General features: G+C 43.1%; 1 protein-coding gene across 6 annotated transcripts; it reads left to right on the top strand.

The window, feature by feature from the left end:
- The first annotated feature begins 28,931 nt into the window (after positions 1 to 28,931).
- IGF1 (insulin like growth factor 1) lies at positions 28,932 to 123,961 on the top strand. 6 transcript variants are annotated; one of them, XM_063133374.1, is made up of 5 exons: positions 28,932 to 29,180; positions 36,770 to 36,929; positions 108,674 to 108,855; positions 114,032 to 114,087; positions 122,303 to 123,961. In XM_063133374.1, exons 1-5 carry the CDS (start codon positions 29,118 to 29,120, stop codon positions 122,340 to 122,342), a joined length of 501 nt encoding a protein of 166 aa, XP_062989444.1. In that variant the 5' UTR covers positions 28,932 to 29,117; the 3' UTR covers positions 122,343 to 123,961. The 6 variants fall into 6 exon arrangements, with proteins under 6 accessions (XP_062989444.1, XP_062989447.1, XP_062989448.1 ...); XM_063133377.1 differs by lacking the exon at positions 28,932 to 29,180 and adding an exon at positions 29,348 to 29,405; XM_063133378.1 differs by lacking the exon at positions 28,932 to 29,180 and adding an exon at positions 29,373 to 29,420.
- Positions 123,962 to 144,179: the final 20,218 nt, after the last annotated feature.

Raw genomic sequence — 144,179 nt, 5'->3', positions numbered from 1 at the left:
CCCAGCAGATACCCCACCACAACAGCACCCAGGTGGAGGCGGGAAGGCAGGCATGCAGCAGACATTTCTGGGGGCACAACGAAGTGAGCCAAGGATTGTTTCAAAGCCAGTAATGCAAACCATCCCTGCAAGGCGGGAACATAGGAGGACAGGTAGCACTGGGAGCAAGCATGCCAGAGGCTTGTGGGGTTGAACCACAAAGCCCGTCATGTAGTACAGCTCCCAGGCACCAAGCAGGCAGAGAGGCAGGCAGAAATGTACGACTATGCCATAGATCTCTGAGGAAGTCAGTCCCAGCAGATACCCCACCACAACAGCACCCAGGCAGAGGCAGGAAGGCAGGCATGCCACAGACGTGCGCCTGCTCCCTTTTCTCATGATGATTAATAATAATTATAATAATAATAGTGATAATATATTTGAGGAAATGGGAGAAGTGTGTACGCTTTGCCCAAACTGGATTTGAAATGATCAAACTTAATTTGTTTTTTGCACTTAACAAGCAGTGCATGGCAAACACACTCACACAATAACACACAGTCCAAACAAACACACACACACACACACACACAGAGAGAGAGAGAGAGAGAGAGAGAGAGAGAGAGAGAGAGAGAGAGAGAGAGAAGAAAGAGGATTTTTTAAAAAATGGTATTTTTTGTAATTTTTTAATATAGAAGAAAGAAGGAAGATGAAACACAGTCATAGAACAGGGGTTTAAAAGAGGGGGAAGGGGATGGGGATGGATGGGAAACCAAACAAACAAACAAACACTTAAAAATGAAAAATGAAAAGTTTATATAAATTAAAGTAAGGGACAAACACAGAGCAAACTAAGCAAACAGTCAGAAACAATAAACACACAAGACACAACCCAAGCTAAATACTAATATCTCCTCCAAACACAGCAGCAACACAGAACTAAGTCCTCTCTCCACTAAGACCAACCCCACAAAGAGACAGAAAGGAAAAGGGTCTCAAGGTGGCTCTGCCTTAGTCCCCCCCCTCCAACATTGGGATTGGAGGATGCTTCACATGAGGTGATCCCACTTCTCATCAGGATTGGGAGTTGAATCTGCCTGTCTTCACTTAAAAAAACCCTTACCCCCTCCCACTTTTAACATTCTAAACAAATTAATAGCAAGCAAACCGCAGCATGCAAAGTGCTGAAAATAGGCTCAAAATTACCCCCACCCACTACTCTCTAAGCACAGCGAGTTTCAAGGAAGTAGCTTTAAAAACAAAAAAGTTATCCGCTAATCTTTTCTGCAATGCAATCCTATGGGGGAAAACATCCAAAATGGCGGGCGGAGCGCTCCGTGAAAAGAGGAGTGCTCCGCTTATGGTTGCTTCCCTTCGCCATGCTCCGCTAGCCCCCTGATCCACTTCTCCTCCACCTGTAGTGGAGGCGGATCACCCCGATCCGCTTCTGCTTCTCCGATCTGAGGAGAAGCGGATCACAGCCCTACTTTTTATATTGCATTTTGTATTTGTGTTTTTAGACGGTTGATTGTTTTATTATGCTTTTTATGTTTTTAATTTTTGTGAACCACTCAGAGAGCTTCAGCTATTGGGTGGTATAAAAATGTAATAAATAAATAAATAAATAATCTGGAATTGTATAAGACAGCTCTTCAAATAAAGGATGGTCCTCTGCCAGCCCTTAAAACAGACGACTGTACTTTGTAAAAGAAGACAAATGGTTATATATAGTATAAAGCAAACCCCACAATTGGGTCAATTTCGGCATATGGCAATGCACACAGAGGCCAGATCTACAGCAAGCAGGATATAGCAATATGAAAGTGGTATGAAAGCGGTATATTAGAGGCAGGAGCCACGCTACTACTTTATAACGGTATTGAATTGCACTGACAACTGTTGGGGCCCATTGACACATGCCATATACTGCTTTCATACCGCTTTGATAGTGCTATATCTTGCTTGGTGTAGATCTGGCCAAAGAAAGAATACACATAGGCTTTATCATTTTGTTCTGCTTACCATACACTAAGACTGCTGATGAGTGGACAGAATACTTGCACTGCTCACATTTGGGCTATCATTTTGAGGAACACCAGCTTTTTTATTGTAGAATTTCAGCACTGCTACCCAAAACCTGCACAGAAATGATGGCCGAGGAGCACTTAAAATATTTAGAGGGCAAGCTCACACTACTGAGCCTCCTTCCAGTTTCCAGTGGTATTGGAAAAGAAGCCAGGATAAATCCCGTTGTCAGAGAAGAACAAGTTCTAGTATACATTCAACCACACTGAAAAATGTTCAAGCAACATTAAGGGTATAACTGAAGCCCACAAAAGCTCAGGAAATTTATAGCTGGGGTTGGAAAATCTGTCCTTAACTCACCCTCATTGTGTGAAATAAGACCATTTAGGATCGTACAACTATCCTCAAACCTGCTCTGAGTAAAGTTAGGGGTGGAGGTGGGGGTGGGGGATAGATACTAGGAGGTATTGCACTGCTATCTTTGCCTATTATAAGTGTAGGATGAATAATCACAACCGTGATTCAATTCAATGGGGATTTATGAATTGAACAAGTCATCAGAGAACTAAGGAATCCTTCTGCAGATTCCCTGAACCCAGTGCCCTCCAGATGTTTACACTAAAATTTCCAAAATTCCTGGCCATTATCTATGCCAACCAGGACTCTTGGGAGTAAGTCCAATGACATCTGGAGGGTACCAGGATGGGGAAGGCTGGGGTTACATAATCTAGTTTGGTGGTTTTCAATCCTTCCAGCTTCAGAAAACATTCTCCACATTGTTTTGTTTGTGGATCTGCCCCAAAACACCTTGTGTGTTTGCAGAGGATTCTGAAGTATATTATAGGTGGATGCACACTCAGTCCACATGGTGCAAAAGCCAGTGTGGTGTAGTGGCTAGAGTGTTGGACCAGGATTCAGGGGATCTGGGTTCTAGTCCCCACTTGGCCATGGAAACTCATTGGATGACTTTGGACCAGTCACAGACTCTCAGCCCATCCTACTTCACAGGTTTGTTGATAAAACAGAGAGAAGGAGGAGGATTAGGTACACTGCCTTGGGTTCCTTGGAGTAAAAAAGGTGGAATATAAATGTAATAAATAAATAAATGCCTGCTGAACCTCACTCTTAGCCTGTACCCATTGAATGCTCCCTATAGTAGTAAGGTGGCCATTCACACATTGACCAAAAAAGAGGGCAAGAGGGGACACCAATTTACATGACATTTGCATATGCTAATTCATACATATGGGTGAAAATTTTAAAATAACTATAATTTAAATAAAAATACAATAAATCTTACCATAGCGGAGAAGATTGACCAGGTGACCCATCTCCCTTCTGAGTCTATTATCTATTATGTTGTTGGGCAACTTCAAGGTCCCTCTGCTCTTCAGGCCTATCCAGTAAAATTTTAGGATTTTTTAGTATGTTTTTAGGATGCTTTTAGGATGTTTTTAAACAGTGTGTGCCATGTTTTTAATCAGTATTTTGTGTATTTTATGCTTGTTGTTGTTCCCCGCCTCGATCCAATCGGAGAGGTGGGTAAGAAATAAATTATTATTATTATTATTCATTCTTCTGGTTCTTAATCGTTAAACCACACTAGGAATGGACAGCCCTTCAAATAAGGGACACTTTTAAATAGAGGACTTTCTTTTGTAAATAAGGACATCCATGAGGACTGAAGAACATGCCAAAGTCCAGGAAGACCATGGTCCTTGAACAAGGCTCTACTGGGACAGAAAACCCTCTCATGCTCCTTCCTATTCAGGAGGATCCAGTGACCACCCAGGGCCTATAGATGAGAAGCCTTCACCTCCAGTTCAGTGGTCCACTCCATAGAGCAACTGTCCATAGATCCCAGAAAATCCAGACATAAATAATCCCCCTGATAAATTTCCAAGGATAATCATGGTTTCCTGTAACATAAATTGATGAGGATGAAGACAGAAGTCCTGGACATGGCAAATGTACAAGGCTGGGGCTGGTACGTCACCTGAGGCAGAAGGTCATGCCACCATCCCCTCCTGCCTCTCCCAGTGGTGATGGTGGTGGCAACAGTGGCCCCATGGCTACCACCACCTTCCTCTTCTCTTTCCCCAAACTGGCTGCACCTGCCCTTCTCCCCAGTGCTTCACTCTGAGGATCTTTCCTCAGGCATTACATTGGTAGGGAGGTAGCCCTAGAGACTGCATATTTTGCAACAGCTCAAGCAATCTCCAGGGATATCTGAGCCAAAATCACAGTCTAAGGAAGGACCCCTGAGAGTGAGGCATTTGGACCACTTAGGCTCTCTGTAAAGGCATTGGGAGGATGTAAAAAGTTCCCAGTACAACATGGTCTTCACTAGGCCACGTGAAAGACTGTGAGAGAGTTGCCTTTTTAAAAACAGGCATGCATTGCAGGAAGCAATGGGATAATTCCACTCCTCTATATGCAGAGTGAATACACATTTAACTTGTCAATTCCATTTGTATCCTATCTTTTCTCCAAGGAACTCAGCATGGCATATATGAGGTTATCCCATTTCATTTTCACAACCACCCTATGTGGTAGGCGAGGCTGAAAGACAGCAATTGGGCGGGCATCACCCATTGAGCGTCACAACTAAGCAGGAAGTTAAAAACCAGAGCACCCCTGTCCAAGTTTTTTAAAAACAAAAACAAAATGAAACTCATCAATACTACGTTCACACTCTACTCACAATACCTGCTCTTCAGAGGGTCATGATATTATTTTCTGAAGAGGCTGACTCTACGAAATTCTGAGGAGCACCTCTGGTCTACATCAGCTCTACCGTCTCTTAGAGATCAATCCTGTTGAACCTAGACAGCCTTCGGGGCACCATAGGATGCTGCAGTTCTCCTATGGGCATAGAGGAGGAGATCTCAGAGCCCTCTGTCCCATAGGGTTGTGGCCTTATACACCAAAGATTTCATCTGAGTTAATGTGGATGGATCATCAATGTAGCAGAACAGAGCTGGGCACAATAACAGGGAGAGAATGATCCTCTAAGCTTACTTAAAACCACAACATTTGGTTGTGCTGCAAAACCAGATATTGGCATTTGAAGGAGGAGGAGGAGGAGGAGGAGGAGGAGGAGGATCCACTTAAACATTCCCCATAGTTTCTAAAAGAAAACACCATACACTCACTGTTGACCTTCTAATGAAACCTAAAACAAGGTGAGAATTTAGATCAAGGCTAAGATTTCTTAACTAGCCTTCGGCACTGGCTTGTGGCCAAAGCTTGTGCCCAACTCTGTGCCTTCAAATAAAAAATCAGGACAAACTGATTATAAAAGAAAGGCCAATTAAGATAAATTTTATTTCCCTTCTTGAATGTTAATAACAAAAGGTAAGAAAATGGTGCAAAATAATTTGATTGTATTTATAAAACGTTTTTTTTTTAAAAAAAAAATTAGATGTTTTTTTTCATTTCATTTATTATATTTCTATCCCACCCCATAGCTGAAGCTCTCTGGGCAGTTTACGAAGATTTAAAATCAATAAAAAGAATACATTATACAAAATGCCAAACTATTTACATAAAAACATATATAGCGCGTCGCGCACACACGACACAACAGGGCAGTTTCAACGTGGTGCTGAAAAGATAACAATGTTGGCACCAGGCAGGCCTCATTGGGAGGATCATTCCATAATTAGGTTGGGCACCACGGAGAAGGCCCTCTCCCTTGTTGCCACCCTCCAAGCCTCCCTCAGAGGAAGCACCTGGAGGAGGACCTTAGATGCTGCGTAGTGGTGTTAAAATATCCAGTATTCAAGAGGGCTAGAAATAACATTAAGGAGAGAGAAAATTTTCAGATCTAAGGCCATAGCTAGACCAGGCCTATATCCCGGGATCATCCCTATGCATCCAAATGACACACAGGGGATCCCAGGAGCAGGCAGGGTTGACCCCTCCATTTGCCTGGGATAATCCTTACGTCTAGCTAAGGCCTAACTTTCAGATCTAAAGCATGCTTTAACTCCACTCTTCTAGGTTTTAGTACTCTGCTGTAATTCTGGGTTTATGTGATGTTTTATGTTTGGGGGTGGGTTGTGTTTTTGTTTTTTGGTAAACCAGCTTGGAAGTCCTTGTTAGAACCTAAAAGTGGTATAGAAAAGTTTTACTTAAATCAATAAACAATAGGGCTGTAATCCTATTTTCCCAGCAAGGGCATTTTAGGGGCCATAGGATTTTTCAGATCTCCCTTTCCCAGGGCAGAAAAAGAAGCCCACCCTCAGAAAGGGGGACCAGACCTCATCCGTCTCCCCACAACAGGAAATACTATGATGAAAACAGCAAGCAACGCTCCAGCTATCCGTACGGTTCTGTTATGAGCATTCCTCTCTCTTCCATGGATCCCAGCCCAAATGATTAGTTCATTATTTACTCATAAGGCATTTCTCAATGGATTTGGGATTGTCCATTTGTTGAAAGCGTTGGTTTCTCAGGACAAGTGTAGGCTAATGCTGGAGTTCTGCATAGCATCAGATACGATGTCGATAGCTAACAATATAAACCTGGCCAAATTCTGCGCTCATACAAGTGAATTTCCCATAGAAACCAGAGGGAGTTTTAGTTAATGAACGACTTTGGGAAAGTGGGCCAATAAAAATAATAATCAGATCCTACTATAACAAAACATGTTCGTTTGTAGCACATCCCATGGTTTTTGATGCAGGGCTCCCAGACAGCTAAAAAAAAGAGAGTTCTGTTTTCAAGTGATCCCCTCTTGCTCATTTGCAGCAACTTTCATCTAGGGATCCCAAAGCCAGCTATCAAAACTAGACTCAATATCATACTGTGGACAAGCAAATCTTCAAGAGTGAGCAAGTCTAATGGGTTTGCCACAGGCAGATGGACTAGAAACAGAATGCTGGACTAGGACTAGATTGGCTTTTGGTGCAACTCAGGTGGGCTCATTTTAGGTTTTTAACACCTTTCATTCAAAAAACAGCTTGTGGGATATATTGACTGTGAACATTATACCAGGAATTTCCTCCTCTTTCCTGTAAAACTGTATTTACCTAGGTGAAGCAACACTTAAGACCAGGAAGGAGAGAGGGTTCTCCCACTTATTAATTTCTGTTGCCTGCTGAAGTGTGTAGTAGACTGTGCACCAACGATGCAAGACCCAGTAGCCCCCTGGGGAATGTAGCTTTCCCAAAGACCATTGCAATGTGAGTAGCTGATTGGACAGGAATTCTGATCTGGCTTGGATTTCGATGTGTCAAGAATTTGGGGCTTCTCAACTTCCAGGAATGCCATGGTAGGATGAATGCAGGAACGCAGCAGAGTTGGTGACTTCACTGCTCACCTCTGGTTCCCAATCTTTTATGAAGAAGTTAAAAAGCATTGATCACAATAGAGAACCTTGGGGGACCCCACTGTTTACTGCCCATTTATTCCTACTCCATGCTTCCTGTTCTTTAATCAATTACCAATCCAATAAAAGGACTCTCCTCTTATCCCATGCTTACTCAGAACTCTTTGGCGAGGGGCTTTGTCAAAAGTCTTTTGGAAGACCAAACAAACTATGTCAACCAGAACCCCCCTATCCATATGCTTGACATGCTTTTTGAGAGGTTGGCACTCTCAAAAAACTGTAAAAGTTTAGTGAGACAGGATTTACCTTTGGAGCAGCCATGCTTATTCTCCTTCTGCACACCTTGTCCTTCCATATGCTTGATCATTTGATCTTTAATAATGCTTTCCACCAATTTGCCCAGAACAGACTTTAAGCTAACTGGACTATAATTTTCTGGATTCCACCTGCCCTACTTGAAAATCACTGTTACATTTGCCATCCGCTACAGAGGCCATTATATATATTTTTGTTAGAAGATCAGCAATTTGACATTTGAGTTCTTGAAGAACTCCTGGATTTATACCATCTTTATTTCTAATTTGTCAATAAGATCTAGAAGTTCATTTCTTGCCACCAGACTCCCCTCCTGAAGCACAGGTATCTGCCCTATACCTCCTGTGTTTTTAGTATTTTTAAAGGAAGTTTTAACAATGTATACTATGTTTTTAATGAATATTTTATGTATTTTATACTTATTGTTGTTCCCCGCCTCAATCAGGATGGAGGGGCGGGTAAGAAATAAATTTATTTATTTATTTTTATTATTATTATTATTATTATTATTATTATTATTATTATTATTATTACAGAATTCATTCAGCTTCTCTATAATCTCCTTATCTTCCTTTCTTACTCCTTTAACTTCCTTGTCATCCAACTACATCCCTCATTGATGTTGTTTTGCTGCTGATGTATTTAATTGTCAGTAATAAGCACCCAAGTTCAATCCTGGCACCTCCAGGTAGGCCTCTGAAAAACTCTTCCTGAAACCATGGAAAGCAGGTGCCAGTCATTGGAGGCTAGTGGCTCTGATATCAGTGGGGCTGTGAGTTCACTCTGGGTTTCAGGCAGAACCAGTCAGAACTCTAAAGGAACAATCCAAGGTGCTGAATCCAGCCTCCTCGGATGCCAGGGAATGTAGACAATACTGAGCTTGAAGGACCAATGTTCTGATCTGGAATAAGGCAGCATTCTAAGCCCTGACTCCCTCCTATTACACATTGCTATAGGCTCTTATCTGCCTGCTGTATGCTGCATTAATTTTCTTTTCAGTCCCCACAGTTTTAAATCAGAGTAAGTGTTTTTTCTTTTACTTAAAGATGCACTACCATCCAAAAACAACTATCTCTGTTATCAGCAGTTGAAATGAACTTCTGCAGCATGTGAAATGGCAGTCTGTGCGCCACATGATGCTTTAATGTTCGTAAGTGTGTGTTGACAACCATGTGCGTTAGATACGAGACACATCTCTTGCTCCGCCCTGCCTCCCCCAACTCAGCTATTTAACTTTCATAAGCAGAGCTCAGAAGTGTCTGTGACAATACCAAGCGTATTGTCCGTTTCAGCAGGTGAATGGTCAATGGGCAATTGAATCTCATTGGTCAAATGGAGAAGAGGGGATGATGGTAATGCCTGATTCAAAGACAGGAGCCAAGAGTACAGAATAGATAAAACAAATAAACTTAGGGTGTGATCCGATGCATGTTTAGACAGAAAAAAAGGTCCTACAATTCCCAGCTCTGCTTGTTGGGGAATGATGGGATTTATAGGACTTTTTCTGTCTAAACACGCATAGGATTGCACCCTTAGAGGCTGATATTTAGCCTCTGGTCTGACCTCTTAACATTCTATGACCCAGTTCACACATTTATTTATTTTATTTATTTATTTATTACATTTCTATACTGCCCAATAGCTGGAGCTCTCTGGGCGGTTCACAAAAATTAAAACCATTCATAATATAAAACAACAGTATAAAACCATAATATAAAATACAATAAAAAAGCTCAACCAGATAAAAACAGCAGCAATGCAAAATTACAAATTTAAAACACCATGTTAAAATGTATTTATAGATTGTTAAAATGTTGGGAGAATAAAAAGGTCTTCACCTGGCGTCTAAAAGCATATAATGTAGGTGCCAAGCGAACCTCCTTAGGGATCTCATTCCACAGCTGGGGTGCCACAGCAGAGAAGGCCCTCCTCCTGGTAGCCATAAAGCATAGATAGCACATCATAGCTATCTATGCTTTAAACAAACCTTGGGTAGTCATGTGTAACCAAGAACAGGCAGGCTGGCTCCCACCCACCCACCCATTCCTGCTCCATCTCCTGCTGAGGTATGCTACCCAGAGACATGTCATCTCTGCACTGCCCATGACATTCAAATGCAGAATTGTGGGTTGTTAGGGAAGGAATTATGGGTTGTTCAAGGAGGAGTTGTTTTTGTGTTTTGTGTTTGGGTTGTTCCTCCCTTGGTGGTTTACCTCAGAGTGGGCAAGCGGATGGCGGTCAACATTCTCACTCAGACACTCAGCTCATAAGCCCAGGGTAACTATGATGTGTGTGTGTGTGTGTGCGTGTGTGTATATATAGAATCCTTAGGATCCTTTGGGCACAAAAAACATACTGAAACCTGTCAGATTGTCCCAATATGGCTTCAAACTTTGCATCTCTTTATCCTATCTTGGATCTTGAGGAGGCACTGTTATTCAAAACTCAATAAACATATTGAACCAACTCATCCTTGGAATATGTTTGCTTCCAATGAAAAAGTTTCCCTGCTGCAGTCAATGGTAATCAATTTCAGTGGGGAATATCTTCAACCTTAGTCATTTTTCTGCATATTACACTAGCCCAGAGCTCTATTTTGTGTCCTTTGGCCACAGTACAGCATCATTTATAAATGGCTTTGGAGTCCCTAAATGAAGGATGCTATAGATGAACAAGGTATTGTCATGGTCTGACAAGTTCCCCCTCTATGAAAGGAAAATCAAAGGAAGGTACTGCTGAAGTAAAAATGAACCATGGGGGATGTTTCCACATGAGCTCTCACAGGTCCATAAGGTTAGTCCAAACCACTAGAGGTATTTCAGCAACCAACAGAGAACTGGTCAGATCATCTGAACTGGTTTTCATTAATGCTTGGATAAAGTTGTTTTACTGCAGCACGCTCTGCTTCTCGGAGAAGGACACAAGGAGCCAGAAACTCCTGGGTTCTAATCCTGGCTCTCACTCCAGTCCATTCTGTGGCTTTGGACAAGAAATAATTGTTTGGCAGTAAAACGCTTGCCTTAGCAGGAGAAATCATCTTGTGTAGAGATGATCTAACATTGGTTTTCCATCCCTCATTTCTAGGACTCTGGCTATAGAGATACTCAAAGCAAGATACTCACTTCTTCTTTACTCTGCATATAACAAGGAATAAAAGACAGTTTGGGGAGACCCAAAGCTAAGCAGGGGTTTGTTTCTTTGTTGCCAAACTTTGAACTCTTTATTCTGTGATATATATATTTTTAAAAGTCCCAAAATCATAACCACTAGCTACCATCCCACAAATGGGCCTTAATATTGTTATGGGTTTGTCTGAATGACCTTTAAGGAGGACCTTAAAACCCAGTGCCTACTATTGCAAAGAGATTCTGCATCTCTTCCAACTCTGTAGCCCTTGGCTCTAAGATTTCTGTAAGTAGGGCTAGCAGTGTTGGTGCCTTGAGGCAGTACCACTTAAGACCTGAACAGGACACATCATAGCTCATAACATTCTGGTGATGTGTTTCAGTGGGAGACAGGGTGGCCCAAGGAAACATAGGTGATGGCCAGAAATGACTCATCTTTCTTCCCTGCCCCACAGTAGACAGGGGGACATGTGAGGTCAGTGTGGTTGTACTGTTTCCAGTGATGAGTTCTGTTGATGCTTTCCATTGTAGCCTGGATTGTAGGGTTCTGCTACTGGTCATAAAATCAAAAGAATATAAGAAGAGCCATGCTAGGTCATATGAAAGCTCCATCTAGCCCATCATTCTCTTCACACAGTGGCCAACCAGCTGCTTACCTGGAACCTTCATGCAGGACACGAATGTAACAGCACCCTCCCACCCATGTTCCCCATTAACTGGTGTACACAAGCTTACTGCCTCTGCTACTGGGGGTAGCACATAGCTAACAGGACTAGTAGCCATTGATAGCCTTCTCCTCCAGGAATTTATCTAATCCCTTTTTAAAGCCATCCAAATTGGTGGCCATCACTACACCTTGTGGCAGCAAATTCCATCGTTTGCCTATGTGCGGTGTGAGGAAGTAATATCTTTAGCCCAGATCAGGTTTCTCAGGAAGGCAAGATTGGAAGAGATCAGCACCACGAAAAGCTCCAAGTGGAGCTAAAGGCCAGACAGCCCTAAACAACTTGGGACCAGCATACCTAAACAACTTGAGACCGCTTTCCCTTATATGCACCCGGACTACTGTTATGATCCTCAGAGGAGGTCCTGCTGGCCATTCCGAAATGAACAGAATGTTGCCATGAGTAACCTTGGTGGCGGGCCTTTTCTGTGGCACCCTCTGGAAAGCCCTCCCTTGTGCGGTTGCAAGCTGGCAGGATGGCTTACAGGACTTTGGGGCATTCATCACTATAGGAGGCTGAGGACAGAGCTTCACCAAGGCCAAACAAAAGGCAAACCATGAGATGCCTCTTCTGTGTCTGAGAGAACCATTTGCTTTCCTGCTGTATATTGAATAAACTGCAAGGGCTGGTTTGGGAACTCCATATTGAGGAGGCTTATCAAGCTTTGCAGAACATAGGCCTTTGCTAGACAGTGAAAATCTGGGGGAGAGGAGGGGAGACCTCACGTTATGAATAATGCGAGATCTCGCCCTCATTTACACGTGAAGTGCGTTGAGCTCAAGAAGACAGCTGTCGAGCTCGCCATTTTTAAAAAACCTTTTAAATGGCTGGCTGCACACGAGAGAACAAGCAGCAAGGTAAGTGTTCTTTTTTTTAAAAAAAAAAAACTTGATTTTGATGCTCCCCCCACCCTAGCCCCGATAGGTGCAGCTCTCAGCTCTGCGCGAGTAATCGAGCGGAGCCGGGAAAAGCTGCGGAAACAGGCCACACGCTCGCGGTCTCAGGCTCAGCCCAAGACCGCGGGAAAAAGCAGGGCCAAAGGGTAGGCCTATATCCTGGGGCCAGGGAGGGATATGATCTCTGCCTGAGCCCGGGATCCCCTATGCGTCATCTGGACGCACAGGGTCGATCCCGGGTATCACCCTGGGATATAGGCTGGTCTAGCAAAGGCCATAGTCACAATATCCCTCCCCTACCTCATCACATGCCTGATGCCAGGTCAGGATCTAAATGAAGAGGGCTGTGGCTTCTTTTAAAGGTTCCTTCAGCTTAGTTTCATTTCCCTGTTGAGGATAAACCAAGATGATTTCCAACAGTCAGAGTGTTTAAACTGAGTTCAACTAGTTTTTTTGCAGCCAAAGTCTCTCTCTCTCTCTCTCTTCCCACCCCTCTCCTGAAGAACAAATTTGGCTGCTCATCCCAGCCGCCACCCCACCCACCCCCCACCTCACCTCGTCTCTTTTACTGTATGTAAGGGAATTATTCGATCCATCACAGCTGGCTCAGCCCCTGTTACCCTGACAATTCTCGTGATTCTGTAGCAGTAGTCTTTCCTCTAGTCAGGGTGGGAGGGAGGAACAGCACTTCACCCAACATATCTGTTTTTTAATATCTGATCTCTCACAACACCACACCAGATTTACAGAGAACTGTGAAAACAACTTCTTTCTGCTTGCTGTTCTCTGCTTGGTGTTCGCATGTCAAGATGACAGTGTGAAAAAAGACATCTTCCCAAACGTTATTGCGCACATGCCTATGTCAATTAAACCAATTGTTTACTCATTTTCTTGTTTTATAATCAAACACTGGTTAAAGCCCTTCATGGGGAAAAAAGATCTAGCCATCATTGTCTACTATACCTCTTCAACCTTCAGGGTGGGTTCATAGGCTGGTTTCATCATGGGTCTACTCTAAATATGACCAAATCCAGATTCAACCCATAATGATAAGAACAAATTAGGAACCAGGAGATTTTGGGAATGCAACCTGCCCAGTTTCAAATCCTTCACCTCAATGTGAGCTGAACCCAAACTAGGTCCGGCCTGGTTGGTCTCCTGCCAAGAGCCCACACCTCAGCATAGGGCGACCATATAGAAAGGAGGACAGGGCTTCTGTATCTTTAATAGCTGCATAGAAAAGGGAATTTCAGCAGGTGTAATTTTTATGCATGCAGCACCTGGTGGAATTACCTCTTCATCACAATAGTTAAAACTGCAGGAGCCCTACCCTCTTTTGTATCTGATCACTCTACAAAGCTATTGGGCAATGATGGAGATTTTAAAAACGTCCCTCCTTAACAAGTGCAGATGTTCATAGTCCTTCTTGGTTGGCTTTTAATGTAATACAAGGTGCAATGCAACTTTTCCAGGAATAAATCAATGAATAGTTTCCATAGTATACTTGGAGCCTTATCACAGGATATTCCCTAGAAAATGTAAATCATTCCCCCTAATTCCGATGTTCAGTACGAGTGCCATTGTTTATGCAACCAAAGCAGCACCATCCCCATGCAAGTGGGAGGAGTCAGCAGGCTTGAGAGAGCTCCGAGGTTTGCAGAAGGGTAAAACTCATGAGAAATAAACTCTAAGGACAGGAACCTCAAAGTAATCTAATGAGGACTGAGTACCCTCAGTGGCCATGATTGATTACTGGGCAAGAGAAGAAAAAAACAAAAAATCATGTGAGGGAGAGGAATAGAATGGAATATCATGGAGGAAGGCATGGCGGGCTCTACAGGCAAACTCTACACTGCAATATTTTGTTACAGACCCCTCTTGAATCTAACTAATTCTGAAGTGCTTTGTCCACAAGAAGGTGTACACAGTTATCCCATGATCAACAAATGCCCATAGAAGTCCATGGACCGTGAATTCTTTAAGTACACATTTGCATCCACACCATTCTTTTCTGTGGTCTTTGTGACAAAGATGAGTCATCGGCATTAATATGACCAGGCTAGAAAGTGGTCGTATATTTTTAAACCAAATATCCTAATGTTCTCTTGGCTCCCAAGAGTTGAACATGGAGAGGACTAATGTTGATTATCGAGGAGCGTGTTAGCAACCCTTCCGTTTTTATGTAGCCCTGAAAGAGTTGTGGTCGGAAACAGTCACCATGCGCGCGTCTGTGATACTCATTATAGCAATGTTGGCCAATGACTGGGCCGGCCATATGGCATCAATAAGGCAATCCTCCCTTACACTCTAAAATATCTACATGTCAGTTACTCTTGACCAAAACAATATTGCTATTCTTTGGCACAAATCCTTACCAATTAGCTACCTTTGAGAGGTTGGCCAGATGATTCTTATTTGGCAGTTCAGGGTCATCTCAAAGGTATACAGGCTACAAGGACAGCCAGGATGTTTTTGCTGAAATATTAACAGTAATATTTCTAGTATCCCTGACCTCCACCTCTTGCATATTCAAACTGTGTATTCTGTACATCTGTTCATTATCTGGCTGTTTCAACAGCCATCAATCATCACATTGACATGGAGGAAACCAATGGTGATACACAAGATTTTCTTCACTTACAGTGCAATCTGATGTGTGTTTAAATGGGGCTTACTCCCAGGTAAGGGAATACCTGATTGTGGCATTAGTGTTGCATTGGGACACGGTGGACACCTCAATGTATGTTTGGATGTAATAAAACTCACAGTTAAAATGACAGAAAATTACAGAAAGACTGACTTTAATAAATGGCCATTGCACCACTTCTTAATCATTAGTATATTTACGGTGCGTATTTACAGTGAGTATATATTTATGGTGGTCACTGAAATGCATCACTAAAAACGGTGTGGGAACAAAAGAGGTCACAGCTTTGCATGGCATTTGCATATGCTAATTTATATGTATAAATGTACATGTATAAATCATTGCTATACGTTAAACAGTAATACATCTCACTACAGAGGAAAAGATTGTTACCAGGTGACTTGTGCACCTGCTCAACTTGCTCTCCAGGTGCTAACTGTTGATGATGGGTAACTTCAAGGACGCAGGCTGGACAGCCCTTACAACAGAGGACTATCCTCAAACAGCCCTTCAAAGAGAGGACTGTCCTCTGTAAAACAGGTCACTTGAACACACTAAATATAGCTGATCCCTGAACACATTGAATTTTAACTGATTTGTTTTTGTATTTTGATGATCATTTTCTTTTTCACCTCAGCGATTGTTGTTAGCCAATGGATGGCTGCCTTGCCTCTGCTATTCTACACCTTGTGTCAAATCATTTCAATCCCATCATGGTAACACTATATATCTCTTGAGTATTTATACATCATAGGATGCACAATGACATTTGTCGCACTGTTTTGGATAATGTGGAAGCAGGAAAGGCAGGAAATAACACTATGAAAGCAGTATATGGAATTGTATAATGGGCCCCAACCGTTATCAGTGCACTTCAATACCGCTATAAAGCAGTAGTGTAGATCTCGCCTGAGGGGGAGTCCACACACCTTTCCGAAGGCGCCCCGAAGCCCCTTGAGGGCGCCCCGAAAACGCTCGTGTAGCACATACCTTAATCGTCCCCAGAAGAGGCGTGTTTCAGCAGTGCAGACTGCAGGCGGGCTGCTCCTGGCTCCGTTTTCCTTTAGCCAGCAGGCCCTGCGAGAGCTACCAGCAGCGGGGCGGCAGCGGCGGCCCCTGCGCGGTCCCGGGGGCATGGGAGGCGCCCTCCCCTTTCCTCGCCCGTCCGCTCTCTTCCCTCCCACGACCCAGCCCCGCTGCTGGTAGCTCTTGCAGGGCCTGCTGGCTAAAGGAAAATGGAGCCAGGAGCAGCCCGCCAGCAGTCTGCGCTGCCAAAACACGCCTCCCCCTCCGCCTCTTCTGGGGACGATTAAGGTATGTGCTACACGAGCGTTTTCAGGGTGCCCTCAAGGGGCTTCGGGGCGCCTTCGGAACGGTGTGTGGACTCCCCCCGAGTCTCTTCCAGAAAAGACAACAGAGAGTCCTGCGGCAATTTGAAGAAGGTTTCATGAACTAGAGATGTGCCAGATACACAAAGAGGGAGTTTCTCCTTATGGCTGCCATAGCATGATAAATGGCTTTCGCTTTAATTCAGATTTGAGTGGGCTGGTGGCAGAGATTTCAACCAAACCAGATTTTAAGCTAGCTTGCTAAAGCAAAACAAAAAAACAAAAATGCTCGAGGCTAAATTACTGCACGTGATAATCAGCATGATAATTAAGTGTGTGTGTGTGTGTGTGTGTGTGTGTGTGTGTGTATGTGTGTGTCCATCCAGCAATTTCAGAGCCAAGTCTGAAGAGTCATCTTAGGGAACTGAGCACCTTACCAGAACAAAAAACAACCCTACCCCTACCCAAAAAAAACACCATACCATGACAAAGAGTGTCATGACCACTTAGAAAACTTTCTTCAAGGATGAGAACTCCTCTGTTGGCAACATGCTATCAGGAACATCTGGTCCAAGCAGTGCTATATCACAATTTCTTCTGTTTATTTTTCAAACATCCAGCCACTGCAACATTTTCAAATCATAGTCAATCTGAGAATGAAGAGCATGGAAGGAAGAAAAAATGTTTCAGGGGCAAAACTCATTGAATCTGATATGTTCAAATCGATATCAAGGGGCAATATCTTTCTTCTTTTTTTTAAAGTGAGACACTTAAGTACACATTTTTCACATTCATTTTTCAAAAGTAGGAATGCTGTCAAACGTAATTTTGGGGGTCTGTGAATCATGTTGCAAAGTCAGAAATTTATAGACTTCAACTGCAGATTGCATTCAAGCCTGTTGTTTCCAGGAGGTTTGTGAACAGGGTAAACCCTGATAAAAAATGAACCAAAACAAATCTCTCATACATCCCTCGTCTGTCTTCCGTAGATCTAATGAAAGGGTTACAATTGATTAGGCATTGCTGTCAAGTTTCCTTTGGAAGAAGTTAGGAAACTTAAGCAAGGGATGAATAAATACAATTATTATTATTATTTTTGTTCAGTTACTATAGGCCATTTAACTTTATGGTTTACCAAAAAATCTGTTATTTAATTGACTGATTGGATCTGTGTGTGGTTTCTTCCTAGCTTTGGCATTAGCCAAATTTCATAGTTTCTACAAATTTACTGTAAGAGGTTATGGCTTGACAATGAGAGACCACTGACGCTGCTGGCCTTGCCAAGCAATGCTGAATTATAGTGGTTTTGAAGTACTGGGCTTGCAGCCACAAGGAACCACAGTCCATAGCAAGAGAAAATGCATTTCTAGGCAGCCCCTTTTTCTTCTTCAGATATAGAATCCTAATTAGAGCTTTTTGCTGCAGTTTAGAAAGCAAAACATAACTGTTCACATGTACCATACTTCCAGAGTAACGGGAAAACTCAACATGACAAGTGGGACTTCTAATCAAATGTTGCAATGTGGAGTGCTCCTGTTCATTGTTGCAGGCAGGCAGGCAGACAGGCATCCCCTCTTACAAAATACTCCATTCCCAGAGGCGGCCCTATCATTAGGCAGAGTGAGACAATCACCTCAGGTCACAGATGTTGGACAATAGCAAGAAGGTGCCTCAGAACCTTTCTTGTGCTTCCTGAACTAGCTGGATGCCTGCAGGTGCAGCGGAGAACACTGCCCCATCACAAGTGTTGAAGGAAGATTCACCTGCCAATCCAGCACAGAATAGGAAAGGCGGCCATCTTCTGCTTTGCCTCAGGAAGGAAAATGTCTTAGCCCACTCTGTCTATTCCCCATCTCCCCTGGTTTATTGTTTCCCCTCCCTAAAACAGCCCATCAACATTCCACGCCCATTGCCCATTGAGCATGCTCAGTCCTTGTTTGGCTGGTTGAGGGGAAAGAGAAGTCCCCCTCCCTTAGGGTTTCTTTTCTAAAGAGGGTTTGTGTAGGGGGGGGGGACTTTTTGAACCCTGGTTGTCTCTTGAGCCTGCTGATACCTCTTTCCTGTGTGTGGATGGTGCCATTCTAGCTACATAAGGACACACACTTGGAGGATGAGTTGACTATTCGTCACTTATGTACCTGCTCAAGTCCCAAGATCAGGTTCGGATGCTTTGTTCTGTGTCCCAGTACGTAAAGGCAGGGCCTTTATTGTGGTAGTTAGTGCCAGTGGATGCTGGTAGCTCCGATGTCAGTGTGGTGGTGAATCCACTCTGGGTTTCAGTCAGAACCCGTCACAGCCCTAAAGGAACTTTGTACCTTAGATAGCTCCTTTAGAGTTCGTACTGGTTCTGACAGAAATCCAAAGCGGATTCACCACTCCACTGACATAGGAGCCATCAGCCTCCACTGCATGGTGCCCAAGTTGTAGCACACCATATCCAAGGAAATCCAACAGGCTTTTGCCCAGCCAGTGTTCAGGTGGTCAATTAAGAAGAACAATCTGCTTCTACAGGGTTTTGAGGGCTCATGGTTGCTGCAAAGGATCTTTTAGTCAGGGGGTCAAAATGCTCTCCAAATATGTTGCACTATAACTCCCAGAAACTATAACCATTGGCCATCCTGGCTGCGACTTATAGGAATTGTAGTCCAAAACATCTGGGAGACAATTACAGCTTGCCTGTCCCTGTTTATTGATTTGTTGATGCAGTTTTCTAACATGTATCCATGTTTTAATAGTGAGATTTTATTGGTTGTTATATTTTATGTGGAATTTATAAATATATCAGAAAAGTAATAATAAATAAAATAACATTTTTGTATTAAAATATATATATTTATATTTTATATTTATAAAAATTACTAAGGAGAGGCTTCCTTTTTACACATGAGAAATGTTCTATGAGAAACATCTGGAATAGATGTAGTCTTCATTAAACAGTTACACATTAGACAATATCTTGTGTCTTTGCACAGAGCTATAAAAAGTGTTAACATGGTTACATCACGAATGGCAGCTGGTTCTTATAAATTGCAAATTCACCCAGTGCAGTTCTGTTCACATCCCAGTTGTCATTCTCTCTGTTTCCCATGTTCAGGCGTGAGTGCCGGAGTTTATGTAGCCCAAACTGCACCACCTACACACAAAAGCGGAAGCAAACAGCAGTTTAGGGAAACCCCTAGATTTGCAGAAGGACAACACTTCCTCAGGGGGAAAGCTATGGTGGGGGGACTCCCAAAAATACAACCCATTGAGAACTGAATGTGCTCCATGGCTAGGGCAGAGCGAACCCACCCGCCCCCCATCCTATGCACTGCTGCCAGACTCCCATGACTTATTTGACCCTGGTAGGCATGCAGGGCGAGCCACCAGATAGTCTGAAGTGGTGGAGTCCAGAATTTGATCCTATCACTCTTTGTAGTATACCAGAGGTGGCTGTATATTTTGGAGCGAATGGGGCATTGTCTGTGTCCCACCCATGGTAGCAGAGCAGTCCCCCAACAAACAGGTACCTTTGCCCCAATGTGCAATTGATGGGTGCCACGCATGATCTTCTACTGTCCTCCACTTGCCCCACCAACCCCAATGGGCACCAGCTGCCACTGTAGTATACAGGACAAATCTTAATGCCCCTTCCTGCATTGCATAGGGTGACCTGTATCTTAAAGGAGGACAGGGCTCCTGTATCTTAAACAGTTGCATAGAAAAGGGAATTTCAGCAGGTGTCATTTGTATATATGGAGAACCTGGGGAAATCCCCTCTTCATCACAACAGTTAAAGCTGCAGGAGCTCTACTAGAGTGACCAGATTTAAAAGAGGGCAGGGCTCCTGCAGCTTTAGCTGTTGTGATGAAGAGTGAATTTCACCAGGTTCCCCATATATACAAATGACACCTGCTGAAATTTCCTTTTCAATAGAACTGTTAAAGATACAGGAGCCCTGTCCTCCTTTTCATATGGTCACCCTAAATGGCATTGCATTCACATTAGAAGAGTTGCTACCCCATGGCTCACCCACACCCCATCAAAATATTGTCAGATGCCTTGGATCACATGGGAAGAGTCCTTGAAGAGTCCTTGGATTTCCAGGGGGGATGTTGCTGCTGCATGCTGGGACCCTCCCACACGGCCCAGGATTTGGTGGTAAGTGCCAACAGGACTGGTACGAAAGCAGGGCTACTGAGAAAAAATAGGGAGGTGGCAGCAATTTCAGGGGAACCCTGAGGTTTCAGAAGTACAATACTTTTTTAAAAAAGTTATGGAGGCTACACACACACCCTTCAAAACAGAGCCAATGAGGACAAAGCATGCTCAGTAGCCAAAGAAGGTTGAGTGACAGTTGAAAAACAAAAACAGAAGCCTTCTCCTCCAGGAATTTATCCAACTCCCTTTTAAAGCCATCCAAATTGGTGGCCATCTTGTGGTAGCGAATTCCATAGTTTAACTCTGCACTGTGTGAAGAAGTCCTTCCTTTTATCTGTCCCGAATCTCCCACCGATCAGCTTCATGGGATGACCCTGGGTTCTAGTACTTTGAGAGGGAGAGAAATGTCCCTCTATCCACATTCTTCACACCTTGCATAATTTTGTATACCTCAATCACATCAACCCTTAGCCTCCTTTTTTCAAAGCTAAACAATCCAGGCTGTTGTAACCTTTCCTCAGAGGGGAGATGCTCCTGCCAATTGATTGTTTAGAGGGAATGGTTGGCTGGAACCCTAAAGAAGAACACTCCTGTTACCAGATGAGGATACAACGCAACGTTTTTATTTTTTTTCCTGCAGGGCCACTTGTAACATGGCATGCTACCTATAAGGATATAGATGTTGTGGCCACCAGAGGGCTCACAAATTTTCTCATAATTTTGGCCTTCACTTATTATGTCAAATGCTCCCCAATGTAAAATGCAGGCAAGCCAAAATACATTTACACTTGTAGAAAACAAAGAGCAAAGCAGCCATATATATGATGCCCCCCCCCCGGGGGGAACACTAGTTCATGAACTAAGATGTCAGTCCCTAAAGAAAAGCAATTAGGGAAAGGACTGTGGTTGAAAGAGGTTTCTCTAAGCATCAACAGCAAGCATCAACAAGGTCTTATGGGGTGAGCTGAAATTTGTTTCCAAATAATTTACTTTCAGCTGTTTACTCAGATAACATCTCCAAGGAAGCCAAAGGAGAGAGTGAAAGAGAGAATCCAAAAAAAGAAGTGTAGGAGGAGATTGAATGGAAACTTGCAAGCAGGCATGAGAATAAATGTCAATGGCAGAAAACAGTGCATAAGAACACAAGCGGAGCCCTGCCGGAGCAGACCCAGGGCTCATCTACACCAAGCAGGATATTCCACTATGAAAGCGGTATGAAAGCAGTATATAAGAGGCTGGAGCCATACTACTGCTTTATAGCGGTATTGAAGTGCACTGACAACTGTTGGGGCCCACTGACACATGCCATATTCCGCTTTCATACCGCTCTTTTAGTACTGTATCCTGCTTGGTGGAGTGCCTGCCTTATATACTGCTTTCATAGTGCAATATCCTGCTTCGTGTAGATTAGGCCCAAGACACATTAAGAGAAAAGGATCAGGACAGCTTACCAGGTCATTACCTGGAGGTGTAGCCTGTCAGTTTCATAGCACCATAAAAAGGCATGCAGTTGTGCATTATCCTGTCCCACACTTCCACACAGTCCTTGCAGCCACCCTCACACGTCATCTCACACCTTCTTGAACAAGCAGAACCCTCATTTGGCCACGCACCAAGTTTTAGTGGAGGATTCTGTTCTTATTCAATTTGATGGAATAGAAATTGCTTCCGAAAAGAAAATCAAAGGAGAAGATCTTTTGGAGAAATTCTCAGGGATTTGGTCCAGGGTTCTCATGCTTACCTCACTTATGAGGCAGCTGAGGAGAGTGCACAGGTTCCCTGCCCTTCATTGCCTGCCAATTAGTTTCCAGGCAAAGTATAAAGTGTTGGTTATTACTTTTAAAGCCCTACATAATTTGGGTCCAGGGTACCTGTGGGATCGCCTTCTCCTGTACAATCCACCCTGCACACTCAGGTCCTCCGGGAAGAATTTCCTTCAGCCAGCCAAGATTAGGCTGACAGGCATTACCCAGAGAACTTTCCCTTCTGCTGCTCCCAGACTGTGGAATGGCCTGCTGGAGGAGACTCATCAACTTAACAGTCTTTTAGCATTTAAGAAAGCTATAAAGACTGATCTATTCTGGCAGGCCTATTCAGTGGAATTTTAGGATTTTTTAGGATGTTTTTAATAATGTATACTATGTTTTTAATTCAGTTTTATGTATTTTGTACTTATTGTTGTTCCCTGCCACGATCCAAATGGAGAGGCGGGTAAGAAATTATTATTAGTAGTAGTATTAGTATTAGTATTAATATTATTTAAATAATCTCTCAGGCTGCTTGTAGTTTTCAGTTAATTTTATATAGTGGCCACCTTCCCTCTCCTCCCCCACAATGCTCCAGAACAAGCATACCTGCTAAGTGTGGGACATTGTGGAGAATGTAAAATGGGGGCCAGACTACAGATTACTGCTGTTGCGGCTTTCTTCCCCCTCCTCCATCCGGCAAAACCCTTAGGAAAGGAAAAGTAAAGCTATGCTACAACCCCTGTCAGTGATGAGCCCTACTTGTGAGAAACTGCTGGAGAATTTCTCCTCCCCCTGGAGAAATTTGGTGAAATTGTCTCACCAGTTTCTCTGCCCTCAAATAGGATGGAGAATCTTGAGAGGCTATTTGTGCACAGCTCTGCCTTTTTGTACCATTCACTTTATTCATACTGTTCTTGAGATAAATTTGTACCCTTTTAGCACCCGGTAGCTAAATTTGACCTTTTTAGCTCTTCGGGACAAGCTACATTTGAACCTTTTACCATGCCGAGGCACTAGAAGAACTTTTTATTTTCACCGAGGCCAAATTCGGTGGCACGGCAGGGGGTTACGTATTACCCACCCCTGGTAGACAGCTAATTGGACAAGTTGCCAGACTTGTTTTAAGGCACTTTCTTATGTTTTGGCCAATATATCTTACTAGTAATAAAACCAGAAGGTCATATTTCAAGCAGTTCTTAGGAATCTGTCCCATGGAGCAAAGTGATATGTCTGGCCTACATGATAAGCAGAAATATGATTTTATCTGTGAGATGCAGACAAGGGACTACTTTACCTCTCTTCTTCTCTGCCATGTCATCCTTTCTCCACCTTTTACTGACAGTGATTTCTAGGAAATGCCTAGACCTTCGAACATGAGTAAATAACTTTCTTATCAAATCTCACACAAGATCCTTTTAGACCCTGATAAGATAAAAAGTAGACAATCTTGCCAAATCCTGCTGCCACCACTCTGGAAATACGTAAACAGGCAATAGCATAGAGTCCTCTGTAAATGTATGGTCTTTTCCTCACTTGGCTGGGAGGCGGTCCTGAGAAGGTCTGTATATCTTGAAGGGATCATTCTGGCAGAGATGGCTTCATCTGCTGCTGCTGCAGCATTGTGATAAGGAAGGTTAGAACTGATGCAGATGCCCTCCTGGCCTATTATTAAGCACCCCTGGCTTAGGTCCATAGGAGATCGGGAGTGGGGAGAGAGAAAGGAAAACCAGTGGGAAGGGTGTGTGTGGAATGGAGTATCTTGGAAGAGGCCATGGCTGGCTGCAACCCCTAACAGGAGCACTCCAACAGGAGCATATATTGGCCCCACTTGTTAAATTAATTAATTTATTACATTTATATCTTGCCTTTTCCTTTTTGCAAGGAACCCAAGGCAGCTTTCATGGCCCTCTTCCTCTCCATTCTATCGTTACAACAACCATGTGAGGTAAGTTAGGTGGAGAGTCAGTAACTGGCCCAACATCAGGTTGTCAGCTTCATGGTTGAGTGGTGACTAGAACCCAGATCTCCCCAATCCCAGTCCAACACTCTAAACACTTCACCACACTGGCTTTCTTTCTTCAGTTAAAAGCTGCTATGTGGGAGTGGCCATTGGACTGGGTCCCTGGTTCTGAGGGAGTCTTAACCCTTTCCTTCTGTACCATTTTCCTGACAATTCCCACACACAAACTGTCCTTAGAGAAGTTTAGGGTGATGGGGAGAGAGTTTTTTCTGTGTGCAAATTTCAGAGAAGGGTGCATTTTGATGGACAACTTACTTTCAGTTTGCACATTGGTTCTAAAGTGTGACAGTGGATAAATTTGCATTGAAATAGGAACTGAATCCATTTCCTCCCCCATTCCTAGTATATCGGTTGACCCTTAGATAAGCTTTGGACTTAAAATGAAGAAAGTGTATTTATTAAATGATGAGGTTGCAGCAGCAGAGACTTGGTGGTAGGTAATTTGTCCTCTTTGTACGTATCTTGGGTGGCGAGTTGCCAAGGAGGGCAAGGCCCTGCACCTTCAATATTTGTGCAGAAGCCACTGTTTCAGCAGGTGTTACTGAGACAAGCTAAACTGGCTGAAGTTCCTCTTCTACGTTACAACTGCAGCAGCCCTGTCCTCCATTTCACTTGGCCAATCTGTACACATCTATTCTTCTCCATATTCAAAGTTGGTTAATCCCATTAAAAAGAAACCTTGGGTCCTAAAAATAATCATTAAAAAATGTACCCAACAAAGTGGTAGTGTTCCAGGAAACAAGACGTATTGTAATCAATAACTTTGGGTGCAATCCAGCATAAGTCCTACATAGAGTTGTGTTTTGTTGTTTATTCGTTCAGTCGCTTCCGACTCTTTGTGACTTCATGGACCAGTCCACGCCAGAGCTTTCTGTCGGCCGTCGCCACCCCCAGCTCCCCCAAGGTCAAGTCTGTCACCTCCAGAATATCATCCATCCATCTTGCCCTTGGTCAGCCCCTCTTCCTTTTGCCTTCCACTTTCCCTAGCATCCGCATCTTCTCCAGGGTATCCTGTCTTCTCATTATGTGTCCAAAGTACTTCAGTTTTGCCTTTAATACCATTCCCTCAAGTGAGCAGTCTGGCTTTATTTCCTGGAATATGGACTGGTTTGATCTTCTTGCAGTCCAAGGCACTCTCAGCGTTTTCCTCCAACACCACAGTTCAAAAGCATCTATCTTCCTTCGCTCAGCTTTCCTTATGGTCCTGCTCTCGCAGCCATAGGTTACTACAGGGAATACCATTGCTTTAACTATGCGGACCTTTGTTAAGTTAGCCATGACTAATTTAAGTACCATTGATTTCAGTGGGTCTACTCTAAGTAGGACTTATGTTGGATTTTACCCATCGTGACTGCAAGATTAAAATAAAGTTAGTCTACATTGCAATCCTATTGTACTTACTTACACAGAAGTAAGCCCCATTAAATTCAGGTAAGTGACTATAGGATTGCCTATTGGATTGCAGCCTCCAAGATTCCGAATGTTGATAAACATATGATCTGGCCAACCCCAGAGTAAGGGCAACAGTCTGGCCTGTTTATGTGCCTTTCCTAGCAGCTGGACCTGGAAAAATCAGCTGCTTTACCCAGGATGGAGATCAACATTCTCACCTGCATATGTCTGCATATCAAGCTTCTTCAAAAGGCACACAGCAACGATGGCCATTTAAAAAGTTGGCATCACTACCAACAACCAAACTGAATAACTATAGCATTTGGGAGATGATACAGATTTGATGCTCTGATTGCATTTTTTTTTATATAAAGTTGCCAAGAAGTAATGGAAATATAGTGTGTAGCATTACCATTCCTTCTCTCTCTCCCCCCCCCCCCCCGCCTCCACTTCACCAGACCAAGATTGGCCCAAGGTCTGAGAGAGCCCTCTTCAAAGGATGCTTTAGTGGATCCCCTCCTATGTGGGCAAACTTTGGTGGGCTCATTTCTGGTGGCAGCAGGTATTCAAATGGTTGCATCTGCCTGGCAGTCGGCATTTTGATTTCTGACAAATTCCTAGGCCAATACCACATTGGAGACACTGTGGAAAATTAAAATGGCAGCTCCTAGACACAGCTGCCTACAAACAACAGTAAAGGGGGTCTTGGGCAGGTGTCACTGCCAGGGCTCCAGCCACTGCTCAAGGAAGCGATATATGCTGATTCCAAGCCTGCCCCATATAAATAATTATATCCTCAGGATAAGTAGATAAGGCTGAGAGAGAGTGACTAGCCCAAGGCTAGCCAATGAGCTTTGTGGCCAAATGAGGGTCCCAAATGTGGTCTTCCTGGTCTGACTCCAATATCCTAAGGGTGCTGTCCTATGCCTGTTTAGACAGAAAAAAATCCTACAAATCCCAGCATGCCGCAGTAAAACTTTTTTCTGTCTAAACAGGCATAGGATTGTGCCCTAAATCAGCTTTCCATATCCTGTTGACCTCCAGGTGTTGGACTGCAGCTCCCAGCATTCCCAGTCAACCTGGCAACCTCTTTAGCATTTTATAGGTAAGAAGCAGCACCAGCTATCACCATCCGCTTGTGAGCTTCCTGGAAACATTAGCTGAGCACCAAAATTCTTGCCTGTTTATGTTTGAATGCTTTACATAACATGAGAACCTTAGAAATGTGGCTTTAGTTCCTACATCAATGATAGACTTAATAGATCAGGGCTGGCCCAAGTTATTTTTCTGCTGAGAAGAAGGACAGAGTGTTGTCTCCCCCATTCCATACATAGCAACCAACTGGATTGGCAGCTGAAACTTACTTCACACTGACAATGGGACAGTGTCCTCCACTGCACTTGAAGGCAGCAGGCTAGCTTAGGGGGTGCCAGACAGGTCACATGGCTCACACATCTCTGTCTTTCCACCATCTTGCCACAACTCCACACCCCCTAGAATCTGCCACCAGAAACAGCTGCCCCACTCTGCCTAATAGTAGGGCCTGCCATGCAGATAGCTTTGGGAAAACCATGGGTTTAGTCTCAGTTCCCCATCTGAAAAAAGGTAAGAAAGCTTCAGACAAGTAAAAAACACAAAAATGTGATGAGTTCAGAGCTTTGCACAGGGGAAGAAAAAGAAAAGCGTGTTCCCTCTCCAGCACGATGGCCTTTCCCAAGCATAGGTCCCAAAACAAAAGTGTAGCTCATATAGATGGTGCCTATAACACTACATCTTTATATTCTCAGCAATGAAGACCTCAAAGTCAAATCTACATGATATCTAAAAACAGCTGCCTTGGAGCATGTGGCAAGCCCCTAACACAGCTGATGGATCTGAATGACATCATAAGCTAAGAGAAAGTATCGCTGGCCACCATGTGTTCTGGATCAGAGTTCACATATTTGTGGGGAGGGGAGCTGAGAAGTAGAAGGCATGTGGGCCTTCTGTCAGATGCCATGTAATGTAAGGCCAACCTTAATGATTGACCTACTAAGGATGTCAACTTTTTTTCCAGGCTCTTGCCCCTGTGCTTTTAACTTCAGCTTGACCCGAGGACATGGGCACATGGTCGTGTTTCTCTCCATGCCACAGAACACTTCCCCTTCCCGTTCCTGTTGCCATTACAAGTACTGGATCAGGCCAAGGTTTTAGGGGATGCAGAGAAGCTGCTTTATACCAGACTATGTGCCCGGTATTGTCTAGGCTGACTGACAGAGGTTCCTCAGAGCCTCAGGTACAGACATCTTTCTCATCATGTCTGCTACCTGATTCTTTTAAGTGGAGATGCGGGACCTTCTGCATGCTAAGCAAAATCTCATGAAGCAGAAAAGCCAGCAGAAGGGCTGTAGCACAGCTTGAAAGAGTGCATGCTTTGTACGCAGAAAGTCCCAGGTTCGATTCCTGGCTTCTCCAGATAGGGTTGGAAGAATTCCTTCCTGAAACCCTGGGGAGAAGCTGCCAGTCAGTGTCAACAATACCGGGCTAGATGCACCTATGGTCTGACTCAGTATATGGCAGTTTCCAGTCTTCCTAAGTAAGCTGCTACAATTGAAACGACAGAAGAGCTTTTTTCCTTTCCTTTCCTTTCCTTTTCTGTTTTGAAATCGTACCAGCCCATGTGGTCTTGGGAAGGATACAAAGCGACTGCATGCAGTTTAAGAACTGTGAAGCTGTTCCCCGTCAAGCCTCCACTATAGATTGCAAATCGCCGTTTCAGGGTTAACATTGGCAAGGTTCAGGTTTTGATGATGGCTCAACATGCAGACAAAGCCCAGCGGGTTCTCGGATTGTAGGACGCGAAGGTGCACGGGCTGATCTCTGTGTGTGCATTGCAGCCGGCTCAAACGTGATGATTCGTATGTTTCATTTCCCATTGCAGCTTCAGCTTCCTTGACTTCTTAAACCACGGTGTTTCCACCCCACCCCCTGCTTCCCTTCACTAATGTACGTTCTTTTAAAAAGGGAGGGGAATTTAAAGAATAAAAAAAAATGCTTTAGTGCTCCAGTTTCAAAATGCAAAGGTATGATGTTATTTGTCACCGTGCCCAAAAAAGTCCTTACTCAGTAACTTTGCCAGAAGAGGGAGAGAGAGAGAGAACGAGAGAGAGAGAGAGAAGGCAAATGTTCCCCCAGCTGTTTCCTGTCTACAGTGTCTGTAATGTAGATAAATGTGAGGATTTTCTCTAAATCCCTCTTCTGTTTGCTAAATCTCACTGTCACTGCTAAAATCAGAGCAGATCGAGCGTGCGCAATGGAATAAAAAGTCTTCAATATTGAAATGTGAAATTGCTCTCAACATCTCACCTCTCTGGATTTCTTTCTTTTTCTTTTTTTCCCTCCCCCATCCCCCCTCATTATTTCTGCTAACCAATTCATTTCCAGAGTTTGCACTTAAGAAGCAATGGGAAAAATCAACAGGCTTTCAACACAATTATTTAAGTGCTGCTTTTGTGATTTCTTGAAGGTAAATCTTTCTTCCTATTTGATTTCTTTTTTATATAAAAAAAATAGTAATAATAATGTTACTGTGTGTGTGATCTGATTCTGGCTAGACGTCTGTGAGGCACTTTTTGGTGACATTATTTCTGTACTGGGAATTTATTTATGAACTGCTGAACAGACAGTTTTAGCAGAGCTGAGGAATGATTGCTTGTGTGGAGGCTCTGAACAGAGCTAAGTAACTGTAAAGGTAAATCTATTGCAGGTACTTAAGAATTAAACTTGGGTTGGGGAAACTTTTTTTTTTTTTTGCAAAAATCCTGGCTCTGTCATATCTGAAATTTCCACTGACATCATTTTCTGTAGCTAATACTGTTGAGCATGGAACCAGGAGTTTTGCATTTCTCTGCAGGTGCAAATGTTGACATTGTGCTAGCCATTAAACATCAGGTAGCTGGTCCAATTCTCTAAGATTACTATAAGTGCAGAATTAACATAGAAGGCAGCTTTCATGACAGCTGTTTTCTGGCACTGTTGTAAATTGCTTCTTCTTTTTTATGCTTTCCTGTTAAAGTCAAAACGAAGCTTGTTTTTCCTTTTCTAAGATAGAATCCATCTACAGCTCTTGCTGGCCATGCAGATTCATGTTAAGTTTAAGCAACTGTGCATTCAGGAAAGTAGAAATGTCTTCTGGTCCAGTTTAATTTGCTTTTTGTAAGGAGGCTTTTGTCAAGCAAAGTTTGATAAGCATTCTTTAAAAACCGTCTATTACTATGCATTGCTCCTTGAGAAACATAAACTCTTTTTAGGTAGATTTGGCTTCAGTAGAAGCACTGACCTCTGTGTCTGTCAGCTGGCCTTCACTCAAGTTTCCATTCTCAGCAAAATTATATCCTTCAAGAACCAAGTTTTGTTTTGCTTTGTTTCCATTTGTAGGCAGAGTTGTGTGCAGCTGACACAGTCTCTGTTGCTGCCGAGGCCAACTTAGCTTAGTTTTGTGTTGTTGTTTTTAAATTACCCTGCCTAAATAGATTTTATCCATTTTATTTTAAGACCAGTGGGGGGATTTTTGTAACAGAATTTTACAGTAGAAGAAAACAGTGTGTCATACGAATCTTGCTGAAGTCAATAGCCATGGAAGGGTCAAGGCTACAACAGCTAAAAGATGGACAGCATCCAATACTCAGTTTACTGTAGAGAGGAAGATGTAAATTAACCAGTCCTTTTAATATAAGCTCTACAATATAATACACATTGCAAAGCAGGAGACCAATTAGCAGTGGTCTACCACTGAAGCACATTGAGCCATCCCAGTTTATAATAGAAGGCAAGTTCCCAAGGTTGATGTGAATGATCTAAGCATGTTAACTGAGAAAAGAGTCCTACTAACATTCAGAAGGGCTTACAGTGCAATCCTATGTGCGTGTCTTCAGAAGTTGAGTTCAATGGGACTTACACCCTGGTAGTAGTGTATAAGATTGCAGCTCTAGTGAGTGTACTGAAGATGGCAACTTTAGTCCCAAAGTGCTAAGGGAGGGGAAAGGCATCTTTCGGAAGAGATAAGAAGTAGTATGGGTGCTTCCCACAACATGCATTTGGATTGTGCCACTTGTATTGATTCTGATAGACCCCTTCCATATGGACTGCTAAAAACAAGCAATACATTGGATCTCGGCGACTTCTTGTTCAATTCTCCCTTTGAATTAATTTGATTGTATCCATACTAGTTACTTATGGCGCTGTCTTTGACAGAATGGATCCTTACACATAAACTTCCATACCATGGGTTGATACTTGGATCTTAAGAGTCCGAAGGGCAATCATGCAATTTAGGAGATTTTGTATATGTGTGTGTATGTGTGTGTGTGCGCACACACGCACACACACATTCAAGTCTATGGCATTTCTATTGCCCCAGCTGTGTCTCTACAAAGCATTTCCAGTAAACGACAAGTATCATAGTTTGAGGTGGCCATGAATCGGCGTTCTCCCAAATTTCGCTCGAGCATTTGGATGCACTGCTTGATTTAAAGCTTCTTGAGTAGGAGGAGTCGGGGGAGGGCAAGGAAGGTGTAAAAGCCATGGAGCAAGCCATCTGTTGGCTTCCCTATAAGCCACTGTTTTGGACTGCTGCTCACCAAGCGCAGCAGAGACCGGATCTTCCCCGAAGGAGAGAGATCCATAGAAATCCCAGCTGCAAAATACAACTGGTCATTCATTATAGGGGTGTTTAGCCACTGTCTTGCACAGTACGGAGTCCAAATGTAATCAGATGCTTCAATAAACTCCGCCCACCTGCCAGGGCATGCTTTTAAAGGCCCCTGTTTTCCATTCAATTTGGACACACAATAAGTGGGACACACCCTGACCTGTTGAAAAGACCAGCAGCCAAATTGTTAATCATTGTAAGTATTTTCTAATGACTCACACCATCCCATCTCAACAGAAAAGAACTATGAAGGTATATATAAAAGAGTGTTTTCTGTCATGTTCCTGAATAAACCTTTCAGGGACTATTGTATGTTTTACAGATGAGGTTCGTAGGTCTATTTGGCCTAGGCATGTACGAATCCATTATTATTATTATTATTATTATTATTATTATTATTATTATTATTATTATTCCAAATGTTGTAAGTCTTCGGTTGTTTTATAATTGTGGGGGGTTTTTTAAACTTTTAAAGCTCACAGGAATTACACTGTGTCACATTCTTGGCTATTGCCAAAAGAGGAGGTCGAGTGGGGAGACACTGAGACCCTGCCTCTTGGCCTAGAGATATTTTCCTTACAGTGTAGCTTTGCAACAAATTCTCAAAAATCATAATATGATTAAATGAGGTTTATATTTGAGGCAAGGCCAGATTTGATCCAAGAACACTCTGTTAAATACACAGTGTTCTTCAACAGATACTCAATGTCATTCAATTCAGACTATGATAGAACAGCTCTTTGAATTGTACTCTTAAGATCATGAAATCAGCAGGTGATTTAACTCCATTGTAAACAGCATTGAGCTATTATTTAATGTGTTGGGGGAATGATATTATTAAAGCAGGGACTCTTCAGAGTTTTCAAGATTAAACATCAAGGGCCCTTTTGAGTGTTGTTCAATCATGTTCTTGCATTCAGGATTGCTTGGGGGGGGGGTTTGCCGATTATTTCTTGAACATGACAAAGTTGGGAAATGACTCATGTTGTGAAGGGGGGTGGAATAGTTCCTCTCCAATCACTGTTTGATGTATCTCTTTGGCCTCTGTGATGGATGTTCTCACTGTAGCAATGTCATTATGATGAATGAAAGTGTTGATTTCAGCTTCCATGTTGCCAATTTCTGCTTTGATACTGCCTAGCAATTACCCCAGTTGTCATACAGATGAACGGTAGTATTGGAAGGGTTTGCATAGAGGAAGGGCCTGAAAGGGAGGGTGCCATGCAGAACAGAGGAGACCTCTTTGCTCTGTATATTAACCCATCTGTGGCGTTCCTGTCTGTGAAAGTCTGGCCGGTCATTGCCAATGAGTAGTTTTGTCCTTACCATCAATGATATACCCAAGAACAGGTTGACTTTCCCTCCTAGGAACAAATGGCAAAGTAAAAGGATGCACTTGAGGACACCACAGGGGCTAAACTGTGGTCCTCCTCCAGGTGCCTACCTCGAGGGAAGCTTGGAGAATGGCAACCAGGGAGAGGGCCTTTTCAGTGGTGGCCCCTCAATTATGGAATGATCTCCCTGACGAGGCTCGCCTGGCGCCAACATTGTTATCTTTTCAGCGCCAGATCAAGACTTTTCTCTTCTCCCAGGCATTTAACAGCATATGCTGAGTTTTTAAACTGACCCCAGAATAGTTGTTTTTAAATGGATATTATCTGTTTTGTTTGTATTTTATGCTTTTTATGGTTTTAAATTTTGTATATTTCTTTTTAATGTTCACTGTTTTTAACTTTTGTAAACCACCCAGAGAGCTTCAGCTATGGGGTGGTATATAAATGTAAATAATAATAATAATAATAATAATAATAATAATAATAATAACAATAATAACAACAACAACAACAACAACTCTATTTCTCAAAATAAGTGACACAAACACACATAGCCATTGAGAAGCAACCTTTTGGCTATCTATGTAGCCCCAACCTGGGTTCAGGATTTTGGTCACACTAGAATGTGACAGAATGTTGGGAGGGAGGCCCAGATTGCTGAGTGATGTCTTGTCTATCTATAGACAGATGGGTAGATAGGTGGATTAATAGAGTTTTTCGGTGTTGAGTTGTGACAACTACTGAAAAAACAAGATGGAGATACTGGCATGCTTGGGGAAACCACAAGGTTTGCAGAAGTACAAAAAGTATTTGGTGGGGGGTAGGGAGCCCTGTAGGAACAACGACATTCACCCAAACCAGTCCAGTGTTCAATGGCCATGTAATGCCAGCTGTCTGTTTGGCAGGGGAAGGGGATGGAATGGATTACCCTAGAAGCAGGGGCAGGTAGCTGGCCAATTGCAACACTGGACAGAGGCACTGCGCACTGCAACCGTTCTGTCGCAGGGCCAACTTCTGAATCAGGTTTTGACCCCAGCAAGTGTTGAGGTGCTCCTGATGGCTCTTGAATCCAACGAGGCATGAGGTGCGCTTTTGTGCTTCTTGTGGCTGGATGGTGCTTGTGTTTGCAGTTTCCGCCTGGGCCTTCCAAAGTTCTGTAAAGAATGTGATTAAATTGTCACCGATGTCCAGGAAAGATCAGTGCGCCGCAGCTGCTTTGTGCCACTCCGGCACAAAGCAGCTGCTAATCCTAATTTAAATAGCATTTATACAAGGCTTTGGAGCTGCTTGGGCAGCTGGACCACACCCAATCCATTTGGCCTTGCCCTTCACAGTTGAACCAAGATTGTATCTGTTGATTTAAACCCTCTGACAACAGCACAGCAGCATGGGTTTACCTATGAGCTGCCAGGATCGACAGTTATCAGCAGCCTTCCCCAACCCAGGGCCCCCAGATGTGGTGTGGTGTGGTGTGTCTCCCGTCATCCCCAGACAGCATTGCCTTTGGTGAGAGTTGTAGTCCAAACATCTGGAGGGCATCAGATTGGAGAAGGCTGTGTAGGGCTCCTGTGCATTTAATAGTTAAGCAAAAGGGAGCAGTCAGGTGCATCTTTTTTTCTGTCGCAGGGGCTGGAGTTGTGCTATGGGCAGTGGGGGCTGGGGGCTCCTATGAATCTGCTCCAGGTTTCAGCTAGAACCAGTCAGAGTTCTAAAGGAGCTATGCAAGGTGTAGAGCAGAGTCCAGGGCTCCTCCAGAGTTATCACTGCTTTGAACTGAAACCCAGAACGGATTTATCACCCCACTGACATCGGAGCCACAAGCCTCCACTGGCTCTGGGAATTGGCAGAAGAACTTGCCTTGAGTTGAACTTGGCAACTGCCTTTTCCCTACACTTCCAGGAAGGATCTTCATAACAAAGAAAGGGCGCACAACCTTTGGAGGCATTGAACTCTAGCCTATTTTCACTGTACCTTTATTTAAGAACTGCGCACAGGAATTTGACAACTGTAGTTCACTTCAGGAACAAGGTAGGCATGGATGGGCCCTTGCCAAGGGCCCACACCCCAACAGGGACACATTGACAAAAGTCCCCTGGACTTACGCCTCCGTTTGACCAATGTGACCAATGTGTTTGTACACCTGCCTCTTGCTTTAGCCCAATCAACAGTGATGGTGTCAAGGAAGGAGGGATGGTAGATGTGACAACCTACTTGCTCCCAAGGAAGCAAGTGATAGCAATGCTGAGAAAAAAGAGGAGGAGTAAGAGGAGCTGGTGATCATGGTGGTGAGAAGGTAGACTCACTGAGGAAGAGGGCCCATTGAGCTGTCCTAGCCAGAGGGCCCTCCAAAAAACTGGAACTGCACTGTTCAGGAATGCTGGTAGTGTTTCAGTCTCTGAAGAGCCCTTTACATGACCTTTTGCAGTGTGGTGTGTTGCTTGGCTTGATCCCTGTCCTAGTCTGGGATGGGGAGGGGCAGGGTTAGTTTCCAGCCAAGCCAGGTCTGAGCCAGGCCGCTCACTCGCTCTCTTTCGAAAAGCCCCAGCCTCTGTGCTTTGCCCTCCAACTCCAAATGAGTGCGGGCGAGTTGCAGTTGCTCAGTGAAGACGGAGATGCACTTGACACATGGTCACTGGAATTCCAAATCCCAACGTTTTGCTTCGGTCTACTGACTATAAAATAAATAATATAACGCTGATGAATCAGAAGCAATCAAATGATACTGACATGGTATGAAAATAATTCACTTTTAAAAAATAAATATTTCATTAGAATTCAAGAACTTAAGAAGAGCCCTGCTGGGCCAAGCCAAAGGCCTATCTATTCCGGCATTCTGTTCACATGGTGGCCAACCAGCTGCCTTTGGGAGGCCCATTATATTGCAGTACAATGAATTTGGACTTGGAGCATCTCTCTCCTTTAACATCTCTGACTTTGTTTTATAGTCTACATCAAAAAACCTAGCTGGGTTCTCTGTAGATGTAATATTAACATCTGCCAATAATATAGAAACTTAAACGTCGTCAGAGTTTCCTAAATATAAATAAAGTACTGAGGAAATAATATTGGATGTTATAGCCCTATAAAAATCATAATATAAAGGAACGTGGACCAATATTTCCATCATGCCACTTCTCAAAGGGCAGAATCTTAGGTAGGGATAGATGATAACTTCATTCAGTTCATAAACAGTCTGGAAAGAAATGGAGACTTTTTATTTTAAAAAAATACATGTAGAAGAAAGCAAAACTGACAGGACGTCACTCTTAAAAGAATGTGTTTGGATTAAGTGTACACTACTGCTTTTCAGCGGTATTGAAGTGCACTGATAACTGTTGGAGCACAATCCACATTCCATATACAGCTTTCATAGTGTTTTTCATATTTCCTGCTTTTTATTCCACATTCATAATGACTTGACACAAGGTGTAGATCTGGCCCCTGAAATGTGTAGAAGCCTTGTATGAAATGCCAATGCTCTTATCAAAAGACTGGCTTCCCTTTGAAATTCTTCACATGTGGAGGAAGGGGACAGACATCCCCAAATTTGCTTTAGATTTCATTTCAGTCAGCCTTTCAAGCAGTCTACCCTGAGGACATGGACATAAGGACAGAACTGAGGCAAGAAAGGAAAGGTGGGAGAAAAACAGCATGCAGGGAGGGAATACAGAAAGTGTTTTTGCCCGGAGCAGGCCATAGCTGTCATAGGACGGCCCCTTATTAAAAGACATCCTCTGTTTGAAGAACTGACCAGTCCAAGTCCAATTTAAAGATAAATAATTATAAGAAGTGAGAACAAGGGCTCTGAAGTTGTCCATCTAGAGTTAGCACCTGGTCACTGTGCTACGTTGAGATGTATTTTCATTGAAATTATAGTGATGCTTTCTCAATTTGCATATATACCTATAAATCCGTATATGCAGATTCCATGCAAATTCATGTCCTCTGCTTTCGGTGATGTTTGGGGGCAAGAAAGTGGGGAGGGCGATGTGTAAGTGCCCACCCCACCAGGCCCAGCCTTAGAACTCTAGTGGGGAAACTCTCACCCAGTACTTTCTGCTTCCTTGGCAGGTGAAGATGCTCACTGTCTCCTACGTTCATCTCTTCTACTTTGGCCTGTGTTTGCTTACGTTAACCAGTTCGTCTGCTGCTGCTGGACCGGAGACTCTTTGTGGTGCTGAGCTGGTCGATGCTCTTCAATTTGTCTGTGGAGAAAGAGGTTTCTATTTCAGTAAGTTTGAATGCCCACTATTATTTCTCTCATTTAAAAGTCCTAATATTTTCCCCAGCAGTCTTTCTGAGGTGAAGGGGATGTAGCTCTTGGAACTATGCACATGAAAATGATCAAACCACAAAACAAAGACCCAAAAAAATTAAAAGGCTTATTCTCCCAAATCCCCAAGGCTCAAAGATTGAGTAAAGCCCAATATTTGGTACGAGTTCAGCATCTTCCCTCTACTGCTCAAAGCTGTAATGAGTTTTCCTTTTCAAGAATATTGTGCCTTTTAACTACTTCTCAGCTCCTTCTCTCTTACTTTTGCTGTGTTTGCTGATATCCCCATCACCACTGTCCAAAAGAAAAATGACTCCCCAAATGAAAAGGTACAACATGGTTCACCTGGCAACTCCTTGGAATAGCACTATAGCACTTCTAACTCAATTAGGAACTGAGCGCCACCTGATCTTACACACTCATTTGGCTGTAACATCTGGTCTGAGTGGTTACGTGTAGTGACATTGAGTGAAGGAGGAAGTGTGGGAGCCAGAGAATCGTACCATAAAGGAAGTGACTGCTACAGGATGAGCGTGTCAATTCTTGCTATTGCCTTGGGTTTGTGCTATTTGGCTAGCAGGGATGTGGAAAACATCTGCATCGAATCCTGAAATGATAGGTGTGCCTGTGGCTGCGTGGATGGAAATGGACCATAGCTCAGGGGAAGAGCGCATGCTTTGCCTGCAAGCGATCTCAGGTTGAGTCCTTGGTCTCTCTAGTTAAAACAGGGAAGAACAATGTGTGGCCACGTCAGCCCCCAAGGCCTTAACTGTGGCCCCCAGCAGTCCCCTGACCCCTGCTGCCAATTTCCTCACCCCAGAAGTCCTAATGCAGATTGTCCTTTCCTCATTGGTGGCAAAGGGTGTTGGTTTGTGTATATGTGTGTGTGCGTGCGCGTCATATGCTCTGTGTGTGTTTGTGTGTGCACACATGTAGTACCTGACTCCAAGCCAACATCACATTTGACTCTTAGGGATTAAAAGGCTATGCACCCCTAAGTTAAAGGATCAGGGATTGATTGATTGATTTATTGATTGGTATCCTGCCTTTCTACCAAGAAAAATGGCACACAAGGCAGTAGGAGGTAATGTGGAAATCTTCTGGAGACCCATTGACAGTAAGAATGGATAGCATTGGGTTAAGTGGACAATACTCTGGCCTGGTATCAGGCACCCAGTGAGGACCAAAACCATTCGAATACTTAGACCAAGCTATCTGATGCAATATTAAGCAGTTTCTCATATCCTATCCTTAAGGTGCATTTAGTTAACATATCGGTCATTGCCCATCTATAAGAGTCACAGGGTGGTGAAAAAGAATTGTCTTCATTTATCAAGGTTGTCATAAGTGTAACTGCAAAATATGGACATTTGTACTGCCCCCAAGGTCCTTCCTGTGTGTGAATCAATTCAAAAAAGTATTAGATGACTTTAAGAAGTAGAAATAATGTGTCAAAAAGAATGTCCTATAAAACTGAGCATCGACTGAGAAAATAACAAGCTATAAAATTGGAGCAATTTTGAAGCACCAAAATTGCATAAAATTGGAGTATCATCAATAGTGGAAAGATATTTTTTTCTACTGAATTAAAATTCTTTAGCCCTCTCTTGCTATAGTTTATTTATTTATTTACAATATTTATATACCGCTCCCTATCCAAAGATTTTGGATCAGTAAACAAATTGCCAGAGTGATCAGTATGATAATGTGATTATAAAGGTACATATATTTCTGCTAGGGTTGTCTAACTCAAAACTAAATTAAGTTTTTAATTTGGACACATGCTTATGCTTGCATTTGGAGCTTTGAATGGGTCATTCTTGCAAAATGAAATTCTCATACATCCATAGCTACATATCACTGTTTGCATTTGACTATGTATATGAGATGAGGGCCAGCCCTGTCATTAAGCAGAGTAAAGCAATCACCTCAGGCAGCAGATGCTGGGGGGCAGTGTTGGCAGCCTCCGGGCTGTTGCTCCTAAACACCCCACCTGTTCTCTTTTGCCTGAGGATAGAGCTGTGCATGCCACACAACCTTTCCAGTGGCCCCTAAACTAGGAGGATATTATCTCATCACTGGTGATGAGGTATGACTGAATTGCCAGTCCAGCTGGCTTCCGTACATGTTTTTTGCCAGGGTCTCCTCCGCCTCCTCTGCCCATAGGTGAACGAAACATGCCTTCAGGCAAGAGAAGGCCATGGCTGCAGAGGTGAGGAGGAAGGGCTGTTTTCTGGGAATAGAAGGCACAATGTTAAATTTGTAATTTTGCATTGCTGCTGTTTTTATCTGGTTGAGCTTTTATATTGTATTTTATATTATGGTTTTATACTGTTGTTTTATACTTTGAATGTTTTTAATTTTTGTGAACCGCCCAGAGAGCTCTGGCTATTGGGCAGTATAGAAATGTAATAAATAAATAAGTAATAAATAAATTTTCTGCTCAGCTTGGAGTCCCAGTTGCATCCCCAGCAAGAACGTGAAGCTTTGCTGTGTGTTGGGAGCACCTGCAGCAGCTGCTGCTCCCTTTCTCATCCCCTGCCTGAAGGCATGTTTCTTCAGCTTCAGGTAGTGGAAAGGAGAGACAGAGGCAGTGGCAGCTGTTTGTAGGATCCAGGCAGTCACAGCCAGGTGTGCTGTGTTTGTCCTATTCTGCTCTTAAGCCGTCAACTAGGGGTGCTCACGTTTGCAAGCACCCTTAATTGAATGCTCAAGACAGGCCTGATTTGAGCCCTTAGAACCACTGCTCTGTAGTGGGGAGCATACTGTGTCAAACACCACACCTCCACATCAATTATGGGATGAGACATAGGGTTTGGTCCCATATCTGCCTTCCATAAACAGAAGGGCTCTCCCTGTGGAAGTTGCCTCTGAATGGTTTTGGGGGACCCTATCTCCCCCCACACACAGCACAGCTCAACCCATTCAGCAGGGACCACTGATTTTCTGTGTAGCGTTTTCAGCAGGCTGGAAGAGCTGCTGGGGGGGGGGGAGCAGGGAGGGAATCTGCTTCCCCCACACAGTTGTGCATGCCTAAATTTGGGTCCAACCTCAGAACCAAACATGTTCAAACTCTTCTTTCCACTTGCTAATGTTTAAAGCTGAGAAATAGTTGAACTGAAAATTAACTTCATAAACTGGAATCTCAGATAATTGTCCCATTTGGCACATCAAACAGAGTACTGATCATTTGCACATCAAACACCACACCACTCCCACTGCATTCTTTCAACCTCTCATCTGATTTTAACGTATATACCTCATTGGTGTAAAAACTGGCTCATCAATATAAATTATAAGGAATATCTGCACTAAAAAGTTAGTTTTATATTTCTTCCATTCTCATTAATTCCCTGAAGAGATTCTGGGCATTTGGAAAGCGTGAGAGCAATTATTTCTTAGGGATTCCCAAAACTACTGACAGAACTACAGTTCCCAGGGTTCCTTCAGGAGAGGGCATTGTACAGCAATCATCACCATGGCCATATTCACTCGTAATGCTAAACAAGAGTTACCATGGTTTTTAGTGTTATGAGGGCAAGCCACAATAAGCCTTCGGGCTCACATGTCTCTCTCCCTCTCCAGCATGGCTACAATGATGAGGAGGAGATTGGAGATTTCCACTTCCAATTTAGATTAACCACAGTTTAGTGTATCATCCAAACACTTAACCAGCCTACCCCAGCCCAGGACCCTCCAGATGTTTCAGACTGCTGCATCCATCAGCCCCTGCCAACAAGGTCAATGATTGGAATGCTGGGAGTTGTAGTCCAAAACACCTGGAGGGCACCAGGTTGAGGAAGTCTTCGCTAAACTGTGCTTAATCTTAAATATGGTTTATTGAAGCAAGCCAGCTTCATAAACTATGGTTTGCAGTAGGCTTATTTCAATGAAAACAGAAGCAAACGCTTCTGGACTCCTCCTTATGGTCATGCCAGAGGAGGAGTAGGGAGCTCACAAGCTGAGGCCTGAGGCCTACCACAACTCATCTGTAGCATACTAAACTGTGGTTTAGCATTGTGTGTGAAATGATGTATGTATTCTAACTCTATTAGCAGCCATGATATTCAAACTTTTGATCAGCCTTTAAGTATTAAACCCCTTGGAATTTTGATCCAGTACAGTACTATCTGGACTGACAGTCTGAGAGCCCTGAAGTCCTCTGTTTATTCACAGAGCAAGCCCAGATGGGCAGCGGGAAGGGACAACGCAAGTTTCCAGACCCCATTCCACCCAATGGGCCTCACCCATGACTCAGAGGGATGACCTCTTTGGGTGAGAGAGCACAGTTCATTCCATATACTGATTGTGCCCTTGAAATGCTCTGCCAATGAGTGTACTAATTAATTAGTGCTTATTGTGTTGGCATGGTTTTTTGTGTGTGTGTTTGTGATGTGGACACAGGTCCATTGGCCTCTAGACTGAATCTTGCAGCTGAGGGTGTATCACTTCATGGCTGCCAGCTATAAAATTAATGTTCCGTGTAAGATCAGGTCTAGTAGTTATTGCTTGAGTGGAAGATCTCCAAGGAAAACAAGCTGTTCAGGAAATGCTTATTCAGTTGACCTTACTTTGCCATCTGAGTCAGTCCATGCTCAGGGTTAGAGAGAAGCCACCATTTGGCTGACAAAGAGACATCCTAGCCACTGAAAAAGATCCAACACTGTGGTTTTTCAAGTATACAAAGTAGGGCTACCTTTAGGAAAGCTGAGTTTTCTCTTCTCCACCCCATTCCTGTTACAGTTAATGGGACATGCGACGTGTGTGTTTTTCCCTTCTGGTATTTTATCGGTATGTGTGTGGATCTGTCTGTCTGTTTCTCTTTTCTGGTCTATAAATCATCCATGAAGATATCACAGATATGAGAGAGAGAGAGAGAGAGAGAGATTCAGGGTCATAAAATTCCACTTCCTAAATATAACAATTTTGCTAGGACAAAGATTCTGAAAAGTATTGCACTTGGTGTCAAAACAAAGAGAGCTGGTATTCTACCTGCTAATTGGATATATTGGACTATATGCTCCTCTATTACTGATCAAATCTGGTGTCTCCAGAAACCACATTGCTTGTAATAACAGAATATTAGCCAAAGTTACACCCTTGACAATGTAGGGTGGGAGGGCTTTTTAGCACCTATTTCTCTTGGCCAGAGATTGTGGGTCACTTATGTGTCCCTTCTAAATCATCATCTGTCCTGAGATGTAGGGATAAGGTGGACTGGAAATAGAAATAGACCTTCAATTTGTAGGTTCTCACACTTGGATTTAATGTAGCACTGCACCAAATAATTCTGATGCTTGATGTTGTTAATGTGGACACTGCTATTCTGATGAGTGGCACATCCTTGCTTGCCACACATTTCAGAAGACGTTTCATATCTATTCACATTGTTCCCCTGATTTTCTGCTGCTTCATATTTGAAACAATGCTGCACACACCCTTCAGGCATTCAGCCTCCTCACCTGATACAGGAGCATGAGCAACCATTCCTGTCCCCAGCCCACTTCCTGTGTGGCACCAGGAAGTCTGAAGGGAGAATCTACTCAAGCTCACTTGAACATAAGTAGAAAATGCCCCCTGATTATGAGCTCTTCTTTATCAGGGTTTCCAGTTGCTCAAAGGCTTATTATTATTATTAATAAGAACCCCAACATAAGGAAAATCCGATACAAAAAGTCCACTTTTTTTCAAATGGCTCTGTACAAATGGACCCTTTGATAGAGCGGATAACACCTGATTGTCCCTCCTGACAAAATAAAGCTGGCCGAACCCCAATAAATTGTGTCTCTTTGAATATCAAAAAAATATCAAAAAATACCAACAAAAAAACCGATCCCACCTTCAGTAGCTACCTCAGATCTTTTGATATAATACTCCTACAAGAGACTTGGTGTGTTGGGGATATTTGCCTGAGCAATTATAAATGTTATGCAATCCCTGCAACTCCTGGTAAAGACACAGGGCGCCCATGGGGGGGGGGGGTCTAGCCTGTTGTATCTCATCAGTACTGAACTGTGAAAGTTACCTTATTAATAAGTTACAATCTCTGGCACTCATATTTTTAAAAATCAACTTTACATCATATATCCTGGTAAATGTTTATTCCACCCTGGAAATCGGCCCGCTATAGTGAGGACATTTGGGAGAATCTCCCTGAGTATTTACTGTCCTTGCAAATTCAGTTCCCTGAAGCTTTACTGATTTTAGCAGGTGACTTCAATGCTCGGATAGGTACGGACTGGTCCGCAATAAAACAACTAACCTACTTTATACCGGACGACTTTCCATTTATAGATGATAGACATTCTAAGGATCCAACAATAAATATACAAGGGAAGAGGTTTGTCCAAATGATTTTTCAAACCGGACTTATAGTCCTAAATGGCTCCTTCCCTGAGGACAGGAAAAGTGAGTTCACGTTCATTAACCACCTAGGCGCCAGTGTTATTGACTACGTTGCAGCCTCGCCAGCAGCATTAGGAGAGATAATGTCTTTTAAGGTTGACACCTACCCATGCAGTGATCATCAGCCTTTGATCGTACAGATGGGATGCGCAAAAAAAGCTTTGGAAAACAATGGAAATAAAACTGCAATCCGTTGTTCAGGCAGCTCTTTTTGCCGTCAAAGATGGGCAAACGTGGACTCAAGAGCCCTGGAAGACCTATGGCATTCCGCGAATCTTCAGGTCCTGAGAAACACACTGCTCAATTCTAAAGACCCAGAGATCGTAATAGATTCCTACGCCCAGATCACAGCGGCAACTGAGCCACTGTTACTACGGAAAGGCTACCCAAAAAAACAGAGGCTAAAGGCGGGTAACCCGTGGTTTGATGAGGCCTGTAGACAACTCAAAAGGGAAATTAACAAACAACATAAACTTCTAAGAGATATGGATATAGTCCCGCTACCCCCTTCCTACTTGGCACTGCGTAAAAACTACAAAAAGCTAGTCAGAGATAAGAAGCAGGAATATATTAGTACGAAATGGGCAGAACTGTCTTCAGCACTTGAAAGCAATGACAGTTCCAGATTCTGGCATCTTATCTCAACTATAAGACATTCTGAGACCCCCACTATTACCATTCAGGAATGGGAACTCCACTTCCGATCGCTCCTTTATGACGAGACCGCCTGCTTACCCGCTCTGCAGGAGGAAGATCTGCAGTCAAATAGCTGGGACCCCGTCACCTGTGAAGAAGTAGCCTCCCTGATAAGAAAGCTAAAGAGAGGCAAGGCCCCGGGGAGGAACAGTATCCCACCAGACTTCCTGACGGACTACCCTCACTGGTGGATACCAGTGTTGGCAGCCCTATTTACTACAATTGACAGATCTGGCAAATTTCCCAAAGATTGGTCAGTGGCAATTGTAGTGCCCATTTATAAAAAAGGGAGTAGGTCAGACCCTAAAAATTATCGCCCCATTAGCCTGCTGGATATTTCCAGTAAACTATATGCAAGACATCTTCTAGATAAGTTGGGATTATGGGTGGCTGGAGAAAACCTCCTGGCCGAAGAACAAGCAGGCTTTCAAAGTGGCAGATCTACAATAGACCACTGCTTCTTACTAAAACACCTAGTAGGGAAATATACAGCCCCTCCTTATCACTCACTTTTCGCAGCATTTGTAGACTTCAGAGCAGCTTTTGACTCTATACCCCGTCCCCACCTTTGGTGGAGGCTATCACTCTTAAACATTGACCAGAGGTTACTCAGGAGAATACAGGGGCTGCACCAAAACTCTAGCTTATGCGTGAGAACCTCCGCGGATGGTGATCTATCAGATCTCATCCCTACCAATAAAGGAGTTCGCCAGGGATGTCTGCTAGCTCCTCTTTTATTCAATCTATATTTAAACAATATTGTCCCTACCCTAACTAGTCATGACTTCCATCCATCCCACTTAAAGGATAGGAACATTTCGGTGCTACTGTATGCAGATGACGCTGTTCTCCTTTCACATACGCAAGTGGGGATGTGTAGGATGTTGAGAGCACTAAGCGTATATTGTAAGAATGAAGCCCTTCAGGTCAATTACAATAAAACCAAAATCTTAGTTTTGGGGGAAAGGAGGAAAGTATGCCATTGGCAGCTAGATAGTCGCCCGCTTGATCAGGTGAATAAATATAAATACTTAGGAGTAACATTTCAAAGCTCCAGATCCTGGTCTGAGCATTTGGGTGCAGCAGCCTCAGCAGCCAATGTAACAGCTAACACTATTTTCCACTTCACAGCTGGTGCAGGAGGACAGTGGATTGCACCACTGTTAGAACTGTTTAAAAGCAAATTATTCCCTCAGATTCCGTACGGAGCGCCCATTTGGGCCCATGCAGATATCACACCATTAGCAGTAGTCCAGCATAAATTTCTATCTAGGGCCCTCGGAGTTCCCAGATCTACATCTAAGGATATTGTCTGCCTGGAAACTGCATGCCACTCAATCCATACATTGACTCTAAAAGCAGCAATATCCTTCTGGTTAAAGATAGTGTTTCAGTTGGCCTCACCATTGGTGCTGTCCACATATGACGATATGGGGAAGGATTCATGGGCAGACAGGATGAGACACTCTGTCTCCAAATTGGGCTTCTCGCAAGCATTCCTCTTTATGAGGGGGTTTGACGGGGCCAAGGATGAGATTTCTAGAAGGCTGTATGACTGTGATATTCAGACATCTATGGCAGCGGTCGAAGTGAGCCGCTCAAATGGGCTCTATAAAAGTATCATTACTGCTCCGGGAAAGGCTCCCCTATATTTAACTTCTGGAATGCCACAAGAGCTGAGATGGCTATTTACTCGGTGCAGGTTAAATTCACTACAGCTGATGGAGGTGAAGGTGCGCTATAAAAACCACCCTAGCGCCAATGTAGATTGCCCAGCAGGCTGCCCTAAAGCTGAGGATATGATTCATCTCCTAGTTGAGTGCCCAAGGTATGCGGAGCTGAGGAAACATTCCTTGAGCCTTTAATTCCCAGGTTTAACTTCATGTCATCTAAAGTAGGGATGTGCTCCGCTTCCAATTGGACCGGCGAATTAGAAGCAGAGTGGGGGGCTTCACCTGCCCTTAAGGCGGAGGCGAAGAGGATTGGGGGGCCGGCGGAGCGTGGCGAAGAGGATCGAGGTGAAGGCGGATCCTTCACCTCGATCCGGAGCTCCGCCGGAAAGGTAAGTGGGGTTTACCGGGCACTGCCGCTGTCGCTGTCGCCCATGCGGCGACAGCGGCAGGGCCCGGTAACCCCCCCCTCCTCTCCCTTACCTGCGTCCATCCGCGGTCCGTCGGCTTCTTCAATTGAGCCCGCGGTTCAACCAGGAAGTCTAGGCCGCACTTGCGGCCCAGACTTCCTGGTTGAACCGTGGGCTCAATTGAAGAAGCCGACGGACCGCGGACGGAGGCAGGTAAGGCGCCCCTCCCCCTTGGTCCCTTACCAGGCTCTGCCGTCGTTGCCGCACGGGCGGCGACGGTGGAAGGGCACGTAAACCCCCCGCCCTCCTCTCCCGGCCTTACCTGGCGCCACTCCCCTCCACTGCGGAGCTCCGATTCGGAGCCGGAGCCGGAGCTCCGCGGCGAAGAGGAGCGGAGTATAGGCGGAGCGGCGCGGAGCGGGCCGATCCGAAATTTTCGGATCGGCCCGCGGGGCGGAGCGGGGGGTCCGTGCACACCCCTAATCTAAAGGTGTAGTTCAAACACTTTTGGTTGGTACAGACTATTATACATCATTTAGGACTGCCAAGTTTGTACACCGGGCGACGGAGGTCCGGAAACTATCGATTGACTCAAACGATTAAACTCTAATAACCAATATTATATGTTGGTTAACATTGTAATTATAACCTGGATGACTGTTATCCTATTAACTCTCTTTTTTGTAGCATTTTTGCTGGCTAGTGGCAAGCTCGCGGCGGGTATGTTATTGTCTCATCTGTTTGCGAATGGCCCATGCGGCTAATATGCAATAAAGTTTAAATTTAAAATTATTATTAATTATTATTATTATATTTTAAATTTTTTGTAGCACCCCATAGCCAAAGCTCTCTGGGCGGTCTATATTGAAGCGAGGTTGGTATCTGAGCAGACATTGAAGGTGGGATTCACATGTGTGCCTCCAGCTGATCGCCTTTTTTAGCCTCCACATGAGCAGGCTGGATACCTGTGTGGGGCTTGTGTTTTAGCCACATTATGGTGATGTGACTCACATATAAATGCACATAAGAATACACTGTTTTGAAACAAGCACCTTGCAATGTGTTGGTGTTCTTAAACACCTGGCTTTTAAAATACCTGGAGAATTCCAAGTTTCTTTTCTTCTTTTTAATTAAAAGAAGCAAATCTGTTCCTGTGTACATGAATGTCTAGAGTTTGGGGCTACTGTATGTTTTTGAAGTACCAAAATCCCCCTCATGGTTATTTTTTGTGCATATGAAAAATAAATTGGAGAAAATTGGGGATACATTTTAAGGGATGTGAAACTGTTTACAAAACTCAGCCTGCCAATTTAGCTCAGCTAAACTCCCATGATTTCTTGTCCAATTTCCATGGAAGTGTTTTGCAAAGTTTAAAGTTCTAACAGGACATAGTGCCTAATGATTAAGCCATGACTAAGATTGACTACCTACCAACTTTTGGTACTGATCTGTTGTGAGACATTGGACTGGTTCAGACATAATGTTAAACTGAGAACAAGCCTAGTCTCCACACCGCATGCTAATGCACACACACACCACCTTCTCCAGTGCAGCCATGAGGAGCAGTTTGGAAGCTTTCACTTCCATTTTAGATTAACCACAACTTACCGTGTCAGCTGAACCCAGACAAACTGTAGTTAATCTTAACTATGGTTAGTGGAAACAAGCCCGCTTCAAACCATCATTTATGAAGCTGGCATGTTTCAACTAACCATAGATAAGATTAACCATGGTTTAGGGTTTGGATGACACAGTAAACTGTAGTTGACCAAAATGGAAGCAGAAGTTTCACCTGGCAGCCAGAGGGGAAGAAGAGAACTTGCAAGCCTGCAAGCCTGAAGTTCATTCGCATGACGTCCAAATACAGCCAATGGGGCTAAATGTTGGATTTCTATGCCAGCATACATATACATTGACAATAAAGATTCATATCAGCCAAAGCAACAGGCTAAAATGTGATTCTAGGGCAGAGTTCTAAGTATATGGCAACAAGGCAGGCCCTACTATGAGGCAGATTGAAGCAGCTGCCTCAGGCTGCAGATGCTGGGAGGCAGTGAGTGGCAGCTAGGTGTTGGAAGGCAGAGCTATGTGGGCCATGTGGCCTGCCTCGCACCCACTAAACTAGCCTGTTACCTTCAGCTGCAGTAGCAGACACTTTCACATTGCCAGTATTCAGCTAAGATTCAACTGCCACTCCAGTAAAATTCTTTATATGGAATGTGCAGGGGGGGGGGGGGGGGACAGGCAACCATCTTGTCCTTTGTCTCAGGCCCTTTGTGGCAAAATTCTGATTAATTTACTGTATGTTAAGATCCTGAAGGGTGATGGAGATGGGGTCCCTCCCACAAGTGAAAATGCAATGGTAAAGAAAGAGTGGACCAAAGCAGCACATTGCAGTTCTAGGAGTTGGTAAGCAATGTCCAGTGCAGGCACAGGCCAATGGTATTCTTGGCCCCTGCTGGGCATTGCTGAAATGGCAAGTGCCGCTTTGCCCCATCCTCCGCCATGCCATCTCCTGCAGCGATTGCTGTGATCACATTTCCTGTCTGTACAGAGCCACCTTTCCTAACCTGGGGCCCTCCGGAAGTGTTGGACTGCAACTCCCATCATTCCCAGCCAACAGGGTTATTGGCTGGCTGGGAATGATGGGTGTTGGAGTCCAACACATTTGGAGGGCAACAGGTTTAGGAAATGGCTGGTACAGACAGAATGTGCAGAGCGCTTTACACATACACTTTCTCACCACAGCCGTGTAAGAAAGATCAGTATTTGGGACCATAGAGGGAAAGAGGGAGGGACCTTAGGGGAAGAGATGGATGGATCATAGCTCAGTGGAAAAGCACATACTTTACATGCAGAAGGTCCAGTCCGTGACATGCCTAGTTAAAAAGACCAGGTAGCAGGTGAAAACAAAAACCTCTTTCTGGGGCCTGTTTTCATGGTGCTACTTTGCCACTCCTTCCCCTGAAACCCCATGTTATCACCGTTGTAGGGTAGGGGCAGGAAATCCCCATGCCAGGAGGGAGCACAGGGTTTTCCAGCAGTTATCCAGATACTGGAACCTATCCCCAACCTCTTCCCAGCTTCCAGCGATCAATCACAAGTTGCTATCCACTGCCGAACACCCCCAGATCTATGCCAGAGCAAGGTTACATGGCAGAGGGTGACCTCGCTTCAAAGGGAAAAATCGGGGTAAGCCCCCGATTTTTTATGGCACAGCTTCAGGGAGAAGCCCTGCGGTGGCTGCAAGTCGGCTGCTGTATCATATAACCAACACCGCACCAACACACAGCCACCATGGGGCTTTGAAGACATTTAGATAGCTCCCTGGAGACCCACTGCCAGTCAGGCACATAAAACAATACTGGACTAAATGAACAAATAGTCTGATCAGATTTTTCTAGATGGACATGACAGGATTGGCGAAGTCATGTTTTCTTGTACTAATTCAGAAATTTCCTGACTAGTGATCATGTTTTAAGTAAGACTGCTTTTTGGATGTTGGTGTGGATATATTTTGGTAGGCCCAATTTCTGAAGGTTTCCTGTATAGGTTTTTTTATGTGATGCTGGTGACTGATGTGACTAACAGAAAAATTGTGACCTTTTCCTGTTGCCATAGTTCTTAACTTCCATAGCAGCTTCCTCTATAAAGCTGTTTCTGTTGTTGTTGTTGTTGTTGTTGTTGTTGTTGTTGTTTTCTCTCTTTTTGCATTCGTGACGGTTTTTCTGGATGAATGTGATGGGCTTTGCCAAGTCATATTGTCTTTTACTTATTCAGGAATTTCCTGACTACTGAGTATGACTGCTTTCTGGATGTTGGTGTGGATGCATTTTGGTAGGCCCAGTTTCTGAAGATTTTCTGTATAGTTCTTTGATGTGATACTGGTGACTGCTTTGACTAATGGAATAATTCTGAACTTTTCCTATTGCATTATTATTATCGTCGTCGTCTCCCATATTGCAGACTGGAGGCTATGGCCGATAGGGCAGCAGTTTGCTTAAGGCCACATGATAAGAGGTGACAGTTCAAACAGGGGCATCTCAGTCCAACAGCTCAGCCTCTTAGCCACTGTGCTGCAGTAGCTCTTCAGTTACACATAAACCAACACACAACTGAAGAGAAATGTGCATACACTCATGGCTCAAAGAATTATCCACAGATACAACAGGGAAATCAGGGAGAGATGGAAAAACACAGAAGGAAGAGCTGGCCAAGAGCAGCTAGGTGATAAAGAAGAAGTCATATTTCACCGAGCAAAGCAATCTTGAACCGGTTGCCAAATAGCAGCCAACGTTTCCAAATTGTCTCTCTTTGTATGGCATTCCATTATTTGCTGCTAAAGCAAGCTGCCTGGTAGCCCAAATTCCATGGCATGATGAAAAGGCGGCTTTCCAAGCTCACAATAAGATGCTTGGCAACTGTGACAAATCTTTGTATCTGAGCCCAATAGCTCTTGGGGTCCGAACAGCTGGAAAATCACCTGAAATCTTATGTCTTTTTCAGAAGGAACCACAGGTATTCAACACAAGACTTGGACATTTGATTTTCCTAAAAAGTTCCTCCTATATAATAACGCTGTGAAACCATAACGTATGCACTAAATTGGACCCAGGAGGTGTACATTGCTAGCATGCATCCCAAAAAATCAATTCCCCTACTTTTTCAAGACAAACATTACATTAAAAATTTGATAGACATTCAATGGGGTTTAGGATCCAAAGTGGGGGAAGAGATCACGCTCAATAGATTTCTAAAGATGAGCAAGCTCTTCCACTGCTTTCCTCTTTCCAACCACCCAACCCACATCAGGAAGAATGCAGATCACTTTTTTTCTGAGCCAATCTCATAAAAATGACCTCCCATCCCTAAAACCCTCTTGCACCCTCTCCCTTTCTCTTCCTTTACTTATAAAATGGTGGAAGCAACCGTGGCACAACAGAAGGAACAACAGGGCGGGGGAGAGGATTTCTCATTGTAGCAGTCCTTGGAGGACTACAATTCCCATGAGCCCCCAGGCCTTCTGCACACTATTTGGTGCACCAGAGTGACCATGAGGGTGTGAGGGAAGGGAGTAACCTCCTCCCTGGTGTGCCGCTGCCACCACTGCTAGTCAGATAAAGAAAGGGGCGTGAGGTGGAGTTTTGTGGACAGTGAGGTGGGTTGGGTGGCCATTTATGAATCATCAGAAGCTCAGCTATGGAGAGCTACTTTTACTCAGAGGGTTGCCTGCTGGGTGAGAGACTTTACTTCCTAAAGATGATATCTTACCATTCCACTTCCAGGGAAAGAGAGTATTTTTCTCTTAACCCTTTTAAAGTAGCACCAGATTCATATCGTTAATTCAATGATTTATGTGTCAGTTTGGAAGTTGGAGACAATGTTGGGGGTGCTCTCACAAAATGTCTGCCATGGGGGATGCTTACCCATTCATAAAATTGCTGTCATGGTAATTGTGGCGGGTCACTAAACACTCATTTCTAGGGCTCTGCACAGCCCTCTGATTTGACTTGGAGGCCAATTTGGAGCTTCCAAATCAGCCCGATTCATCTCAGTGCACCTCGGCACTGGGCTTCCTTGCTTTGGCTTTGGTTTCGAAGATGAAGCAAGGGGTGGCTGCTGAGGTTTGTTAGATGAATCAACATCGACTGTCCAAAAAACTCAGCCTGAGAATATCTCTTTAAACTGAAGATTTAGTTTAATGTCCCATGATGCAATTCTCAGGCTTGCTTCCCGGTTCTAACTGCTCTCTCTGTCAACAGTTGATAAGAAGTCTCCAAGAGGTCTTGTTTTGTTTATCTCTCCACCACCCCCACTTTATTAATGTTTCAATATTTGTTATAAGAACAAAGTAATTCACAATTTTATTGTTCTCTACCATTGAAGAATTGTCTCTAATATTGTTCTTTAAGAACACACGAATTTAGACTTCTGCCAGTATGGTTTCCTGGACTCCCCTCTCCCAGTTGCTACCCCCTTGGTCCCTCCCAAATGCTACCCCTCTGCTCCACTCCGTTCCCTGCTCCGCTCCCTGCCAGCCGCCCAACTTACCTGTGGCTTCCGTGCACTGGTGAGCTGCCCAGCCTCTTCGTGGGCTGCCATAGATCTAGGGTTGAAAACTATGGCAGCCGGAAATAGCCATTTCCAGCCGCAACCCAAGAAGAGGCTGGACAGCTCACCAGAGCGCAGATGCCACAGGTGAGTCGGGCGGGCGAGCAGCAGGGAGGGGCAGGGGAGGGAGGCGAGGGGGTGAGCAGAGGTGCCCCATTCTGGTCTCAAAGCTGATTTGGGCCAAGGCAGGTTGAATCAGCCCGCCTCAACTCAGATCTGGGCTTCAGCACCTAAGGAAAGCACAGCCCTCCTCATTTCCCAGAAGGTGAATTGGTGACTCTAACAGAAAAATAACTTTTCCAAGAACCTAAGACAGAAGTAGAGTCTGAATTCTGAAACACAAGACCACACAGTTGAACCCAAATAAATATGGTGCTGGAGGATAGAACTTTATTTTGAAGACTACCAGCCTCCCAATTAATTTCTTTTTAAAAAAAAAATCATAAGAAATTAAATTAAAATCAAGAGGGGCAGTGAACCTGGTGAGTACCAAGAGAGGTACCATGGGCTCCATTGTTGGAGATGAAGGGGAAGAGTTCAAGGGAAATAATGTTCCCCACCCCACCTGTGGGGAATCTAATCAAGGGAAATGGGTAGAAAGTCGACAGTGTAATCTACCGTTGCTAGTAAGAAAAGGGACGACGGTCCTCTGGAAAGTGGGACTGAGCCAAATTAATGAATACTTGATTCATTCATTCAGCAGACCTAGCATAAATCTAAACTTTCACAAAATGAAATGCATTTTTCCAGTTACAAAAGTCATCTTGTGTGCTTAAAGCAAATCTTCTGAGGCATCGCTTGCCTTAAAAATGAAAACCACAAGCTGGAGTTAAAGACTTGGCACTGGATAGGAAGAATGATCTAACACATGCTTCCTTGAACAGAAGAAGGAATTTCATAAAAGAATTGGGCAGATTTTGGTTTCTGTGATATTTGGCACTTGGCACTGCCTGTAGCCATCCATGATGTAAGTTGGCTGTTGGCTTTCTTGTCACCAAGACAATACAGGGGGGGAAATACATTGTGTTACCCTGACGATACTAATGGACCTCCCCTAAACATATAGGTGCTTCTATATTTTCATGGGCCTCTTCAAACCCATGTAAAATGGCAACTATCATAACATTTTTTTTATATCCATGCTTGTTCTGACATCCTTCCTTCCATCCTTATCTCAAAGTTCCTGACTGAGCTGATCCATGTTCTAACATCCAGATACACATCATGATGATATTAATTTATTTTGTTTATTTATTACATTTATATCCCATTTTTTCCCTCCTTAAGCAACCCAAGGCAGCATACATAATGCTCCTCTCTATTTTATCCTCTTAACAACAACCCTGTGAGTTAGGTTTGGCTGAGAGTTTGTGGCTGGCCCAAAGTCACCCAGTGAGCTTCCAGGGCTGAGTAGGGACTAGAACCCAGATCTCCCGACTCCCAGTCTGACATTCTAACCACTACACCACACTGGTTTCTGCATTTAAGAAAGAGTCTTGTAGGAATCAGGTTTACATGAAAACATTCAGACATGCAAATGTATGTTTGATCCCATGCTTCATATTGAGTAAAAAAATACATCATGTAGATGGTGCTCGAAAAACAATGCATCTGGGTTCTCTCACTCTGCTCTGCTCTGCTCTCCTTTCGGCTGTACAAAATTTCAAATGAGAAAGAAGAGTGGATATCCTGATGCTGGAACTGACCCTTTAAGAGTACTGAATCAGAGGACGCTGAGTTTGTCAGCATATTACAAAAACTGACTGAGCAAGAATTCCAGAAATGAGAGCCACCGGCGCCATTGCACACTTCCAGTAGTATCTGGAAAGAAAGTTTATGTGGAGGAATTTGAACCCTGCCGAGCAGAAAAACGAAAGATCAGCCATAGGCAGTTTTGTGGCTGCATACCGTCTTGCAATTATCAACTTTTTCTTAACTGTTTCTCATTTAACTTGTGCAAACTTTGGGGGGGGGGAATGTGTTGTAAGTTTTTAACCCCTGGAAATGAGAGAAATTTATAGTTGGACAAGGAATATCAGTTTGAGTACTTAGTGTGAACCAACTGGAAACACTGACCATTGTGCTATCAAATTTAATAAGCCATGAATTTCACAGCCACTATGCCTTCGATAAACTGCTCAAATCAAAGACGTATCTGTAGCGTCCATCGCTTGATGGCCACTTTCTGGAAACCCCGTTCCATTAGATTCCTACCAGTTGGCAACAGCAAGAGACAACATTTAAGGGGGGGGGGACTCAATCCACTCATATACCCTTTCTAAAAGAATGATTTTTTTTTTTCATTTGGTGAAATTACTACTGCTACAACAGAGATGATGTGCTGAATGGTTTGAACTGGAGTTGCAGCCAAAGGCAACATTTCAGGCAGATAAATCTTTGGGCGATGCCTTTGTTGCTGAATGAAAATCAGAACTTTAATGGCTGAAATCCATTTGCCCTTTATTTTAGACAAGGCAGGGCGACATCTTCAATGGTTTTCGATTAGGTCAAATTGAAAAGAAAGGCGGGGGGAGGGGAACCAAGTCACTTAATACTGGAATCCTGAAATGTGCCGCTTGTTTTTGTGCGCATTGTCCATGCATTGATTTGGGTCATGTTGGCAAAAATGACTTAAAGAAGCACTTGGCAAGCTCAGGATCAGTTCTTGGCGTGACTGCCCCTCTTCACATTTTCACAGAACCTTAAATACCAAGAAATCCTTGACTTGCTTTATTTTTGGCAGAATCAGTTCTGTCATCAGCCAAAACCTTTGCACATGATTGCCTCTATTTGTCCTGATATTATTAATGGCTTTGCAATATTTGAGCAGGGGTAGCAAGAGTCATTCAGACAAATCATACCAAGACCACACAGCCTCTTATAATTAAAACCTTTTGCTCATAATGCTGAAGCATATAAGGCAAACTACATAGCAACTGCGTTGCAGAGCCAGGTTACATGGGCGTCACTGCATAATGTGCACTGCAATGTGCAATGGATTGTATCCCATCTTTGGGCCTTTTCACATATTACATTTCTTCTGTTACAGATTAAATCTCAGAACCTCAATGCATGGTCTGCAATTAAGGGTGCAACTATAGGATCCATGGTAGAGGGTCATCAAGGTTAAATACCTCCAGCAAAAGAGAGCCTATCAGTTCCTGAAGAAGTCTGTGCCACTGCTGAAGAGCTATTATTAATTATTATTATTATTATTATTATTATTATCATCATCATCATCATCATTTCTATACCGTCCAATAGCCAAAGCTCTCTGGGTGGTTTAAATTCAGTTTTTTGTAATGTCTAGCCAAAATCTGCTTTCCTGCAATTTTTACAGATGGTTTTAGCCCTCTGTGGCAACATCAAAGAATTCTTCACCCTCTTCTGTAGGATAAAGACAAAAAGAAGTACTTCTTCACATGACACATAGGCCTTAGCTAGACCTAAGGTTTATCCCAGGATCATCCCGGGGTCGTCCCTGCCTGCTCCCGGGATATCCTGTGTGTCATTTACATGAACAGGGATGACACCGGGACAATCCCAGGATAAACCTTAGGCGTAGCTAAGGCATAGTTTAAATATGGAAATTGCCTCCTCAAGCTGCAGTGATGGCCACCAACATAGGTGGCTTTTAAAAGGGATGGAGGGGGGGAGGTAGAAAAGTCCAGATACAGAAAAAAGATTTATTTCTAGGTCCAACATGTTCTGGAAATTCAGGAAACTAAATCAAATAAAATTCAATCTCTTACTATGCAGTATTGAAGCAAAATTGTTCCAACTATTTTAGTTTTAAACACAAAACAAAAACACTGAAACATCTGAACCTGTAAATCAAGACAGTATAATATCAAAAGCCATTTTATTAAAAACTAACAATAGGAAACATATATATATATATATATATATATATATATATATGTTAATATATAATTATATAATAATATATAATTATTAATATATAATAATTATATAATATATAATTATTTGAAGGACCAAGTATCTTATTTAAGAAGAAACCACCCTGAGAGATTGTTTGGTTGTTTTATTGAATTTCTAAGTCACCTTTCTCTCTTTTTTTTTTAAAAAAAAAGACCTAAGGCAACTTTTAAAAAAGGCTGAAGGCAACTTACAACAAAATTATTACAATTATTCAGTTCATTATAGGCTTTTAAATGCCTGGGAGTAGAGGAGCCGGGGTAACCCGTGACGCCCAGCCACATGTTCCGCTGTCTCGGGATCATCCCTCCCTTGCCCCGGGATATGGCCCTACACTTTAGGCCCACTTTTTCCGTGGTCTCAGGGGTGGGGTGGGGGGAGGGGGAGGGTTTTTTTTAAAAAAAAGCACCGTACGGTTTTCACTCAGACGAACATTTGTGCGCAGGGGACAATCCCAGGTGAATCACCAAGATATTGCCCCATCTAGCTATGCCCACTGTCTCATGAGTCCCACAAACAACTCTTGCTCACCTGTACCTACACACACACCTGAACCCTAGTTTGTATAAGCCAATTTCCTTTATTGTAAATGAGGAGGCCGAGATGCTCCCCTGACCTCCTTGGTTCTCTCCATACATCTCTTCTGAACCAATTTCAAGTGTTATTTTGAGGACATTCTCACACGTCATGCCAAAGAGATTTACTGCCTTATTTGTTATATTGGTAGTTATTGTTTTCACATGAAAGGCTTCCTTGTTTTTTGTTTGTTTGGGGGTTGGTTTTGTTTTTTGCAGAGAGCATGTTGGTGAGGCAGCAGTGTGCACGGCTTCAGCCATGAAGGTTAATGGGAAGTGAATTGTTACATCTATTTTCTTTTCAATTTAGCATGTTCACAGTTATGACCATCTCAAAAGCCCTTTAAATTGAGTTACAGCATCGCACTTCTGCATCCCTTAAATTGCTAAATTATGATTCATCAGGCTCCATGGAGGAGTTTGGTTCCGCCCCCGCTCCACACCCCACACACGCATACATACACACACACACACACACACACTTAAAGTTTTATGTATTTTTCTTTTTCCATTAAAGTTTCCAACCTTTCTCAGACATATTTAGTTTGGCAAAAAGAGTAACGGTGACTCATGGAAAAGATTTGAGAATGAGCTACTGAAAATGTATCTAATTTCTCTTTGTGTAATTTAGGAGCAGGCAACGGATACGTGGGTAGAGTCACAAAGTAACAAGTGGATTTTTTTAAAAAAAAAAGGTTGCCAACCTACTTCTGCTAGGGAACCTTAAAGCAGCCTTTCAAAAATCTAGGCCAGCGTTTCCTTTTCTTTGAATCAGATTGTGTACATCTATATCTACCTACACGTTTTGATCTGTTGTGTTTGATGGGTTTTATTGTGAACTGCCCAGAGAGCCTCAGCTATAAGGCACTATAAAAATGGAATAAATAAAGGAATGCACGCTCTAAAACCAACATTTGAAAAGCAAGGCCTGCTAGCCTCACAGAACTTTGTACAAACCTTTATTTCAGAGGTGGGGGCCTGAATTCAATTTTGGGGAAGTTCTTATGGGCTCCGTTCCAGTGGTGGGTGTGGCTAAAGGCACAGTGGGCAGAGCCAAAGGGGCATGGCCAAAACGCCAAAAAAAAAAGCACCTTAGGGAAGGCATTTCAACTTTTAGGAATGAGGGAAATGACATACACTCGTACACATTCCTTTTATATCTTGTGTAACTTGTATTTTTTACTTTCATTGGGTATTGAGATCCTACTTAGGCCATTTTGTATGTCATTCCCCTCATTTTACTGTAGATCTTCCATAAGCACATCAGTTATAGATTAAGGGGTGACCATATGGAAAGGAGGACAGGGCTCCTGTATCTTTAACAGTTGTCTAGAAAAGGGAATTTCAGCAGCTGTCATTTGTATGCAGGTAGCACCTGGTTAAAGCTGCAGCAGGTATAATAGAGTGACCAGATACTAAAGAGGGCAGAGCTCCTGCAGCTTTGTGATGAAGAGGGGATTCCACCAGGTGCTGCATGCATACAAACTACACCTGCTGAAATTTCCCTTTCAATACAACTGATAGATAAAGGAGCCCTGTCCTCCCATATCATCACACTAAATAATTAGTGTTTCTTTAGTGATTTTTATTTATTATGTACGTTCTTCTTTTTAGTTGCCTTTATTTTGTTAACTTTATTTCGAAATAAATTTCATGATAATTTTCTTTTAAAAAGTAATAGGGGAAAAACTGCACAAACCAACAAGCAATCGATGGCTGAGTGAAAGAGGACAGGACTGGGGAAGAAGGCGTGGCCATCTGGGGAAACCCTGAGGGCCAGACTCAGACCTCATTAGGGCTGGATTGGGCCCCCAAACCTGATGTTCCCCACCCCTGCTTTATTTGGTTCTATTTCCAAAGGAAGTGAACATGGCATGATCCACAACTATTCCATCAAGTAGGACAAAGAATGGTTCTTCATGTGCTTTGACATTTAACACTAATTGTCCTCATTCATTTTATACCACCCATAGTGATGGTTTCGTTGTGGAGATTTGCATTAAATTCAGCATTTGGGTACACTTACATTCCTCTTTTTATTTTAGCTGATTATGCCAATGCTACCGTCATCTTATTAGCAGTTTCACTCTGGTTATTTATTTATTGCATTTCTATACCATCCAATAGCCGAAGCTCTCTGGGTAGTTCACAAAAATTTAAACCATCAAGTACAATTCAAGGTATAAAACAAACCACAATATAAAAAGCTCGATATAGAAGTACAATATAAAAGCACAGCCAGGATAAAACTGAGCAGCAATGCCAAGATTTATCCAGATTTAAAATACAGATTTAAAACAGCAAAGTTAAAAGACTAAGATGATAAACTGTTAAAATACTGGGAAAATAAAAAGGTCTTCACCTGGCATCAAAAAGAGGTGCCAGGCAAACCCCTCTAGGGAGCTCATTCCATAGCCAGGGTGCCACAGCAGAGAAGGCCCTCCTCCCGGTAGCCACGTGCCTCACTTCCTTTTGCAGGGGCTCATGGAGAAGGACCCCTGAAATTGATCTTAGGGTCCGGATAGGTACATATGGGAGGAGGTGTTCCTTCAGATAACCTGGCCCCAAGCCATTCAGGGCTTTGAATGTTAATACCAAGACCTGGACTGGCAGCCACAGAACAATAACGGGATGGGGGTATTTCATGGCTCACTTAATCCACACTACAGGTTTAGGAACATGGGGAGCTGCCATATAGCAAGTCTGTCCAGCTCAGTACTGCCTGCACTTATTGGCAGTGGCTCTCCAGCAGGAGATGCAACAGATGGAACCAGAGACCATTTGCATGCAAAATTTGTGCTCTTCCACTGAGTTGTGGCCAGGTAGCTATGGAGGACTTAAATGAGCATCTTGTACCAGTGTTAGAGCCATCCCTTAGCACCCAGGTTTTGAAAAAGAAGGGAAGAGCAAGGGACAGAAAATGTTCACAATCTGAAATGACCTGGGAAGCTACTAATGCCACAAAATGAGGTTTAGGGTTTAATATTAATCTGAACCAGGGATTGGCAACCTGTGGGTATCCAAATGTTGCTGGACTCCAGATCCCAGCAGCAGCAGCAGGCATAGCCCATGGTCAGGGATGATGGGACTTGTTGTCCAACAACATCTAGAAAGCCACAGTTTCCCATCCCTGCTTTAAGTTATTTTGTAGCTCAGGATACCACTTTGTACAGCACAGTTGTGTACAGTAGGTGTGCAGGTATTTTTGAGAAAGTTTTGTGTGAATGTTTAGTATGGAAAATTGGAATAGAACTGTATTTGGACACAATATTTCTCTTTCATTATCTAGCTGTAAACTTGTCTCTTACTTTTCCTCCAAAGTTCTTTAAATGCCTTACTTATGGGTCCCAAGTCAAAGTGTGCATTCGTTTTAAAAATGAATGAATTGCAATACGAATTAGCTGCATTTGTTTTAGTCATAGAAAGGAATAGGAATAAGTTCCAAGTAAAAAAAAAGTCCATTTGTTTCATGCATTTTTCTTTAGCTTCATTTGTTTGAATTACAGCCCTGCCTGGAACAGCATGTATATGTCATAGAAAAGTTACAGGAAAAGAGTAAAAGAGAGAATGAGACAGCAGTTATGCTGTGTCTATGTACCTTTTTAATTGACTGTAAAATGGAACACTTTGACTTATCTATCTGAAATTTGGCTGGTCTAATCCTCTGGAGGTGTAGTTGTTGTTGTTTATTCGTTCAGTCGCTTCCGACTCTTCGTGAATTCATGGACCAGCCCACGCCAGAGCTTTCTGTTGGCTGTCGCCACCCCTAGCTCCCCCAAGGTGTAGTAGGTTGCTTCAAAATGTCATCCCAATGGGAAAGAAAACCTCAAAGTTACATGCAGGAGAAGACTAGCTGGGTTTTCCACTCAAATCAACAGAAAATAAATGGGGATTACAGAAATGAATTAGCTCCTTCCAAATTGGTAATGGAATTATTGTAATTCCAAAGGATGAGTAACAAAATGAATGAAATGCTTGATAGTGAAAATGAATAGAGTAACTAAGGGCACAATCCTATGCATGTTTAGACATACACCCGTACTCCCAAATGACCTCCCATTTTGATGGTGGTGGTTGTCGAAGAGACAGAATTGCCTCAGAATAGCCTGGGAAAGCTGTGCCAGAGTATAGAACAGGGACAGGTAACATACGGCCCTCCAGATTTTGTTTGACTTCAACTCCCCTCACCAAGGGCTATCCTGGGTAGGGCTGATGGGAGATGCAGTCCAACAACATCTAGAGGACCATATGTTCCCCACCCCTGCTATAGCAGGTGCAACCTCTGTGTTTTGGCAGGCAATGTTGGGACGTTGTGTGTTAAGCATCCCAGGGTAATTTGTAGATTTTGATCTGTGGAATGTGTTTTGCTGGGTGGGGTGGGGTTGTGCTGTTATTTTTTCTGGGGTGTCCTTCTGCAGTCTCATAGCCACATCAGAGTTTTGCAGATTTTAATTTGGAATAAATCTGGCATTAAAGAGACACCTTCTTGTATACCAGGTGCACCTGACCTCACCTTTAAATTCCAGTGAGCTCAGCTAGGGAGCCATGCCAGGTGGAAGTCAGTGATTCCCATAGTCACAGTCAGTGAAGGATGCACTATGAATGACATCATGACTTGAATCCGGGGGGAGGGGGCCCTTACCGAGTTTCTTACTCCTGGATTCACTGCTGGATCAAACCAAGGGTCCATCTAGTCCAGTGTTCTGTTCACACAGTGGCCAACCAGCTACTGATCAGGAACCCACAAGCAGGGCATGACTGCAACTGCACCCTCCCACAGTGGAGATAAAAATGCTAGAATTGGTTTGTTGATCTGGATCAACAAAGCTGCCTGCATTTTTGGTCTCTGCTTGGAGCTGTGGATATGGGAGCCATCATGACGAACGCCTGCACTTCAAAATTCATCACTACACCACTGATCATGTGACTATACTAAGAGATGCCAAAAAGATGAAGTGGAAGCTTTAAATAGACCCATGTCTACGTTGGAGACAGAGTGGGCAGCCTCTCACATGGTGATAATCTCTGTAAATTAAGTCATAAGAACATCAGAACAGCCATGCTGGTTCAGACCAAGGGTCCATCTAGTCCAGCATTCTGTTCACACAGTGGCCAACCAGCTGTCAACCAGGAACCCACAAGCAAGACACAAGTGCAACAGCACCCTCCCACCCATACTCCCCAGCAACTGGTGCATATAGGCTTACTGCCTCTGATACTGGAGGTAGCACGTAGCTATCAGGACTGGTAGCCATTGATAGGCTTCTCCTCCAGGAATTTATCTAACCTCCTTTTAAAGCCATCCAGATTGGTGGCAATCATTACCATCTTGTGGTAGCAAATTCCATAGATGACCCCAGGTCCTAGTATTGAGAGGGAGCGGGGAGAAACTTGCTCCATGGCAATTATAGAGATGACCCCTCCATGGCAAGTGGGGCAGAACTATCCAAAAGAGATGAGCTTGAGTTGTAGAGAGGGTTGTTAGGACAACATCTGAGGAGGCTGCTCGAATGAGAAACAACAAATTTGTTTGGAAAGACACAAGGCTAAGAATGGGATAGAAACTGCAAGGAAGTGTAAAGCAAATGATCTGCATACTTATCGACTTGTTACAGACATAAATCTCTATTTTTCTATCCTTCTGTCAGTCTTGAAGAACACAACTATTAAAAATTGGCAAGATCTGACTAACTAAGCACAGTTTTTGGCCCACGCCACCGGTCTGGAAATTGCAACCACAGCAATTAACATTTCCAATTTCCAGTTCACAGGAGGTCAAGCAATGGGGTTATCCTTGGAGCAGTTGTGTATTACCTCAAAGGAAAAGGAAAAATGGAAAGGAGGCAGCTGGAGAGACTTTGTACTCCTGATTCAGCATATGCATCAACAAAACATGATCCTAAACTAGTTATCTCTTTGTTTACTTCAATCAGCTTTCTGTCTTTTACATATCACGGTCAAGGTAGATCTACTGTCCTGTCCTCTTTTATGGTGTCCCTGTTATTGTTTCTCAGAGCGCATCTACATTACTGTCCTAAACCAGACTTTAACTGGTTGAGCTTCCCCCAAGGAATCTTGGGAAATCATAGTTGTGTGAAAGCGGTGTGCCAACCATTCTTTGTTAGAGACAAATTGCCCTTCACAGAACTGCACCTCTCCAGAATTCCTTGGGATTGTGGAAAGATGCTATGACAACTAAGGGCACAATTCTATACATAATCACCTAGGAGTAAGTTCCATTGAATTCAATGAGACATATACTTCAGAGTTCACATGCATAGGACTGCATTGTCAATGGCTTTGGGTATTGCAGCTGCTTCCAGGCAGTTTCCTCCACAATAACACTGTATACAAAAGCCAAAACTTGATCATCCGTGTGTCAAATAGAATTGAAGTTACATTTTTACAGCACAATTCTAATGGGTTTGCTAACAGGACTATCTCCCCCCCACCCCCATCAATTCAAAAAACCCTTTTTTTGTTGAGGACAGGGAGGAGGATCTTTGGGGGCAATTCCAGAAAAACAAAACACAGGCCTGGTTCCTTTCCCCCCCCCCCCCAGTCTGATTCAAAAATAAAGAACCATAGGAAGGAGAAACCATTGAAGTTGCCAATGAAGTTGCAGAAGTTGAGAAACCATTGAAGTTGAGAAACCATTGAAGCTGTTCATTGAAGTTGCCAATGAACAGTAACAAGGGAAAGCAGGGACTATAAGAAGGGAAAAGCAGAAGGGCTCATAAGAAGGGGAAAGCAAGGGCCTGCCCAAGACATTTTGCTGTCTGAGACGTAGGACAAGATGACGCCCCCTCCTATTCTAAATACAAAAGGTAACTGGACTGGCATATGAATCTGTCTTCAACACTAACGGTGGGACGTTCTCCACTGAACTTGAAAGAAGCAGGTTAACTTATTGGACGCCAAGTAGGCTGCAAGGCTTACAGTTCTCTTTCTGGTCTTAATTCAAAGTGCTGTTATTAATCTACAAAGGGGCCAGCTTACATGAAGGATCATCTCCTTCCATATAACATGGCTGGACCCTAAGATCATCCTCAGAAGCCATTTTCTGGGTGCCCCTGCCAAACAACATGAGGTGGGTGACTTCAAAGGGATGTGCTTTTTCAGTCATGGCATCCTGGTTGTTGGATATCCTCCCCAGAGAAGCTCACCTGGTGCCTACACTGTACTCTTTTCTATGCCAGGGGAAGGCCTTTTTCTGTTCCCAGGCTTTTTGGCCCAGCAGTTAGCACTGCTGCCTGCCATTTACCTTGATTCCTACTTCAGTTTTATTATTTTAAACTTCTGTTTTTTAATATTATGTTTCACCATGTTACTGTATTTTATTAAGTTTTGTTTTGTGAACCACCCAGAGAGTTTTGGCTAACAGGCAGTATAGGAAGGATATATTTTCCATCTATACAAATAACCTAGCATTTGCAGATTTTATGCAGATCTCTGTTTTCTTTTATCCTCTTTTTTGGTGATGCAGTTCCTCTTTTTCTTTGACAATGTGAAAGTGGTTGCCTGAACTTCCATCTGTCAAGAACTCCAGCTCTAGATCCACAAAAAATGCTGGGCTCCACTCTCCTGCTAAATGCACCAAAGTGTGCTGGGCTCCACCCAGGAACCCAGCCCAGGTTCCCAAATTTTGGGTTGGCTATCCTAGCCCCCTTACCCTGCTTAATCCAATGGATATCCCATTGATTTCCAAAGGGACTAACCTCCAAGTATGCATAGAATTGACATCCTGAAGTCCCATGCTTGCTCCCAAGTAAGCCCCACTGAACAGCAGTTGGAGTCAGCAGGGCTGACTCCAACTGCTGCAGTGCCCTAACACACCTCAACCCCAAGTTTTGGAATTTGGCCTGCCATCTGTAGATGGATACATAAAGCTATCAGTGGCTGCAGAGTGTAGCAGGAGAGCACCATAGGCATTGCTTGTTTTAGAAGCCCCATGCTGAGAATGCATAGGTCAGTGTGATAGAGCACATGCTTGGCATGCCAAAGGTCACAGGTTCAATCCCTGGCTTCTCCAGGTAGGGCGAGTGAAGGAATCCCCCTTGAAAGCCTGGAGAGCCATTGCTGCCAGTCAGTATTGACAATACTGGGCTAGATGGACCAGTGATCTGACTCAGTATAAGCCAGCTTCCTATGTTCCCATGAAGACTTTGTCACACTTAACTTGTGGTAGCTTTGCTCTACCAAAAGCAAACATAAAGATCAGATCTCTTATTTCCTAGTTCAATAAATGTATGTTTACCTATTGTGTACCCTCGAGGAAATGCTAAGTAAATGGCACCTCTGTTCAGGGATGGAGTCAAGGATTAGCATGGTTGGACATGGCCAAGGGCCCACACCCCAGCAGGGGTGCACTAACACCCCCACCACCCCTGAAGTTGCTCCTACATTGCAACCAGCTTGTTCACCTGCCTCTCATAATGCTTAAACAGTGATGGTGGGGATGAGAAGGAAGAGCCGTAGGTGCCACCGTCTACTTGCTCACTGGCTCTCTGCCTGACAAGCAAGCAAGTGGTAGCAATGAGGGTGAGGGTGAAGATGAGGAGGACCAATAGCAGCACGTGACAATGGTGGTGAGAAGGAAGACTTGCTGAAGGAGGGAACCTATCAAGGGCCCTCCAAAACCTGGAGCCAGCCCTGCCTCTGTTTATCCAAACCTTTGATGACACAATGACTAGGGAGACGTGTCGCAGGCCACTTGAATGAATGAAGCTCCCTATATTTGTGAGAAAAAGGTGTGTATGCTGTACAGTTCCTGGAGGTGATTGCCAGAACGTGTTGCAATGGAGCCTTCTGAGAACTAGATTGTCTATTTCCTGGCAAAGACCCTCTAGACTCTAGAGAGCTTGGCATCCTCCCATTCCGGCTACATATTTCCTCCACATTACCATAAGAAAGCTTGCGGGCTACAACTTCAGGCTCAGCTCTGCAGAGTGCTCACTTTGAGCCCAACAGAATTTGTGCTTCCATTTTTCCTTATGAAATTAGGCAAATGCCTTTTGATGCTCCCACCCTTTTGATCTGTGGAACGTTTTCATCTGGCTGTTAACATCTTGCCGCTTTGAATGAATGGAGCTTTCTTCATGTTTTATGATCTGCATTATATATATTTAATTTGTGGAGAAAGGGATATATTCCTTGTATGCAAACTGTCCTGGCAATTTCTGTTGAAAGGGGGTGTAGAAATTTCTATGCTAAATAAATGGATGGGAAGAGAGAAATGGCTACCTCTTTCTTTTGAGGGCCAAATTCAATTTTGAAGAAGTTCTCAGGGGCCAAAGAGGAAAAGAGTGGGATCAAATGGGGTAGGGCCAAAGGCAACAGGGGTGCAACCAAAACACCCCAAACACCAGCATATTTTGGCTTAAATCTCTTACTGCCAGTAATTAGCAGGATTGTGCAAGCGTTGTCTCCATATAATGGAGGCCATTTTCTGGCAGATCTGCTATTTTATGACAAATCCGCCATTTCCTCTCACAGCCTACAACTCCCAGCATGCAGTGCCTGGGAGGGCTGGACTTACTGGGTCCCAGGAGCAGAGGGTATACCTGTCTTCAGCACCACCATTACCTGCTCCCCAGCATGATTGGGCACTGCCAGTGCAATCACCTCCTTCCCTGCAAGACTGCCAGCGTCCCCATTCTCACGAGACCAGGGTGGCGATCTCACGAGGGTGGGGACGCCGACGATCTCACTGGGAAGGAGGCAATCACACCAGCAATGGCAGCACCAAAGGCAGGTATGCCATCTGCTTCTGGGTCCCAGTAATCCTGGGTGTTGTAGGCTGTACCAGGGCGAGAGGAAATGGCAGATCCAACACAAAATGGTGGATCTGCCAGAAAATGGCCTCCATTATTTGGACTTTTGAATACAGAGACGAAGCTTGCTAATTACTGGCAGTAAGAAATTTAAGCCAAAATATGCTGGTATTTTGGATGTTTTGGTCACACCCCTGTTGCCTTTGGCCCTGCCCCTTTTGACCCCACCCTTTTTCTCTTTGGCCCAAAAAACAAGCAGTAGCAACAAAGACTGAACTTCCTAACTCAGGTTCTTGTTAATACAGTATATTTTTTTCCTGAGTTTATAAACATTTTAAAAGTTACCTGTCAATAAAGTTCAGCCTTATTATATCCATACTGCAGGAGACAGGGCAGTGGCTGAGAAAGCGGGGGTTACACAAGTCCTACAAAACAGATCAGTGTTGTTATTCTTTTTTTGTGTTACAGTAATGTATGACAACTCTGCAGCATAGTCCAGTGTTGTTGGTGTTTTAGGGAAATGCAGATGTGGCTGTGAAAGTGATTGTAGCAGCAATGCAATTTGTTAAGGGTTAGAACAAGTTGTTGTGATTGAGATAGATAGATGAGAGAGAGAGAGAGAGAGAGAGAGAGAGAGAGAGAGAGAGAGAGAGAGAGAGAGAGAGATCTTTAAGAAAACCAACTATTTTTATCTCTTGTGGGAGGCCTAAGTAGAACCTCTTCCCTTCTCTCTCTTGGTGTTGGCCTTGAAGCTGAGACAGTGTGCCATGCAGTGGGCTGCAAGCTGAGCAATTTGCCCTACCCCACCCCGCCCCAATATTAACCATGTCCTTCAACCTGGTAATGGCCCAAAGGAAATCATGGAAATAACTGAGAGTTTAAGCTCTAGACAGAAAGATATTGTCTGGACATCAGGTTTACCCATTGTGAAACAATAGAGTAGACCTGGTTTACAAATTTCTCAGAGGCTACATCTACCTATCTTGGTAGGCCTGGTGAACAGGCCTTACTGCCGCTCAGCCACCAGATCTACCAAAAATTGTAGACCTCTTCTCTGATGCTATCAGGGCTTTTTTTTAAAAAAAAAAATGTGTACCCATACGAAAAAGATACAGTTCAAAGAAAAACATGCAACTCCAAAAGAACATTGCTGTACTTCAAAATCCAAGCCATGCAAAAGTTGTATTGTCAACTGATGTAAAAAGTAGCTGATAACGATGCGAAAAGAAAAGTGAATAGTGTAGGCTCCTCTCGAATCCTAAAACCTCAACAAGCATTCTCATTTCTTCTTCCACTCCTAAAGACACTCCCCAGACTCCATTACTACTCTCTCGAGCTGCCTTCCCCAACCTGGTGCCCTTTAGGCTTCAATGCCAATCAGCCCCACTCAGCATGGCCAATAGTCTGGAATGCTGAGGTTGCAGTCCAAAACATCTGGAGGGCACCAGGTTGAGGAAGACTGTTCCACAGATTGTTCACCAATGTTTCCAAGATGAAGAAAATTCTTCTAGGATGAGTCATGTGAAGTTGTCAATGTTATGATCAAGGCAGTGATGCCGTAAAATATATGATATGATATTCTTAAGGTAGCTGTACTGTGTGCATTTGGATTTCTCTCTCTCTCTCTCCCTCTCATTGCTGGGTGTTTTCTTTTATCCCTTATTCCAAATAAACTTTTGCTGGCATTCATAATGTTGAATATACGGTCTTCTGCATTAGTGCTGTTCAATTTTACTACTCCACGTAGGCTTCTAAATGTCCTAGAATGTGCCCATGTGTGTTATAGCAGAATCATCATCATCATCATCATCATCATCATTATCCATTCTGATCGAGGCGGGGAACAACAATAAGCGATAAAATACATAAAACTGAATTAAAACATACATTGTTAAAAACATCCTTAAAAACATCCTAAAACATTCTAAAAACATCTTAAAATTCCACTGGATAGGCCTGCCGGAAGAGATCAGTTTTTATAGCTTTCTTGAATGCTAGTAGACTGTTAAGTTGACGAGTCTCCTCCGGCAGGCCATTCCACAGTCTGGGAGCAGCAGAAGAGAAGGTCCTCTCTCAGTTGTTAATCTAGTTTTGCTAGCTGAAGTAGATTTTTCCCAGAGGACCTGAGTGTGCGGGGGGAGCGCATATTACAACTACAAACTACTATGAAGCTTTGCCACCCCTCACCTGGAAAAATTCCAGTAGACAGCCATAAAAGTGCCTTCCATATCCTAAACCATCAAGCAGGCTTAATCAGTCCCTGAATAGGCAATGTTGCAACAGTATCGTTGTAAGTGACTGGTTCAAATAATATTTTGGCAGGAATGATAGTGGCCCTTTATATTGTGTGGTGTGGTATCTTCTCTTTATTTTTTTAGAGCTTTAACTACTGGTGCCATGAAAACGGTTGTTTGTCTCTTCTGTTACTAAGATCTTCATGGACAAACATGGGCGATACTACACAGTTTTATGTGATTGATTCAAACGCGTCTTCCCAAAGATTATCTGTGATTCAAAACAGATGAACCTTAAACATGTCAAAACAGATTTAAATTATAAAATAAATCTAACATGATGGCACTATATTAACAATCAAGTAATAGGTAACAGATTTTGATTTCAATTTTTTTTTCTTAGATTATGACACAATGAGAGGCCACCCAGTTTTAATAAAAACTGAAGGCAAAATACCAAAAATGCAGCTATACTTGCTCAGAACTAATATAACCAAGAGGTCACAGAGGCAGCATTAAAAGGCAAGAATAGCTAAGCAGAATGGGAGCAAAAAAAAAAGAACCTTCCATATTCTTAGTACAGGATTATACTAGGGGTGCTCAAGGATTTTGTTCAATCTGCATTTTTGAGCAAACTGACAAAATTCATATTTGCCAAATCAATACACAGATTGGAGCACTGATATCCTTTGGATTGCACACTTCTCCAGTTTTTGTGATGGAACCATTGGCTCAAGAAACACATACAAAAATTACTATTTTAGGAGAAAATGCATACAAAGATATGTATTTCAGAGGGAATGCATGTTTTAGGAAAATACATTCAATTTAAATGTGTTTTTGTGTGTGCGTGCTTTAAGAAAAGGTATTCACAGACTGATGTGAAAACAGGATGGAACAAACTAATGGTTGAAGACATGCAAAAGTGACATAGACTGGAAATAGCCTGATTCATCTAATCCCTAGTTGATACCATTTCAGCCTGTTAGAAAGAAATAAAAATTAGACAGAATCTTTTAATTTATCTTGAACTTCATATTATCTAGGCCCAAGTCAAATATTAAAATTGTATGAATACAAGTAGAAAGAGAGAAATATCATGATAGAGGGTCAGCCAATGTTTGTGAAGAGAGAGAGTAAATGTCACAACCTGGATTTACACAAATGTTGATAGCTAGAAATGTACCAGGAAGAAACTAGACTGAAATGGGTATAGTCTATTTCGTTGTTACATACAAAACTTGCTGGAAAACTGAAAGCTCATGAAGGTCTCTCAACCAATAATGATGTCGGTGGCCTAGTCTAATTAAACCTATCCTTGAACGGGACATTAGTTGTTGACCACTTCCTCCAAATATTAGTACCCCAAATGAGTTAATATGGTTTAGGGATGAGTAATTTGTTTAGTAATACCTGTTTTCCCAGTTGGTCATGTTTTTGAAGACCAGCCTTCCGCAACCTGGTACCTTCAAGCTGTTTTGAACTGCAAGTCCCATCAACTCCAGCCTAGGGTGACCATAAGAAAAGGAGGACAGGGTTCCTGTATCTTTATCAGTTGTATAGAAAAGGGAATTTCAGCAGGTGGAATATGCATGCAGTACTTGGTGAAATTCCCTCTTCATCCCAAAAGTTAAAGCTGCAGGGACTATACTAGAGTCACCAAATACAAAAGAGGGCAGGGCTCCTGCAGCTTTAACTGTTGGGATGAAGAGGGAATTTCACCAGGTGCTGTATGCATACAAATGACACCTGCTGAAATTCCCTTTTCTGTACAACTGTTGAAGATACAGGAAACCTGTCCTCCTTTCCATATGGTCACCCTACCCTAGCCAGGATTACCCAGCCAGGGATGATCAGCGTTATAGTCAAAAACATCTGGAAGGTGCCAGGAAGACTGTTGAAAACAGATTGTCTTCAGATGGGTTCACATGACTGTTTTTGCACCACCATAAAGTGATTTCTCTCCATAACTTTAACTCTTTACTGACCTTTGTTAGGAACATAATCTAAATATGTGTTTCACCTTCTGATGACCCAAGTACTCATGGCTGTCTTTGCATTCATCTGTAGTATTTGTTGTTTTTTAGATTCTCCATTCCTTATCCATGCTAACACTTTAAGGCACATAGTTTTATTGCTAGCAACCAAAGGATCAGCAATTGGCCACTTGAACTTTGAAATACACCAATCACAACTTAAAAAAAATCCATTATGAACAAAATAAGGACTGATTTGACTTCGGTAGGAGGAATTTTCTGGTGGTCTTCTTATTTGTGGTCAGACCAACCATTGTAGAGTGTGTGTGTGTTTTTTTACTGGCACAAGCTATGCTCACTCTGCCACACCCTCATTACTCTAGCAAATCAGAAAAAACAAGTCTGTTCATTCAGCAGTCACAATGCCTGCGTTTCTGTAGTTGACAATGATTATTCTGTATCACTTCATCTTCTAGGTCCGGTAGAAATTCTAAAAGATTTAAATTTTTTTAAAAAAACTCTGCTCAAGCATTGTTTCATTGATAGCTCTTGTGCCTTTTCTGCAAATTCATCAAAATTCTGACACATAACATTCTCATCTTCCTCATCTTCCATACCAGGCTCTGACTCTCCTGAACTTCTACCTTTCCTAGCAAAATTTCAAATCTTATGGAAAGCCATTTCCCTCATAAGGAAGTGTGTGTTCTGTGGGAGTAATAGTACATATTGGGCGATCCCTTGGGTGATCCTGTAGGGTGTCTGGATTAGATCCTTCCAGCCCCACAGTGGCTATTATTGTCATTTTCAACTTCAACATTTTTCTCCCCACAACTCTTGGCTTGCAATACAAGGTTTAAAGCCTCTGAATCTCTTCCGCGTTTCTCTAAATCTACTGCTTCCCCTTTCAACTTATTCAAATACACTAAACACTCCTGATCATTCTCCTTCTCTCTCCGCAACTCTTCTTGCCCTTTCAAGTTCTCCTATGCAACTTGGGTGCAAAGAGTTCTATTCTATACTCACAATTGCTCATTTATCTCGAACAAATGTGTCACTTTTGACCCTTCACCTTACAGGCATTGACCCTTTCTGGGTCAATACTATGCTCATCAGATCTTGAGCATACTCATACAGTCCCCAAAGACATGCTGCTTTTATTTTATTTTATTTTAGTGAATCGCCCAAAGAGCTTCATCTATTGGGCGGTATAAAAATGTAATAAATAAATAAAATAATAAATAAAATATTTTTTCTTCTTTGAGGGGAACAACTTTGTTTTTCTAAATGCATCAAACTGTCCCTCAAATGAATGCAAAGGATTTTCTGATTTAAAAGCTCCTTCGCTCCAAGGGCTTGCTCCCTTGCTCTTCAAATATGTAACAATACAAGGATCATAAGAATTCCCCCCACCCCCATTTTTACAAGTCCTTTGGACTCTTAATTCTACAGTGAAGTTATTACACACCAAACCTCCTTCGAGCATTTCTATTCCTGGCCTCAGAATTACTTTGCTCAATTCCGGAGGAAACTTCACTGGCCACCTACTAATTTGGGCCCTTTCTACACCTAAGGATTAACCCAGGAAAATGGAGGGATCATCCCTGCCTGCTCCCGGGATCCTCTGTGTGTCATTTGGATGCACAGGGATGATCCCGGGATAAATAGCTGGTGTAGACATGCCCCTAGTCTCAATCTATCCACCTAACCTTCACCTTACAGGCTTTGGTCCAGAGTCTAACCCAAAACCTCGATTTAGTCTTGGTCGGAGATAGTATTACTTTAAACTGTTCCCAGGGTTTCACTCAGATGTTTGGCCCACATCCAGACAACGCTCTAGGGCAGATCTACCTATTTCTCTGACAACTTTCCTTTCTGTTCTTGCTAAGCCACTGGAGTCTATTCCTGGATCCTTGTGCTAATTCTCCCCCTCCTCTCATAAATAAATAATCTTTCTCTCTCTCTCTCTGACTAGCAAAACAATCTTTCTCTCTCTCTCTCTCTCTCTCTCTCTGACTGACAAAATACTTCTTTCTCTCTAGCATTCTGGTATCCTGTTTCATCACTTTACTTTTTCATCATTCTGATTCACCATCCCCTTGCAAACTTTACATAGACCAGCATAAGCAACATTCACACTCTCAATCAATCAATCAATTCTGGTGTTAATCCCATGGGAACTTCCTGTGAAGGGGAGGAATTTTCTGGTGGTCTTTTTAAGAGGTACTGAACATAGGCGCAGGTTCCTGCAATACCTTGTAACGGTACTCTTTAAATTCCCCACTATAGTAGGTGTAAAGAAGATCCAGAGATAGACATTCAGAATGATTGACTTCACTCAGACTCACAAACACAATGAAACTGTTATAACTTTAAAAAACTTTATTAAAACAATTTAAGAAAGTTAAAGTCAGACACACAAACCTCCATTCAGCAAAACGAATTAAAAGAACATACTCACAAGTCTGGCAGATTTGGAGAACAAGACAAACATAGACAAACACAAACAAAGACAGACAAACACAGACTCTGTGAAGGAGCTCTTCTCCACAGAGGGACTTCCATCTCTCACAGGCAAGACCAAACCATGCCTGAGGGAAAAGGAAGACATCTTATCCCTCTGTGCTCAGCCTTAAATGCCCAATTTGACATAATCAATTCTTCATATTGACATCTTCTAAACTCCTAAACCCATTGGACCACCTCATAATTTAGACCATCCTCTCCTGAAAACCTCCTCTCCTTTCTGACATACTGTATTTGTTTATGACAACGAAAAGTCAAGTTCCCTGTTCTTGTGGTTGTCTGGCTCTTATTTTTCCAACCACAACCTCACCTGTCCTTCACCCAGGACCCTTCCCCTAGTTACAGTTAGTACATCTCACAAGTTCTTATGACTAATGTCTTTTGAGCAATACCAAATTGCAAGTTCTCATGAGTAACATCATTGAACAATATCAAATCATATTTCCAAGTCATTTTCTAACAGGCCTTATCCAAACTAAAGCATCCAAACCCTGATACAGTGTTCTATGTGTGTATGCCTACTTGTCACCTTTAATACTAAAGTATTACCCCATCTCTTGTACACCCATTTAAACCAATTCTATGCCCCCCAAAAGCTTCTTTCTCTATGCTATGCCAACAAACTTTTATAACCCCAATCTTACACATAATTAGGAAAATTTCAAATGAAGAAATAATCTTACACTTCCTATGATATGAAAAATCCTAAAACACTTAGAATGAAATCTTCTTACTTCTGCCATAAATATGTGAGGCATCTAATGAAAGCTAATAACTTATAGCATGATCTAAAAATAATGATTGCTGAATTTTGGGAAAAACATATCCTGCAATGGGATTTTAAAAACTCACAAGGGTTCATTAGGTTTACAGGTGCCAGCTTTTCCTAGAATGTCGATATATCACTTTCTAAAAAAACCCAAATGGGATGAAAAAAATACCAAAGAAAAGGAAACTGTAAAAAATCAAACAAAAAACAAAAAACCACCCACCCCTCTTTGTTTATTATTATTATTATTATTATTATTATTATTATTATTATTTATTATTTATTTATATAGCACCATCAGTGTACATGGTGCTGTACAGAGTAAAACAGTAAATAGCAAGACCCTGCCGCATAGGCTTACAATCTAATGCATATTTTATAATGTCATTAATGTCTTCTATACTGAATGATAAAAATATGTGTTAAGGAGCTTTGCCACTGTCATAAATTGTGCTCTGTCTTCATGACTTGGATAAGCTAGACTGGTGTAGTTAACATGGCACCCATGAGTACAAATTTAGCCTAGGACAACTTTCTTGGTGACTACCAAGTTGCTCAACTCCCTCCAACTTTTAATTTTTTAAAAACTGAATTTTTCAAGATAATAGTAACAACTTTCAGTACACCACTTGTGAATGAATCTCTTTGTAGCTTTTCCGATCACTCAGTAAGTTTGATGTTCGACCAACATCTTTTTTTCCTTATACTTGCTTGAGATAATGTTTTATAAAAAAAAAATTCTGGTTGCCTAGGTGTGTATAAATCTGCATTATAAGATGCAAATATGTGATGCATAGTTTTTGACTCAAAATTTCTTCTTCCCTGTTGGTCCTAAACTCAGGTTATATTATTTCTGGTCACTTTCTGTCTCCATCTATTGGCTAATAATTTCATAGTTCTATTTAATTTTGCTTTTGTTTTGCATAAGTTGTGTGTTAGAGGGCAGTTTCTCAAATTGTCAGATGTGCCAATGGGCCCCAAAAGTTTACCTACCCATGGTATAGACTGTGTATTGTGTACTGAGTACGTAGAGAGCAGTTTTGATTCCATTTTGGTTCCAGAGAACAAACCCAGGCCCTTTCTACACCTAAGGGTTATCCCAGGAAAATGGAGGGATCGTCCCTGCCTGCTCCTGGGATCCCCTGTGTGGCATTTGGATGCACAGGAACGATCCCAGGATGATCCCGGGATATAGGGCTGGTGTAGACATGCTTCAGATGCAGACATCGCATTCTACAATCATGGGATCACTCCCCAAAGGGAGTAGCATGTCTGTATGCATGGAAACGTAGATGATTGAGCAAACAGAAGGCATGCGTGCATCCACTGCCTCCTATGCGGAATAAAAATGCATGTACATAAGAACATAAGAAGAGCCCTACTGTATCAGCCCAAAGCAGGGCTTCCCACACAGGGGCCTGAGGCTGGTGTGATGTTGGGGAATCCTATCACCGGTCCCTACAAGGACCCATGCATGCGTGGGGCTCTGGTGAGCAATATGGCAGGGACAGGGCAGGGCCCAATGGTAAGTATAGGAGCTGAGGCAGGGATGCCCTTGCTTTACAGGAACTGGGGCAAATCCTGCTGCCTATGGGAATCAGATGCCTATGGGAAGCCCACAAGCAGGACATGAGGGCAATAATCCTCTCCTGCTGTTGTTCGTCATCTGCCTCTGGTCTTGAAGGTGGAATATAATCATCCAGATTAGTAGCTATTGATAGCCTGATTATCCTTCATGAATTTGTCTGATCTCCCTTTAGAGGCCATTCAAGTTGGTGGACATCACTTCATCCTGGGGTAGCAAATTCCCTAGTTTAACCATGTGCTGTGTGAAAAGTGCTTCCTTTTCTCTGTCCTAAATCTCCCACCATTCAGCTTCAAGGAATGACTCTCTATATACGTGAGAGAGAGCCTTCTGCCTTATCAACTTGGTCAGTCAATGAGGTCATGAGATGGCATGCTCGTGGTGGCTCCGCACGGACCTATGGTCTGATTAGAGTCCACCCAGAGAAGAGCCTTCAGTGTAGTGGCCCCCTTTCTGTGGAACTCTCTGCCTCTGGAGGTCAGGCAGGTACCAACATTGTGTTGTTTTCAGTACCTGCTGGGAAAAAAATTATTTCAAGAAGCTTTCCTTGATTGACCAGCCATAGCTTTTATTAAAACTCTGATTTTTTAAATAAATAAATAAATAAATATGGTGTTTTATTCTTATTATTATTCTTGTTTATATTTATATACCACCCCATAGCCAAAGTTCTCTGGGTGGTTTACAAAGATTTTTTAAATCTTTTATTGTTCATCACTTCAGAATCTGTTTAGATGTGGATCCATATATAAATGTGGTAAATAAATGAACATATTTCCACACCATGAATGATTTGGCACACTTCTATCATGTCTTCCCATATTTGCCTTCCCCCCCCCTAAATGTAAACAGTCACGAACTTTGTAGCCTTTCCACATACAGCATTTGCTCCAGGTTCTTCTGAATTGACTCAAGTGGGAAGATACAAGGGGCCAGAAGTCCAGCAATGGAGATTTTACAATAGTCTGTAAATGAGGGGGCTGCCAGCAGTAGAGTTTGACAGGAAAAAATAGACTTTTGGAGATGTCGAAAAGTAAAAAGTGCCAAAATTTGGATGTAAAAAATGAAGAAAAAATGGCAGGTAAAATTATAACCCTGAGGCTATGACCTTGTGATATCTATGGAGTAGAAATTTGTATTCCCTGGATCAGGAAGGCAAACTTTGGGGGCTCATAATGCTCACTTGCAACACAATTTTGACCCCATAATTCTCCAGCTCAGATTTCCACACGAGTCAGAGAAGAATCTTCATCTTCTTCAAGCCCCACAAACTGCCTATTTTGTTTGCCCTTTTCTGTACCCTTCCCAGCTCTACCCCGTCTAGTGAGCGGAACTGGTCACAGTACTCCAAGTGTGGTTGCGCCATAGAGTTGTACAGACGCATTATAACAGCCTGCCCCAACCTGGTGCCCTCCAGATGTTTTGGACTCAACCCCCATCAGGGGGTGATGGGAGCTATAGCCTAAAACATCTGGAGTGCATCAGGTTGAAGACGACTACATTACAATATTGGCAGTTTTATTTTTGAATGCAGTCATAGGGCTGACTGCAGACGTCTCAGGAACGTGCTGACCATCACTTGACTTTGGAGAGCAAATACTAAGGATGTGTGTAGAGCCCTGCTAGAGCAGGCCAAATGCCCATCAAGCATCCTGCTTCCCATGATGGCCAACCAGATGTCTCTGGAATGCCCAGAAGTAGGACATGATGGCAAAAACATTCTCCCGCTGTTGTTCCCCAGCAACTTACGTCCAAATACTCAAGGCACACTCAAATGAATTACACAGCACATAGCTTAGCTATGGAATTCGCTATCACACAGTGGCCCTGTTCAGAAGACACCTTAAACCATGGTGAATAAGGTTTTTTGCCTTATTCACCTTGGTTAAAGACAAGGTTTAAGGTGTCTTCTGAGCAGAGCCAGTGTAGTTAGTGATAGCCACAAATATGGATGGCTTTAAAAGAGAATTAGACAAATTCATGGAGGATAAGGCTATCAATGGCTACTAGCCATGATTTCTGTATATTATCTCCAATATCAAGGACAGTATGTCCCTGTGTGCCATTTGCTGAGGAACACATTTGGAGGGGTTTATTTCACTCATGTCCTGCTTGTGGGCTTCCCGTGGGCTTCTGGCTGGGCACTGTGCCAACAGAATTCTGGACTAGATAGGTCTGATCCAGCAGGACTCTTTTTATGTACTTAAAAGCTCTAAGTTTCTGTAGCGTAACTATGCAGTAACAACTATTACAGTAACATACAGAGACAAACTGTATGCCTTGAATTTTTGAGGATATTCAGGCATCTGAATCACTTTTGGAAGTTATCCCAACTGTAAAATGTAACCTTTAAATTTGTCCTGAGGGATTAAAAAAAATGTAAAATTATATTCAAGACTGGATCAATGGACCAAGCATGAACCTTTAGCCAGTGCCAGGGATTTGAAAGTTGGAAAATAATTCCAGTATACAAGAGGCAATTAGGGGGAAAAATGTGTGGGCAGAGAATTGAAGTCATATAATGTTAAATCACGAAAATAACTACTAACAGACCTACTGTGATTACATTTTTCATCATAGCTTTCCTGCTAGAGATAGTCTATCTTCACAGCCCCTTCTGTATAAGACCTGAAAGCTACAGAAGCCTCATATATGCACTGGTGATGATGTTTCACCAGGATAGGGAAGGGTTCTATAGGCAGGCTTCTATACTGATAGCTATGCTAGGAATGGGAGAATCAGGATGCTGGAGCTCTCCAAAATTCTCTGAACCTCATTTCAAAGCTTGGTTTGGCTCACTCTCATTTTTGTTGACAATCTGTTTTTCAGTTTGCTCAAATGGGGAAAGTGCACACTTTTCCTTCATGGACTAAAGGAGTCAATGAATATCGGGGGGCAGCGTTAGGGATGCACATTCTCAAACAATTGCAAGCCAATGCGATTTCCTAAGAATTGCACTCGTGTTCGGGGTTGCGAAATGGGCAAGTTTGGATGGTGGGCAAACTGAAACAAAAGCCTCATAAATCCCTGAGAAATTGCCATCCGTTTGAAACTTATTATATTTTATTTATTTATTAAAACATATGTATCCTTCCCTATATCAGTGGGATCTCAGGGCAGCATACAGATAAAATCAATTCTAATGGCATGAAACTATAAATAATGTACAAAGCTAAACATGTATTAAACTATGAACAAGCTAAAACCAATAGAAAATTATACAAGCTTCCCTTTAGAATTCTTTAAGACAATCTACAGACAGAGCAGAATACAGTTCAGTTTCCATACAGCCAGGTTCACTGGAATTTCTGGAAAATAACAACACAGGTTTGGAAGGCTGAACACGGAAAGAAATATATTAAATGCTTTCAAAGATGCAAAATTCCTAGAACTGTTGGAAGGCTCTTGTGTGTGAACTCTCTCATCCAAGTTGAATTGCTCAATCGTATGACACCAGTCAAGAGGCTGACATCAGACTATTGTGTAACTCATGACCATAGCAACGTCAGTTTTGCAAACACGCTCTGTAATTTTAAAGCCTTACCAGCGTGTTATATATAGTTCAAGGTACTTTTCCGAATTATGAGCTCACTCGCATGCAGGGCTGTTTCCCCTCTAACGAACAGCATTTGAAGGATGCGATGCCAAAATGTTAGCAGCATGATTTGGGAACTCCTCTTTATTCACAGAAAATTAAGATCATAAAGAAAGTAGTCAGGAACACTACCCAACTACTTGGATCCAGAGTAGCCCTTCTGCACATGGATCCTGCGAAAGAGAACACTTGTGAAAGAAGAGGTTATTTTCACCCATTTCCTCCTTCCATGTGCAGATCTCCTGCGCTACCTCCATTGGTGTTTCAGATGGTGTTCCAGCTCTCCTGAGCATGGAGAAGGGGGATGCATGAAAACTGCCACAAGCAGCATTCCAAGAGTGGGAGATTCCTTATGCGGAATTCCGCTTGCAGAACTCTGCATCCAGCCCATTATATTTCTTTGAAGAAATACTCTCATATCATGCGAGTGCACCAATGTAACAAACAGGCAAAGTACCTATTTGAAAAATATGTGTAACTAGGTGCTGGTGGGAAAGATGAGCAGGTAGAGATGGGCGAGGATTTAGTTTCAGTTCAATTTTGATAAGAATTTCCCAAAATTTGCAAAAATGACACTGGCAGATTCTTTCATCCAGACTCAGGGCTGCGTTTGAGTGCTTAGATCTTAAACGTCTGGGTTTGGATCCTTCTGTATTCCACCGTGTTAGTGCTTAATTAGGGTTGCCACCTCTTTTTTTCTGAAAGAACCCTCATCTTTAACAGCTATATGGCAGGAAAGTACACCATGGTTCTCTCCATGCAGGTGGGTGAGGGTTTCATTCCAGTTCGTTTTTCATAAGAATTCTCTACAATTTGTAAAATTCTTCAATTCCTGAGAGAAAAAAATCTGAGCTTTAAACATTCTGAATGCAGAAGAATGTGAAATTGGCAGATTCGCCATCCTTACAAGTAGGCCACACAACTCAACGCTATCTAGGTTAGCTGGTAGGATTCCAAATTCCCATGGAATTCCCTTTGTATTCCTTTTGGCGCCTCCTGAAAATGTCATTGTTCCAGGAAGCCTTTCCTTAATGACCACCCACGGTTCACTTTGCTTCTTTTAAAATCTATTTTAAAGTGTTTTATTCTGATTTTATTTTATTTTAACTTGTACACCACTCCAAAATTTTGAATGGGGATTGGTATAATAATAATAATAATAATAATAATAATAATAATAATAATAAATTTATTTATTTGTTACCCGCCTCTCCCTCTGGATCGAGGCAAGGTACAACACAAATAAAACCACCATAAAATACATAAAACTAATTCAAACATTTAAAACCAGTGCATCATTAAAAGCAGCACACCATTTAAAAAGGCATCTTAAAATTCAGCTGGGTAGGCCTGCCGGAAGAGATCAGTCATTATTGTAAGTTAATAAATAAATAAATAAATAAATTATAATTTTGATACATTGGATATGAATTACTTCACTGCTAAAAGCAATTGCATCCAAATTGGATTATACATTGTAGGAATCCAGCAATCAACATGTTTTTTTGTATTCCATCATCTCTGCTTCTTACTTTGTTAACTTGGATTCACCTCATACACATTGGTCCCACCTTTGAGGACCACACACATGTCCTTCTCTCCACCACTCATCCTCCTCCCATAACATCTGACTGCATGTCCAGCTGCTTCTACCTGATCGTCCTTGCTTCTCCCATGTGTTTGAGAAAATTCCCATGACTCAGGTTCTCCCTGTGACCCTTGATAATCACACACCAAGTTAACACACCTGACAAAATGGCAGCTTTGTAGCCAGACTCAAGGGAAGTTGGCGACAACTTTAAAGGAGGACTTGCAACCCAAAGGATGCAACTTCTTGGATGGAGATACGCCTTGCATTTTGTACTTCAGATGTAAATAAAATCATATCTGGAGTGTTTTCTGAAGAAATGCAAAGCTCAGCCCAATCTGAGTGGTGTGGCCAAGCCAAACAGGTGGTTCTAGAAGTTTGGCCCAGAAATAGAGTTTGAATGACTAAGCATGAGGTGAGCTGGATGAGTCAGGATTCTTCCTTAGTTAGTGGTGGTAACTAAGGAAGGGACTTTGGGGGACGAGACAGCACATTGGGGTTTCTGAAGCAAAGTACAGGATGTACTCCCAACTTGACTCAACATGATGTGGGGAGCTCACTTGCTTGCTTCTCCTGTGTTAGAATGAATACTCACAAGTGCCATATCTCTGCTAATAAATCTTCTGGCGGTACAATGCCTGACATGAAAGCTTACAGTCTGAACTCATAGATTAAGAATGTTGGTCCTCTTATTGACAGCTTCAGCAGTAAAATGTTAGAAATACGTTTGCTCTCCTAAATTTTGCATTTTTACAGCATATCAGTTTGGACGATATTCTAAAACTTTGCCAGATGTGACAGAGCGACCGAAGAATACTGCAGCCCAACGCTTGCTTATCCTTAGATCACCCCTCACTCTCTCCTTTTCCCCCCTCCCAAAGTGTAGAGAGAGGGGAAAGATTTGCCTACTGATCTTTTCAAGATAAATATTAATTTTTAAAGCTCTGCTGACTCTTCTTACGTTAAAATCAGTATTAGGTTTTTTCAAATGCTGGTGCTAAGAACATAAAACCTTTCCTAAGTCCCGATTATCAGCACAAAAGACCTAATGTAGTGACGTCACCCCTTGAAAGAAGGCAAGGATAATCTCCCTCTCATTGCTGCGTTATTGAGGACTGACAAATAATGCTGATGAATTCACCCCTCAGCCCATACATACGTTTAATTAGGATTGACTTGGAACTCTGTGCAGCGCACAGATGGAATGAGTTACAGATTGTATAAGCAGTGTCTCCTGTTTTCAGCACGGATAAGTGTCTTGTCTTCCTACTGTACGGAAACAGTTTCCAAGCATTTTTTAAATATTTAACAAGCCTCCAACAGTGATTTCCTCCAGAAGCAGCTGTCAGCTCTGCAACTTTCTGCAGCATAAAGTTGACCAAAGAGAGATTGCTGGAATGGGTGTGGGGGGGGGGGGGGGATATATCGGAGAGTGCTAAGACTTATGCTAATTGCCAATATCACATTATTATATTTCTCTTAATTTATTTTACAGAAGTCATATTCCACTTTATCAATAACACACAAGTAGAATGAAACAACAAAACACAGTAAGAAGTACAAAAAACAAAAGAGCAACAGCAATAACACATCTCTCTTCTTACCAAAAGCAAACGCACCATCAGAAGTGCAATTGCAAGAAACAGCAACACTGGAATTAGAGCTAGGGTGACCATATGGAAAGGAGGACAGGGCTCCTGGATCTTTAACAGCTGTATAGAAAAGGGAATTTCAGCAGGTGTCCTTTGTATGCACGCAGCACCTGCTGAAATTCCCTCTTCATTACAACAGTTAATGCTGCAGGAGCCCTGCCCATCTGGTCACTCTAGTATAGCTCCTACAGCTTTAACTGCTGTGACAAAGAGGGAATTTCACTAGGTGCTGCATGCATACAAATGACACATATTGAAATTTTATTTTCAATACAACTGTTAACAGGAGCCCTGTCCTTTTCATATGGTCAGCCTAATCAGAGCAAATTATGAGAATAGCAGAAATCTTTTTGAAAGAGCCAGATGCAGCATTACATAAAGTTGGTCTCACTACCAAAAAGGCCCTGCTCCTAGTAGATGCCCACAAAACATCATTTAGTAGCAGTTCCTGGAGTGAGGCCTCAATCTTGCTAGCAAGTACACATCAGTTTGTGGAAGACTTATGGTCTCAAAAACTGAATGTCTGACCTTTTTTTTTTTTTTCCAAAACAGGTCCAAATTGAGAATTCAGGCCCCTCTGTTCAGAGTCAAACAGAGAGGCCTCTGGGATACCACTGGTAACCTCTTCCCAGGTTGTGTGCACCCATGACATAGGTATTGAGACATAATCCTGAAACAAAGATTTCATGACTGCCCCTAACAGTAGCAGTCCTATGTTTCCTCTTCTTCTCTTCCACAGAATGTCTGGCAAACTAAAATGCATGACGTGCAGGGCTGACCCTGACATGAGGCAGAGTGAGGTGGCTGTCTCAGGAAGCAGATTTTTGGTTTTAAGAAAACGCAGCAAATATGTTATCATAAATGAATGGGTTAGATCTGGACCTAGTCATACTTAGAGTAGATTCATTGAAATCAATGGGACTTGGTGATTCTCCTTTTACTACCAGTGAAGGGAAGAGGTATTGGTGGGATTTTCTGCCTCAGGTGCCAAAATAACTTGGTTGGCCTTGAGTATTATGCACCTTGATGGTGGAGCGGAGGGGAATTGTTGCTCTGCCTCAGGCAGCAAAACATCTTGGACTGTCCCTGTTCATATACCATATGTTTTATTGTCTGCTGTTCAGGATGGAGAATGCACAACATATGATGACATCAATTACAAGTAGTAAGCAGTCTGCCCACCTTGAAAGAGATGAGGCATAGCTCAGTGGTAGAGCACATGCTTTGTACACAGAAGGTCCCAGGTTCAATCAAGGTAGGGTTGGAAAACTCCTGTCTGGAACCCTAGATTATACATAGCTAGATGGACCAACGCTCTGACTCATTATCAATCAGCTTGTTATACTCCTAGCCACTCTAATGAGTTATGTGGTTTGGTCTCACCTGTATATTTCAGGTGCAGATGAGTTTCCAGCTTGCACAACTCTTTCTGATTAGAAGCCAAATATAAGATCTTGTTTACTCTCTTTATCAGCATCCTTTAGTCAACCTTTAATTGCTGGAAGGTCTTAAGAAATCTAAAAGGGGGCAGGAAAGCCTTCCAAAGCTTGCAATTTATTTTTAATGGCCTGCTGTCTTACTGCTGGAGGGATAAACAACATTGCACAGAATGCCGCAGCCAACAGATCCATTTCCAGAAAGTTATTAATAAACGTGGAGTAAAACTAGGCTCAGATATGAAGAACTTCATGAGGAGAGCATATGTTTAAAATGCTGTGCCTCTTTTGCCCAAAGTGCTCATCTATACATGTGAAATCTGGAAGTGTGAGGAGTGGATCTTTATTTAGTGATTCAAGAATTATAGATGCATTAGCTGCAGTTCAAAATTGGGTGCATGGCTCCCTTTCCTCTTCTATCAGCAGCTTCAGGAAGCCCAGTTCAAAGGCATCAACTTTAATTTTCCCAAGAAAGTTTAATTTTGGATTGCATGTGCTTTCTACAGCAACCTTCTCCAATGGCTGCCATCTTCTTTCACCCCAAATACTTCTGACAGATGACCAGAGTAGGTTTGCTACACTGGGGTAGAGTTCAGGCACTGAAAGGGCAGAGGTCAGCTGCTGCAGCTACCCAGCTCAGTGATTCTCTTTTCAGCACCAGACCCTTCATTTTTTAAAAATGAAATCATATTCATTTTATATTCCTGTGACAGACTTTAGTAAGTGCCCCAGGATCCACGGGCATTTTTCAATCATCCCAGAGTGCAGGACATGGAATAATGGGCTCAAGTTACAGGAAGCCAGATTCCAGCTGGACATCAGGAAAAACTTCCTGACAGTTAGAGCAGTACAACAATAGAACCAGTTGCCTGGGGAGGTTGTGGGCTCTCCCACACTAGAGGCCTTCAAGAGGCAGCTGGACAGGTAGGCTTTAAGGTGGATTCCTGCATTGAGCAGGGGGTTGGACTCGATGGCCTTATAGCCCCCTTCCAACTCTACTATTCTATGATTCTATGATTTGCCTAGCCTGGCTAGGAGCTGACATTGGGTGTAATATATAGAAATAGTCAAGGGTGCATTTTCTTAGGCTACCAGAGGGGGCAATAAAGAGCATTAAACACTGTGATTAAGTAAGTACTGGAAGGCTGAATAAAAAAAGGTTGTTATTACAAAGACGTGATAGTGTCAGTCAGCCTGTTTGTGAGGGACCAGAGACCAAACACCAGGCATGAATGTAGGGCAACCCCCTATGTTGCAAAATGCTTGCTTAGCATTGGCCACTTTCTTTTTGAGAAAAATCAGCCGTGTGGGGTGTCAAATAGCATCAGGATAAGGAGGGGGGTTAATCCTGCTTGCTTGCTTGCTCTCTCTCTCTCTTTCTCACACACACACACACACACCCCAAAAAATTCCTCTAGCTGTTATTTCCCCCAAAGGTGTTTGTTAGTTAGTCCTTAGTGTAAGAGGCAGTTTGTACCCCAATCTGTTAGTAGTCCTCCAAAATGTTCCATGAGATGTGGATCTGGTACTAAATCATGTTGCACTGAAGTGGCTACTTCAAACTAAAGATGGCTAATTTGATCTGGAATGGTTGAATTTACAATTTTGTCTGTGATGATGTTTGTCTGCTTGGATTAGCATTGGTCACCTACTGGGGTGTTTCGGACCTACATGGTGTAGATTCTGAAGTTAAACAGGCCCATATTTACACCTGGCTGAGGCATCGATCATGTACAGTGGACTAATGGAACCAGGGCTTGCAGGGATGCAAATCCAGCGCTATGTTCTTAGCAGGGCCTCTGCTATCATCTGCTACCCCTCAGAATCCCCTGTTCCTGCTGAGCTTAGCTGCAATTTTCACAGTAGCTGGGGTGGGTGGGTGAATTTTCTATACAACAATATATCATTCCCTGTTGCGATGCAAAGTATTTTGCGGAGGCTTGGTCTTGAACGGGCAATTAAGTCTTATTGCCTTTACAAAGGCCAGCTCCTGGTGGAGATAAAAATGTAAGAATTGATTTGTTGATCTGGATCAACAAAGCTGACTGCATTTTTGCACTCTGCTTGGAGCTGTGGATATGGGGGCCATCATGACGAGTGCCTGCACGACAAAATTCATCACTACACCTCTGATCATGTGGCTATACTGAGATGCCAAAATGATGAAGTGGAAGCTTTAAATAGACCCATGTCTACATTGGAGACAGAGTAGGCAGTCTCTCATGTGGTGATAACAAAAGCTCCACATTTCTGTAAATTAAGTCATAAGAAAATCAGAAAAGCCCTGCTGGTTCAGACCAAGAGTCCATCTAGTCCAGCATTCTGTTCACACAGTGGCCAACCAACTGTCAACCAGGAACCCACAAGCAGGACACAAGTTCAACAGCACCCTCCAACCCATGTTCCACAGCAACTGGTGTATATAGGCTGTCTGCCGCTGATACTGGAGGTAGCACATAGCCATCAGGACTAGATAGCCATTGATAGCCTTCTGCTCCAGGAATATAACCAACCCTTCAGCTTTAAGTCCTTCAGCTTAAACGATGGCAGAGGCAATAAACCCAAAAATGACTCTAAACAGTCAAGAACAACACGGATAGTGACCTCCTCTCTAAACAGTGCAGTGAAAAGCTGTGATAGATTCATGCAGACACAGCCAGGGAAGTGCCAGAACTGATTGTAAAATAGGCCTATCTTTATACATGCATGAACTTCATTCCCATTCTTCATTGTGCAATGCTTCATTGTGCAATCCATTTCCATTTAGCATAAAAGGAAACTAGATGGTAAAGCATATTCTTAATGGCAGCTTCATAGATCAGATGAGATTCAAGTAAGCAGGACAGATAAGGCATACAAGGAAGATGAAGAGGTCCACTCTCCCTGCCACTGTACCAACATCCACAGAACATAGGAAGCTGCCTTGTACTGAGTCAGACCGTTGGTCCATCTAGCCCAGTATTGATGGGATAATCAGGGATCTGGAAACAAATCTCTATGAGGACAGACTGAAAGAACTGGGCATGTTTAGCCTGGAAAAGAGAAGACTGAGGGGAGACATGATAGCACTCTTCAAATACTCAAAAGGTTGTCACACAGAGGAGGGCCAGGATCTCTTCTCGATCCTCCCAGAGTGCAGGACACGGAATAACGGACTCAAGTTAAAGGAAGCCAGATTCCAGCTGGACATCAGGAAAAACTTCCTGACTGTTAGAGCAGTATGACAATGGAACCAATTACCTAGGGAAGTAGTGGGCTCTCCCGCAGTAGAGGCATTCAAAATGCAGCTGGACTGCTGTCAGGTATGCTTTCAGGTGGATTCCTGCACCAAGCAGGGGGTTGGACTTGGTGGCCCTATAGGCACTTTCCAACTTTACTATTCTGTGATTCTATGACACTGACTGGCAGCAGCTCTCAAGGATTTCAGGTGGGAATCATTTCCTCACCCTACCAGTAGAAGCCAGGGATCGAACCTGAGATTTTCTGCATGCAAAGCATGTGCTCTGTCACACTGCGCTATAGCCCTTTTATGCCTATTGGTGCATACTGTCCTATACAAATCAACCACATTTAGAATACTGTGTACAGTTCTGGTCACCACACCTAAAATGGGGGCAGAGGGGTTGTAGAGCTGGAAAAACTGCAGAAAGGGGCAAGCAAAATGATCAAGAGGTGGAACAATTCTTCTATGAGGAAAGGTTACAACATCTGGTACTATTTAGCTTCGAAAAGAGGCAAATAAGGGGAAACATGATAGAACTGTACAAAATTATGCATGGTGTAGAGAAAATAGTTAGGGTTTTCTTTCTCCGTCTCTCATAATACTAGAGCCCAGGGTCATCCCATGAGGCTGATTGGTGGGAGATTCCTGATGGCTATATGGTCTTCCAGTATTAGAGCAGTATGCCTATGTACACCAGTTGCTGGGGAACATGGGAGGGAGGGTACCGTTGCACTCATGTCCTGTTTGTGGGCCTCTGGTTGACCACTGTGTGAACAGAATGCTGGACTAGATGGACCCTTGGTCTGATCCAGCATGGCTCTTCTTATGTTCTTAACCATCACAATTGGATGGCCATTTTTCCCTGCAGCAAAAGAAATACAAAGTATGTTCACTGGGAAGGCAAATTATAAAACAAAATTTGTCCAATTTCGATATGTGGGTGTTGACTGGAGGAGCTAGACCAGGCATCAACAGGTTTGCTTTGCTTTTGTTTTTTTTAGCAAAAACTCGATTCTTTTCTGGACCAAACTTCACCATGATCCAGGCTTTCTATAATTTATGATGTTTGCTTAAGCCAGAGTTTGAGTCCAATGAAACAAAAGGAAAGAACTGTTGCCAGTTTTTTAAAAAATAAGAAGAAAAGTATCACTGAGAAACATCTTTAAATGTTCTTAGGATTCAGGTCAAGCTCCCAGAAAACTTGGACTGGAAACCATGCAAGAAAAGAGTTACTATAATGACCATAAAGGGAAAAATAACTTATTGACCAGACCAACAGATACGAAGGTGGAAAGGTCTTTGAGTTTTCTCACTGTAAGAACAAAGACTGCGGAGGACGGAAATTATATTATTACTATTAATACAGGCAGTCAGCCTTCACTTTTGAGGTCCAAATGTGTGGAGGGGGGACATGAGTGAACACACAGGTCCTGCCCACAATGTCCCCATCACACCCACTCAGTCTCCAACCTCCCTGTGTTGAGGGAGAAGTTCTGAAGGGGGATTCTACTTCTATTTGCTTGAATACGAGTAGAAGCCTCCACAGGAACCCTGCTTTATCAGGGTTCCTGATCATATGGCGGCTTCTACTTTAAGGTGGTCATTTTATGCATCATCAAAAAAGAGGAAATGCATCACTTAAAAACAGGACAAAAGAAGACACAGTGCATGCGGGGTGCATGCAGCCCCATTTTGAACATGCAACCCCCAATCTGGGTGACTGGGGATTGTGCAGTGTCATCCAAACTCACTCACCATGAGTAGTTATTCGAGGATTAAACAAACCTCGCTTAACCCACGACACGGCACAACCAGCCCCACTGGTGTGATCATGGGTTGTGCAATCAAAACGGTGGCTGCATGAACCCAGCGCATGCTGTAGCTAATTATGGGTCAAATAACCCTTGATGAGCCAGCTGTGTTGCGCAAACCAGCCCAATGGTTTCTTTTTCCTTTGGTTTCTGACATATTAGGATACAACCTGCCATAGTTTGAATTAAACTATTATTTCACATATTCTAACCATTGTGATTGATAGACAACTAGTTCCTTGTTAAGGCTTCTCCTGCTGTTTCAGGCATTTGGGACATGATGGTATGTCCTGCCTTAGAGAGAGGAAGACTGAAAAGCTTAGAAGGTGCTAAAACATAGTGGTCTTTGAGCTAGCAGGCTGATTGCTTAAATTTCCTGTCAGCCATTAGCTTACTGGTCATCTTAAATAAACTGATATCTATCGACTTCACACACACATGCCCCATCTGTGATTAGGGAATAATGATACTCTTGTTTGGAATAGTGTGACAAAAAGCTTCATCCCACGTACCTGCTTCCCTCGGATTATCCCCATAGCCCTAACCTTTCGCGGTTGCTGTTGTTTTTGCTACCAGGCGACAGCGATCTTTTGCATACCAGGAAGTGAGTTTAAGGGGGGAAATGTAAAAAATCATAAAAAATCAATGGATGACCCTATTCAATTCAAATTTGGTATGCTTAAAGCTCTCCCTAATACCTATTACTGTGCCAATTTTGATGTCTCTATCTTTAAAGCTTACACAGATGTAAGCATTTCTTTAAAATCCTGCTCCTGCACCCCAGCAGCGGCTCAGAAGATACGCTAAAAAAGTAGGGGCTAAATACGGCGAACCTTTTTGCTTTATTGTACAATTAAGGCAGGATGCATGGGAGTACTTCACAATCAAAGCAGATTATAAGGTGGAGAAACTTCTGAGTCCTTTGCATGCAATTCGCAGTCGCTGGTGTGATAAAGCTAAAAGTATGTGAAACACTTTGAGTACATATAAATGCTATATAAGAACTAGGCTTTATTATTTTATCCAATTGCAAATGCTTGTTTCTGAGCACACATCACAGAGAAACCAAGTAACGGCGCCTTCCTGGTGTGTGCACAGAGGTCTAAATACAGAGAATCTAAGTCCCTAGTTCTATTACTGGCTGGGGAATGCTGGGAGTTGGACTGTTTTTAAAACATGAATAGGATTGCACCGTAAGTTGTATTTAAGTTTCATTGAAATCATAGGACAAGTTAATTGTGACTCATGGTTTAAATGGGACTTCACTTTCTTTGCATTTGGGCCACTGCTCATATATTTTTTAAAACTTGCATCTGCCACTCGCACACATTGCATATATACATATACAAGTTAATAGTCTTAAATGGAATTGAGGCTGGAGTTATTTATTTAATGTATTTCTGAATTGCCCCTCCACTCAGTAAGTGCTCAATTGACAAGAAAACCATAAAAACAAGAAAATGCACCAATTCCAAACAAAACAACACCCAGCCTAAACTGATAAAAGGCATGCATCGCAATAAAACAGGTGAATTTTCTAAGTTCATTACCGGCATTAATCAGGAAAACCTCAAGGGAACAGTTTCACTTTTGCCAGCTGTCACAAGGCATCCTGACCTCCCTGGAATAGTGTTCCACTACTGCAGTGCTGCTATGCAGGATACCCTGCCTGGTGTAGGCCATACTTGGTGCTCAAAAGCTCAAGCTACACCAAAGGCTACAGGGACAGAGAAGCCCAGCCATTCGCCCTTTGAAAATCTAAAAGCAGCAGTTTTAGGTTGTATTTCTAGCACTAATCTGAAGACATGGGTTCCTTGTGAGGCCAAAACCAGAAATCAAGAAAAATGTGGTTATCCTAATTATTCATGTAGCTGGAGATTGGACAAATCTTACAGATTTGCATAGGAGTTGATGTACTTTCCCTGAAAACTTCTTTTGACTTCAAATGGATTGCTTTTACTAACCTAATTGGTAGATGCCCCTAACACCCTCTCTGTATACACAACCCATAAAAATGAGTGAAAGACAACATGGATTGATGGGTCTTTAGTTATGGCACTACACTGTGCTGTAAAATGTAAGTCTGGAGTAGGCAACTTAGGGCCCTCCAGAGATTTTCACCTGCAACGCCTATCATCCCTGACCATTGGCTATGCTGGGTAGGGCTGAGAGGAGCTGCGGGCCAAAATAGCTGGAAGGCCACAAGTTGCCCAACCATGACATGAGAGATGGATTTACCCCTAATAGTGGTGAACACAGCTGGACCTGGCTGTTCTCGTTGCAGTAGTGCAAGGACAGAGCTCCAGGGAATTAGCCAGGGTCAGTTCCAAAGGCCGGGTCAATTAGGCCGTCCAAACACAGGACATTCCAAAGAACGGTTAAGCTATCAGGGAAAGATAAGGCTGGTGCACAGACATTACTCCAGCACAGTGAGCCTAGACCTGAAGGCTTTTAAGGCAGAGGAATGGTCTACTTATGAGCCAAGCTTTACTCATGGATATACCTTTACTCATGAGGAGTATCTGACAGATAAATTAGCATGAGCAAATAGTATGGAGATCTGTGCCCTCTATTGTCCCCCTTTTGGGTGATGCATAAGTGGCCACCTAGCAAGAGATTCCCACCCACCCTGCAAATATTTCCTATGTAGTGCGGATTAAATCCTTGCTCCCTTTATAATGGTCTTGGTCACCCCTTCACTCTCGTAAGCATCAGCAGACCCAGGCACCAAAATAACCATTTCGAGAGAAAACGGGAAGAAACAAAATAATCAGATTCTCAAAAACAGCCCATGGAGTAGTTTTGATTTTTCTGCTCTAACACTTCCTTAGGGATGTATGGATTTTGTAAAATCCATTCCCTTTGTTTTTCATGGATTGTCAGGTGCCTTTCATTCTATTGTCCGCTCCTTGATATAATCAGATCTTTCCATTTTCCTGAATTTGCACACATTTGCAAATTTGTAGATGTGAAAATTCAGAACTCCTCCAAATGTACATTTCCATTCCTTAGCCTATGGTGGAAGTTTTCAGCCACTTTTTAAAATTATTGTTATTTTACCTATTTTTGTACGACTATATTTGCGTAAAATTCTGGAAAGTATTTTTTTTTAAAAAAAAAAATGGTCCACAAGTTCGCAGAATCTGTGCAACTTGGAAAAAGCCACTCTACTGCAGAATTCATAGAAATCTGAACTCATTTGATTCCATTGCGGAGTTCTCTGACATCCCTACACTCATCTAAAAATACAACAGTATATGATAGACTAGCCTTCCCCAACTTGGTGCCCTCCCAGAAACTGGCTGGGAATTATGGGAGTTGCAGTCCAACACATTGGATGGCACCAGGCTGAGGGAAGTTCTGCAAGAGTTTTTTTTTGGTTTGGTTTGGTTTTTTGTTTTAGCTGAGTGGGTTCATTGGAATTAGAGGGGTCTTAATGAAATCAACACAAAATAGTTTTCAAGTAATGCTCAGCACTGTTCCTTTTCAGTGCATTCATTATAAACTATGGAATTTAGATTCCAGGAGGGGGAGAAAGCTTTGATTGTTATACAATCATGTCTCTAGACAACGTTGTCATTAAGACACACTTGTTAAAACTTTCAAACATAAATCCCAACCAAGTCATTGGTGCGGTTGTGCAGTCACTAATGTGCATAGACAATGCCACATAAGCAGGGCCTGCCGCCTTCACCTTGATTTATCTACTGATGGATGTATTTGGAATCATAGCCCACCCCATCTCAAGGGATTGGGGTGGATCACAGTAAAAATTTTGTTTTTCTACCGGATTCTGGAATAAAAAGCATCTCATGGCTGCCTCCAGCAGATGTTGGGCTGTGACAAGTCTTCTGGGAAAGGGAATTCCAAAGCTCAGAGCCATCCATCAAGAATGCCTAATAGTGCAATCCTATATGTGCCTACTCAAAATTAAGTCCTATTGAATTCATTCAGATTTATTCCCAGGTAAGTGTGCATACGATGGCAGTCTTGCAGCCGTGAGCTACTGCATGGACTGTATATTTGGTTCTGTGTTGGCTCTAAGCAAACATTAAATGGCTTGTAAAAAGCCACAGGTGTGCATCAGATCCCCATGGTGCTTAGAATGAGAGTGAGCGTCCAGAAAAGGCTCCAGTGGTCAGGTGATGGGGTAGGTAGAGGTGAGAGAGCGAGAAATAAATAGAAAGAGGTGAGTTGGTGGAGACGTAGACTTTGGACCCTGCCTGGTGCAGCAAATGTCCACAGTCAGTTACCTCGGCACCCGTTGCTTTTCGCTGTTCACTCCCTAACCAAAATGCAACAATCATCTCTATCAACTTCTAATTATCTTATCACAGTCCTTGATAAATCTGCTGGCAATTCCCTTCCAGTTGATTTTGTGTCCAACACAGCATTTTTCTTGCCAAAGTGTCTTTCCCTCCCCCCCCCCCTCTTTCTGGCAGAGTCTACAGCTTTCCAGCCATGGAATCTGACCTAGGCTTGTAAACTCTTGACGGGTTGGCAACACTCTCGCCCTCCAGAGCATTGTATCGGTCTAAAGCAATGCATCATATCCGTTCTCACTCTCTTGCTGGCCCTCTTCTCCAAAGGGTTGTAAATGTAATAAAATTTCCACCTCAGATCCCAGATCAATACCGCCTATAGGTCCTGCTCTCCACACCACCCCAGCTGGCTTTTGAAACTACTGTGCGGAGGACACAGGCCATATCCCGTTCTTTGTAGACTTCACAGCTTCCCAACCGCAGCCTTAGAAAGAGGGCATAGTGCAGTGCAACTATGTGTGAGAGTAAACCCTTTCCAAAGTACAGAGTTTACTGCAAGTTTGAGAGAGGGAGAGAGCATTTTCAAGAAAAAAGAAAAGAAAAAAAGATTAAGCAATTTTTGACCATGTGCCACTGGAAGCAGATTCCTTGAAGAGGAAGATGTATTACCATGTTCCATTGGCGAACACGTTGACTAGCACAGGGGTGGAGAGAAGATAGATCAACATCTACTGGTAGATCTTACAGTGCTCTGCAGTAGATCAGCAGGAGTTTGGCTCCCGATGGTTTAACAACAGGAAAAAATAAAATGCTTCCCCACACTCAAATTAGACTGATTTTATGTTAACTTTTAATTTTCTGTTTTTAATCTGGATTTTATCATTAGCCACACTGAGCGCCATTCTTTGGCACACAGGCAGGATATAAGTAAATAAAACAGATTGTGTATATGCTGTGAAACTTGTTTTATTACTCATATTCTTACTCTCTGCTGACAATATTTTAACAATGTGATGTTGTTTGCCAGGGGTGGGCAACCTGAAGCCCGTGGGCCAAATTTGGCCTTCCCGGGGGCCAAGTCCAGCCCTCCGATGTTCTCCAGAGGCCCACACCACTTCCCTAGCCATACATCCTTTTCCTTTGACTGTATAAAAAGGGTTTATACACCCTTTGCATAAATAGTGGGTGTAAAGGGCTTATTTATGCAATGGGCAGATTACATAATTCCCAGAGCAAGAGCAGATGGCTGCCAAATGTTTGTTGGGTGGCACCGAGCCTCAAAAAAGCTTGTGCAGCCCAATGAGCAGAAGCAAGTGGCGGCAGCAATTGGGGGGACATCTGATGAATTGGATGTGGGTGAGTTTCCCAATCCCTAAAATGAAGTTATCTCTGCTAAACTAAGCTACGTGCTGCTTCCAGCGCTTGACCAACTCATTTGTGGCAGCCTTCCTTCATTTCTAATAATACTTTCTATTACTCATAGTTATCTCAGAACACACACTGAACTCACCACATTTGTTACTGGTCACTTACAGTCAGCATATACAGATAATTAGGAATAGCATTCCTATGAAACACAATGAATTCTTATCAACAGTACACATTACATTCATACTGTGTGACACTAAGGCTTTGTTCCTGGCAGGAGAAGTTTTAAGTTAAAATATGCTGGTATTCTTGGTATTTTGACCCAACTCCTTTTCCCTTTGGCCCTACCCATTACTGGAATATCACCCCAGAGAGCTTCTCCAAAATTGCATATGGCCTGTGGGCTGAAAGAGGTCCTCCACTCCTATTTTTTGCTACTGTATATGGTTATTCTATGCTTGTGAGGGCCATGTTGTTGAGCGGCCTATGCCATGAATAAATGAATGAGTAACTAAATATGTAAGGAGGAGAGGGTGGGTGAGCGAAAAGCAGGTAGCAGAAAGGGGGCGAAGGAGCACAAGCAGGAAGTAGCTCCTGTCAGCAGTGAGCATCTCCTGGGAAATAGGCCCATCCCCTAGCCAGCATGGCTGGTTGGGGTATGCCGAGAACTGTAGGACTTTTTTCTTTCTAAACATGCATAGGGTCGCACCTTAAGTGAGTTTAAAATGTGAAACTCTGCACATGTATGGAAACATTTTTTAAAAAATAACAGGATTGCTGTTATTATTATTATTATTATTATTATTATTATTATTATTATTATTGCTCTAACATCAGAAATGTAGCAGCTGTGCAATGTGGAAGTGAAATGATGCATTTTAAGATATAAAGGGGGCTGTAAGACCATTACGTCCGGCATCCAAAATTGCTTAACAATACCTTTGTAAGCTGGTGCCTGACTGGGCAGAGAGAGGTGCCCAGCAGCCAAACACTGAATTTTGCCATCGTAGACAGTAAGGCCGCTTGCAAGGGGTGAGCAGGTACCCTGGCTGCTGACATGTTCAATGGAGTGCCAGAGGCCTTCCTCACTCGTTGCTTCTTCCAAGCTGGCCCAGGTTTTGCTGCCCCAAAGGGATGTGAGCAGGAATGTCTGGACTAGGGGGCAAGGTAATATGTCAGTGCATAGTGTGGCTTGGCTTGGCTCGTTTGTGTGTGTCTGGATCGCCTAGGCTCTGAAAGCTTCTTTCTGGAGCGCACCTACTGGTTGCATGATCCACGAGGCCAGGCTCTGGTGCATGCATAGTCCTCATCGACAGCAGGGGCTGGCACTTGCTAGAGAAAGGTGAAGCAGAGGTACTCTTGTTCTTTTTGTGTTCAAAAGCCACAAAGTGTCTTGTGGCACCTTGAAGTCTCGCCAGCTGTGTTCATCTTGTTAGTGACACAAAGTTGGGTGGGATAGGTAATACCCTGGAAGACAGAAACAAACTTCAAAGTGATCTTGATAGGCTGGAGTGCTGGGCTGAAAACAACAGAAAGAAATTTAATAGGGATAAATGCCAAGTTCTACATTTAGGGAATAGAAACCAAATGCACAGTTACAAGATGGGGGACACTTGGCTCAGCAATACTACAAACGAGAAGGATCTTGGAATTGTTGTAGATCGCAAGCTGAATATGAGCCAACAGTGCGATATGGCTGCAAGAAAGGCAAATGCTATTTTGGGCTGCATTAATAGAAGTATAGCTTCCAAATCACGTGAGGTACTGGTTCCTCTCTATTCGGCCCTGGTTAGGCCTCATCTAGAGTATTGCGTCCAGTTCTGGGCTCCACAATTCAAGAAGGACGCAGACAAGCTGGAGCGTGTTCAGAAGAGGGCAACCAGGATGATCAGAGGTCTGGAAACAAAGCCCTATGAAGAGAGACTGAAAGAACTGGGCATGTTTAGCCTGGAGAAGAGAAGATTGAGGGGAGACATGATAGCACTCTTCAAATACTTAAAAGGTTGTCACACAGAGGAGGGCCAGGATCTCTTCTCGATCCTCCCAGAGTGCAGGACACGGAATAACGGGCTCAAGTTAAAGGAAGCCAGATTCCGGCTGGACATCAGGAAAAACTTCCTGACTGTTAGAGCAGTGTGACAATGGAATCAGCTACCTAGGGAGGTTGTGGGCTCTCCCACACTAGAAGCATTCAAGAGGCAGCTGGACTGACAACTTGCTTCACAATTGCAGAAACCTCCCCTTCCTATCAATTTCCCCCCTCCTCTGTCAATGATCCTGTTTTGTGTTTGTAATTATGTTTATGTTAACACTTTGGACTGCAGTCAATGGGACTTGTGAGTAGGAATGTATTCTATCACAATGAAGATTGATCATGAACAGCAATAAAATATTCATGGCCCTGTAAGCACCTTCATTTAAGGCTGCAATCCTATATTCATTTACCTGGGAGTAAGCTCTATTGAAATCAATGGGACTTTTATTTCTGAGGTTTCTTTGGGCAGTTTTCTTTGGGTCCCTGATTGGGATTTCTGTTCTCTGCACACTGAGGCAGTGTAAATTCAGGAGATATTTGGATAAAAGGAAGGAAAGATCCTTGTCTACCATTGTGATAGTTTCTCATTGATAAACCAGAAGTTGAAACAAGCTAAGAGGTGGTAGTGAGTAGTGACTGCAGCAGCCTTTAGTCCATTTTGTTCCATGGTTTCAGGGTAACAGTATTTTATACTCTTTCTGAATGTTAGGTTGCTAGTTTGTTGTATTAGATTTTTTTTCCACTTGTCAATTGCTTCATTTGTTCAGTGGTAGCAGTGTGCTGAATCTGTGAGTATGGATCCTGACTTAAAATGGCTATAAGAAAGGAAATGGTGAAAGAGTGTTAAATGTTAGGAAATGTGAGACTATGGTCATCCAGTGAAGGATTTGCATTAAGAAAAGATATTTGAAGGACGGGGAGACTACCACACATAATATAGCAAAAGCTTCAAAGTACAGCTAAAGTTACAAAAGCAGGAGTGAGTGAAGTTAATTTCAGATACATTGAATGTCTCACTTGTTCTTTATTTCAGTGATTTTAACATTAAGATATTACGTAGAACAGGTTTGCCTTAATTGTGTGCTATAAAATCAGACATGTGACCAAGGCTATGTTCAGGTGGGCACACCCTCTTGGGGCTTGACATGCCCCCCTCCCCCAGGGGATGGACATGTTGGTGGGCACACACCCTTGGGGGCAGCCATGTTGTCCTCCTTTTTGGTTTCCAAAATATGGTCACCCTACTTTAAGGGCACAATCCAGTGAGAGCCAGTGTGATGTAGTGGTTAGAGTGTTGGACTGAGAGTCAGGAGGTCCAGGTTCTAGTCCCCACTCGGCCATGGAAGTTCACTGGATGACTTTGGGCCAGTCACAGACTCTCTGCCCCAACCTGCCTCACAGGGTTGTTGTTGTGAGGATAAAATGGAAGGGGATTGTGTACGCCACCTTCTTTTCCTTAGAGGAGAAAAAACAGGATACAAAGATATTAAATATATGAATGAAACACTTAGCATTCCCCAGCCAGACAAACATTTTTCTGTCTAAACATGCATAGTAATGTGCCTTAAAATGTATATTCCACTTTTCTTATCAGGGGAAAAAATTCAAAAAGGGTGAGAAAAAAATAGGAGACAATTTAAAAACAGCCCCTAAAATGTTAAAACGGAAGTATATTGAAAAATATACAGGTAGAGCAGCAAATAAAATCCAATGTAGCACCAGCAAGAAAAGTAAATAACAGCAAAAGGCAGAAAACCAATACAAAACCATTAACAGATAAGGTAGCAAAGAAAGAAGCCAGTCAGCTAACTCTGGAAGCTTACCCCCCAGAAAGAGTATTTTAGGGTACAATCCTATGCATATTTAGACAGATAAATATGCATAGGATAAATATCCTACAACTGACTCCCAGAAGGCTCCAGCCAGCCATGGGGAATGCTGGGAGCAAGGCTGGAGAGTGCTGGGAGTCGCAGGACTGTTTTCTTTCTAAAGATGCATAGGATTGTGCCCTTAGTTAGCCTTAGCTAGGATTCCATATTTTATATTCTCTTTGCAAATCTAGCACACATGTTTTCCTATTGTACCTCTCTTAGGACTTATGAGAACAAAATGTTTCATAATAAGTTTTTTAAAAAATAAATAAATAAATAATCAGAGTATAATGTAAATCAATGCATTCAGCATGCAAACATATGCCGCATTTGGCAAAGAGAAACCATTGGAAACATGCTCATTTTACAACTGTTGTTGCTAAAATATAAAGCCAAGTTTAAAAAGAAGCTCTCAGAAAGCCAAATCCAGAATAGGCATCTCAATTTCAAAACAGATTGAAGTGCATCATCTAGACCAGTATTACCTAATCTGGTACTCTCCAGATGTGTTCGATTGCAATTCCCATCCTGCACTGCCAGATTTCATAACTAACTTAAGTCCTATTAATTTCAATGGGTTTCCTCAAAGCATGACTAGGTCTGGATCCAAACCAATATATTTCCTTTGTATTGCTCACAGTCCCCATTCCCTAATTTTCTCCACAACTGCAATTTCATGCAAGATCCCCAAATACTAAAAGGAATTCAGACAATTTCTGAGATAATTACCTAGCATAGTTCTACTTCCAAAATTGCCCTTAGCCCATTCATAGTTTTTGGGTGCAAAACTGGAAGTGGCGTGCCCACAGCACATATCCCTGCAATTCCCTACTAACACCGCCGTTATGTCTGAATAGGGTCACTGAGTGCATTCCCAGCTGTAGGACAGTTTTATTGATAGCTTACCCAACGTGAGAAATAGAATGTATGGTGGCAGATTTCTGTTGCAATATTAATAGTGTGGAGAAAAGTATCAGCTTATTATGGCTCTGTGAGTATGAGCCAGAATACATGACCCATTTCCATCATCATCTTAGATAAATGAACCCATAGGAACATACAAAGCTATCTTAATTCAGGTCAGACTATTTATCTAACTAGCTCTGCGCTGTCTGCTCTAACAAGAAGCAAATCTTTAGACTCTCAAGTAGAAATTTTTCACACCACATGTTAGCTGGTCATTTTAACTGGCGATGATAGGGATTGAACCCAGGACCTTCTGTATGCAAAGCTCATGTTCTACAACCAAGCTATGGACCCTTCCGGGTCAACAGGAGCCAGGATCCCAAGGATCAGCGATCAAGCCCAATCAGGCCCCACTGTGCAGATTACCTTTCTCAACTGCGCAGATTATCTTTGCCGTATTTCTGTGCCATACTACTGAACTCCTTTAACTGGAGATTCAGTGAACTGAGCCTGGGACTAGCTCTAGGCGAAGCATGAATGCATGTTCTACATCCACCCCTTGGGTTACCCAGGCTTTCCCCTATTATCTCTTCATGCCTAGGATAATAATCCTAAAGAGTAAGATGCCACTGTCAAATCAGCTGTACCCACTGGCCTTGGACCCAGCCACAATTAATGCCAAGTTTGTCGAATTTATCACTGTTACTGTTATTTCTAATCTGGTGAAGTGGGTGCTGGCTACTAAGTGAGACAGCGAAAACGAAGACGAAGCTGGCACGTGGATTTAACTCAGAAAAATAAAATAAAAGTTTATGATTTACAAGATGATATTGATTAGCCTAAAACGGACTCCCTACTCCTCTAAATCCATTCTGTTCATCCAAGATGGAGCTCCCCCAAACCCCCTCTTCCACCCCAAAGTGAACTCAAAACAGAAAAATAAACCCTCCTGTGATATCACTCACTCACCCTCTCCTTCCAAATAGAACTAAAACAGCCAATCACACACAAGCCCCATCCTGCCCAATTAACCCTTTCTTTCCAGTACATACATTTCCTGCAAAAACTAAATATGTTAATATTACTGCTATAAAACAGATTAACATAACAAGCAGGTGATTTGTTGCAGCATGCCATGAGGATTTAATATGATTCCTCACCCTCTCACTCCACATCATAGGCTTTGGCTGGCAAGGTCAATATATAACGCAAAATACATGTAAGCGTCTGTAAATGTTACTAAGTAGATGATGGGAAACTGGACATGGGGCTGCCAATTTTAGCAGCAGACCCATGTCAAATTTAATGTATATAGCTTTCCCAACAGTCACAGGAAATTGAACCTGCTGTTTAAGAGTCTTTTGTGAAAGCAGTTTAAATAGAACTACATGGATTGCACTGATGGTAAATAATATTTTACTGGGGGAGGGGGTGGGTGGACATGGATAGACAAAGCACTTTTGAATGACATCATTACCCCTGCCCTATTTACAGTGCAGTGCTGTTGCTACAGAAGCCAGCTGTTCAAAGAGTGGAATTCTAAACTTGAGTGTTTTTACAAGGACCAGTAGAATGGTACGATTCAACATCATGTCAGCTTGTAAACACATGAAAATATGACACAGAGATTTGACTACAAATAATCAAAGTGGCAGCCAAAATACTGCTCTGACCAACACACTAGGAAACTTCGAAGGAGCTGGAAAAAAGGATAGGGGAGAACACACACACACACACACACACACACACCAGCACATGAGCAATGCACACATTTTGTAAATGAAGCAAGGTGATGGTACAGTTAAATCCTCATGTGGAAGCATATAAGAGCAAGACGGTCACACTTCGATCCCTTTGAAATCAAGGGAATTAAGTCATGACTAACTTTTCACACTGATTTCAATGACACCTACATGGATTAGTTTTCTCTGGATTTTACCCAGTATGTTTTGTGACACTATGCATATGCTGATATGCCTAAACTAAAGTGCTCAAGTGCATTGTTCATATCTGCAAACTTTTCTTGACTACAGCCCAAGTATGTGATTCGCTTGTGTGACTGAAAACGGGCCATGGCCATCCTGTTAGTTAATCGATACATGCAGTGTGCATTGATATGTGCAATGTGGCAAAGTCACCAGATCGCTCTGGCCCAATTCAGAGTTGGGACTCATGAACCATGTTTGGGGTTTGTATGTTTGGAGGGCAGGGGAAGGAGCAGTTAACTTGGAGTATAAAATGTCAAGGTAAGTGGAGGCAGAGTTGAAGGGAGGATGGAATGGCAGTTAAGGTGGTGATGGAATAGTGCTCAGATGACAGTTAGAAGAGGGAGAAGGAAGAGAGTGGATCATAGAGGAGATTAACCAGATGCTTATAGGAAGCCTACAAGTAAGATAAGGGTGCAATACCACCCTCTTGCTTGTGTTCCCCAGCATACTGCCTCTGATACTACAGGTAATATATAGCCATCATGACTAGTAGACACGGATAGGCTTATTCCTCCATGGATTCATTTAAAGCTGTCCAAGTTGGCTTTAACTATGCACTGTGTGAAGTACTTCCTTGAATCTGTCCTGAATTTCCCACCTTTCAGCTTCATTACATGACCGAGTCAGGGCCGGTGCCAGACTATTTTGCACCCTAAGCAAGGTAAGCTACTTGTACCTCCCCCACAAAAAAATTGCCAACTTCAATTCAGCTCTTCAAGAAGAGTTTCTGAACTATTATATATTATTTTTGTCCTTAAAACAGCTAATTTGTATAAAACTGGGACCTTTAAAGGGCAGTACTGCGCCCCTCCGAGGTCTGCATTCTTGGTGGCTGCCTAGTAGGCCTAATGGTAGCGCCAGCCCTGCCCAGGATGTTAATATTACAAGAGAGGGAGAAAAAGGCCTTCCTATCCTCTTTCTCCATAGCATGCCTAATTTCATATTCATCTATTATGTCCTCCCACCCCTAATTACATTCCGTTTTCTTTCTTTCTTTTTTAGAATCTGATCTTAAAAGCCCCAAATATTAGAATCTAAGCTAAAATGTCCCTAACAGCCTTAGAAGGGGGGATTTGCTCCAGGCCATTGATCATTTCAGTTCCCCTTTCCTGAATCCAATATAAACTTCTCCTGCTGACCTTCAAAGCTCTTCACGGTCTAGCTCCTGCCTATCTCTCCTCTCTCATCTCACACTATTGCCCCGCTCGTGCTCTCCGCTCCTCCGATGCCATGCTTCTCGCCTGCCCAAGGACCTCCACTTCCCTTACTCGGCTTTGTCCTTTTTCTTCTGCTGCCCCTTACGCCTGGAATGCTCTTCCAGAACACTTGAGAACTACCAACTCAATCACAGCTTTTAAAACTCAGCTAAAAACTTTTCTTTTCCCTATAGCTTTTAAATATTGAGTTTGTTCTGACTCTATACTGTTAGCCTCACCTTACCCGGGTGCCTGTTTACACTTCCCTGTGCCTGTTTGCATTCTCCTTCCCTCCTTATTGTTTACTACAACTTTATTAGATTGTAAGCCTATGCGGCAGGGTCTTGCTATTTACTGTGTAATCTGTACAGCACCATGTACATTGATGGTGCTATATAAATAAATAAATAAATAAATAATAATAATAATAATAATAATAATAATAATAATAATAATAATAATAATAATAATAACTAAATGGATCCTTGGTCTGGTCCAACATGTTTGGGGCTTCTTATGTTCTTGTGGCGCTTTTAACTCTTTTTTTAGCATGAGATTCAGTCATAGATTTCCCACTGTCTCATATAGTTTGGCTCTCAGCTAGGGAGATTTCGAAGGCTTTGTCTTTTTTGAACAAAAGCAAAATTACTCTGTGTGTGTGTGTTTAAATCTATGTGTGTTGTGCTTTGGTTTGATACTATTTCCTGTTTCTATGGCCATGGCATGTGGCTTTTATTCCACTGTTACAACAGTTACAACAGTGGAGTAAAAAAAAATATATTATTTTTTTTTAATTTTTGTGAACCGCCCAGAGAGCTCCAGCTATTGGGCGGTATAGAAATGTAATAAATAAATAAATAAATAATGCGGGGGTGGGGGGTCTTCAGTGACTTGTAGAATTATTAAGCAAGCATGATCTTTCTATTTCATTTATACCACCTGATGGAAACTGTTCAAATTCATTCATATTTATAAAGCTAGTGGCAATGCCTAGATCTGAGTAGAGGGTCCTGCTACTTAAACAGTATTTTGTTGTTTTATTGCTTGAGGAGTTCTGTTGTATTGTGGTTCACAAGGGGTTTTTTGTAAGCAATTACTTGGTCAACAAAGAGTATAAACTGCATTACTTTCCTCATATTAACAATGCCACTAGCAGTGAGAACCTCACCATGTTTACTTGGAAGTATATCCCACTCTGCTGACTGGGAGCTCATTCCCAGGTAAATGTGCATCGGATTGCCACCTATGTCTTTCAAGATGCAACGTCCCAGACCTACCATTAGGCAAAGCAAGGCTGCTGCCTCAGGCAGCTGATGTAGGATATCATGAAAAGGCAGCGAATTGTTATTTATTTAACTTCTGGTGGTTGTATTTTTACTGTCAATGAGAAGTGCAGAGGCCACCAGTGAGGGAGGAAGCAGCAGCCAGGCACCTCTCCACCGTGCCTGGGTCCAGCTCCAGCTGAGAGCCCCCTCCCTCCTGCTACCAACTGTCTCTGCAGAGGCCACCAGTGAGGGAGGAAGCAGCAGCCAGGCACCTCTCCACCGTGCCTGGGTCCAGCTCCAGCTGAGAGCCCCCTCCCTCCTGCTACCAACTGTCTCTGCAGAGGCCACCCGTGAGGGAGGAAGCAGCAGCCAGGCACCTCTCCACCGTGCCTGGGTCCAGCTCCAGCTGAGAGCCCCCTCCCTCCTGCTACCAACTATCTCTGCAGAGGCCACCAGTGAGGGAGGAAGCAGCAGCCAGGCACCTCTCCACCGTGCCTGGGTCCAGCTCCAGCTGAGAGCCCCCTCCCTCCTGCTACCAACTATCTCTGCAGAGGCCACCCGTGAGGGAGGAAGCAGCAGCCAGGCACCTCTCCACCGTGCCTGGGTCCAGCTCCAGCTGAGAGCCCCCTCCCTGCTGCTACTAACTGTCTCTGCAGAGGCCACCCGTGAGGGAGGAAGCAGCAGCCAGGCACCTCTCCACCGTGCCTGGGTCCAGCTCCAGCTGAGAGCCCCCTCCCTCCTGCTACCAACTATCTCTGCAGAGGCCACCAGTGAGGGAGGAAGCAGCAGCCAGGCACCTCTCCACCGTGCCTGGGTCCAGCTCCAGCTGAGAGCCCCCTCCCTCCTGCTACCAACTATCTCTGCAGAGGCCACCCGTGAGGGAGGAAGCAGCAGCCAGGCACCTCTCCACCATGCCTGGGTCCAGCTCCAGCTGAGAGCCCCCTCCCTGCTGCTACTAACTGTCTCTGCAGAGGCCACCCGTGAGGGAGGAAGCAGCAGCCAGGCACCTCTCCACCGTGCCTGGGTCCAGCTCCAGCTGAGAGCCCCCTCCCTCCTGCTACCAACTATCTCTGCAGAGGCCACCAGTGAGGGAGGAAGCAGCAGCCAGGCACCTCTCCACCGTGCCTGGGTCCAGCTCCAGCTGAGAGCCCCCTCCCTCCTGCTACCAACTGTCTCTGCAGAGGCCACCAGTGAGGGAGGAAGCAGCAGCCAGGCACCTCTCCACCGTGCCTGGGTCCAGCTCCAGCTGAGAGCCCCCTCCCTCCTGCTACCAACTGTCTCTGCAGAGGCCACCCGTGAGGGAGGAAGCAGCAGCCAGGCACCTCTCCACCGTGCCTGGGTCCAGCTCCAGCTGAGAGCCCCCTCCCTCCTGCTACCAACTATCTCTGCAGAGGCCACCAGTGAGGGAGGAAGCAGCAGCCAGGCACCTCTCCACCGTGCCTGGGTCCAGCTCCAGCTGAGAGCCCCCTCCCTCCTGCTACCAACTATCTCTGCAGAGGCCACCCGTGAGGGAGGAAGCAGCAGCCAGGCACCTCTCCACCATGCCTGGGTCCAGCTCCAGCTGAGAGCCCCCTCCCTGCTGCTACTAACTGTCTCTGCAGAGGCCACCCGTGAGGGAGGAAGCAGCAGCCAGGCACCTCTCCACCGTGCCTGGGTCCAGCTCCAGCTGAGAGCCCCCTCCCTCCTGCTACCAACTATCTCTGCAGAGGCCACCAGTGAGGGAGGAAGCAGCAGCCAGGCACCTCTCCACCGTGCCTGGGTCCAGCTCCAGCTGAGAGCCCCCTCCCTCCTGCTACCAACTATCTCTGCAGAGGCCACCCGTGAGGGAGGAAGCAGCAGCCAGGCACCTCTCCACCATGCCTGGGTCCAGCTCCAGCTGAGAGCCCCCTCCCTGCTGCTACTAACTGTCTCTGCAGAGGCCACCCGTGAGGGAGGAAGCAGCAGCCAGGCACCTCTCCACCGTGCCTGGGTCCAGCTCCAGCTGAGAGCCCCCTCCCTCCTGCTACCAACTATCTCTGCAGAGGCCACCAGTGAGGGAGGAAGCAGCAGCCAGGCACCTCTCCACCGTGCCTGGGTCCAGCTCCAGCTGAGAGCCCCCTCCCTCCTGCTACCAACTATCTCTGCAGAGGCCACCCGTGAGGGAGGAAGCAGCAGCCAGGCACCTCTCCACCGTGCCTGGGTCCAGCTCCAGCTGAGAGCCCCCTCCCTCCTGCTACCAACTATCTCTGCAGAGGCCACCCGTGAGGGAGGAAGCAGCAGCCAGGCACCTCTCCACCATGCCTGGGTCCAGCTCCAGCTGAGAGCCCCCTCCCTGCTGCTACTAACTGTCTCTGCAGAGGCCACCCGTGAGGGAGGAAGCAGCAGCCAGGCACCTCTCCACCGTGCCTGGGTCCAGCTCCAGCTGAGAGCCCCCTCCCTCCTGCTACCAACTATCTCTGCAGAGGCCACCCGTGAGGGAGGAAGCAGCAGCCAGGCACCTCTCAACCATGCTTGGGTCCAGCTCCAGCTGAGAGCCCCCTCCCTCCTGCTGTCAACTGTAACTGCTGAACTTTGCAACTAAGATTGTAGTGCCTGAATTTGCTTTCCTTTTCCCCCTCCTCCTCCTCCCTCCCAATCCCCTTTCCTTTTGTGTCATGTCTTTTAGATTGTAAGCCTGTGGGCAGGGACTGTCAAGAAATACTTTTGTAAGCCGCCGTGAGAGCCTTTTTTGGTTGAATGGCGGCATAAAAATCCTTAAATAAATAAATAAATAAAAATAAGTGCTTGCAGGCTTTTCTGCCTCAGGAGCTGGAATAACTTGCCTTTGCTTGAATACTGTGACAGTGCATTCTGCCATGGTGGGCACACTTTGCAGTTCCACCTCAGGCAGCAAATTGTCTTGGACCAGGTCTTCTAACCTTATAACTAGCACACAGCTTAATCCAGTGTGTGGACTCTTGATTTAAAACACTCAAAAGTGTTTTATGTGTTCTATGAAAACAAGCTTTCATCAACAAAGCCTAAGTAATATCTTCATGGGACCTCTTCATGCATCACATATGCCCAGGTAGCATGAGGCTTCCAGCCTGTTAGAAGGTCAGATAATAGCAGAACCAGCTACACTGCTGAAATTTATCAGCAACCTGAATAGCGTAGAAATTATATTAATAAAAAGCAGTATGGATAATTAAAAAAACACCAATAGATATATAAGTGCATAAATTCATCATGGAATTTTCTTGCACTTCTGCTTCAGTGAATCAGGTTATCGACCATTATTAGCTGGATTAGATAGGGAACACGACACTATACTTATGGCTGTATCCATTGTTAGTCCAACTTAAAGAAGACCCATTGAAATGAGTGGGACTTAAGTTAGACTTTAGATACAACCCTTCATGCCCCACTTTTGAGGAAGAGACTTACAAATGTCCAGTTCTCAGACTTTTCTACTAATTATAGTGTCCTGAATTACATGTGTATCAAATTTCAGCTCTCTCACTAGTGTAAAGTAACTAACAGAGCAGTCCTTTACATGCCTACTCAGAAGCAATTCCCATTGAATTCAATTATTTAGCAATAATTACTATAACTTAAATAGAAATCCAATATATCTTGCTATAGTGGGGAAGACTGTGACGAGGGCTGTATCTATACTATTCCAGCTGGACATCTGGAAAAACTTCCTGACTGTTAGAGCAGTACGACAATGGAATGAGTTACCTAGGGAAGTTGTGGGCTGTCCTGTCAGGGATGCTTTAGCATGGATTCCTGCATTGAGCAGGGGGTTGGACTCGATGGCCTTGTAGGTCCCTTCCGCTATTCTATGATTCTATGACTCCTCATTCCCCCCAACCCTTCAGCATCGCTGCTGCAAAGTGGAATCCAAAGGGTTACATGGCAGGAGTAAGCGCAGGCTATCCAGCCTGGGGAAAAATGCATCACCATTGTCAGTTAGCAGGAACTGGGAGCAAATATCAAGGGAACTGGGAAACCACAAAAAAAAACCTATTTTTATAGCAACTCTGCACAACTTTGAAAGAATGTAGCAGCTTTAACTGCCCTTACTTTCGTTCCCGGATTTTTACATCGCCATGGCAGCCATTACGAGGCTAATCAAGCCCACCCCCTGCCCTGTATTCCCTGCGCCTATCCTGCGCTGGGGCTTGCCGCGAGGTATGCCCACTTTCTCAACCCAAATCGAAGCCACCACTGACAGATGGAGAAAAAACTGTGGTGGCTTTGGAGAAGTGGAAACAGTCATGGTAAATCAACACTGAGCAAAAGTGCAATTTCAAGGGAAAAGCCCGATGTGGTTGCGAGTTGGCGGCTGCATCATATAAACAACGGGGCGCAACTGCACAGCCACAATGGTGCAGTTAGCGCATATAGACAACCAGGTGAACTGTGTGCTTGCTGCTCAGATTGCTGTCTAGGTGCTAACTGTTGGTGGGAAACTCCAAGGCCCCATAAAAATGCTCTCCATTTGTCTGGTTCTTTCTCTTTAAACAGGACGGACTAGACAACCCTCCAAATAGAGAACTGTCCTCTGTGAAGTAGGGTGCGTGGCCACGCTGTGTGCACATTAAGCACAGCAGAGCATTGGAATGTATTATTTATTACTTATTTATTTATTACATTTCTATACCGCCCAATAGCCGGAGCTCTCTGGGCGGTTCACAAAAATTATGTAGGGTAGACAACATTTTAGAAACTCCTTGGTCCAATAAAATATATCTTTTTTTCTACAGGCCTCATTCCATGGGACCACCCAGCTAATACTAGTGTAATGTTAATAAAAACTTTGAGACTTTTGATATCTTTTTTAAAAAAAACTATGACTGATTTATGTCACCTTTAGGTAAACCAGCAGGGTATGGAGGCACTAGACGGCCACATTCTACCAAAGGAATAGTGGATGAATGCTGTTTCCAAAGCTGTGACCTGAGGCGGCTGGAGATGTACTGCGCTCCTGTCAAACCACCGAAATCTGCACGGTCTGTACGTGCTCAGCGCCACACTGATATGCCTAAAGCACAAAAGGTAGGCACAATAGGATCAAATCTAATCTACTAACTTGTTGCCTTCAAGGGTTTCCAGCATTGGCCCAGAAATAACACCAAAACTTGTTCATGCCCAAGTTATTGCTCATGCATTCATTCACCTGGGTATTCACAGGCAGCAGAATGCTTGTACATTACAGAAGATTGTGAGGCATGTTAGGGCTTCGATTGGTGACTCACCTGTCCTAAACTTAGATGGATCACACCAATGGCACCACCACCATTTTATTTTCTGTTTGTTGACATGATCTCCTCCTCCTCCTCCTCCTCCTCCTCCTCCTCTCTCTCTCTCTCTCTCTCTCTCTTTTTAAGAATGAGAAACATAAAGACATCACCACAGATACAAAGGCCTCCTGAGCCTTTTCATCATTTCACAGAAGGGATTTCAGAAAGTGCTGCTTCTCTATCTACTCATAACAAGTTGTATCTGTGGTGTACGGCCTCTATAATAGCAAAGCTCAGAAGGCTTCAGCTGTGAGCAGGGAGCTGTCTATATGCCCTAGTTACCCTGTGGTGGCTGTTCGGTGGCAGTTACACGATGCAGCCAACTCACAGCCACCACAGGGCTTCCCCAAAGCTGAGGGTTTAAAAAGTTGCAGACTTATCATGACTTTTTCTTTTACTGCTACCCACCATCGGTGGTGACCTCAGTTCAGCTTCAAGCCAAGGGCGCTCTTGGGGGCAGTTTGCAACCAGTGATTGGTCACCGGAGGATCAGGAAGGCCAGGCAGAGGGCAGGGGGCAGGCCCAATGAGCTGAATGGCCACGGGAAAGCTCGCACTTCCTCCGTCCTACCCTGGGAATTAACTCTCCCCACCATGCAGTTGCAATGTCACAGGGTTTCAAAGGAGCGCAGAGCTGAAGCAGCACTGTGAAGCTACCCCCAGGCCATGTGAGAGAACTGGTTAGGACAATTTCACTTTTGTTACAGTGGTTCAACATATATATATATATATATATATATATATATATATATATATATATATATACACATACACACTGCTGCAAGGCTTCTCCTGTTAAGTAGGGTGACCATATGAAAAGGAGGACAGGCCTGCCCTCTCTTGTATCTGGGCTCCTGCAGCTTTAACTGTTGTGTTGAAGAGGGAATTTCACCAGGTGCTGCATGCATACAAATGTCACCTGCGGAAATTCCCTTTTCTATGCAACTGTTAAAGATACAGGAGCCCTGTCCTCCTTCTCATATGGTCACCCTATGTCAAGAGTAGGAGCAATCCTCCTATTGAGGGCTGGGGTACACTCACAATATTTTATTGAGTTCCCACTCGTTACCCATAAATTTAAAATGACATATAGATATACAAGTGGGGTCCTTCACCGGTTTGTCGTAGTATATCCCTGGTGTAGATGTCTTCCCTGAAGCTGTCATTGCTGGAAGACCAAATGTGAGAAGTTATGGGCTGGAGGGGTCCTTCGCAGCGCAGTGCCTATGACTGCAAGAGTTTCAGGATCTCTTCCAAATTTGTAATCCTCACCCTCCACACCCCTTTGATGACTCTAAGATTTATTTTTTATTTATTTATTACATTTCCATAATACCCATTAGCTGAAGCCTTTTAGGGGTTTACAAGACAAAGCTTAAAACCATAAAATACACACACACACACACACACACACACCCAAGATAAAAGCAAGCAGTGGTGCAAAGATCTAAAAATACATTAACACATAATGCATAGGGGATTTTGGAATGAGAATTCAAGCCAGCCTCAGCCACACCTCTGATCAGTAATATTAACAGTGGAGTACATTCCTGGTCTGCTGTCAGCTACTCTTTCTAGGCACAGCCCTCTAACCTGCAACAGGGTGTAGAAATTACTCTTCCCAGGCCACCTGCACTGTTATCTAAGAACATAAGACGTGCCCTGCTTGATCAGACCAAGGGTCCATCTAGTCCAGCACTCTGTTCACACAGTGGCCAGACAGCTGTCGACCAGGGACCAACAAACAGGACATGGTGCAAAGCACGCTCCCACCCATGCTCCCCAGCAACTGGTGCACACAGGCCTACTGCCTCTAATACTGGAGGTAGCACACAACCATCAGGGCTAGTAGCCATTGATAGCATTTGTCTCCAGGAATTTATCCAACCTTCTTTTAAAGATATCCAAATTGGTGGCTATCACTACATCTTGTGGTAGTGAGTTCCATAATTTAACTATGGGCTGTGTGAAGAAGTACTTCCTCTTATTTGTCCTGAATCTTTCACCAATCAGCTTCTTGGGATGACCCTGGGTTCTAGTATTTTGAGAGAGGGAGAAAAATGTCTCCTTGTCCACATTCTCCATACCATGCATAATTTTGTACACCTCTATCATGTGTACATCCCCTTAGCCTCCTTTTTTCCAAGCTAAACAATCCCAGTTGTTGTAACCTTCCCTCATAGGGAAGATGCTCCAGCCCCTTAATCGTTTTAGTTGCCCCTTTCTGCACCTTTTCCAGCTCTATAATATCCTATAATATAACATCCTATAATATAATATAATATAATATAATATATCTGGGAGTAAGTCTCACTGAAATCAGTGGGACTTATTTCCAAGTAAACAGTCATCAGTGGCACATCTTGCAACTGATTTTTTTTAATCCAAACTGCTTAATGTGGGCTTTTATATTCTAACCTTCCCCAAACCTTAGGGACAGGGTGGCCTAGAATTCCATATTAATAAGATAAATTGGCCTCTTTTAACAGTCTTTCTTGAGCTGATCAGGAGTCACATGTGATCCATAAGCCAGTTTGGCTACTGCTGCAACAGGCCATGGCTTGTCAAGACGAATTAGAGTGATCCAATTAAGGCAAATCAATGGATGGGAATGAAATGAAGCTCTCTGAGTGATTTTGTTCTATTGATATCATTGGCTGCACGGAAAAGTCTCATTAAGGCCTGGGAGATGATCCAAATACAAACCAGATGCCTCAATTGATTTTAAATTGTCTCAGCTGTTCATGATGGTTAGAAACGTGTTACTCAGACCAAAGTCATATTTGTATCCTACACTGTCCTTACAGGCAGTTCCTCATCTTTCAAGCAGCAGTCATCAAAGCACTGGAGCAAAGGAGGCACGTTTTTAGAAGTTCACCTGTCTTCCTTTCAGCACATGTTCTCTAAATTTAGAGGCTTCTAAATATAATATACTTTTATCATGCTTGTCCTCGTTATGTTTTTATTTTGTAAATTTTTTGCAACAATGATATCAAGAGGGTTGTTTGTAGAAGTGGACTATAAGTCTTTCATATATCTCTATCTATCGTGTGTGTGTGTACAATTTTATATGCTACTAGCAAATGGACTCAGTTTTGTACAGGTTGGAATATCCCTTACTACAAGGGTAGTCAATGTGTGGTCCTCCAGATGTTTTGAACTACAACATTTGTCATCCTTCTCAATTAGCTATGCTAGCTAAGGCTGACCAATCAAAAGATCTGGATGGCCAACAGTTGTCCATCCCTGCATTGGTGTGGTACAGCAAAGCCTTCAAACAAATTTTCACAGCTTTCTGAGATGTACATATTGTGACCACCCTGTCTGAGTGAAGCCATGCCTACTGGCAACCTTAGGTCTAGCCCATCCTATGGTGCACCTGATGAATCTGTAAAATTAATTCCCCTGGAGGGGCACTGCCTCACAGCAAGAAGAAGGGGTCAGCTATATAATGATGGGCCTGTTCAGGACACACCTCAAACCCTGCTGGTTAAGGCTTTTGGTTAAGCAGCAGGATTTAAGGTGTTATGTGCAATGTGTTTTGCTAAATCCTGGTCACTTTCTAACCCCAGTTGGACCGTCTGCAGCAGGGTTAGCGTCTCTAACCATGGCTTAAAGTGTTGTGTGTGACTGCACAGCTTGTGGTTAGTGCTAACCCCAGAGAACCACAGTTTTGCTAACTACAGTCCCTGAAGTGTCATCTAAACAGGCCCTATGTCTCTTAGAGCACTCCCCCATGGCTTCAGAATGTATTGATTGCAATGCTGTCTGTTTGTTATGGAAGTCTGACACCTAGTGAATGAAGATGGTACTGGAGGCTTCAAACACAGACACATTTTAATTACATTAAATTAATTATGTTTTAAAAACCAAATAACTCCGAGGTCCATACCCCCATGGTCCCATTAGTATGCATACCAAATTTCAGGTGTCTAGGTTTCATGGGTCCTGGCACTTACTTACAGACAGACAGACAACCTCTTTTATTATTAATTATTATCCCCACTTTTGGTGAAGGACAGAAAAGGCTGCTTATTGTAAACAAACCAACCTATACAATCTAATACAGATGCATATAAATAAATGCCAAATGTATATGTTGGCATGTTTTCAATAAGCAGCTGTTTCTGTCCTTCACCATACAAAAGTGGTGAATGTGGAGTTTCAAGTTCTTTTAGTGGAATATTTGTTACTGTGTATTATTTTAGTGTATTTTGTTGTGATTGTTTATATACCCTTTTGGGTTATTCTGTCTTTAAATTCTTCCATTCTTCTAGCAAAATTTCTAGTTCTTGTTCTGACTTTTTCATATGGGAGTTTGGGGGCTATGAGAATTCAGTCCAGGCAAATTCAGATTCAAAATGATCTGATTCACATCACCTGGACCAATATGCAGCCTCGATTATAATTATCCTTTCAATTTCACACTTCTCTGAGGTTTCTATTGCAGTACTTGGATAATAAAAAAGTATAACAAAATGCATTTTAAAAAGCATATGTTAGAATAAATTTTGTATAGAAATGTGTCCTTTGAGATAGAATACATTTATATTATGCCTATAACATGAGAAAATGCTTTTGAAATACATATTTACAAGTAAATATGATTATTTCCCCATGGTGTTTTTTTAAGAAATGAATTCTTGTGGAAATGGGATGAGTCATAATGTCGTCTGAAGAACCTGTAAAGCAACCTCAAGTGGGGAATGACGAGCACAGAATAAATGCCTTAAGTAGAAAAGCCCAATATGCAGATGTTACTGAACTTGATGGACCAATAGAGCAACTCTCTATTGTCCACATCTGTCCAGTCCCCATTTGTGAAATGGGAATAGTAATGCCCAGCTGTGAAGCTGAGTAAGACAAGGATTGCTTAGGAATGTTAGATATTTATATAAATGCATATAGCTATATATTTCCTTTCATTTTCAGGAAGTGCATTTGAAGAACACAAGTAGAGGCAACACAGGAAACAGGAACTACCGAATGTAAGAAAATACCATCCATAAGAGTGAAGAATGAACGTGCCCCTCTGCAGGATACTTTGCTGTAAATAAATTGTCAAACATTGGACAAAACGTTAGAGTTCAATAAGCTTGATGAAATCTCCACTAATGGGCATTCTCCCAATGAACAATGCAAGTAAACATTCCAATAGAAACCATCTCAGTGCTATAATGTTTCTGAGGCTGGTAGATTGCTGTTCTAATTGTTCACCTGCTATAAAATGTCCTGCATAGACACACACACACACACACACACACACACACACACACACACACACACACAAACACACACACACTTTAGAAATCTGGTGCCCCTCAAAAGCCAGCAAATGTACAGGCCTTTGATGGATCCAATTGCACTAAATTAACTTATGAACCCTGCTGTTGGAGTCATTCACCAGCCTTGTCTAAGTGGGGTTTTGGCGTTTGTTTTTGTTTTTTTAATATTTGCACTTCCATACAAGCAACAGACTGTTCCTCTTGCAGTGTCTGATAACATTGTTTGTTTGCCCCTTCCATATTTGCACAGTTTGACATTCCTAGTAGTGGCAGCAGTAAAGTAACACATTAATTTCACCAGTGGCATTTTGACAGCGTAAGAGTTGCATGCATTCACTCCCAATCAGAGATCTTTGTGTGTGCCACTATGCACACAGAGCTCTTGTGGGAAGCACCATTTACTTCCATGGAGGAAGCTGCTATGCTCATTGATTCCTTTTTGCATACAAAGCTGCCCTCGGCCACTGAAGTGAATGGAGCAGCCTGCACACACTGGAGCTCCATGTGTGCACGGGAGACCCTCATCTGCAACAAATTGTTGGAGCAATATAGTAGATTTTCAAGACAAAGGTTCCCCCCCTCCCGCAACACATGAAGGTACAGATAGATGCAACATGAACAATAGGATTATTTTTTGTTTAGTATCAGCTGAGAGCACACATATGCTCTCTTAAATCCTCAGTGATTTTTTTTCAGGTAATGAGTTATTGTGCAACAATATCACTAAAATGTCTTTTCCTCCATATAACGCAGCATGTAGAAATTTAGCATATCAATAATACACATATAATCTACAGTATGTACAACTGTTTCATAGTACAATGGTGCTATTTTGTAGCTTGTTTTATGAAAGAATCTGGCCAAAGCTGTAAGAGGTAAAAGCAAAATAATACAGTTGGAGTAGGGTGGGAACAAAGCCAAAGGGAAAGATGAAAGGGAAAGAGTTTTATTAAACAGATGCATGTTTTTTAAAAGATTTCTAATTAATTAAAAATTCAAATCTGAATGTCAAGTAGTGAATACTAATATCTAAACTTAACTGGAATGTCTAGCTTAAAGCCACCCAAGTATAAAGCAAGTCAGTGGTTGGTGTGACCACAGACTCATTCTTAGCTAGTGGCAGTTTCAGAACCAGCTTTTTGGTGCCTTTGAAAAGAGGCCCATTGTGGCTTTGCACCATCACAGGGACACTTGACCCTTGGTGTTTCTCAACTGGACTGAGGAACAAAAGTACTGGACCACAAGGGGCTGCATACATACACACATATAATAGTTTAACCTTCTCCCTGACTTGCTACTTTTCTGTGCACAGGGTGGTTCTTAAATGAGGTACCTTTAAAGCATCAGAACCACTACCGGCAATCCAAAATAATACTGTCCAGCAAGAATTGCATTGCATCATCCTGCTGACTGTGTAACTCGAATCACAGATGGAACGACCATCTATTCCCCAAAATAGCTGCACTCATCCTAGCATGCTCTAATGCCTTATTTATACTGTGGCATGAATAGGAACTCTAGTTGTGGCCTAGATCACAGGCACATAACGTCTGCAGCAACCCCACAAGTCATTTCAACCAATGATTCCTTAGAATCATAGTGTTGGAAAGGACCTTGGAGGTGCTCAGTACAGGATGCAATCGCAGCATCCCTGACAGACTGAGTGCCTTTTTTTTTTTGGTAGAAAGTCAGGGTACAATCAAATAAATAAGTAAATAGATTGACATCCAGGCTCTCCTTAAATAGCTCCAACAGAGAAGAGCCCACCATCATCTGAGGCAGTCAGTGTCACTGTCAAACAGGTGATACTATTAGGAAATTTCTTCAGGTGTTTAGGAGGGACAACAGTAAGAAGAGATGTCCCTCACTAAGAAACAGAATAATCCCTTGTCATTTTAGACAGTCCTACAAATGCTTGCATGCAAAGAAGTCTCACTCTCTTCAATTGATTACATGCATCCAAATGAGTTGAAGGCTGCAATCCTAGGACTCACTTCTAAGTAGACATGCATAGGATTGCACTGCGAAGCTGTAATCCTATTCATATCTAGAAAGAATTAAGTCCAATGATGCAGTGGAGCTTACTTTCAAGACAACATACTGTTTCTCCTGAGCTAAGCTTTAATGAAGAACGGACACAGATGGTGCAAAATCTTTGGCTTGCCCCTCTGCATGGACATAAACTTTATTTGTACTTAGTAGTAATTTGTACATATCTCTGGATGATAGCTGGAACCTAAGAATGTATATACATATGAAGTCTTCTGCTGTATTCAAGGCTCCTCCATTTGTAAGAGCAATAGCTTTACAAATGAAGGATCAGAAAATAATTATTATGCAGTGAATTTTTGCTTTACCTCTTACTGGTTTGGTCAGCAACGCCAAAGTGGTGCTATTGTTGTTTAAGAAAGTACTTGACTTTTTAAAAAAAAGCTATAAAAGAAAGCATATGCATATTTTTAAGATATGAAAATGGCAAATATATAGATTTTGCTTATTAAAATAGAAATATTTGTAGCCATAACCTTTCAACTTTTTGTCATTAAAAAGGGAGAAACATCTGCTAAATTGGTAGCTGATTCATATTAAAAAGAGAGAAAGAAAATAAAAAATCCAAAATTAATACTAACACTACGAATGGAATATCAGGAACTGAAGGGTGAGACCTGCTAAGTACTGCTGCAGCCTAACTTCCATTTGTTTCAATAAGTCTTACGCAGGGGTACTATGCTAACCCCATTGGAATGAATGGCTGTTGCACTGCAACAGTGTTTATAGAGTATTACTCATTAATACACCATACCCAGAAATGGGAGTGTTCTAGCACACAGCCCAAAGCTCTTCAGCAGCTCCCATTCTATTAAATACTGGGTACAATCTAGCACTTGTCACGAAATGTGTGCATAAAACTCTGGATCATAGCACAGGATTCTAGCTGTTAAATGTTTCATCTGTTGTTGCACAAGAATAGGATAGTGATTACACCAAATTTATGAAAATGTTAATTCCGCCTTGATATAAGTAAGGAGAGAGTTTGACAGACTTCTGATTTTTCATTGAGAGGGTTAATTGTTGCCAGTCTGCTCTTCCAGTACCCACACCCAGAGCGTTTTCACACGTGACAATAAAAACGCCATGGAGCCTTATGTGTGCCATTCATATGCACATGTGAATGTTGTTAATAAAGCACAGAAGAGGGTCATTTTAAAAACAGAAGTTATATTTGGAGCCACTCTTGGTTTTACATGACAGATGGAAGGAAATGGGGTGGCGGTGGTGGGGAATGATCTAAGGTTGACATGTAAAAATGCCCTAAAAGAAGTTAGTTCCCAACCCAGCATGATAAACATACCAATCCAATTTTAATTGCACTTTAAAAGCAATTTATGTCTTAGTTGCACCAAAATGTGAACAACAAGACCATTCTGGAGAGAATGGCTTAAGTGCACATCACAGCTATAACTGCCCAAACTCAAACTTCTTGCCTTGAAGGGGATTTTTTTAAAAAATCCATTTTTAAGGAATCGTTCTAATTTTTGAGAAAGAGTTGAAGATATATGGCAAACATTCTGTGAAGCTGAAATTGTGTGCTTATGCAAGCTTTGAGTCTATATGTGTGGTTCTTTTTTTAAAAAAAAAATATGATTTTTCACAAACATCATAATGTGCAAAAATTACACCAGGAGTGGGATAATAAAAGTTAAACCCATTTAGGACACAATCCTATGCATACTTAGAAAAAAAAAGTCCTACAGATCCCAGCATCTCTCCATCCATGCTGGCAACTGTTCTTCTCTGTCTTAACATGCATAAGATTGTGCCCTTAGAGATTCTTTTAATTTAGAGACTAGATAGGGGGGAAATGTTCTGATTAAAGCATAATCGGTCTATTTAATGTGTTTAAAACTACTTTTAGTCTAGAAATGAATTGTAATAATTTATTAAAGACACAATATGTACCACTGATTCCTCTTTTAAAAATACCACTCCAGTTCAAACAAATATGCCATATATTTCAAATTTCATCCAAACAGACTGTCCATTGTTCTGGTTTCAGTTGGCCACTGTAGTTTCAATGCCTGTGCATTTGGTGATTATTTTAATTTTTACTTGTTTGGACATTTTTTGTGCTATTTAATAAGTCACAAATTTCATTGGTGATTTTTTTTTCTCACTACCCATTTACTTCAGAAATATAAGCACCATTTGGTAAATCATGTACATCAACTTCCTGTCTCGAAAGAGAAACAACCTAAGTACAAACCTGTATTCATTTTAATCCTGCCATAGACATTTTTGCTTATCACAATATTGCAATATTTTACAAGGACTATCATTGCTCAAACACAGTATCTTATGTACGTTTTTCTGTTTGACTTTTATATGAAGGAGGTTATTAGAATATCTGAAACTTGATTACATATAATACAGTATAGAGATACCACTCTGTAAGACAAAACTAGACAATGTTTTCATTTCCCTAGGAAGACTGAAGCTAGGTATAGTTATTGGCTCTGATCCAGTTTGAGTTAGATGTGACTATAAGCATATTCAGACAAGTGTTTTATCACACGCTTGTTACTGGCTGGTCATGGTATTTTGCGGGTCCTTTTGACAACACTGTCAGCCTCCCGTGAGTCTCCTGCCACTTCTGGTCTTTTTTCTGTCATAAAATAAGAGAGAAAATCCAATTTTTAGGGCTACATTGAAACTTGTCGCCATTTCCTGCTGTGTGCAGGAGAAGCAGTGTGATAAAAAATACCCACTGAATGGGCCTCATGGTTGTTACTTGCTTCCTCTTTCTTCCCTGTGTGAAGAAAGAGGAAGCTGTTCATCTCTAATGAGGGACAGCAGCAAGAGGCAAAGCGACGATAGGGAAACGTGATTTCCCCACTGTCTGAAGTTGCTCTATGGCCAAGTTAGCTACAACTAACTGAAAACCTGTTCTTTCAATGTGGTTTACAATGTGGTTTCTTATGCATGTCTACTCAAACGTAAGCCCCATTGAGTTCAGTGGGGCTTATTCCCAGGTACGTGACTGCAGGATTTCAGCCGTACTCACAATAACTTCAGCTGAATCAGGGCCAATCGTTTTTTATAGACTTGAAGGCAGAATGAAAAAAAGATCACTGCCCTTGGAGACACATCGTTCTTTTTTTTTTATCCCATTATAGTAGAGGTCAGTAACTGGAGGTGCCTGGGCAAAATCTAGCCCAGAGAGACAATCCATTCCCTTTTCAAAGTAGCTCTCCAGAAAACAAGTTGCTGACCAGGGAACCACAATCTCTAGTCAACCACATTTTTGAAGGACAATGAGACACTGCCAACTTCCAAAGTGGTTTCAGATTTGCAAACACATTTTGGTAAATTCTAAACCAGGCTCTCTTCCTCATTTCCTCCCAACTCTAAATATAGGATTTTAAAGTTACACATTGCATCAGTGGAGGCTGGTTGCTCTGGTGTCAGTGAATCCTCTCCGGGTTTCAATCAGAACCAGTCAGAACTCCAAAGGAGCAATCCAAGGTGCAAAGCTCCTTTAGAGTCCTGACTGAAATCTGGAGCAGATTCACTATCCTGCTAAAATCAAAGCCATCTTCCTCCACTGTGTTGCATAGACATGAAACTGTATTACACCATGACCAGATCTACACCAAGCAGGGGTATAACACTTTGAAAGCAGTTTGAAAACAGTCTGTGGCATGTGGCATGGGACCCAACGGTTGTCAGTGCACTTCAATACCATTATAAAGCATTGGTGTAGATCCTGCCTAGGTCAGGCCCTTGATCCATCTAGCCCAGTGCTGTCTACTCTGATTCCCATTAGCTCTCCAGGGTCTTGGGCAGTGGTCTTCCTCTGCTACATGGCCCTTTTAGCATGAGATGCAGGGACTGAACCTGGAGCCTCCTGCATGTAAAGCCTGTGTTCTACCACTGAGCTGAGCTCTGACTTCCCTCTTATATAGGTAGACATTCTTTTCACAAGCATATCCACAATATATTCAGACACTTTATTTGGACAGCGACCATACAGGGAAAGAAAAATAATAACGTGTGCAGTTGGGCAATGGTATTTCTTATCATGCCAACTTCAAGTCATTGGGGAGGGGGGACATCATCTGTACTCAGCCTCATACTGGTTGCATTAAGGGTGCATCTATATTCTTTTCTTCTGCAATATTTAACCAGCAACATAACCACAAGCTCTCTGCTTATCATATGTAAGCTCCTGAATTCTTTATTTCCAGCAGGGCAAACCAACCTTGCATCGCAGCTGATTTAATTGGGATGCATCAACAGAGCCTTATATTTGCAAACCAAACACAACCAACATTTCCAAAGTGTGTGTTCCGTTTACTAGCACTCCCTAGTTGTCCTGGTGGTGCTCCCGCCCTGGCCATCTATTGGATGGTTGTCCCTGTGACATCACTACAAGTAGCCATGCAAATTCCTTCTCTGTGTATCAGTAGCATTGTATTTTATTTTTGAAAACTCAAACTCCCTAGCATTTTTTAAAAATGCCGGTGCTTTCTTGCAAGGTTACCCTCCCCGGACCCTTCCATTCTGAAGAGCTGGGATGGGAAACCTTTGGCCCTCCAGGTGGCCAAACGCACTGGAAAACACAAGCAAAACTATTATTAAAGAGGAAGGGAAAACCCTGACGAAGAAATCATTGAACTCACGAGCAAAAAGTTGGTTGATGCATTCCTAATTGAAAAGGATCAAATGTTTCTCTTTTGCCTGCTGCTCTATAATGTTGCTCTTTGCTACAGCAGCCTGCTCATTTTATAATGGTCACTAAATAGGATGCTTTTGCTGTAAAATACCCTTAAGAGCAAGGGCCTCCGTTATACTCAACTTGCATGCAGAACTAGGCAACATATGCCTGGCATGAATCCAAGAATCATTTCTTATTTCATTAGCAAAGGAAAACAACAACAATTAAAGTGCTTTCACTTGTAATCTAAGGTAGCCTTTTCCCACATGACATGGCAGCAAATTTGGGTTTCCCAAAGGGTGTATACATGACCAGGAACCGTGTCCAATCCCAGAACCTGGACAAGCATTCCTGGGTCTGTAAACATGGGTTTATTTCATTCACACTTTATGTTTTTGGCTATACATCTTTTTTTAAAAAATGTAATGTGTGAAAAGGCTTCAAAATAACACAGTTAAGCCCACATATTTAGTGATGCCCCACTTAACAGCTAAAGGAGTAAATTTGCTCAAATAGATTGATACCAGGGCCAAATAAAAACTTGCCAGCACTGACAAATTATTTCAAGGTTTAGTGCGCCAAAGGCAATATATGATCCAAACCACATAAATCAATGACTGTAGATGGAGTTGGATGTCCCAGTTTTGAGTGCATCCTCACATATTCCATCAAAGGCCCCGTTCTCTTCTGTGGCTGCAAATGCTCTCCAATTTATTTCCCCATTTCATGGAAGAGCATGAGGCTGCCTTTGGCGGGAACATAACCAACGCACATATAAGTGAGACTCTCCCAAGACCAACAATGGGACAGGAAAGCTTCATTTGAGCTCACAGAACTCAAATGCCCATAAACAGCAATGGGATGTGCTTGTTCCATTATATTGGGCCCATAGAATGCGGTCTACGAATCCTGTCAGCCAATGGGGTTTTGTGTGATTTGCGTTCTTTGTTTTTACTTGTAGCAACAATACAGTGTTCCATTGCCCTTAATTTATGAACAGCACTTGTTTATTGCAGAATTAAATTTAAGGGGCAGCTCACTATGTAATAGTGAGATGGAGCGGGGGAAGCTCCGTGTATGTAGGTGATTTTGTATGCCTTAATTATTGTTGCTACTTTTGTCCAATCAATCCATTAGCTGAAATGCCTGTTGTAAACCATCTACCAAAACTGTTTTGTAATTTAGGTTTATTTCCACTTGCAGCCCAATCCCCAAAGCGCTCCGCCAGCACAAGCCCCATTGAGGACCGGAGCCTTAAACTTCCTTACACTATTCAGTAAATGAGAACAACTTTTACTTTGAGGTATGACACAGTGACTCCGATGCATTTCTAACCAATTCCAATGATGAAAATCCAATTGCAGCCAAGGAGAGTAACGGAGCAACCGAAGTGACCAACTGGTGTATTACAGCATATATTTTTCTGAATAGGTTTTGCCAGCCACAAAAAAAAGGATTCCTTAGTGATAAATGACATTTGCTGCTTAAAACAAAAAAAAAACAGACTGTGGTGGTATGTTTTACATAGTTCTGGGAGACTTTGGAGGTTAACACATGCTTTTTATCCTTTCATACTTAGAGATTCAGATAATACAACTGAATGTGAATGGCCACTATCACATGCCAGTATGGCATGTCACTTTTGCTCAGCTGGAAAGGCTTTGGGTGACTGCATGTGGATGACATGTCTGCTATGGATTATTCACAAATCCCTCTGCCCAAAATCTTCCTGCACATGTCCAGCAGGACTGAGGACTGGCTGATGCATGGACAACTGACCAAAAGTAACAAACAAACTGTCATTAAATAGCTATCTAACTTACAAATATTCTTCTTAGCTACAAAAATGCTAAATGTTGAGATTAATATTCATTTGTTTCCCAGAACATTATTTGTTCAAACCCACTGAACTCACCCTCTTCCTTAAATTAAGACTATGATCAACATCAGGAATTAGAAGATATTTCAGACACATATGTGGTCTCTGGAATTTCTAAAAATTCACACCTGAAAGCAATATAGACAGAAACGCCGTTGCAAGGAGCAGTATTTGCTCACATCCTGCTATGAGCTTTCTTTTTCCTCAATCCATTATCCTCAAAGCACTTTGATGGCACAATTCCTGCTGAGGTGAACGGGGCATGCACCTGCACAACACTTTGCAGATTGGGCTGCCAATGTTTGGATTTGTAAACATTTTATTCTTCCTTGTGTTCATTCAAAATGGAAACTGTCATGACTAGATGACAAGTAAATAATATTTCATACTGTGTATGTAACATCAATGTGTTGCAGAACTCCCCCGCCGATTCCAAATACTCACAAAATACTACTTCATCCTATTATTCTCCACATTTAGCACTTCTTGGCTTTCTATGGACACACAGGACATCCAAGCAAAGAAGGACTGACTACAAAAAGAAAAAAAGTTGATCTTGCTATTTTACAAGTCACCCAGAACCATTGAATTCATATTCCCCAGTCCGTGCAAACTGTCTAACCTGGTAAACATTGTTCCATAAAAATAAAATAAAAAATAGTGTACTCACGCTTCTTACAAGGCTCTTTTTAGGCATTTATCATGATAGGTCCAAAAGATCTCAAGAGCTAACTGTCTAATTTTATTTGTCTGTTTGTTTGTATGTTTGTCTTTCTAAATCTTCATTGATTGCAGAAAAAAAAGGATCTTAGTCACACTGTATTAAGTAAAGGCTAGGGCAACCTTTGGTTTGTAGAATGTACTGAAATGTTTGCAACCCTCTTAGGATCCAGTCCAAAATGTGAAACATTACTGTAAGAGGGTATCTTTCTAATGTATTTGTATGTATAGTTTACACCTCTGTGAGGTCTAATAAAGAATACTGGTTAATAAACATAAGTGTGTTGAGCATTTTTTGTTCTCCTGAATAACTTTGCTTTCAAAAGGATTGCTTTAGAGCAGGGATGAGAAACCTCCAGCATGCCAGATGGCATTGGACTCCAACTCCACTAGACCCAGCCAGTGTGGCCAATGTTCTTGTAGTTCATCAACATCTGGAGAGCTGGAAGTTTCCCATCTTTTGCTTTAAAGCACAAGGTGGGGAAACAGAGGGAAAGAGCCCCGCTGGATCACATGCAATGGTGCAGCTAGGTAATTTTAGACCCTGAACTTAATCATCTTAATGACCCTTTAGACAGCCATATATATTAGTTCAGTTGTGAGGCACACATTTCTCTTCAGCCACCCCACCACCACCACCACCACCACTGCCATTCCATGCTTTACAACTGCTTCTACATTCCTGTTGTGTTATTTATGTATTTTATTTATTTATTGCATTTATATCCCGCCTTTTTTCCTCCAAGGAACCCAAGGTGGTGTATATAATCCTCCTCTCCACTTTTATCCTCACAACAACCACCCTGTGAGGTAGGTTGGGCTGAGAGTCTGTGACTGGCCCAAAGTCACCCAGTGGGTTTCCATGGCTGTGTGGGGACTAGAACCCGGATCTCCCGACTCCCAGTCCAACACTTTAGCCACTACACCACACTGGCTAAAAACACCCTATTTGCCAACCCTGATGAAAAATAAATACTCTGATGACGTGTAGTTTTGTATTTTAAACTCATTTAAATGATAGCACCATCATGTCTACAGCCAAAAAAAAAAAAAAAAATGGAGATTGCTTTGACTGCCCTGGGAGTGCAATCCTATGCATGTTTAGACAGAAAAATCCCTGTCACTTCCAGCATTCCACAGCCAGGATGGCTGGCTAGAGAAAGCTGAGAGTTGTAGGACTTTTTTCTGCCTTAACATGCATAGGATTGTGCCCTTAGCTACATTTAACTACATTTTGGTGTAGAAAAAGATACTATGTTTTAAAAGTAAAAATAATAAAAATGTGCATCTGTAATTACATACATACTTGGCAGAGTGGGCACTGAGATAAGTCTGCTTAGGCTCCAGCTGAGATCCCACGGCCCAGCAGGGGCTCACTGTGAACAGCCCCCTGGATTGCTCCTCCTTTTTGTCATTGCAACCAACTTGTTCACCTGCCTCTCACTCTGGACCAGACAGCAATAGCATTAAGAAGGAGCAGTAGCAGATGCAACTGCCAGTTTGGCAACAAGCTCTTCGCCTATCAAGCAAGCAAATAGTAGCAATGATGAGAAAGAAGATGAGGAACAACAGCAGCTGGTGACCATAGCAGTGAAGAAATGCCATCCAGATATTTTGGACTACAACTCAAAGCCTTCCTGACCATAAGATATGCTGGCTGGTGCTAATGTGAGCTGTAGTCCAAAACATCTGGAGGGCACCAGGTTAGGGAAGGCTGCAAGAGATGAGTGGAAAGCCTTCGGCACTTGCCTAGGTGCCTCGGATACAGGCATAGCTGGAAAGATGGGCAAGAAAAGGCTGGTCTAGAGTGTCCCTTCTGTGAACAGGTCAGTCCTTCCATGTGCAGAAGGGACTGAGACCCAGCAGAGGTTCTGACTGGAGGAAGGAGGAAGCAATTTCCCCCCAAAGCTCCCTGAACCGCTTCCCCGAGGGTGGCCACTAACGCATTGCCAAAAAAAGAGGACAAGGAAGAGCAGACTTACCTAAACATTTCCATAAGCTAATTTATATGCATAGGTGCATATTTAGAAATAAGTACTCCAATGTAAATAATAATGCAATACATATCACCATAATGGGGGGAAATGTGATCAGGTATGACTGCTCATTCAGCTGTTGCCCAAGTGCTCAGTTGGATGGGGCAACTCCAAGGCACCTACACTCCCTTCTTAACATTCTTGATCTTTAAGAGTGTCAGCAGACGAGCATTTTATTGCACACTCATTACTGCACACTCATGGTTTTGCGTGGATCCTTTTGATGACAATGTCTACCTCCCATGTATCTCCCACTCCTTCTGGCCTTCTTTCTGTCACAACATAAGACCCCCGGTAAGTCCAATTTATTTTGAGAAGCGAAACTTGCCGCATTCTCCCTCTGTGTGCAGAAAATGTGGCATGATAAAAATGCCCACTGAATGGGCCACGTGGTCATTGTTTACTTCCTCTTTCTTCTCCATGAAGAAAGAGGAATTATTGTACGACAGAAGTGGGGGCAAGAAGCGACGGTAGGGAACCGTAATTTCCCCCCTGTCTGATGATCCTCTAAATTGGACTGGACAAGTAGGATTGAGAAATAATTTGGACTGGGTCTCTTAAATCCCACTGCTAGGACACCAAATGTGGTGTGAAGGCCACCTACCAGTGGGTTTTTATCCTACCAAACCGTCCCTGACTCTGGAGGATCTGACTACCAATCCTTCCTCAGCCTGTACTATAAATTCATTTTGATTCCTTATCCTTTAAATTCCATGGCCACCATTAAAATCCTAACAAAACCTTCCCCTTAATACACCATGAATATTACAAATATGTGCATTAAGCTTTATGCATGTGATGAACAGACACAGAGAATTATTTAAAAGTGTGTGTGGTGGTGGGTTGAAATATTATTTATATTATATACTAATACTATATAACATTGGATTTTATCAATAACTTTCAATAAGTTACTTTACATTAATCTTTGAGAAAGCTGTTATATCCTCAACGAGGTTCATTTCCCTAAATAATATCCATATCCCAATTGCCCTTTCCTTAATGCTACCCCAGTTTGCTCTCCTAGAATGACACAGAGGATGAGACTTGAAGTTATCCTTCTGGTCGTGGACTCACTGAAAGGAAACAGGGCTAAGCAGTCTCTCAGCTGTCACTCATGAGGGATCCTTAGTTTTTTGAGACTCTGGAAAGCTCACTTCAACTTCCACTAAAATCTCCCTTTTGGTCCAGGACCCATCCAAGAAAATGTCACCATTGTCTCCTCTGAAGTCGTCTTGATTCCAGAGGCCAATTGCCTTTGTCGAATTCAGGCCCCAAAGCACTTTTAGAGCCTTTCCAGATATTGTGGCTTATATATGCAAATCTGCACAAACCATCGTTCAACATTTCCTCAGATGACATTGTCCCAGCAAGTATTTTCATGGCAGACAAAATGCTGAAACCTCCAGTGCAAATTGCTGGTAAATTAATCTTTGTCCCAGGAAAGAACAACTATAGTTTCCCCTGTGAAGATGGTGGTTATGATCCTTAATAGTTATTAGATTGCTACCCTTTCTAGCCCAAAAGTGGCCACAAGGTAGTTTAAATGAAAAGTATAAAGGCTACTATCAAACAACAAAGAAAGAGCCAGGATAAAAAGAATACCCAAAACAATAGTAAAAGAGATTATATTACTACTGCTGCCCACTTGCTTTCCCTCTCTCTCAAGGCCAGGGAAGGGAGAGATGGCTTTTGCCAGAAGTCTGGGAAACTGAACGCATGCAGAAGACTTTAGAAATTAGGCTGAGGGCCACATGATAGGCCACATGCGGTTGGTCCCGTGACCACAGGTTGCCCATCCCTGTGAGTCTATGCCCAAATTGCAGCGCTGCCCAGAGGGAAAAGCCAAGGCAGGTGGAGGCTAACTCCTTCGCCTTGCTCCCATGCTGTGAGAGAAACAGAACGCAGCAGCACCAGGGGACTCAAGGGACACGGGGAGGCGTTCAACAACAGGCACCTGATGATTCCAATTCCCTCATGCCAGTAATGCTGTGAACCAGCAACCCTCAAGAGGGCAAGCAGAAGAACATTCTCCTGCTGGGAACCAAACTGCTTGGAAGAAAGCATGCTGTCTGAGAATGTTGGGAGCTGTAGTCCAACACATGTGCTGGGCGCCAGGATGGGGAAGGCTGCCAGAGAAGAGTGGAAGCCCTCAGCACTTGCCCAGCGGCCTTGGATATAGGCACAGCTGTAAAGATGAAGGAGTGAAGAAGTTTCAGGTATTTAAAATTATGGTAAGAAAATATGTTACATTTGCATCCTACCTTTCCAACAAGGTAGGATACAAATATATGGTTCTCCATCTTTCCCTTCACAACAGCCCTGTAGATTAGCCTGAGAGAAGGTGGCTGGCCCCACGATCACCCAAAGGGCATCATGGCAGAGCCAGAATTTGAAGCTGGGGCAGGATCTACACTAATGCTTTAAAGCTCTTTAAGGTGCTTTATAACAGCTTTGACAAAAGTTGGTGCCCAGGTCACACTCCATATACAGTTGTCAAAACTGTTATAAAGCGCTTTAAAGCAGTAGTGTAGAGGTCTCCACAATCCTACTCTAATACTCTAAGCGCTACACCACACCAGCTTTCATAAATAGAATCTCAGTCACCTCCTGATCATGTTATTTGCTGTAGCTTAGTTGCTCTGCATTTTGTTGTTGTTGTTGTTGTTGTTGTTGTTGTTGTTGTTGTACTTCAAAAGCTGGATGGTTATCATCACCATCATTATTTAAATAGTATACTGCCCTGCTTTTGAATGGCATAATTAATGTTGTTGTTGTCATTATTATTACTACAATAAGTCATGGGATGGAGGAAGACACTCTAATTTGCCTAGTGCAGAGAAAGGCCATTTGCTTCCCCTGCTCAGATTCAAGCCCTGTCAACTCAATATTCTACACCTGCAATAAATCCCATCATGGAATTCCAGGCGATTTTCACACAATAGGAAGTGTGTGCAACCATTAGAATGTTGAGTCAAGAAAATAGATGCTGTCAGTTCTACAATATCCAGCCTACAGAGACATTCAAATGTGTTGGATAGTGAGAGGAGGGGCAGTTAAACAGGATCCCACCTCTTGTATCTCCTCTCCGGCAATCCCTTGGAGGCACAAAGTTTCTGATGCCCCCATGGAACTCTGCCACCTGCAAAGTTTTCCTTCTACACTTTCATGGAGGGGGCAGCTCCATGAATGAATGCATGCATGCATGCAGAAAAGAGGGGAGCGTACAAAGCTTCCCCCTCCAATGCAGTGAAGGAGGAGTTCTGGATTCAGGCAAATTTAAGCTGGCTAATTCAGGTCTCCACAGCAGAACAATTTGCCCAAGAGAAAAAGCATAAGAATGAGGCCTGATATAGGGAAGATACTCCAAAGGACACTTGCAGGATTTGTTTTCCCTGTCTCAGTCTTTCAACCCCCTTCCAGGGGCCCTGACATATCAGATCAAGGAGAGCATCTATTTTGGTCTGTCTCTAGCCACTTCTAGTGAAAACTTTGCAACAGGCCCTGGATCCATAAAACTGAAATGGAAAAGCAACATCTGTATGACACTGATTACTTCTGCTTAGCATCCATAAAAAAAGAAACACAAAGTCACCCTGACCCAGTGACTCTAGAGTTTGTATGGGGGCTCCATAATGCATTAAACAAAAAACTTCTAGGCAAATGAGGGCAGCCGTATTCTCTTTAATACTCCCTGGTAAGAATCGCAGGCTGATCCTATGGTCCCAGTATGGCAAAGCAAACACCAGCCCAACGTCAGCATGTTCCTGTGATGAACCAACAGCAAGGTCAGAAGCAAAACTTGCAGAAACAAGTAGTAGCATAGTAGCATTCCCAACACTTGTCAGTGCATCATGATGGCTCCACCCAGTCTATACACATCTCCTTCACAGCCACAGCCAGGGCCAACTCTGAAGCATGGTGAATCCCCTGCTCAGGCAGTGCATTGGGAGGGGAGGCAGATGGCTGAACTGGCCCTGCTCACCTATGCAGCAAATACTGAAGCAGGAGAGCAGCAGGTAGGGCTTCTTGGAGGAAGAGCTGCCTCCCCCACTCCATCTCTCACCCTGAGCCCTCGGACGAAGCAAGAGATCAGGCAGGTGGATTCGCCAGAGAGGCCACCCACCCCATCTCTCACTTGGGAGAGGGCTGAGACTGAGAGATCAGGCAAGTGGATTCTCTGGAGAGGTCACCTGTCCACCTGCTTGCCTGCCCACCCAACCTCTTGCTCTGGGACCCACCGCCCCGAACAAGAAATTGGGTCGGCAGGCGGTCTCTCTGGAGAGCAGTCTCAGCCACACAAAGCAGCTGACGCACCTCTCCAGAGAGGCTGCCCACCAGATCTCCCACTCTGGGAGTGTCCCCCAGATGAGAGATTAGGTGTGCAGCTTCACCAGAGAGGCACCCAGGCCCAAAGACCATGCTTTGAGGGCTCCATCCCTCATAATGCCACGCTTTGAGGAAGGGCCCCTCAAAGTGTAGCACTGGACCTTGGTACCTCTCTACAGAGGCTGCCCACCCAATCTGTCAGCGAGGGGGCAGGGGAAGGCCGCAGCAGTGGCAGCTGCTGCTGCTGCAACGCCATGTCCAGTGCTGTGTACTGAGATATGCCCAACTGTCAGGCACCAGGACATCTTATATTGCCACTGACCATAGCAGAAAGTAAATGACTAAGTAAATGAGAATAGATGGTAGCACAAAAGCAGATGTGGGGAATCTTTTCTGGCCCAAGGGCTGTGTTGCCGCCCAGGAAATCGCTTGGGGGCTAAATGACCAGAGCCTGAAGTGCCTACTCTCTCTCTCTCTCTCTCTCTCTCTCTCTCTCTCTCACACACACACACACACACACACACACACACACACACACACACACACAATCCACAAAATTCATATACACACACACTTCCTAGTAGGGGAGCATTTTCCTTACTTGGTGCTGAGAGAGGCTTCCTTTCTCAGTGTTGAGCAGGGAAAATCTCTAATCCCTGATTAGTTCTGGGCAGAGAAAGGGCCTTATCTCCTATCAGCTAGTGATTGGATATGAAGTCTTTGGCCTGGAGAGATGGGAATGAAGCCTGGGAATGAAGCTAGTGAGCCAGATGTGGAACCCCTGGGGCAATATCTGTCTCATGGGCCAGAGTTTCTCCATACCTGATCTAGAAGCTCTTCTGTTTGTCATGGTATTGTACAATGTATTGTAATTAGGACCATACTCACCCTTCCCATGTAAGGAGTTGCTCTGGGCCACTGTCTGTGAGGAACAAGGAGCTATGACTTTTGGCCAGAGGTACCAATACTGTTGATGTTCATCCATGACGGTGGCCGTCCTCCGTCGCTTTCACCAGTGCATGCAAACCTATTTGCATCTGTTTGTAGCCAACAAAAACGCCCCCTTCTACAATTTATATATACCACAGTCATTTCCCCAGTGTGGGAGACAGGGCTATATCTTGTGGATTAGGAGAGGGTTTTTTAGCCAATACATGTTTTCCCATAACACAGGTGGGAGAGGAAGACATCTATGGCTATGGGTGCTGAGTGGTTGGAACACCTTCGCCCAGGGTAAAGGATGGAGGATGCATGGGCACCTCACTTGGGAGAATGGGCTTCCTCTCCTTGGCCTACCAGAGTGGAGTTCTTGCAGCCCCACTTACAGTCATGGAAAGACAGTTTCAAGTGGGTGAGTGGGAGGAGTGAATCTGGAGTCCTAAGGTGAAGTACCTGTAGCAATTTGTCCTTCCTGCTTTGTTTTGGCAGTTTGGCTGTTCATTGTTTGTACAGCATGCAAACAACAGACCCATCAATAAGTTCCCAGTTATTTACTCTAAGTTTTATGGACATGAGGACAGAGTGATGTTGCAATGCTATGTTCCTTGACAGACTCGATCAGAGTTCGTTTGAACTCTGCTCCTCTTCAGCATGCAACTCCTTTGCTGAGGGAACTGCACTGGCCCTAAATAACTTGGGACCAGGATACCTGAGAGAGTGCTTTCATCCCTATCAACCTGCCCAGTCACTGAGGTCATCAGAGGGGCGCCATCTTGTTCTTCAACCCAAACAACAACATGTCTTGAGCCAGCCCTGCTTTTGCAATATGTGGGAATGGGCCATAAACTACATTAGGATTCCTCCTAAGCACTGTCCCTCTATCAGCGATCCCCTACTCTACCTACTATTGCTGTTTCTGCTGTCAATGCCTAAGTGTATTGCTATGCCAGCATACTATGTACTCCACTGGCATAAACTGGTTTAGGAGTGAGCCTATCCCACCTAAGAACATAAGAAGGGCCCTGCTGGATCAGACCAAGGGTCCATCCAAACCAGCATTCTGTTCACTCAGCTGTCAAGGGGAAACCCACAATCAGGACATGAGTGCAACAGCAACCTCCCATCCATCTTCCCCAGCAATTGGTGTACATAGGATTAGTGCCTCTGATACTGGAGTAGCATACAGGCCTCAGGACTAGTAGCCATTGATAGCTTTGTCCTCCAGGAATTTGTCTAACCCCCTTTCAAAAGCCATCCAAATTGGCGGCCATCAAAACGACTTGCGGTAGCGAATTCCATGGTTTGACTATGCGCTGTGTGAAGATGTAGCGAGCATAACTTTACAACTTGGAGTGCTAACTTTCAGAGAGCATAACTTGCAGAGGGTTGCTCTGTAATTGAGCCAGGCTTGGAATTAATTTGAGCTGGGTCGAGCCTGGGCTTCAGATTCTACACTAACGGCCAGGGCTCATCCGTGGAATACCAGTCCTTCTAATAACGAACTCAGATGGTTGAATGCCAACAAACTTTTAGCCAAAATTAGGACACTGTGAAACAACAGAGAAGTATCAGCCTACTTGGGGAAACCCCAAGGTTGCTTCAGCTATTGGGCGGTATAGAAATGCAATAAATAAAATTAAAAATAATAAAATAAAATAAATAAAGGTTTACAGAAGTACAAAATGTCTTTGCGGGGAAAACCCAAGGTGGCAAAAAAGCCCACACATACAAAAACAGCCAAATGAGGATGAAGCATGCTTAGTGACCACAGAATGCTGTTTATTGAAGGGGGAAAGGAAAAATAGGGGTGGGGGAATAGAATGGAGTATTCTGGAAAATGGCATGGCTGGCTTGGATACCGAAAAGGAGCACTTATGCTGCAACATTTCGTTGCATGTCCCACTTGTATCAGGTATTAACAAAGGGAATACTGCTCATATGTAGAAACCCTCCCTCCAATTATGAAGTATAATTCATATGAATACCTGCAAGGACTTCCAGGACACAGTTTGTGCATTTCATGGAGGCTTGAACCTTGGTGTGTCTCTGAAACATGCACATGAAACATTTTCTGAAACAAAAGAAAAACCCAGCATTCTTCTGCTCACATGGAAACTCCACATGTGCACCAAACACTCCATGGGGCTCTAAGAGAAGGGGGGAAGTAGTGGTGAATGAAATCCACAAACTCTTTCTGTCTTCACCTAAAAAGCAAACAAACCCCAAACTGCCTGTAGACTCTTCAGTACCAACAATTTGGAGCTCCATGCCAGCTGCCAGCTGTACACAACTGAAAAATTCAGCTCCCCATGAAATGTCTTTGTCTGTCAAAATACTTACATCTTTAGGTGGACAGAGGAAAAGATTTATCAGTGTCAAAATGTGCATAGCCCTATTTCCAGCCAGGAGTCTGCAGGACAATTCTTGGCTGCTTCAATGCCCTGTGGAAATGGGTTTCTGGAGAGGAAAAGCAAAGATGAAAAATAAATGTCCATCATACACTTCTGGAAGCCATTCTTCTACCCTTTCTAGATGCATCAAAAGTCCCGCAACAGCTGTAATTTCCCAGAATTTGAGCACGTGAGTGAACATGGAAAGCTCTTGACACAACATATTAAAACGAAAGGCTTTAAGTAAATTAAATTTATAAACTGTCTTTCCGGAAAAAGATGGCAATCAAGGGCAGCTAGCAATAATAAATTACAAATCAAAAACCGGATCTTAATTAAATCATAATGTAAAAACACCATTTCGGAGTCTGATGGCTGTGGTTGATAGGAGGCTTGACAAAAATTCGTTTCCACACCTTGCATGAGCGGATCCACCTTCCACTAGCACCAAGCCACCATTGGATACAAGCCAGTAATTAACACTGCAATCCTATTCATGTCTACTCCAGAGTAAGCCCTATTGACTTCAGATAAGTGTTTAATGGACCATGGAACCTAAGGAAGTGGTGGGCTCTCCATCATTGGGGGTATTCAAGTAAAGACTAAAAAACCATCTGTCAGGGATGCCTTAAAATGGGTTCCTGCACTGCACAGGAGGCTGGAATCAATGGCCTAAATGGCCCTTTCCAACTCTAAGATTCTATGATTCTATTATTTTTATCTTGCCTTTTCCTCCAAAGAGCCCAAGGTTAGAGTAACCATATGGAAAGGAGGACAGGGCTCCTGTATCTGTTAACAATTGTATTGAAAAGAGAATTTCAGCAGGTGTCATTTGTATGCATGCAGCACCTGGTGAAATTTTCTCTTCATCACAACAGTTAAACTTGCAGGAGCCCTGCTCTCTTTTATATCTGGTCAATCTAGTATAGCTCCCAGTCATATCCCAGTTTCATGACCATGTGAAGAATTCCATGGCAGTTCTTGGTACACTGGCCGGGAATTGATGAATTTAAACTGGCGAGTTGGATAACGGGGGAACCCAATAGACATGCTTTTATGCCCACCTTATGGAGTAAGGGGTCCCAGTTTAAAATCCCAGGTGTACTCTCTTGAGTTCTCCAGTTCTCTGACCCTTCCATAAGCCCGACTCCCAAACCCAGACAGGTAGCGTTCCTAGCAATACAGACCACAGGAAGCCAAACCAGAGAGTCATCTATTTCCCAGGGACACAAAATCTATTCCACAAAGCCCTAAGTGTCCATTCATGTCAATGGAAGGTGTTTGTGTTTTCTCATCTTAATTGCCATGCAAGACGTTATCTCCGGAGCAATTCAAGAACACTCCCCTTCCCACATGCTGCAAAAAATCTTCCCCTGCATAGCAATTAAGCTGAGGACAAAACATTTCCCATTGTTTTGGGGGTGATCTGGGTCATGGTGCAAATTAATTGAAGAATGTGTTTTATTTGAGATTATATGGATGAGACCTTAACTGGCTGGCTTTGCCACCTGTGAAAAGGAAACCAATCCTAGTAATTATAGCTACATTTGTATATACAGAATATAAATCAGCATATGTGGATTTTATGCAGGGCCTACAGGGCCTGGGCTCCGAACCTTTTAAAGTGCCTAGCAAGGTCCCCGGCTCTCTAACTTGAAGCCATTTCGACAATGTTTCAGTCTGACGTTTTCATTTTGTGGACAAAGCGAATCCCTTTTGTTGAGATTTCTAGCTGACTCGTCTCCAAAATGACTTTGGTGCTGATTTGTAGAGGGAGGGAAACAGCCAACCAGATGTCATTCCGCAGATGCAAAATACGCCAGAAACAATTGGTACTGATTGTAATGATAGCGTTTGCAGCCTGTGTGAAGTCAAAAGCTTTTGGGCTAAGGAGCCTTTCTATTCAGCAGGAGGTCCAAGTGCGAACTCTTCCTGTTCTTTTCCAATGTGAAAGTTACAGCACTGATAGCTTAACATGGTCGCCGTTTTTCCGACCACAATCATAAAGACAGACGTAATGCCTCAGTCTGCTGGTAGAAAAAACCAACAGGACCAGCAACAAAAAACTGCAGCGTGGAAGGCTGAGTCAGTCAGTCAACACAACATACCATTGAATATTTATGGGTGTTTCCCACCCCTTAGGGTTCCTTAAGATGTTTTGTACCCCTACAAACCTCACCTCTCCCCTCCACACACAAATCTGCCAGTACCTCCCTCTTGTGCACGGATGCTCCAATTTTGGCTACATAATGGCAGGCACACCCCCTGAAGTTCAGGAATCGAATACAAAACATAAAACAGGACTTATTCAGCCTAGAAAAGGAGACTTCTAGAAAATGAAAAATTGTTTTCGCAATCTTGCTTTTCTCCCCACCATTGCTGTCATTTGAATCAAGTTTATAATAAGTTGTCACTGTAGTAAGAAATGCTTTTAACAATTTGGTCCGTAGCCCAAGTCGAACTGACCTAGCTATAAGCTCTGAGAAGCTGTTTTCACACAGCTCTGTGAATATATATTATTTTCTGTGACAGCCAACCTGGGCCAGTTCCAGGTTAACTGGGGAGGCTGACAGAGTTGTCGTCAGTATAATCACAGCCACAGGCAATGATGTCCTTAAGCATCTGGGACAAGTTTCCTCACATGGAGTTAGGAAATCACAATGAAACCTAATTGAAATTGGATTGATTCTAGCATGCTTCAAAAATTAACATAGGAAACTGCCTTGTACTGAGTTTGATCACTGGTCCATCTAGCCCAGTATTGTCCACACTGACTGGCAGGGTTTCAGGCAGGATTCTTTCCTCGCCCTACCAGGGATTGAACCTGGGACCTTCTGCATGCAAAGCATGTGCACTATCACACTGAATTATGGAGGTACCCTCAGCTTTAAAACCTTTAAGGCCCCAAGAGTATCCTGCTGGGCTGTATTGTATGATTAGGCAAGCACAGGAATGATGACAATTCTAAACACACAGCCTCGCCCAGAGAGGAGTTGATGATCAAACATGCTGAATCATGATCAGCTTGTTGGATCCCGTCTAGGGTGGCAGAGCATGAGGAGAGATGAATTGTGCACACCCACTACCATCACCAGAAGGGCTCCCCGAAAGCAAGTGCTCTGGAGAGTCCAGCTGGCCCCTCTCAAATGCAGCAGCAGGAGAGTGGTTGGCAGGGCTCTTTGTAACAGCTGCCTGTCCTAAACAGAGGAGATGCCTTCCCTCCAGGCCGGTCTAAGAGCAAGCAGAAGGTGGCCAGGCTCTCTGGCAAGCCACATCAGCAGGAGAGAGCGGCCACCACAGAGCTCTTCAGGGAGCCAACTAGATGCAAATGCCTGGCTGTGAGGAGTTCCTTTCTCAGAGCCAGACATTGTGGAGACTTGAGAGGTATGCCAGATCACCTGTGATGCAGGTGATCTCATGGGACACCTCTCCTCCAAACCATCCATCTATCCTCCAAAGCAGCTGCTCATCCTCTGTTTACCCAGAGCTAACATTCAATTTATTTATTTATTCATTCATTCATTCATTCATTCATTCATTAAATTTCAATACCGCCCAATAGCCAAAGCTCTCTGGGCAGTTCACAACAACTAAAACATAAAATACAGCATGATGGAACATAATAGAAGAGTGTAAAACTACAATATAAAGCCACAATGAAAGATAAAAACGAAATAAAATCTAGCAGCTGTGCAAACAAATACATTCCATTTCTATTAAAAACAACAGAAATGGAAAGGCTAAAATGCCTGGGAAAATAAGGTCTTCACCTGGTGCCTCAAAGACCACAATGTAGGTGCCAGGTGAGCTGCTCTGGGGATCCCATTCCATAACTGGGTGGCCACAACAGAAAAGGCCCTCTTCTTAGTAGCCACTCAGCTCAATTCCTTTGATGAGGGCTCCTGAAGAAGGAACTCCAAAGATGGTCTGGGCAGGTATGTATTGGAGGAGACCTGGCCCCAAGCTGTTTAGGGCTTTGAATGTTAATACCAGCTTTTTGAATCCAGCCTGGAAATGGATTGGCAGCCAGTGCAAATGGAAAAGTACTGGCATAATAAGATCACATTGGCCAATCCCTGTTAACTATCTCACTTCCCTAGTTTGGACCAACTGAAGTTTTGGGACCGTTTTCAAAGGCAGCCCCATGTATAACTCATTGCAGTAATCCAGATGAGAGGTTACCAGAACATAGATAACTGTAGCTAGGCTATCGCTGTCCAGATAGAATCGTAGTTGGTATATCAGCCTAAGCTGATAAAAGGTGCTCTGTACCACCAAGGCCACCTGTGCCTCCAGTGACAGTTCTGGATCTAAGAGCACTTCCAAACTACAAGCCTGATAGTTTAGGAGTGCAACCCCCTCTACAACAGGTTGAGTATCAGTCATCCAAGCAGAAGAACCACCCACTAACAGTACCTCCATCTTGTTAGATTGAGACTCAATGCCCCCTCCCTCAGTGAATTCGCTAGTCGCTATTTGCTCCTCATCCTCTTTCTCATCTTTGCTTGACAGAGAACCAATGAGGAAGTAGACCATGGTATCACCTGCTCCTCCTCCTTCTCACCACCACCCTTGTCTGGGTTACAGCAAGAGGCAAGTGAACGAGCAGGTTGCCATGGTGAAGAGAAGCAGCAACTCCAGAGAACTCTTGTCAGTGGGCCCCTGTGAGATGTGGACCCTTGGCAGGTGTTGAACCATACCTACCCTTGAGGCTGGCTCTGCCTGGGGTGCATAGACAAAAAACCACATTTCACGAATAGGTTTTGCATGTCTATACACTCGACCGTTTTTATTACATTATGGTCAATAAATATGACAAGGTTTATATTAAATAGTATTTTGCAGCATAGTTTAAAGTTTAGGTAGAAAGCTTCCCTTAAAACATACTGTAGTATCACTGTTTTCTGATTATTACATTAGATCTCTTCACCACAACGCTAGCTCCAGGCAGGAAACAAGATTTTGGCTCCCATTCATTTGGATGCTTGTCTGAGGATGTTTATGGAATTTCTGGAAACTATTTCAGTTCTGGACAGCCTGGAGTAAAACTGCATAGAAATATACAGTTTTCAAAGCTGATCTATGCCTTCAGAAAGTCATTAGCAGTTTGCATTTATAGCGCATCTTGTAGATTGCTGATGAGATTCACAAAAGGATAATAACGAAACTCCAGGTCTCTTTATGAGGCCTATAGTAAGGTGGTTTGAAATTGCCATTTTTATTTCTCATGTGAATTTGCTTCAGCTAGAAAAGTGCTGACTGAGAACTCTGGCACAATTATCATTTGTATTCACCAAACAGGAAGAGCATCGGAGCAACTTTAACCAACACGGTCCTGGCAAAATATCAGGGCCTTAGTCCAGAGATGCTCTTGTGCAACAGCAGAACATAAGGAGAGCCAGGCCAGATCAGACCAAGTGTCCCTTTAGTCCAGCAGTCTGTTCACACAGTGGCCAAGCAGCTGTCAACCAGGGACCAACAAAGCAAGACATGGTGCAACAGCACCCTCCCACTCATGTTCCCCAGCAACTGGTGCACACAGGCTTACTGCCTTTGGTACTAGAGGTAACACATAGCCATCAGCGCTAGTAGCCATTGATAGCCTTCTCCTGCAGGAATTTATCCAATCCCTTTTTAAAGCCATCCAAATCGGCGTCCATCACATGTTGTGATAGTGAATTCCATAGTTTAACTACGCGCTGTGTGAAGAAGCACTTCCTTTTATCTGTCCTGGGCTAGAATTTCACTACTGCTTTAAAGCGGTATTGAAGTGCACTTATAACTGTTGGGGCACAATCCACTTTCCATATAACACTTTCATAGTGTTAAATCCAGCTTTTTATTCCACACTCATAATGATTTGACACAAGGTGTAGATCTGGCCCTGAATCTCCTACTAATCAGCTTCATGGGATGACCCCAGGTTCTAGTATTCTGAAAGAGGGAGAAAAAACTCTCCCTATCCACATTCTCTACACCATGCATGATTTTGTACACTTCAATCATGTCTCCCCTTACCCTTCTTATATCCAAGATAAACAATCTGAGCTGTTGCAACCTTCCCTCATAGGGGAGATGCACCAGCCACTTGATCATTTTAGTTGCCCTTTTCTGCACTTTTTTCCAGTTCTACAATATCTTTTTTAGTGTGTGACCAGGACTGTACACAGTATTCTAAGTGTGGTTGCACCATAGATTTGTATAAAGGCAGTATGATACTGGCAGTTCTATTCTCAATTTCTTTTCTAATAAAGCCTAACATAGAGTTTGCCTTCTTTACAGCAGCCGCCCACTGGCTTGACATTTTCATCAAGCTGTCTTTTTTGGTCGGTCACCAGTAGCTCAGATCCCATCAGGTTATACTTGAATTTGGGATTATTATTTTTTGTCCCAATATGCATCACGTTGCACTTGCTTACAATGAACCACTTTTGCCATTTGGATGCCCATTCTCCCAGTCTGGAGAGATTCTTTTGGAGCTCCTCACAATCCCTTTTTGTTTTAACAACCTTAAATAATTTGGTGACATCAACAAACTTGGCCACTTCACTGCTCACTCTTTAGTCCAGATCATTTATGAACAAGCTGAAAAGCATTGGTCCCGATACAGATCCCTGTAGGACCCCACTATTTACTTCCCCCCATAGGGAGAATTTACCATTTCTTCCTACTCTCTTCTTTCTGTACTTTAAACAGTTACTGATCCATAAGAGGGCTTCTCCTCTTATTCCAATACTACTAAGTTTGCTCAGGAGTCTTTGTTGGTGGACTTTGTCAAAAGCAGACTTGCATCTTCTTATTTCCTCAGTTACTGTTGATTGTTAATCTCAGCTAGGTCTGCTAGCGCCAACTTTTCAATGGACCATTGTAACTGTGCATTTAACAGCAACTTGATGTGCAGACAATGGGTTGAATCCAAAGATTACTTTCTGCAAATGGAAGGGAATTCCATGGAAGACATTCCATGGGCTCTTTCTATTCACAGATTACTTCCATTCAAAGGATGGAACCTTTAGATCAGGATGGGCAACTTTGGGTACCTGGGGGCCAATTTCCACACCTCCCCTGGATTCTCCCCCTCCGATGGGTTATACACACCTCTGGCAGCACCAAATAAGTGGGGGAAAGCCAGCGTTTTGCCATTGAAATTTGATGGCAAACCAATATGGAGGCTTGATGAGAACAAATTTAGCTTGTTTCCAAGCTATACTTGTCCTTCATACGCCTCATAGTGGCGATAGTGCCTCCTCTGCACAGCAGCTACAGAGGCTTACTGAATACAAATTTAGCTCATCCTTAGTAAGTACCCATAGTGGTTTGCTGCCGAATTTCGGTGGCAAACCACCGTTTTTGTTCATCGTTTTCCTGAGGTGGGGGGGTTGAAGGGGGCCACATGGAGGGCTATGTGTTGCTCACCCATGCTTTAGATCCAACCTATCAGCTGATTATTATGATCATCTGCCTGCTATAAAAAGATCCCTGCTGGTTTCTGAACATCGAACTGCTGTTAAAGGCACAAGAAGAACTGACTGAGAAACTCCGGACAGACAAACATGAACTGGAGGAGGGGAAACCGAGTGGAACTTAATTGAGAATTATCCCAGGTTACTGGTCCATTTCGGCACAGGATTGTTCTGGCCTTGGTGGAGGGCGGAACTTGTGCGAGCCCAACTACTCATATAGGATTCTGCTGTAAAAGCTAAACTTGTTCTTCCAGTTCATTCATATGGCCTGCTTGTGCTGGACCGTTTGGCTGTTGCCTCTTAAAGAGACAGAATCCAACACTGCTGTCTTTTTAGTCGTGGGTCAGCAGAAAATATAGTCTCTTTAGCCTTTAACTATGAACTATTTGTTTCAAATGGTCTGGAAAATTGCAGGCAAAAACATAAGACTGTACCAACAGTAAACACTGACGTATTTGGGGTCTGGCTCCCTCTTGATTCCTTGAGAAAATAACGTACTGATAGGTTACTGCCCGAAAGCAGTGTGCTTCTTACTGAAACCAAGTGCTGCAAAATTACAGTAAAACTGCTTCAACTCAAGTCAGTGGATGCTTATTGCTACTGAAAAATGCAAGAAAGTACCACAGTTCATTGCCAGTCGGCCAAATTCATTGCCAGTCAGAGTTCTACATGCTCACCTACAAAAGGCTGGCTGATTGCATTGTCTTGTGATATGATAGAAGTGGCAAGTTGTTAAGCTACAAGAGAAACAATTCTGTATTAGTAAATTAAAATCAAATCCCTATCTTGTGAATGTATCGCTTAAGTAAAATATCACCAACATCCCTGATTATTTAATACTTCGAATAGACATTAAAGCCACAGAACTGTCTTCAATATAAATAACCTGTCTCTATATTATTACAATGTTGTTTTTTCAAATAAATTGTATTTGAAAGCTGGACTATTCACCTATTCCCAGCTGCCCTTTGCTGTTTTCAATGGACAAGAGTTTCAGATCATCTGCAAAAAATCAACTGTAGCCTTAAGAGGTTTTGGTACAAAAATGAAATATTCCTGCCAGGTCTTTTTTCTGGCTGATAAACAAGTCTTGACAAGCAGCCATATTAACATTACCAGACTACCTCATTATTATTATTATTATTATTATTATTATTATTATTATTATTATTATTAAAAACTAATTACTCTGCTTCCAGAAGAAAAAGAATATTTTCCTGAAATCTTTTTAAAAATTATATTCTTCTTTTAATTATAAAAAGTCTGGAAAGTCAGCAAGCGGTACTGAAGCTAAACATTAGACATTTACAAAATCTTAATATGCCTTTGATAAGCAATATAAAACAAGCTTCTTTTTTCTTTCATGGCATATCCAGGTGATATTCAGAAGTATCTGACTCTTTCTGGAATTTCAGGAAAGTTAAAGGGAAGGGGGTAATTTTGGGTCAGGGTGGATTCCTATACCTGTCAAGACAGAAAAAATCTCCTACAACTCCCAGCATTCCCCAGCCAGCCAGGAATGCTGGGCATTTGGACTTTTTCTCTATCCTGACAGGCATAGGATTGCACCTTAAGTTGCCTGAAAAGGGGTTAGAATATTTTTCACTCATCTTTTTTTAACTGGAAAGTAGGGATATTGAACCTCTTTCATCAGGAAAGCCAAATTCATTTCTGGTGAACCACTCAGGGGCTGCATTCGAGTAGTAGGAAAGTGCCGCTCATTTTGCAGTTCTCTTCAGATCTTTAACTTTTGTATTTGCTTAACTGTTGATGGGCAACTTTAGGGTGACCATATGAAAAGGAGGACAAGGCTCCTGTATCTTTAACAGTTGCATAGAAATGGGAATTTCAGCAGGTGTCATTTGTATATAGGGAGAACCTGGTGAAATTCCCTCTTCATCACAACAGTTAAAGTGCAGGAGCTCTACTAGAGTGACCAGATTTAAAAGAGGGCAGGGCACCTGCAGCTCTAACTGTTGTGATGAAGAGGAAGTTTCACCAGGTTCTCCAGTATGCTGATGACACGCAGCTCTATTTCTCCTTTTCATCTTCAGCAGGAGAGGCTGTGGATGTGTTGAACCAGTGCCTGGCTGCGACAATGGACTGGATGAGGGCTAATAAACTGAAACTCAATCCAGACAAGACTGAGATGCTGTTAGTAGGTGATTCCTCTGACAGGATGGGGGGTGTTCTACCGGTTCTGGATAGGATTGCACTCACCCTGAAGGAGCAGGTTCGTAGCTTGGGGGTTCTTTTAGATCCATCATTGTCACTTGAGGCTCAGGTGACCTCAGTGGCACGGAGTGCCTTCTACAAACTCTGGTTGGTGGCCCAGCTACGCCCCTATCTAGACAGGGATAACCTGGCTTCAGTTGTCCATGCTCTGGTAACCTCCAAGTTAGATTACTGCAATGCGCTCTACGTAGGGCTGCCTTTGAAGACGGTTCGGAAGCTGCAGCTCGTGCAAAATGCAGCGGCCAGATTGATTTCGGGAACCAGAAGGTTCAACCATATAACACCTGCTCTGGTCTGCTTGCATTGGCTGCCTGTATGTTTCCGAGCCCAATTCAAGGTGCTGGTTTTGACCTATAAAGCCTTACATGGCTTGGGAACACAATACCTGATGGAACGCCTCTCCCGACGTGAATATACCCGGTCACTACGTTCAACATCTAAGATCCTCCTCCGGGTGCCTACTCCAAGAGAGGCTCGGAGTGTGGCAACGAGGGACAGGGCCTTTTCGGTGGTGGCCCCCAGACTGTGGAATGATCACCCTGACGAGGCTCACCTGGTACCAATGCGGCTATCTTTCCAGCGCCAGGTTAAGACTTTCCTCTTTGCCCAGGCATATGGCGGCACATCTTAATCACCCACATGTTTAGTTTTTTTTAACAGTTTTTAATGCTTTATGTATGTATGTTCTGTTTTAGAATTTTAGATTTTGTATACTCGTTTTTATCTCAATTTTAGAATTTCTGTAAACCGCCCAGAGAGCCCTGGCTATGGGAGCAGTATATAAGTGAAATAAATAAATAAATATTTTTTAAGACTGGTGTACTGCGGGAAGAGCACCCACAGCTGTACCTGTTGTGATGAAGAGGGTATTTTGTCAGGTGCTGCATGCAAACACATGACACCTGCTGAAATTCTCTTCTCTGTCCAACTGTTAAAGATACAGGAGCCCTGTCCACCTTTTCATAGGGTCAACCTATTAAAAAAAGGGTGGACCAGGTAGGCTGATATTTAGATGCCTTGATGCAGAAATGGGCCATTTATAGCATTGCTTTGTCACCTTCCCTGCCATCATCGCTTGTCTCTCACTTT

Source organism: Elgaria multicarinata, chromosome 9 (genome assembly GCF_023053635.1).
Source record: "Elgaria multicarinata webbii isolate HBS135686 ecotype San Diego chromosome 9, rElgMul1.1.pri, whole genome shotgun sequence".
Classification (NCBI taxonomy): domain Eukaryota; kingdom Metazoa; phylum Chordata; class Lepidosauria; order Squamata; family Anguidae; genus Elgaria; species Elgaria multicarinata.
The sequence above is the reverse complement of the archived record's forward strand: the minus strand, read 5'-3'. Positions and strand labels throughout refer to the sequence as shown.

What these genes read in the sequence shown, in the direction of transcription:
- IGF1 (XM_063133374.1), top strand. Translation starts at nt 29,118, where the DNA reads ATGGGAAAAATCAACAGGCTTTCAACACAATTATTTAAGTGCTGCTTT. An exon ending in ATATGCCTAAAGCACAAAAG is followed by an intron (nt 108,856 to 114,031) that starts GTAGGCACAATA and finishes TTTCATTTTCAG; the next exon opens with GAAGTGCATTTGAAGAACAC. An exon ending in GGAAACAGGAACTACCGAAT is followed by an intron (nt 114,088 to 122,302) that starts GTAAGAAAATAC and finishes TTCCACTTGCAG; the next exon opens with CCCAATCCCCAAAGCGCTCC.